Here is a 142557-nt window from a genome sequence, read left to right as displayed (position 1 = left end):
TGTCACACTGCTGATGATCAGTGATGGGTATCTCTGCTGACTGACCCACAGCAGCTTCCCTTTCTCCTTCCTGGGGATGAGTGTCCTATGATGGGAAATCCAGGTCACCTGCCCACTTGGCCCCCGACGCAAACCTGAATGTAAGCGTGTATTCACACACGTAGCCACTCATAAACACCCACACATGCTGTTGGCAGCTGTGACCGCTGGACTCCTGAGAACTTTAGGGCCAATAAACTCGGCCGGAAAAGTTTCAAACCAGTAGGCGTGTCCACCAATCAGTCAACAGACACCGCAGTGATAATATGTTACTGTAACAAAGGGCACACAGGTTCTGACTGGCCCTGCACGTTGGCATAATGACTTAACATTGTTTACGGGATACCGCAGGAACATTTCCAACTGTCTTCAGCCGGAGCGAGAACGATTTATGACAAGCTTATTGACTGTAGGCCTCACAGATGAAATGCCTGTCATATCTGTGTGAGAAAAACAGTGCACTTGGCAATGAAAATGACCAAAGATATGCCAATTATGAAGAGTGCATTTCCCAAAGGCTCCGGTGTCCAAACAAAACTGTTGCCGGTCCAAGTGACTGTTGAGCCAAGAAAAAGAGGAATGAAAATTGAAGAAGGCTTATCTATTGTGTCTTTGACTTTCAAGCTGTGAAATCATCTGGCAGTTAAACAGATTTCTGTTTTTTTAAGGATGAACTCTTTATTGCTTTTGGCTTTTCTTGACAGTTTCACACTTGAAATTCAGGAAGAATTTGGGAGAGACTTGGTGAAATGTAATGAGGGACAAGTCAAACCCAGAGAGAAGCAGTACACATGTACATTCACACAAGCACCATACAAACCAATTTATTATTGCTAACTTGACAACAGAGCCCTGCACTTTTCTGACAAGGTGTCAATAAAAAAAGCTTACAAATTTCACAAAGCTGCTATGTGCTGCACTGCTGTTGTGCTAAATTACATTATGTGTACACTGCTGATATCAAGTTAACACTTGTGTACAAGGTACAAGAAAAAGATAAATACATTTAAAAAAAATGTTTGGTACTGAGTTTTTAAACAGATGTACAGTCACATAAACCTTGTTCTTGGAAAAGATAAATTTTTGACTTACACGGTGTGATGGTGGCAAGGTGGGAACACTGTCGTCTCACAGCTCACAGCAGCTCAAGGTCCCGGTTCGATTCCCACCGTGGGCACTGGTGGCATGTCCTCCCCCATGCCTTCAGTGCCTGCTGCTCAAGGTAAGGGGCCTTTCTGTGTGGAGTTTGCATGTTCTCCCCATGTTCACCTGGCGTTCCTCCATAAAAAAACCCCACTAAAAACATGCAAGAAGATCACCACCTGACCAATGGTGACCGCTGTCGGCTGGCAGCCCAGCACTCCTGGTCCACCGCGGAGGAAGGACTGACCGAGGATGGGTCAAATGCGGAGAAATAATTTCACATAAGCATGGCGTGTGTGCATGTAGTGCATTGCATTGTTGTGTGCGATAATAAAAAGTATGTCTCTCTTTGTCTCTCTTCTTCTAAAAATCTTCATTAGCTATTCATTCTGACATGTGAAGGGTTTTTTTATTATGTTTTTCTGTTATGTGCTCTCCAAATTTATGTGTCTAGTTTGCCCTTTCAATCTCTTTCTAAAGGAGATTAAGCATCGCTCCATATACCTCCTTCACCCAGCGCCACAGCACACGTGGTCCCAGCACAATGAAGATATTGAGTGGAGCGATTGTCCTGCTGCACTCTTGGTACCCATAAATCTCCCCCGTGGATCAGAGAGGAATTCCTTCAGACAGTCTGGACCTCACTCTGTTCTGATCTGATCATGTTGGTCTTAAACGCCGACACACACACATTCTACCAGCACATAAACACTGAAGCCGTTTTACCGCTGACCTCATGATGATGTCTTTGGAAGTTTGAGCCCTAAGAAAAAAGGAAGCTGGAGCAAATGTTGACAATAACTGTGTCAGACAGGACCTGAGCTGAAATAAATCATCTTAAAGGAGATGGTGATGCACACAATGTGTGAAGCTGTCCGGCCTGTTCAAGTGGTCACAGACCTAAATAGAGCCAAGCAGCTCTCAGCTGTGAGTGGAGAAAGTCACAAATCAATCCAAGCTATGTTGTTCAAACAAACCAACGCTGTTTCATCTGTCTTCAAGATACACACTCTTTCAAACACACCAAACACACGCAGCCACACACAACCAAAGTAAATCTGTGCTTTTAGCCGCCTGCCCCCTCTGTGCTTGGCAGCAAAGCCTCAATCACACGATACCAAAATCCCTCACATGCTGCCCCAGCTATATGACATCTACATCTTTTTCACTGAATTCTTTCTTTTGTGCAACTCGAGCTTTGAGAAAAGCCACAATGTCTTTTTTTCCCCATCTTTTTAAGCCACTGACTTTATGAGGAGAGTCATGTGAAAGGGAAGTAAAACAGACCACAAGTTCAAATAAACCAAGCCTGTTTGAAGTCAGAGTGGTTGTATATCACCTATTTCAATGCAAAGTATTTTCTCTGACCACAGTTCATTGACGTGGAAGTGATGTTTCAATCCCAGTGGTGCATTCAAAGGTCCGCGCTCTGTCTTGCCTCAGTTTTGAGGGACGTGTTGTTAAAGTGTTGTTACAAAGTCAGCCAATGAGGTTTGCAGGAATGTGTGTGTGTGTGTGTGTGTGTGTGTGTGTGTGTGTGTGTGTGTGTGTGTGTGTGTGTGTGTGTGTGTGTGGACATGTATCCCACACTAAGGCCTGGTCAAACCAAAAAGTGGCTCAGCAGCGCATCATTGCGTCAAATATTTGGTTCCAGAGGCTTGGTGACATTGTGAATACCAGCAGGGCTAGCTGGCAAACTACTGCAGCTGGTGAGCTAACGGCTAAAATGGCAGCCTGCCCGATGAGCATTAGTCAGGGTAGCTTCCTGAGTTTTTTGCATTTTATCTGCTCTGTGCTGTTCACTCTGGCGTTTTGTTCAACATGCCATTCAAAGATTATTACTGTATCTTTGCTACACAGGCATATGTTTTCCGGGTGTAATGTATATGCTGCTGAGCTGCTGAGTGTTTCACTGGATGAGCACGTACAGTAGACGTCCATATGTGGGTGAGGTGACTGTGATTAGAGGGTGGCCCTGCAGTGCTCCCCTCGGGCCAGTTTACCCTGTTATTTTCCCCTCATCAGCCCGTGGCCTCAATAGGGAGGGTGGGTCCGTGACCTCCCTCCCACGCACAACCACGGGAGAGGGAGGCACCCCCTTCACACAAGCCCTCTTAAGTGTCCTCATTGGAGTCCACAGGCCCCCGGCAGAACTCTACATGTCCCTTAAAGCTTGTTGAAGGCCTCCAGGGTGAGTCCTCCACCCTCTCGTCCTCACTGTGACACGGTCGTGTAGCGTGCTCTCATCACTGTCCTCCATCGGCACTCCTGGAAGTAATCGCAAGTGGTGAACCGGCGACACTGCGGCAGGGTCGAGGCAAACTTTCAAGGCTTTGGACTCACCTCCCTTTAACCACAGCTGATGAATTAAAGAGATAAAGAGGGGCCAAGTGGTGACATAAGTAATAAGTCACAGCTTTCTTTGGCATCCCCTCTTCCTCTTCCTTCCACTTTTTTTTACCCTCTTTTCTGCTATTCCTCTGGCCGTTTATCCCGCTGTCTCTCCCTCCCTGCTTCCCACCACCAGCATTCAAAGACTGTGAAAGGAAGGCACCACCGTAAAACAAACAGCCTAAGGCCTTGTTTAGCCAGGGCGCTCTGTGAAGTCAGGGAACCATCCGATGGAAGAAGGAACCAAAAAAAAAAAACCATAATAAAATTGCGGTACAGATGCACACAGTGGACTCTGCTGTGCTGAAAGTCTGAGGTTTGGGTTCATTAAGCTTTAAAGAGAGTTAAAACAATAGTGGACAGTAGAGGGACTGTGCTCAATGGCAGCACAATGACTGGCAAACAACTCTGCAGTCCCGCTGTCTGCACTTGGCGGTCTGATGCTTCCAGCAGAACAAACGGTTCAGGCTACCAAAGTCTCAGAGTCTTACTGATTTTAAGACAGCTTTCAGACTCTCTCGGTAGGTGGAGACTAGAAACTGTGGATTCAGGACTGGCAGCTCACCAGAATGGCTTCAGACAGAACAAAACAATGCGTGTTGCAGAACTGACAATGCTGATCAGGACATTTCTGCCTGAGCTTTACACAATAATTTAGGATAGAAGATAAACATTAATCCACAGCAGCTGACCATTTGTCAGCGTTCAAGATTTTAAAGTTATATGCCCTATTTATCAGATAGCTTTCATGACAATTAAAGACATCAACCATGAACAAATCTCTCCAGTGTCGAGGACTGATGTCACAATATTTATCACCATGCATGATAAAACATACATTCAAAACGTGCTTATTGAAGCACTGATTCTCTCCATTTAAACATCAGTTGCAAGGTTTCTATTTAGCTCAGAGGGACTGATTCACCCCCTGCAGTCAGAGGGCATTACCATACTAAACGCAGGGGGCTTCATCTTTAGGCATGATAGCATCACCACAGGACATGAAGTGAGGCCCTCTAAAGCTATATAAACACCACAGTTAAAGAATAACTCGCAAATCTGTTTGGTTATTTAAAGATTGATTGTCTGTAATGTGAAAGGGTTCGCTCATGGCCGTGAAACCCACAGTGAATTACCATCAGATTCTGCAGTTTTTGTATTATACTGATTTGTGTCAGTTCACTAACAGCACAGGCAGTGAAGAAACGTTTGAGATGAAGAAAAGAACAGAAAGAAGCAGACACCCTGTCATCATATCGATTTGTCCTGAGTCCATGATGTATGTATGAGGATGCATGAAGAGTTGTGGTGTTTTTCCAGTTCTTAAAATTTAAAAATGCCTTTACGGAAAACATTTTCCCCACTTGTGAAAATGAGTGAGAACCAAGTCAGCTCTTGTCACATCCAGCGTTCATTCAAGCTCACAGCCCACGGTCAGTTCAGACATTCCTGCCACAGTAGTTCCCACACTCCCACCGCTCCACAGAACTGTTAAACATCATAGGAAACACTAAAATACTCTCCAGAAACACCACTCAAAACAATTTCAAAAACACTCCTCCCACTCGGCTGTCTGGGAAAGGCAGCGAGCGAGCTAACGAGGGAAATTAGGATGACATAACACAATTGTTTTGGAAGAATGATATTTTATAGTTTCAAAGAAGGAAGGCGGCATTTCAGCATTTCTGACACATCACGGACTTCTTAACTAGGCCTGTTGTTCACTTTCTCTCTCTCTCTCTCTCTCTCTCTCTCTCTCTCTCTATCACACACACACACACACACACACACACACACACACACACACACACACACACACACACACACACACACACACACACATAGAGCATTCAGACATTCAGACAGCAGGTGCCCATGCGTGCAAAGCGAAAGTAACGATGGATACATGAAAGATGTAACACATTTAGAAGAGGAAAAACAAGGTTTGGCGTCAGTCTTGCCACCCTCACACACAAACCACAGAGCAGGATGGCACGCTGTCTGTCTTCTGACTATGAGAATTGTGGCTGAAAGCTGATACGTGACTAAAGCTGAAACAGCAATCTGGGTCAAACCTCACTTCTTGCTGCTCGTGCCAGACAGTTTCTGCAAGCAAGCTCGAAATACAAGGGGGCTTGAAGCCATTATTAAAGTTATTGTGTGTAGTAATTCCAGCTAAAACTACTCTCAGTTTCACGAGGCAGGTCAGGGTGCTACTACAGTAGCAGCATTGACAGAGACACCAGATCGCTGCTGCCCTCCCTGTCACCTCTTTGCTGATCCGTTAGCTCTGGATGTCTAATGTCACGATGCTGAGGTTTTGGTGCACAGCTTCCCACAGTATGCTTTAGTAACATCCTCCAGACATCAGCGGCTAGCGCAGTTTGTCGGGTTGAGCTGGAGGCATTTCTGGGTGTTTTTAAGGAGGAAACGAGGGGCCTCTTAACATCATAGTCGAGATGATGGGAATCTAAACACACAAAAGAGGTGAAGCGTTACATCACTGCAGAGAGCCAGCAAGAGCACAGACTTCATGCTTTGACGGCATCGAGACCAGTGTTCTGTTTCTTGTTCTCTGCGTGCTGATATTTCATTGTTTCCCCACAGACGAAGGCCCCTGTAATCTCTGACACTTTGACAGAGCATTAATCAAATACAGTTTATTTAAGAATGTAATCCCCATATTTACCAAACCAGAGTGTGAGAGTAGTTTCTCCTGTCATGTTGTACGACTTGTGATTAACGATGACATAAGGCAGAAGACGTGATAGTGAGGAGGCAGCAGCCCCGCACCCGAGGAGACACATGACTTGTTTGTGCAGTGGTTGGTTGACTTATCTTATCGGGAATCACATGCTCTGTTTAGCATCTCCTGCAAGAGAGGCAGACAACAGGTTACAGTAAATTGGAGAACCCGAAATGCCTGTCAGCTCTAGTGGTCTGGGTATCCTATCAAAGTGATTCCCAACTAGAGGTACTTTTACTTAGAGGTACTTCTATACATGAGTTAGTAATAGAAATTTGAAATTAGAAATTTGATTAAAAATACAGATGCACACACTGAGTCAATTCTAACACCTGAACACCATGTTTTGTGATTGAGAGAGTGTGAAAACTAGTTAGTGAGCAAAGAAGTCATCTGAAATCATCTGAAATAATATGTATTATAATACATAACTATATAATTAGTTTTACATAGTTATATTTTTATTTTTATTCCTGTATATATTTTGTTTCTTGTTCAAAATAATTGTGTATATATCCTGTGTTTGCCTGTATGTTTAATTGCTACTGCAACAAAATAATTTCCCAAATTGGGATCAATAAAGAAGCAGTCTAAGTCAGGACCAGCTTCTGTCACTCAAAGTAGCTGCAGCATAAATAACCAACCCAACTAAAGTCTGACAGTTTAACTGCATGGCCAAAATACTGTAACAACATCCACATCATCCTATTGTTAATAGTGTAAATTAACCCCAAGTTTGAAGTCAGTTCAAATGAACACATTTTGAACATGACTGTTAATGAGGGGGTATTTGAGCTCATCTGGGCAGCTGGGGTCGAAAACAAAAAGGTTTTGCACAATTGTCTTAACAGCCTGTTTTTAGTGTAGTGTAGTTTTTTTGTGTATATTTGAGATTCTTGTATATAACCAATAAACCTGCCCATTATCTCATTAATGCACAAAATAAAAAGCCATTTTTAAGCTCATATTTTGGTGGCATACAACTTACATTTGCATACATGTCATGGTATGCATCTCCAAAATAGCAGCTTCTGGGTACTAAAGGGAGCCAATCTTGTTGATCAATACAGTGCTTATGATGTCATCATATCAGAAAATCAGCAAACTGTGTCATTATTGTGGGTTTTTGCATGATAACAGTGGCACATCTGTGGCAGATACGTCATGTACTGATTATGCAGTAACAGGTTCCAGCTAAGTGAGTGACACCACTGTCCTCATGCTCACAGCTCACCACAGGCCTCTGCAGGGTTTGAAAGGCATGGTGTGTGTATCAGTGTGCTTGCATATTTTTAAATAGGAAAAGTAAATGTTCTCATAAAGAGAAAAAGCTAACACACACACACACACACACACACACACACACACACACACACGCACACACACACACACGCACACGCACACGCACACACACACACACACACACACACACACACACTCCTATTAGACTCAAATATCAGAGATGTGAGTGACTGCAGCAGTAAGAAGGTGTGTAGTAAACACATTTCATTCTTAGCCCTCTGACACGTACTTTAACGTTATCTCTTTAGATAATGGGGAAAAAAAGATTTTTTGTCATGAACATGTGTGGTGAGTGATGATTTCTGGCCCAAGCTTGCATGAGCTGTTAATAACCACTGTCAATAAGAGCAGTGATGATGGATCCCTCAGGGCTCAGACTCCAGAGGTGAACAGGGACACGTTTTTAAATTGTCTAGTAAAAGAGCAAAAGAGGAGCAGAGACTGGCAGCGCAACACAAAGGCAGACCTAGTGAAGGTAAACAGATAGTGAAAGACAGAAAAGAGTCTCCATGGTGCTAAAGAGGCTTTTCCACAGACCTGGACCCTTGCCTATCCAAACACCCCCGTCTGTGCCTTCCCCTGACCCCACGACCCTTTCATTAAACCCTAGATGTCACACAAGGCCACAGCTGCATCCCAAATCTGAGGAAAAGAGTGGAGGACTGGCTGAGGAGGGATCTTGTCAGACTGCTGGGAGGATCTTGACGTCCACTTCTAACAGGCGGAGAAATGATTTCGCCTCAGAGTGCAGTTCTCCTCCGTCACCCCATGGCCTTTTTTCTTAGAGGGAGGAGGGGAAAACGAGGGTTGGATCGAGTTCATATCTACAGCTGGGAGGTCAGCTTTCCTCTGGGACAATGTGAGGATATGAGTGTTTGATGACAAGTTGTGATAGGGGACTCGCTGTGTGTATGTGTGTGGCGGAGGGTAATGGGTACAAGGGCAGACGATCGTTTTTTCACTCCCATTTTCTGGAGATTGTTGTCACAGTCCTTCCAGCCTTTCGGTTTCATTCCAGTTGTGAAGGCTGGAGGTCACTTTCTTCTGCTGAAAACAGCTATATCTGCTGATAAGGTGATGCTATGCATGAGGGCATCTATCATCTGGCCACGAGACAGACAAATGCTAATTTCAGCATGCTAACATGCTCAGAATGACAATGTTAACATGCTGATGTTTAACAGGTATCATGTTTACCGTCTTCACTGTCTTAATTTTGTGTCTTAGCATGCTAACATTTGCTAATTAGCGCCACAGTACAGTGCAGAGGATGTCATCAGCTTTGCAGGTATTTGGTTATAAAACAGAATATGAGAGGATCAATTCAAATTTTGACCTGATGATGGCACTAGAAGAAAAGTCAGAGGATCACAAATGTCATTACGATTCTTCCTCTGGGGACTGTGAACGTCATGGCAATCCAGCCAATAGCTGTTGAGATATTTCTCTCTGGACCAGTGGTTGTCGGCCACATTGACCTCAAAGGGGCTGAAACAATGAGCAGCGATAAAAGCAGTAAAGAGCTGAAGGTGAAGGAATAAATGGTTTCCTCTTTTGTTGAGCCCATGTTCTTTGTGCCTCACTGAAAATAATACCCTCTCTGTTTGTGTTTGTGATGACGAGGATCAAACCCTACTGTTCCAAACGTGACTTGTTAGCTAGACTTCACGTGAATGAACAATCAAAGGCAGTTTCCCTGTCATTTGTTGTTTCGACATAAACTGAAACTAAACTGGCACACTGACTGTTTATGAAGTTTTTAAGGACTCTCCTAGCTCCCGGTTGACCTCAGGCCACAGTTTACACTCAGTGGCTATGTGGCTTCCACATGTACACCCAGACTCTATGGATCAAGGAATATCTAGTTCTGTGCGTTGCTGCCACAAGCATGATTTAATCAGACAATCTCTCACACATCTGCAGCAATGGTGGCCAGTTTACGGTATGTACCTGCCCTGTTTCCTGCGCAATCAGAGGAAATGAAGAGGGCTCGTCAGTGGTCGCTGAGGCCATGTGTTTCCTGAACTGCTTTCAATAATGAGCAAACACACATCCTTCTGCGGGCATTTTATCTGCTCCCAGAGCCCACATCAAGGTCTTGGACTGTCTTCCAAACAATGGGCTCAGGAATCTCACTCTCTGCTCTACAAGGAATCAGGCAGTCATTTAGATAGCTGTATCTATCTGTCTAGACACACAAGGCATGTCAGTGGTATCACTTGTTGAAACAATGCAGCGTTAATTGCAATTCGAGTGAGTGTGGGCAAAACAACAAACACTGAGCAGAGACGGGAATTTTAACATTGTTTAAGGGGATTTGGAGGTTTAACTTCTGATTGCTGGTGTTTGCTCTACACTGTGTTTGACATCTGAAAGCAGGGTAAAACAGTTACGTATTCTAATGAAAAGGACATGACGCAGACAGAGAGCGAAACAGAAAGAAACTCACTGTTCTGGCTGCCAGCTTCTGGTGTGAGGGGATTTTTAGGATCAGATGTATCAGCACTAAAATCTAGCAGGTCAAGAGACACCCACGCCATTCCAGCACTTCACAGACAAAGCAAAACTAGTAAATAATGACTTCCTGTGAAAATGCAGTGCAAGAAGTGTTACCACTTCCTTTCATTTTCCTTCTCATCTTTCATCTGTACTTGTAAGAATCCCAGTGGAGGACATTCAAAACCCCTAGCCGAGCAGCATTTTTGGTCATTAGTGGAACTCTTTGGCCAAAGCCAGACAACAGAGAGGTTAAAGGAGGCAGGAGGCGTGGGTGGAGGAGGTTAAAACTGGTCGCTCTGCAAAGAATGGTTATTTTTGAGTTGTGTTGTGCAGGGTGGGTAATTCTAAGGTCCGCCACTTTACTGTCATTTTTCGCAAAGTGAGAACCCTCGAGTGGTTAACCACTCATTACCATCTGCTACTCTTACAACATACCAGTCGATGGAACAGGAAAGAAAACATTTGGCCTTGTTGGCAAAAGTTAAATGTGTAAAATGGGGAACAAAGACAACTTAAAGTAAAGTACGTGGTGGTTGACAGACATGCAAAAGATACTCACAGCATAGCAAACAAGTGTGCACCAGGGTCTTGTGCTGGAATAGACTGGTGCAAACCACAGCAGCTGAGAGGATGCAGCTACAAGAATAACATTTGCGTTAACAAGGAAATTACTTGCACAGCTCACAGTAGCAGCTCCTTAAATGACACGACATGCCTCCACAGTACTTTGCAGCCTATTCTGCATTTAGTTTCATGCCTGCGCAGTAAAACCTTGAAAAGTAAACAATACATTCAGATATCCATTAATCATCCACATGCTTTATATAGTCTTGGAGTACGACTAAATTTCCTACAGAGATGAAACTTGTTGTCCAGATGTGGACAGCTCATCAAAACAGTCCAAAAATGACTGAAAACAGTGAAGTCATGGGAAAAAACAAAAAAAACAAACAAAAAAAGAAAAAAAACAGTCACACCCATCTCAGAGAGGAGCATGGCGAAGGCAGCGATGTTATTAACATGTCTGTTCTTCAGGAGGCAGCCATGCAGGGCCAGGAAAACCTCACACAGAGCCTTAGCACTGGAACTCTCCCACACAATGAAAACAGACATGAAGACTCTCGCTGTGACAGAGAATGTCTTCTACAGGGTTTATGCTTTGCTGGGAAATGAAGACAAAGTTCAGAGAGGGAGATGTCACATAAAAAAAGGTTCAAACACTGTGAACTTCTGGATGTCTTCTAAGTTTATTGAATGCCTGGCTTGAAAGTTTGTTGAAGTTGTGCAATGGATAAAAAAAGTTGATAAATTCTTCATTTTCTGTCATTGCTTACTGTGAGAGTGGTTGGACTACAATGTTATGACCTGGGCCAGTCCTTGGGGGGGGACAGAGGAGAAGAAAGAAAGAACAGAGTGTTGTGTTTGAGATGGATGAAGGCTGGTTTCTGCCTGGAATGACTTGTCAAATGAAAATAACATTACAGATGCAACAAGAAAGTTATTAGTTGCCTAGCTGTTAGCCATGTTAGCTCGTCTTAGCTTCTTTTTTCATAGCCCGTTTGCTCTCGTCTTCTTCTTTTCACTCTGACCTTTTATGTGGTGTATGTCTGCTTAGTTCTCTCTGCTTTTATCTTTATGCACATTTACTGTATGAAAAAAATCATAACATTTGTCAAATCATGACAATCCTCGAAATGCCTGTGGAAATTTGTTATCTTTCATACACATCCAACACATTAAAAAGTCTTGTTTGGGTTATTTTACTACATGTGAAATGTAATACCTTTTTCAGATGCTTTATGAAGATTGAAGTGAAGCAATATCATGGATGGAGTCACTGTTTGGAGACAATTATGAACATGCAGGAAACGGGTTTTCATGGGAAAATCTGAAACATGATGGGCAAGGAGGAAATACATCAAATGGGAGAAATAACAGGAAACTTTGACTGGATAAAGCTGAGTGTTTGGTGACCCCGACACAGTAAGATTCACCAGTCAGGAAAGATATGTATCCTCATGTTCTGGTCTCTCAGCCTGCTGATACGGACTTATCTAACACCAGATCTACAGGAATCCTGAGGGAAAGGTGGCTGTTTCTTACTTTCTCACAGTTCATTGTTCACATGGGTTTGTCTGAGCTGACATTCACAATTGAGTAACAAATAGAGGCAGTAAAAGAAAAATGCGCTGGGTTGAACTTGGTTTCTGGTTCCAGACCTCTGAATCACCACCCACATATCGAAACATATTACCATTGGTAAAAGAGGCAGTGTAGGCTTTTACAAGAATTAAAACAGCCTATATATATATTCCTTTACTCACATTCAACCTTTCAAAACTACCGGTAAACGCAACAGCGTTATCTGGAAACTCATGTTATGCTTCTTCTTTTTTTTCTTGTCCTGTGTGGCTGCAGGCAAAAGGCATTCACACATTTTTGTATGCAAAAGTGAGAACAAAAGTGAGAACACAAGTACAGCCTTAAGTGTGATGTAAACGCATTTTGTGGTGTGCAAAAGCAAACACCTGCTCCACCCAGAAAAACTCTGTCAAGTTGAATTATTATTATTGAGCCAGTGGTCTCTACGGTTTCCAAAAAGCACTTGTAACAGTTCTTTCAAAGAGTATATGCGCTTAACTTTAAAGCTTTGGAGTTAATGCATTAAATAAAGCATTTGCTCTGTACAAATGCATTGCTGTAAATGTTGGCTTAAAAATGTTTTCTTGATCTGTTCAGTCAGACTGACTCATTTGCCCACTTCTGTCTCTGCATGAGTGATTCTGATGACTTGTGTCTTTGTTTGCTCTGTGGTGTCCAGAAAGTAAAAGCATAGTTTCCGTGCTACAAGGATGCTTTAACCTCTTTGAACGACCAGGAGTCCTACATAACAGGAATGACACATGCTAATAGAGATCTGTGGTTAAGGGGAAAGCAGAGCATTGCTATCGTCAGAAGTGTTATGTTGACAGCGTAATGCTGCCAGCCACAGCTGCTGCACAGTGTGGATATTTCAGCCTTTATTGAAATGCTCTCCCTTTTTTACTGGCACAAAGACAAGTTGAAAAGTTGAAAAAACAAATCCTCCTTTTGTTTTCTGTCAGTGGCCTGGTTCACATTGCTCTCAGCCTTTTCATGACACAGGTGTGCCTGCCATTTGACATTTCACTCCAATATTTCTCTCTGTGCTATTGTCTGTGCTCAGTGACACCAGTTTGTGACTCAGTGGCAATTAATGAGTCTGTCTGGGACTCAAAAGCATGAGCATGTGTGTTTGTGGGTGTGGGTGTGTCTCACTTGTAGTGCCAACCAATCATGTCTGATGGTGAACAAATATGTGTCACTATCATAGATGCTGGGAGCACTGTGAGAATCATGCCCTTTTATTTTTTCAGTGCATACAGTCCAAGTTTCTGAGGGACAAGTTGGAGCACACAAGGGTAGACCACCACCTCACAGCATTGATCATGGACTACTACAACAACCAGCTACAGTATGTGAGGATACAGGACGGAGAGTCCGACATGATTATCTGCAGCATGGGGCCCAGCAGGAAATAGTCCTGACTCCCCTCCTCTTCACCCTCTACACTGCAGACTCCATGCATACATCAGCTGACTGCCACTTGCAGTCTCATCACAGATAGGGACAACAGGGAGTACAGAGAGCTGACCCACGCATTTGTGGATTGGAGCCAGCAGAACTACTCTGGGTGTTCACCTAAATAATAACCTGGACTGACAGTACAAATGCACTATATAAGAAAAGCCAGAGCAGACTGTATCTGCGGAGGAGACTGAGGTTTTTTGGAGTGCAGGGGGGCACTCCTGAGGGCCTTTAATGACTCTGTGGTGGCACCAGCCATCTTCCATGGAGTGGTCTGCTGGGGCAGCGGCACTGCTGACAGGAAGAGATGTAACAGACTGGTTAAGAAGGCCAGCGCTGTCCTGGGACGCGCTGGCCTTCTTCCCCTTGACCTGGGGGAGGTGGTGGGAGAAAGACGGATGATGGTAAGTTATCATCCCTGCTGGAGAACATGTCCCACCTCATGCAGGACACTGACAGCACTGGGCAGCTCCTTGCAGCTCTCAGTAGACCATACACACCAAAACTGACTCGTGTTTATACGGAACTGTGTAATATCAGTATTTTCCATGTGAAAAAACATGAACTCACTCACTACCTTGCGCCCGGGGACCAGTTCCTTTCCGTCAGCATTGGTCAGGTGGTGATCTTCTTGCATGTTTTTAGTGGGGGTATATTTATGGAGGATACCCCAGGTGAGCACGGGGAGAACATGCAAACTCCACACAGAAAGGCCCTTTTTTCCTCGAGCAGCAGGCACTGAAGACATGGTGGAGGACATGCCACCAGCAGCCACAGCGGGAATCGAACCGGGACCTTCAAGCTGTGAGGCGACATTGTTTCCACCGTGCCACCATCACACTACCCCCTTTGCTGCTGTAATGCTGCAAAGTTCCCCACTGTGGGATGAATTTAACTATAAAAGAGAAATGAGAAGTTCATTTGTTAACAATTAGTAGTGAAGTGTAAAAGCAGGGAATGAAAGAAAGAATCAGCATATTGAACAACATCTGGCGTGTCTGTGTCTTTTTGCATTTTCACATTGAGCTGAAGTGGATTTAAAATGTGTGAGAGTGATAAAATGTAGTATCACAAGAAGTAGACACTTTTTTCTGAAAACCCTTTGCCAACCCTGTGGTATGTAAGTGTGTTTTTGGTGTTTCCTTCCATTTACAGAAATACACAGAGAGGAGAGGTGCAAAACCACCCTCAGACTCTCTCTGCCACAGAGGAAATACCTACGTCACAACTTGCAAACCTCACAAGACGTTTTGCAGGTCTGAGACCAGAAGGTTCACTGCTTCCTCACAGCATCCCTTGTAGTTTATGGCTTTCTATAGCTGAAAGTTAGTTTTTCTCCTGCCGAGGCATTTAAATGTTCTTACAAATCGCACCATTTCTACATCCACATATTCATGTTTGACCCACAACAGGAAGTCAGAGACGTTAAATTACACTGCAAATCTCAAATTAGACTTTTTTAATTTAAACTGTCTGAAAAAAGAAAAACCAGCAAGTAATGTTGTGAAATGTCATTCACCCACCTCACGCAATCCATAATCACCCAACAAACAAACATGAAGTAGCTGCCTGAAATATAGGCTGAGGATGTACCTCACCAGCACAGTCTCCATCTGGGTTGTTTAGTTTTGTTTTTAATTTGCCAGCAAACATTTAGAATGTAAAAATGTGAGACTGAGAACATATGCAGCATTACAGATTACAGAAAAATTAAGACGCAACAAAATGGGACCGCTAGCAGCATGGCCAGCTTGCCCGAAGCCTGAGAACAGTGTATCAAATTTCATGGCAATCCATTCAATATTTGTTGAGCAATTTCAGCCAAAACCACACGTGTGAAGCTCGTGGTTACACAAAAAAGTCAGGGGATCACCAAAGTCATTAAAATGCATCCTTTGTGGACCATGAATGTCTGTACGAAATTTCATGGCCATCCATTTAATAGTTATTATGTGGTGGACTAACCATTGCTATCCACAGAAATGCCTCCCTGGCATGGGTAAAAATAAGATAAGCGACTGTAAACAATCAGAAGCTAAAAAAAAGACCACACAGTTGCAGAATCATTCATCTTTATCATCTGCATTTGGGAGTTCCTTCACTGGTCTGGTGGCTGTTTAATCTTTGCCTATATCTGAGTGGTTGCCTTCAAACTTTGTCATAGTTCAGCATCACTGACTGATTTTGCACATGGTTAGTTCAGCTTAGCACAAAGACAAGAAACAGGGAAACAGGTAGCTGTACAAAACCAGCAAACTATGGCTTTACAGGAGATTTGTGTGCATGACCAGTCACTTCCTGGACTCTCCTCTGGAGACTGTAGCCTCACTGTGACAAGTAGACTCCACATTTTACATTTTACATCTTGTTTTTTGTAGGTATTACACAAATGAGATAAATGTTAATTCGTGAGTTTCAGACATCCTGGTAGGTAGATTGTGTTACCTTTGGACAGAACCAGGCTAACTGTTTCTCCATCCTCCTCAAACACTCGCCAGTGTTTAAGCTAAACTAATGTAGCCAGCTACATCTTAATATTTATCACAAGAACAACAGCAGTATCGATCTAATCGACTGTCACTCTCAAGTAAGAGCTTGAGAGTGACAGCAAGTAAGCAAGTAAGATCTCAGCTTCTATAGACACACTGAAGACTGACTAGACCTCCACAAAAGAAGCAGTGAAGCTCCTTTAAACCCTCTCTTACCTACAGCATCTTCAGTCACTCACTCACAGCTGATTTATGGATTTAATGACTCCACTGACAAGCCACATTTTACAACATTAATTACCAAGCGGCTCATTTCATCCCACAGACACCAAGTGATGTCACTCGGATATGTGGTCCTAAGAGCATGCAAAGTAAGTGGGTCAAATATTTATAGAGATGCACAGAGAGGAAGAGCTCACTGGAGAACAAAATGTGTGTGTGGTAAACAGTCTTGAGAGAATCGTGACCGATGACCTGCGTACTTCGAAGACACGATTTCATGCCTCGACAGAGTGGGATAGTTTTCTCCTGCAGAAGCTACATGTGGAGTCCAGACACTCTCTGTTGCTGACCAGAATACTTAAATCCTAACAACGCACACATGGCAGCGGGGACTCTGACTGACTAAGCTGGCTGGAGGCAGGATCATCTCATTAAAACCGCTGGTATCCAAACAGAACGAAAACCCAGCTCCGCATCCTTCCCGCTCAGCTCAATCATCTCCCTCATAAGATTTCCAGTAAAACCTTGCATTTAAACAAAACCCTTTCCATCTGATCTGCAAACCTCACTCATCTTGAACACGGCAATGATCTGTTTATAGTGATTAAGGGCAGCATCTGCCTAGAACTGGTGAGAGAATCATGCATAAACATGTGACTCACAGCGAGGACAGTGGGAAAGGGATTGGGAGATAATTGGCTTGAATTGAAACAAGACGAGGACACTGGAGCTGTTTCCAAAGGAGATCAGACTAAAGAACGTGCGATCTCAAAGGCTAATCATGATAATAACAGCAACCATGTGTTCAAATAAATGACCTTTTCCAGCAATGACACAGCTCTCCGTTCACTTGAGACCGCTCATCACAATAAACAGCATAGAGGGATGAGACTGTTCAGAAAGACATAATTTTCCAAGGAATATCAACAAAAAAAGATGTAACACTATATGATTGCTTGGAGCTGTGACTCCTCTCTGTGAAAGTGTCCAGATGAGGCACATTTTGATGAGTTTCGGCTCTCTGGGAACAGAGAGGTGCGGGTGCTTAGCTGCGAGGGCTGTCATGCAAGGCTACGGTTACTCAGCCCCAAGGGTCTGGAAAGGCTGGAAAGAATATACCCCTTGTCTCCTGGTAAGGTTTTACAGTGGAATACCTTGCATACCTTTACAGCCAACGGTAATACAGCCAGTACTCCAGACAGCGGGGTGCTGGGGTCCCCTGATTGCCATGTGCTGGGCCCCATCACTGTTATGCAGCCCAGAGTCGCAGAACATGCAGCAACCAGAGTCCCATGTGTGTTTCATACCTGCTCGAAATGATATATCATCAGAGAGTGAAAGGCCAGCAGTCATGAGAGCCAGCGCGATGACGAGGTGCACTCACAAATCATTCAAAAAGTACATTTGATACCAGAGGGGTTTTCTGTTACAATTAAGAAAGAAGTACTGAAACCACTCTGGGCGACTATTATGTTAAGTTTTAGTCAGTTTATCGGATAAAGGTCTGGTCACGACAGCATTTAAAATGGTGAAATTAGTTAAACACCTCAATTAGTGAATTCACTGTCTGGAGTGAAGTAAATCAAAGTGAATGTTTCGTGTAGAGGTCAGCTTTCTCCTGTGAATATGCAATCTTAAATGCGAGTCCAACATGCACAAAGCTATTGGAGCTTATTAACTGTTGCACCATCCACCTTTATTCCATGTCCTCTTATTGGAGTAGAAAATTGAACTAAACTAACAAAATGAGGAGTTGGCTACCCGACAGTAAGCAAGCTTTTTCTTATTTTATATAGCTAGGGCATTTTATTGTTTTGTTTCATCATTGACTAAATAGTTAAGTATATTTACACAAGGACTGGGATACTTGTTACTTTTCAAACTTACATTTTTACAGATAAAAATATACAGTAAGTTTATAAAATACAAGAGATTGAAGATTAAACCAGTAGTTCTGAACTTTTTTTGGCTTGCGATCCCTTACAGCAAAGCAGTGTCAGGTTGGATCCTCTTGTCTAATATCAGATGTTTATGAGTTGTTTGGAGTTCAACCAAAGAGACATTTCCCCTCCAAACTGCTTACATGGCTTAATGTCAGTGTTTTGGGCCCAATGACATGTATTTAACCAATATTTGAGCTTAAGATAAGAGACAAGTCCAAAAAATTGATTTACATTTGTGTAGCAGAACCAACCATTCGGCCCCCCTGCTTGGTAACCACAGGACTAACATACCTAACTACGTATGAAGTAGTAAAAGCTAGCAGCATTTTGACCAACGACAGCAGTAACATGCTGCGTACACACTAATCCATTAGAAGTAGCACATGTCGCGTATAATAATACATTAGTCACAGGGGGCATTTTACCGCACAGCCACTGCTTTTACTTACGATACTCTGAGTACATTTTGCTGCTAATACTTTTGTAGTTCTACTTAAGAGGGATTTTTTTACATTGTTGTATTGGTACTCTCACTTGAGTATTTCTTCCACCACTGTGTTTCACTTTGTGTCAAATGCACAGTTCACACAGCCTGCATCTGAGTCATACACATACACTGTGAGAGTAAGGGATATATTCTTTTTTGTACAAATTGGTAGGCACTGGCCATGAGATCAGCCGTGTGTGTGTGTGTGTGTGTGTGTGTGTGTGTGTGTGTGTGCGTGTGTGTGTGTGTGTGTGTGTGTGTGTGTGTGTGTGTGTGTGTGTGTGTGTGTGTGCGTAAAGATGTAAGTGTGTGATGATTTAAGTTGGGTGCATATCAGCATTCGGAGTACAGATGTAAACCTTGTGACACATGGTGTGTTCCAGTACGTGTACACAGCATGTTTGATCGTGTGAGCATGCACACTTTATGATTATGTGTGTAAGTGTGAGTGTGCGCCAGACTAGGCTCGTTTTAATAGGTTCCAGAGGTTGGACATGTGTCAGCCAATAAAAACACAAGAGCCTACAAAATGTTGAGCAATTCACTTCCTGTGGCGATGACTTTATCAACGCCACAAGTGCCAAAGACTAATGACCTGTTCTGCTGGTTACGTGCACCAGGTTATTGTATTGAGATAATACTTTCACACGCATTTCGTGCTCCAGCCACGGGAAATGACATAGGAAGACAAGAGTCGGTGCACCAAAACACACAATGCTAAAAACAAGCCCCGATCGAAAACCCTGCAACCAGTGAAAAAGCACAACCCAGTAATTAAAAAAAAAAATCCTGCTTAACTTTTCCTTATTACAGTGATTAGACTGATGAAACACACTTCAGATGCTTCAAAGTGAAGTGCTGAAGCACATAGAGTTTTTAAATCCATCCAAAGTACCTCCCAATGGGCCTGTATTCCCTCGCTTTCTCTTCTTTTTTATGACAGGCACACATGAAACCAGAGAGGGGACTAACAATACTTTTGGTTTCAGTTAAGTACAGGATCAGTGAAACATACCCAGTCTGGCCTCTGTGATGGTCTGGGTGAGCCAAACAGCCTGCTGGTTTCCCCTGCATGGGCCCACACCACACTCACAGAGCATGCTCGTAATGAAGGGTTTCTGCTCTGCTTTTTTTGGAACCACTATGGAACAATGTACAGATTATATTTACTTCACAAAATGTGCCTTTGCTGTAAGCAGAGAGACACGGACGAGGGCAGGAAGTCGGACTTCACGGTGTCTGTATGAACTCATACCAGTACAGTTTTTCACGCTTTTTACACTCCAGAATGTCGTATTGGGAGGTTGTTTTGATGCTCGGCAAGTCAAAAAAACAATTTTCCACATTTGCTTCATTGTGCTGAAGGATTATCATGTCGCAGTAAAGATGTTTATCTGCTTGCACTGTCATTGAATAGATGTGTAAAGAACCTCATAATACTCCCATCACGTATAATGTATAATAACAGTGGCAGATTTACACATCGAAACTCAAAGTAGTAAACAAAGCAAAGAAAAGTATGTTCTTTTCGAGCCAGCAGGCATCAATTTACTCACTGAAATTACAACTGTTGCTGTCAGATTTAATCAACTAGCTAGCTAATTGAGCTAACTTTGGCTCTGGGTGGTTGAAACTTAAGCATGATAAGGATAATGTTCTAAAGTTTTGTCATTCTAACTAAACTGTTTGGCTGCTTACGCACTTGTTCACATTTCTAATCAATAAGGTTTCATTTTTAATGTTGTGAAAGAACAGGGGCGGCACGGTGGAGCAGCAGGTAGTGCGTGTGCCTCACAGCAAGAGGGTCGCCAGTTCGATCCCCAGGTCGGGCAGGGCCTTTCTGTGTGAAGTTTGCATGCTCTTCCCGTGCATGCGTGGGTTCTCTCCGGGTACTCCGGCTTCCTCCCACAGACCAAAAACATGCTCATTAGGTTAATTGGTGACTCTAAAATTGCCCCTAGGTGTGAGTGTGAGCAGGAATGGTTGTCTGTCTTGTGTGTTGCCCTGCGATCGACTGGCGACCGGTGTACCCCGTCTTTCAATGACAGCTGGGATAGGCTCCAGCCCCCCCGCAACCCCAAAAAGGGATAGTCGGGTATGGTCAGTGAATGAATGAATGAAAAGAAAAGCCTTTGAGGATCAGGGCTAACCACCATGTTTGGAAAATTTAGCTATCTCACATATTGTCAGTGAGGGTAGCTGGAGATTAAGCTTTCCCAAAGCTCAAAATGAGCACAGTGGATGCTAACGGATGTTCTAGTGTTGAACAGGACTCTTTTTTAACATAAATATTTTTAATGTAAAGCTTTTTTAACAGAAGATTGACGCACCTGTCATTTCTTTTTGCTAAGCTCCCTGAATTGTCTAGTAACCCTAGACAATTCAGGGAGGGGTTTCAGCGAACAGTCACTTCTTTCTACAGGTTTACTTAATCTTTATAAACAATATCTTTTATGACATTTCCTTGTGCTACAACAGGCTGAATAAGGCAAAATCAGTGTGCAGGCGTTGCAAATATAAAGAGAGTGGCTTTAAGGGGTCACAACCTGACAGACTAAGAGTGTGATTAAGTGTAATCTACCCAATATGGCCGTGCCTTTTCACCTTATCAGCCTTCTTGCAATTCGCTGCATTTTTCATGGAAAAGCCTTCCTGACAGGAAGTCGGCCTCTCGAGTCTGGCCTGTAAAATTTACAACCTTATTTTCATTGGAGGTGAAATGCTTATACAATTGTTTGGTGAATAGAAATGTGTGTGTGGCGATTGGCCAGTGGGAGTTATGCTGAAAGGTACAGCTATTGAACTGAGACAATGGAGTGTTGTGAGAAGGTATTTTTAACCACCTCGCTAAGTACCCTAAAATCACTTTTACCTCATTTGCTATGGCAATGATAGACTCATTTATAATCCCTCTGTCAGGCTGATATTGGTGACGTTTCCTGAATACATATTAGACTGCCTATTGTATTACTAATCTGCCTCTACCTGTTTGCTGCTGCCTTCCTTTATATACAACTATGCAGGCTTCCATTCACTGACTAACACCCCGGTGGAAGTAATTCATTACTTTTTCCATGGAAAAGCAGCACATAAAACCCTGCTGCTGTGGTCTTGGTGTTTTAATGAACAGCACAACTCACTACAGAGAAGACCAGGACATTTTCAGCATGATGAATCACGTTTTTCTTCACTTGTATCATGAGGTACCTGAAACCCAGAGATGACGGTCCAGTCTCAGAGAGGAATGCTGAATTTCCCCAACACAGTCATCGCACAAAAGGATCTGTTTATGACTTTTTCCCCCGTTCTGAATGCCCACGCTCCCTCTGTGTGGAAGTGAACGGAGCTCTTCCGAGAAGCTGACCTCCAACAATGAGTGCTGAGGCTGCTGGCATGTCAGCAATTGAAGAAGTTTGAATAAATCTCACAGAGGCCGGTTACTAATTCTCATGACTCACCCCCACCATGCAGTCCGTCACACATCCCTCCCTGCCCACCCCCACCCTCGTCTCCCCTTTCCCCGATGTGGGAACGCTCCTCTGCTCTTTCTTCCATTCTGCCCTCCAAGATGAACTCATCCCAAACCGCCGCTCTATGAACAAAACAAGCTTTCATGAAAACTGCCCATTCACATCCCACCCCCCGAACAGCTAATGTGGAAAGAAGTACATACATATGGAAGTATGAGTTAGCCTGTCGGTGACCACTGCATGACAGCCAATGAATTGAAAATGACTATCCTATGTGGAGGATATTGTCACTGTGGAAACCTCTCAAATGTCAACCGACCAGAAATAAGGATTGACCGTGATGCCTTTTTCACTTTACCCAGGTTGGTTTTGAAATCGACAGAGAATCATGTCAAGTTAAAACATGAACCTCACCAAAATGTAAAAAAGTTTTTAAGTACTTTTCATTTTAACTTAACTCTCATGGTGAAACCCTGGTAAGAAAGAATGCTTCTTTATCATGGCTGACCTGGTGCCTTCATGGGGTTTATCAGGACAGGGAGAGGGTAAAGGGTGGAAGGTTAAATGTTAAAATGAGGGAATGTGGAGACAGAGAAGAAAACGTCTGAAAAACTGAACCAAACATGAGGTGAAACAAAGCCTCCGTGAAGAAAAGAAAAGAGGACAACAGCTGACATCAGTGACGCACTGAGATCCACAAGATATTTCTTTGAAGTTTGGTTTTCAGTTTATTGATTCAAGGATATGTATTAAATGAATTGTTTGTTTTTTGGGAAATACACTTATTTGCTCTCTGGCAGAGAGTTAGCTGACAAGATCGATACCACCCTTATACTTGTACACCAAACATGAAGCTGCAGCAAGCAGATTAGCTTATTTTAGTTTAGCATAGAAACTGGAAACAGGAAGAAACAGCTAGCCTGACTCTGGTTAAAGGTAAAAAATAAAAAAAAAACATAATGTAACTTGTTACTTAGTGAGTTTTAAAGGTGCTGGTAGGTGGTTTAGTTACTTTTGGACAGAGCCTGGCTAACTGCTTCTCTGTTTCCAGTCTTTGTGCTACCAGCTAAGCTAACTGGCTGCTAGCTAAAGCTTCATATTTAGTGGTCGGATTAAGAGTGGTATCAATCTTCTCATCTAACTCTTGGCATGAAATAAATTTCCAAAAAGATGGAATTATTCCTCAAATGAACAGATATGTGAATGGTATCGACCATGTCATATTTTCCAAATTGTTGAACTAATCCTGAGGGACTTTAAAAAGTCAGCGTAAACAAACCCAATACAAAGACACGTCAACATGTCATGCAAGTGAATGTGACTAAAGCAATTAAGTGAAATTCAAAGAGAAAACCAGTGGCTTTTTGACTAATGAGGTAGAACGCTTGGTGTCAACAATGCTGACTGAATTATCTCCCTTTAATTATAAACACAATGTTGATTCCTCTCTTTGCAGGCCAACAAAACTTGGTGGTCAACCTAAAACATGGCTCTTCAAAACTCGTGGGATTCAGTCTCATTGATGCCATGGCATATTTCCATAAACACAGCTGGAAGTGAGCTGAAACAGTCATGAATATGCAGAAAATAACTAAACAATCATTTATCTACAGTATTGAAACTGCATGGCTGGAGCCCGAGCGCCAACAGAGCAACTTGCCAGCTTGAGAGTGAGAACTGGTGAAAGGTTTATGTAGGAAATGAGGATGTTTGTGTTTGCATATAGACTCCACTGACACTCACATATGCTTGGTCTATGTCTAATCAAAATGATCCTGAATGGCAGCCTCTTCCTGTGTTTATTTGTACCAGAAAATCCCCACTGACTTTAGCCACTTCAACAAAGCCCCCTGACTCCTGCAAGAAATATGTACTTGGGAGAAGATTTTTTCAAAAACAACGTTGTTTATATCAGGGAAATACATCAGTGCATTTTACTGTGCAGAGGCTTTCTATAAAGACTGTCTGGCTTCAAGACAAAATGAAAAACTTCAAGTGTGTTTTCCTTGTAAAAACACAAGGCGTCCACCAAAGCAAAATGCTATTTGAGGGTCAGTCGGGTGAAAGAATTTACACGTTCCACAGAGCCACTACATAAAGCATGCTGTATGTAAATGCCGCTTTTTACAACAGTTGGAGGCCATTTTAAAAAAAAAAAAAAAAGATTTGCATCTGTTTGCATGATACAGAAAACACAATTAAATTAGAGGCAGGAGAAATGGTCGAGCAAGCTGTTGCTTGGGTTTGAGTTGAAGGCTGCAGATGCTATCTGATCTGAATTCGAATGCTTTGACTGTGAGGAATTGAGACCTGTTGGATAAGAAAAGAAGGGACAACAAGCACGCAGACAGAGCCACTGGAGACTGGAGACTATAGAGAGTCAGGTACATTAGCTCGCCTGACAGAAATACACAGCATGGAGGCAATGGAAAAGAAACATATCCAACATTTACATATGCTCTTCCCATTTCCCCTTATTAGGAGCTCAAAGCGAGGTCGCTGCCCAGCACAGCTGCACATGAAACAGTGTGGCAGAGAAGCTGGACTTTGACAAAGGCGGGCTATTTCTAGGATTCCCATAAATCTCTGGCAGCTGCTACATTGCTGGACACTGCAGTTTCCTCTGTCTTTCTCTTTTTTAAAATGGGCTCTGTTGTGGTGTTTTTTCTCGTCTTAGTGTGGATTCTCTCTCTCCCAACGCAAAAACACACAGCAGGCGCAAAACACATCATGACCCCAAGTTAACCTTCACTGTTAAGAAAGACTAACACTTTCCAAATTCAAATGAAAGTGCCCTTCTGTGACTACTCATTTATGTTTAACACCTCATTCTAAATGTTCCCTCTGCAAGACTTTCCTGCTGAAAAAGGGTCTACTCTACCAAGCAGCCAGCATATGAGGCATCTGACTGAGAGCACACCTTGACTCTACACTCCAAAGCCAAAAAACCATTGAAGGAACACCTCTGGAAAACACACTTTCTTGCAGAGAGTTGGATGTGAAGACTCTCACGTCTATGCAGTAAATATACACAGCCACAGCTAACAGCCAGTCATCTTAGCTTAGCACGAATAATGGAAACAACTAGCCCGGCTCTGTCTAAAACTCTAACACCTCTAATAAACACATCATATTTAATTTGTTTAATCTGTGCCAAAATGCAAGTGCAATTCAATATTTTATGGGGGATTACTTGCTGGATTATTTCTTCTCTAAGAGCACTGACTTCCTGGACCAGAACTAGAACTATAGCAGGACATACTGTGAAACAGAGAAAAGCTGTTTTTATACTTCAGTGTTTGCATGGATTCAACAAATGCATAGATATAACGTGGTTATTAGTCAGCATTGGAAGTCAGACCACCTGTTTCTGCTCTTTATGTTAAACTAAGAGCCTCTGGATGCAGCTTCATACTAAATACAACCAGATATAACCAAGAAATAACTCAAAATGTAAAACTATTACTTTAACGCCACAATCTCTAGTTGCTTGTGAAAGAGGAAAGTAGCAAGCAGCCAAGCAGCTGGTAAAGTATGTGCCTCAAAGCACACCTTGACTCAACATTCAGAAGTTCAAAAAAGGATTAACAACTGATTGTTTGAAATACAAAGGTGTGAATAATTTAGATTGTACTTGTGAAATAACATTAAACCAGGGGGCCCAGTGTTTTCTACTGTTAGCGCGAGGTGAGAATCTCATCTGAGGTGTGATTTTGCATCATATGGACCCCCAGTAACACCCCAGAGTGGAGAAATGCAACAGGTTTCTGCAGGTGATGCAGGGCTTTTTTTTTTTTTTTAAAGTGTTTTCATTGTGTGAATTGGACCCAAATGGACTCGAATAAATGCAACTTAAACATGGGCTGACCTGTCAGCCCAGTCTCGTAAAGTAAAAGGCACAGTTGGTCACTTTAGGATTATTTACTCAAACATCTCATTAGTCACTGACAAACAGCAGCCAGACAAGCAGCGAGTAAAGGAGACAACACAAGCAGCAGTAAATCAAAAGCCGACTATCATGACAAAAGCAGGACTGACTGACTGACTTCCTTTCTGCAGGCGCATTAACGTCACAGGAAAAATCACCCAGAGCCAGGAGAACATACTGAATACAGAAAGCCCCCCCACCTCCAGGCGGTGAGACGACTGGGTGGGTCCGGGCCGGTCAGTCTGTTCTAAAGGTTTGCCTGTGGCCTGAGGGATGCAGGGACGGAGCAGATCCCCTCTGTGGGAAGAAAAAAAGACAGAGCAGAGAGTCCCGCTGTCGTGTCTTTGTGTGTTAACTAACCAGAGGCGGCACACTGAGAGCTTGTCACAGTGTCACTGCGGGGGGTTAACTGCCACTTGGCTGACACTTCAACCTGGTTATCACTTGGGTGGGCCTAAGGGAGCAGAGGAAACACAGAACAAGACGAGCCAGGCAGCACCAACAGCAGAAGACACCAACTGGAAATCACTTAAAAGGGACAAAAACCTGATCCTAGACAAGCAGGTGTGCTGAAAGGAGCCGCTGAGGCTAAAATAAGAACAATCCTATTGATGTGGGGAGAAAGAAAATAACTATTTATAGAAAAGTTAAGGCCACCAGGCACGAGCAGTCTCTAATGTCTAAAATGACGTGTGTCTGCTGTAAACACTCTAAAATCTTCCATTAATAATGTCTGGGGAAATGAGTAACTACTTGTTTATGTGCTCTAATTGTTGGTTGCACATCACTCTGTACTCACAGCCCCCCCATACCCGCCGCCCGTGTGTCAGTTCCTACCACTGACTTCATCAGTGTTTTTCTCAAGGATATCCCTCTCCTTTCTAGGCACAATGAGGCAGCTTCCTGTTTAGAGAAGGCCCGTCCAGCCTTCTCTCACCCACCCTCGCCTTACGTAACTTCCTGTCGTTCTGCCCGTGTCCAGCAATGTCGCATCGTTGGATTGACGCAAGGTCGTTCTCAACTGCTTTCATTGTTGTAGTGCCACTGAGCAAATGATATCTAAATAAAACGGAGTAAAAGAGAGATGGTGTCGTTTATCCTTTCAGATATGATGGTGGAAACACAAGAGAGCAACAGTTGTTTTTATTATCAAGTCATGTCAGATTATTTTCTCTTATAGCAACAAACTTCCCTGAGCCCAAGGTGACATCATTTAAAAGTCTTGTTTTGTCCAACTAACAACCCAAAAATATTCAGTTCAGAATTATTTGAAAGTGTGTCTCCATCTCTCTGTTTTTATGGGCATTTTCAGTTTGTATGTGAGTGTGTGTGTGTGTGTGTGTGTGTGTGTGTGTGTGTGTGTGTGTGTGTGTGTGTGTGTGTGTGTGTGTGTGTGTGTGTGTGTGTGTGTATGTGTGTAAATAGATGGATGTAAATTCATTTGCATTTTGCTCATTTTCTGTAAATTCATTTCACATTTCACACCACATTCAGATGAAGACTTGGCTACAGCTCAGCAGCAAGTCCTCTCATCTGAAAGCTCTGAAGCCAGAACATGTTTGGCAGTTTTCCTTCAAAAAATGAATGGAAAAAAAAAAACCTCTCCACTAAATGACTAATCAATTAATCAACAAATCATTTCAAAAAGTGCTTGTGATCTAATTCTGGCCGGTAAAGAAATACTGGATTTGGATCTCTGCAGCTGTGTTTGCTGTTGGGACTGTAATGAGATATAAAAGGTGATTAAACTAATTTAATCCCAACCAGGAAAAGCACAAGCAATCTTAATTTCTTCAGCACTTTCACAGCATGAATACAAAGCAGTTTAGGAGGAAGACAGTCAACAAGTGAAAGTTTCTCTGTGCTCAAATCTCAAACTCAAATCTGGGTTTGAGACGTGAATGTTGGAGCAGTTTGGAAGCAGACTGCGGTTCAGTGTAAAACTTATTTGATGATGTGAAAACGTGAAGCCTCCACATGCTGAGAATGGACAGTGAAGGAGGAGGCGTCTGTGTCCGGCAGTTTTGACATGAAAAACGCTGGCCTGTTCATAGATTCTGGATCTCTCAATGAAAGAGGAGGGGGAGGTCATTTCAAGAATATCCAATGAGGTAATTAAGCTTTTTGTACACAAATGATCATTCAAAGGAGAGTATTTTCCTGTCTTAAAACATGTCTGGTGGGGATCTTAAAGGGGAAAAAAGACCTCCAAATGGCACGCCTGCCAAAACTGTGATTTTTGATGTGTGAGCTCAAAGATAATTACAGATGAAGCTGATCTGAATAAGTTATTTTCTGAAATCTGGGGTTTCTGGACAGCAAAACAGAACCAGCTGCACCAGTCTCACAAATTACTATTTTTCCACTGACAAATTAACTTGTGGTTTTCAGTTCGGAGTTGACTTCTGAGTGTGAGGTTTGTCTTTTATTAACTGTGGGAGAGGGAGAGAGAAGGAGAGATTTCCACATAATCTGACAAACCAGAAGAGCAGCATAGAGCTGTAGTGATCCACAACCATAATTACACTTCAAACGCTTATTGACAGGAGGGAAAATACAAATGGCAACATTTTACAGGAGCTGAGCTGCACCCCAGGGCAAACTGATAAGGTGAAAATCTCACTTTCCTCCTTCTGCTTCTTCTGTTGTAATGACACAAACACAAAATCTGTCATCGAGCTCTGATTCCTCCTGAGGGCAAATCAGAAAAAAAAGAAAGAAAAAAAACTTAAGGGGTCAGAGAACGAAGGAAGAAAATCGCTGAAGGGCAAAAACATTATAGACCAACCCACTGCGTGTTGAGTCCTGCCCTGCTCCATTCCCACATCACACTCACATGTCGCTGTGGAGCCGCTACAGACCGAGTCCGGGTCCTCCTCCGCTGCGTCCGTGGGATCAGCTCTGCTGAAGTTTCTCTGGATATTTACACGATTTTACAGGTGCGTGGAAACGTTTTCTTTTCACCACATCGGTCGGGTAAGATGCTTTAGGAGGCGCGAGATGCGTCAGTGCTGCTCGGTGATGCGTTTATAGTGACTTTAACTCGCAACAGCTGTAAAATGGATAGTTTGGATGTCATAATGTGTATAAACCTAGACGGTTTTTTTTTTACTGTATGTATACTAATTAAAACTGGAAATCTATGTAGAGAAATGATAAATCAATAAGCTCAGTTTAATTGTCTGTGCGAGTTAAATTTGGATGCGTAAATACGCGCGTATTTACGCACAAATGACACATAAGATGCGTGTTAGTTTTTACTTGTTGCCTTCCACTTGTCCCAAATGCGGGTTTAAGTCTTGACTGGCAGGAATACATTAATTCCTTTCCTTTGAAAGGCTTTTTGTCATTTGAATCCCACTGAAGCCCAAACCCTTGTTTGTCCTGGAAGTTATGACTGTGTTCCGTGCTGGAGGCTTCCCCCCTCATGAATCATGTAGATATGATCGCTATTGTGTGTGATCATTGCCGTATATTCTGGATATTGTAGAGACTTTCGAAATTAATTTAACAGCCCATCTCCTGTCATTAATTATGGTGTTTATTTTTCCTCATCAATTCAACTTTCTCTCCCTCTTGTTTTCATGCAGGCTGGCTCTCATTGCCTCCTAGTGCCCGACCCTGGCATTGAAAGAAACAGATTTTTTTGGAGGAAAAATTTTCAAACCACAGGAAATCCTTTCTGATAACATCAAAAGGAGCACTTTTTCCTCCTGTGCACAACAGCGGACTGCTGCCATTTCAACAGCAAAGACAGAAACTGTGTGATACCATCTCTGTGGATCTAATTTGCTCATCAGAAAAAGTGAAGCAAAGAGAAAAAAAAAGCAGAAGCATCTTCCTCTGGAAACATTAAAAATGGCTACCGAGGCTTTCCATGCTGCCCATGCTGCTGTAGCCCCGTCTGCCGTGCCCATGTCCCCCTCCACAGGAAACCTGCTGCGGATGTTTGATGAGTACCAGAGCAATGCAGTCATCATAGAGCACTACAACTTCACAGGCAAGCTGAAGGAGAACAAGTACAAGGAAGGACTCAAACCAGAGGCCATCGCGTTCCTGCTGGTCTGCCTGCTCATAGTGGTAGAAAACGCTGTGGTGCTTCTGGCTATCTGGAAGAACAAGAAGTTCCATCTGCCCATGTACTATTTATTAGGCAACCTGACTCTGTCTGACCTGCTCGCAGGCTTCACCTACATGGTGAACATCATCATGTCTGGTGCCAACACGTTAAACATGACCCCGGTGCTGTGGTTCCTGAGGGAGGGCGGCGTCTTCATCATGCTGGCCGCCTCGGTCATCAGCCTGCTGGCCATCGCCATAGAGCGCCATGTCACCATGGTGAGGATGAAGCCGTACCAGGGGGACAAGCAGGGGCGGATGTTTGCTCTGATTGGAGCGAGCTGGGTGTTGTCTGTGTTGTTGGGCATCTTGCCTGTCCTGGGCTGGAACTGCATGGGGAAGCTGGACCAGTGCTCCACAGTCCTCCCACTCTATGCCAAGAGCTACATCCTCTTCTGCATCACCGTCTTCAGCGCCATCCTCATGTCCATTGTGGTGCTCTATGTTCGCATCTTCCGCATCGTCAAGTCCAACACCCAGCGCCTTGCTTCAGTTCCGCAGCGCAAAGGCCTCTACCGCAAATCCCAGAAGTACATGGCCCTGCTGAAGACCGTCACCATAGTCTTGGGAGTCTTCATCGCGTGTTGGCTGCCCCTCTTCATCCTCCTCCTGCTGGACTTCTGCTGTCCAGCCAAAAGCTGCGAGGTGCTCCTGAAGGCAGACTATTTCCTGGGCATCGCCATGTTCAACTCTCTCCTGAACCCCATCATCTACACCCTGACCAGCAAGGACATGAGGAGGGCCATCCTCAGGCTGCTCTGCCAGCACTGCCTCTTAACAAAAGACGGACAGGTGAAGAAGATTGGGATGCCCTTCCTGGAGTGCAGCACCAGTAAGACTGACGCAGCCTCTCACAGACTGGAAGGACTGGAGACAACAGTATCCTCCGGTAACTTAACACCCTCTACAATCAAAGCCATTTACCCCAGGATGTCTAAAACATGACACGGTGGCTCACTTAACACTGAGAGCAAGCATTCACGTAAGACATGGACAACTAGAGTTATAACCAGGCTGCTTCTCTCTACTCTGAGTTGCGTGTGCACTCTCGTCGAGCGAGCGTGTACGTCAGGAGCTGAAGTTTTGTGTTGCACTCTGCCACACTTCTGGCATTAATCTTCATGGAACAGAATAAGCTTGGTGTACGTGTTAAGTGTCCAAACTGGGAGAGAGACATTGACTTCTTCAACTTCATGTGCATATTTTCTATAACAGGTTAATCATGAAAAACAGGAAATGTCAATGCATTAACACTTGCTGGCAGCTTCTTGTGAAAAGCGCATTACATTTGTCTCTTAGACTCTGAAAACAAGGCCAGTATTTGCCAGATATTCCCTGTGGAAAAAACATGCCGTTTCATGTTTTTTAATCAGCCTTTGCACATAAAATGAAATCAAAGACTGTGTACAAGACATTTCACATAAATGCAATTATGCTGCACATCTGATAGAGCAGGGCCCAAGCAAAAGATTTATCCTTATCTCCTCTCGCTGTGCACCATATAATGATATGTGGTTACAAACACAGAGCATCCACACCCAAACCCTGCTGCCAAACCCATGTAATTTCTGCCATGTGAGTTTTGGTCAGCACTTACGCTGGGTAGAGGTCCCCTTGGCCGAGATCAGAGGCTCAGCGGCCTGGAGACGCACTGAACACGTCATATAGAGGGCTGTGCTGAGCGGTTTGCAGCTTTGGAGGTCCCCTCGACATATGTAGCGACACATGATGAATGACTAAAAGCAATAAAGCTGACAGTGGAGGTTGGTTGACGCCTTCTTGGTTTAACGGACTAGAATATAGCAGCGATATGTTAAAGTTGTGGACAAAGAGTTCAAAGGAGAGACCTTATTGGACCATGAAATGATATGAATCTATTTTTCTTGTGAAATAGTGCAGATATAATCTTGTCCCGCACAGCCCACATAGCAGAGTGTGTGGGCTTCAAAGTGAGGGGGAATTTCACTGTGGTCATAGTGACATAGAAATGAAAATGTTGCCAATGGTAATATTGTACATAAATGTAAAAAAAAAAAAAAATCTATTTACTGATTTTTTTTAGTGTACTTTGTAAATATCTATAACCTTTTCTGAGTTTATCAGAGCTGCATTTTGTATTGTAAAAAAAAAAAAACTCACTTAAGTTATGATGCCAGTTTTATATGTGCACTGAATAAAACATACGTGAATGATGTTTACATTGTTCATTCTTCTCTCCAGAGGATCACCTCATGAAGTTTTCCAACAGTTCATGTCTGAAACTTTCATCTCTGATCCACATCCTTTCCGTTTCTTACTGGACTGCACACATAGCACTCAACATTATCATGGCACACATCAAAGTTATATTTTAGGTAATAATATAATACATCCAACCAAAATCAAAACAATGCTCATTAAATAATTGGTGGCTGACATGAAAAGTTCTACAAATATTGACGCTATGAGCTTTGGGAAATCTATTTTTTTTTTTCTTATATTAAATATGGACTTTTGTTTTCTTTTGGCAAGGAAAAAAGGGGTTTATTAACATGAATGTCGTATGTAAATAAACACTGAGTGACAAGAAAAATAGAAACAGATGTCCCTGCAGTAATGTGTGTCCGGGTGGAGTTCCAAAAGTTCGTTGACCCTGTGCCACAGAGATCTAAACACCACAATAGCTTGTGAGGTTGTAGTGAAGGGTGACGCATTTAATCAAATACAACACCAACACTTACTAGGACCCGTCTTAAGTTACACCAAAACACACCATATCGCAAGTTAGTTGATGTTTCGTATTGAAAGTACATTAGTTGACAGCAAGCTACGCATTAACGGTGAATCTAGTGAAGTGATAGTCGGCTGCTACTTTACAATGTTGAGTACGAACATTTGAGACTTCAGCGAGATAACAAATGAAAAGAAAAATAAAGACAAATAGATGGGGGCTCAGTCTTAACTTACACCACTCTACCTCTATGCTAACCACTTGTTAACCACTTGATATGCGCCTGTGGCTGAAGTATAGCTGAAGTTGCAGAAACAAGCCATTGCTAGCTGTTACTTGCTCTGTTTACCGTAAGGAAACCACATACTGATGCATGGTACTGCCAAGTTATGGTATTTGAGCATCTGCCTCCCCAACAGCCGTATGTCACCCTGCCCACTCTTTAACCACTGGTGTGCTGCAGTGGTACACAAACATGGCATGAAGCCCTTTTCAAACAAGAGGGAAGTTTCAGTTCCCAAGTAGAGCAGATGGGTTAACAATAATACAGCACACACACCCTGCACTACACTGCACTGCACCTAGAAACACAAGGTGAAGCACCATCAATGCAGCCTGGATGCAAGTTTAGATTTCAGCATCTTTTCTATAACCATATTACTTTTCAAAAAATACATCAGTGAGTTTGATGATGCTGTGAAGTAGCGTGGGATCATGTGAAAATCCTGGTATTTACTATGTATTAATACATACTAACTCTTTTTATGGTATACTAAATAATATGGTGTGGTAGTACCTATTGTAGTGCAGCAGTAGTGTTTCCTGTTTCCTCTGAAGTTACAGCAACTAAAGGGGATTTGACGCTGTTGATAGGTGACCAAATGAAAGACGCTGTTATCTTAAATAATATTTGGGATAATGTAAGTACACAACCCAAAGTATATAACATAGAAGTAATCATTTTTAGACATTTTAATGGGGAAATATTACATATTATAGCCTTGAGTAAATTTATAGCCAATAAACTGCACATCAACTTCAGTCAGTTGTCACCACTTGCTGCATCTGACAGTTAGATGAAACTGTAATTTGTACGATAAACTGAAGTTGTCTGAAAGTAACAAATGACTGGAGTATCGCTAAAAGCAAGGATGAACGGTTGAAATTGTTAAAGTAATAATGAGATGAAACCGTTTGCTAACTGTATGGTTGCAGTTGTCGTTGGCTGCTAAAAGTAATGAAAAAGTCTTCATATTTGCAACATGACTGGTCGTGTTGATGAAGGAGCACTTGAGCGCATGTGACAGGACTGTGAGGGTTCTGTCAGATGTGCCCTCACACTTCAATGGTGGGAACCTTTGGCCTAAACTGTGGTAAACTAGTATGACTGATGCACCTACAGGCCTCTGCTGAAGCTTTCAGCGGCATCTTCCTCAGCAGATAGATTCTGCAGTCATCTTGTGACCCAAACACACACAGGAGCTGAATCTCCCTGCACCGTTTCAATCATTCCAAGGGGGCATTTACAAAACATAAGAAAACAATTCTGCAGTGACATCTAGTGGCCAAAACCCCTCTTTGCTTCATCTAACTCTACAAATTGCTCTGATGAATCCACATTGCTGAAATACAGTTAAGAGAATAACTACCAGGTTAAAAGGTGTGACATATTTAATCTTTAAAACAATAGAAATTGTGCATAAAACCAAAGAAAGCAAACTTACAAAACACAAATAATGTACACAACATCTCCGACAACACCAGCACCCTTCAGCTACCATTCGCTGCTGACAAAGTCCCACAGCTGGTCGCTCACGTCGCTCCGAGATCGCAGAGATGTGTCAATGTTGATGGGCGTGGCCAGGTCTGCCCCATAGTGCACTGCGGGAGGAGAAGACCGTGTGAAGCCACATTAACAGACACACGCACACTGACAGGATGCACAAAACACAAGAGAAAACCGTACCTCCTTTTAAGATGCTGGGTTGCGTGTCATATTCCCACTTGATCTTGGTTATCAGATAGTACACCTGAGCCACATATCTGATGACAGAAGATTAAAAGCTAAAATCAGAAAATACATCAAACTACTTACAACTCCCAAATGTAACTGCAGTCACGTGAAAGCAAAGCGTGGAGTCAAACAGAGTAAAGCAAAGTATAGTGGTGTTCGCTGCCTGTTTGTTTTGTCAGTCGACGTCTGTCAGTGGAGGAGCAGAAGTGTTTTAAATCCTCTGCTCAGTGCTGTTTGTAATGTCTGCTTTGTTTGTTCTGTTTCTTTCCCAACGACTCCAAATAAATACATTCACCAGAGGGATAAACCCCTTGACATGAACCACCTCGTTTTCAAGTGGGTCCGTAACAGAAATATACATAAAACACAGCACACGAAGCAAAACAACAGATAGACTCACACATACAGACAAAAGCTCTCCCGGGCCTAACCTCTCTGACACACACAGATTTCCTTAAAGGCGCCAAAGTACATACGTTAAACATGCCCATACAAAGCTGCAGCCATACATTTACATGCACCAACACATTAGAAATACAATAGACAGATAAGCCCTTGGACAAAAGACCCTTTTGTGACATTAACATCTTAGACTCACACTGCTGAAGGGATGACCTCAGTGGTGTCTTCATCCACCTCGTTCTGAAGAGTCTGAAGCTCGTGTTCGCTGTTTCTCAGACGCTCCAGCTCTCCCTGCAGGAACCTGGAGGAGGATTAAGGATGCCAACACAGAAAATGCCACATAAAGCAAGACAGGACTCCTAAATGAAAAGATTCAGACTCTTTTCACAATTTCCACAACAAACACACACACATAAAAGATACTGTAACTCAGAGTCAGTGATCTGGCTCTTGGCCGTGCACTGCCTCAGCTGTTCCTCCAGGCTCTCCAGCTCGTGCTCCCTTTGCTTCTTCTCCTCCTCCATGTCCAGCAGCCTTTGGCTTGCACTCTCCTCAATCTCAGCCACACCTGGGGATGTAGGACGGTGATGGAGAGACGACACAGTAGTCAGAGAGAGAGGGAACATTGAAGATGAAGATTAAAGGGTGTGGATCCAAGTCTAAAACACTGTCATTTGGAAAGTTTAATGCCAGCTGAGAAACAATACATTATCAAATGTCTGATTACTTGCCTTTTAAAATCTGGGTCACAAACTTCTTTGTCTCAACGTGTTGATCAAAAATGGCCAGATTATCACTTTTCACCTCCATCAGTTTCTCAGGTTGGCTGCTGTTGATGTAGGCCACCAACGCCGCCCCCGTCTCCTCCAGATCTTGAAATTTATGACCTTGAACCATTGTGGTGATGCTTGCAACTTGAAAGAGAAAAAAGAGGAGATTCAACTTAAATTTGAGGGTCTGCTTCTCCAGTGGTGGAAGAAATATTCAGATGACTTGGACGCTGTGACAATACCACAGTATGATAGTTCTCCATAACGTTACGGTCCTGTAACTTAAGACTGTTTAACTGCAGCAGAACTCGATCAGTAAATTGTTGTCAATTGTACACAAGTGTATAAAAAGTGCTAATTGTGTCATATTTAAATAATGCTTTGCTAGTTTGAACTGAGACAATGCATAGTATATCTTAGTTAAAGTTATTAAAAAAAAAAGTTATTTCCGTTTGTTTCCGCTGAAACCGAGCATTGGAAAAATCTGAAATACGTAAGGTTACGTTACCACGAAAAAGCACTCGAGAAACTCTTAGCTTACTTCAGTATTTACTTTAGTGTATTAATTATCAATACTGACCCTCCTGCTGAATGTAACAGGCAAAGTAACACCAGACACGTAACTTTAGCCGTAACAAAATGGCTAAAGTGAATAAAACCCTCCCGTGTTTTGTTTACAACGACATCTTTCCAGGACGTGCAGTGTAAACGTTAGTTACGTGGCTAAACTACGATAAATGATTCTCATACACAACACAAATTACAACCCGAACTGTTGGCTCTGTAACTAACAAGTAGGATCAGTGTTTAATCGAAGAAAGAAGCTAATGTTTGGTAAAGTGAAGTAGAAAACATCATACCGTTCAGCTGTTTTCCGGGATTCAAATTCAGACCTGGAGCGCGCCTCTTCTTCCTCTTCTTCTTTGGTCCTTGGCGGATTTCGAGCAGCCTCTTACGTGCATACCGCCACCTACAGTACAGGAGTGAACATACAGCGTGTCCCTGCTCCCTGAAGAGCAAACAGCTTCTTTTCCAACAATCTCCTCTTTCTATTATTTTTCATCTACACTCAAGCTCTCAATTTTGGGGAGGATGAAGGAAAATGGCCCCTTAACAATAATTAAATCTATTTACTGAAAAAAAATTTTTTTTAAAAATTGCAAGGAGTGTGTGCTTGAAGTGGCTGTGGAGGGAGACGGCAGCCAGCGTGCATGAAGATGTGGCTGAAACAAGCATTAAGCATCTTTAAAACTTTACAGAAATTACAAGTCTAAAAATGCACAGGGATCCAGTTTTAACTGCATGTTTATTAAAGGTTTTGTGAAATCTTAACACAATATGAATGTAGGAAGTGAAACAGGTTCAAATCTCTAATTTTATACTCAATTGTAAGTACAAAGTTAAATTAGGAGAGAAAAAAATAGCCATCGTTTAAAAATTTCCTTCAGTTTTTTTAATTAATGAAGAGGTCAACATGAAGCCAGAAAACATTGAAAAAGTTCATTTCCATAATGTATTTTTATTCTTAAAAAAAAATCTCCTATCACTGCTTGTTTTTCTGCTTCTCTTTCTTCTCCCGTGCTTTTCGTTTCTCTCTGCCGAGCTGTCTGAAGAACAGCCTCTTGGGGTTCAGACCATAAGCCTTCAGTCTCTGTCCACTGAACTCCCGGCCACCTATTTTGACCCCAGAGGTTCCTGACGCGAGCCGTCCACCTGAATGCTTGTGCTTCTTCTTGGACCATTGGGGCCTCTCAGTCCTGTTTTTCACCTCGGGCTTATCTTGTGCTTCCTCAGCAGTAACCAGTGTCTGAGGCTCCTCTTCCCGTTTCATCTTTTTCCGGGGTATCAGAATCTCTTCCTCCTCTCCTGCTGCCTCCTCCGCTGCCTCTCTGAGAGCTTGGGCGAGTGTCTCTTCTGCGGAGTCCACAATGAAGGCACCGGGCTCTTCTCTGTCTTCATTCATTGCATTCTTCAGGCGATCTCGTCGCTTCTTCCCCACCTTGGTTTTAGCCTCTTGGCCCTCTTTATCCTCCCTGTAGATTCAGATAAACGTTGTTACACATTGATACAATAACAGTGGATGTATTACCAGACATCCAGCTGATTCACGTGTCATACTCACTCAGAGTACACAGAGCTCAGGATTTCTTTCTTCTTCTTTTCATTCTGGGCCTTGATTTTATAGTTCCTCAAATCACTCATCTCTTCCTTATCAGACCTGAGAGAGCAAAAGAGCAAAGTCATAAATGAGGTGAGACAAGAGCAGATGTGACACTTGACCATGAAGGACAGAGGCAGTACCTGAACATGCAGGTCTTCTTCAGAGAGCACCAATTGTTCAGCTCCTTATCATCAGCTCTTAAAATCTGAGGAAAGAACCAGAAACATCAACAACTCGTGTCTTTATGTAACATCTTTGGTCCATTTTCTTCACACCAGCGCAGACTTTCTAGAGTTTGTCTGCTTTAAATGTCTGATGTTTGCTGCTGCTTGACCAAATCATTGTGTGGTCTGCTCAGAGAGAAGATTAAATTGAGATCATTCCCTGGTCAGAGCTGTCCCCGGAGGAAAAGCAATACCAGATCAGTCACCTCAACACTCATCACTGCAGCATCATTGATAAACATCCCGCCAGCCTGCATTATGTCATTGTCCTCAGTTTGTTTAAACCAGACTATAACTGACCGTTTGCTAAAACCTTTCTCAAACAGAGAGTCTAATCATAGCAGAGCAACCTTAATGAGGCACGGCAGGTGAAGCTTTGGATTTCTCCACATGTTGAAGTGCTGTGTATGAGGCTGCAGTCAGAGAGAGATGTTAGAAACAAAGACTCTGAATGGTGGTTTCTTCTCAGATCAAACAGTGTTTGACTGCCTAGCATAGCTGCAAATGTTAGCTAACTAGCATCACTTTGAAGGCCATGGTCATTTCATACAGCATTATTTTGCAGAGTTACAGATGTTAACAAGCCCTGTTCACAGCATATTTTAAGTTTAGGCTAACATTAGTAGCTCTGTCCTGCTGTTTATTGATTTGGGGGAAAATATACAGTTTTACAACACAAATAAGAATTAGCTAACTAACTATAATGCTATGATTAACTAGCTGTCCACAGCAATACAAGAACACAATGTCTTCATTTCCATGTTTTCTACATGGATCACAAACTGAGACATGCAGCTGTTTGGATGGTCCTTGCATGGTAAACATGGTCTTAGCGAACGGTCAGTTATTTAGAGCTGGTGAAGCTCTGACTGCTCTCACCTCGTCAGCGCTGAGGCCGAAGTCGTTGGCCAGGACCTGCCTGTAGCGGAACCTGCATGGGAGGTCGTCTATGATGTCCTCATAGTCCAGCTTATAGTACTCATCCAAGTACTGCTCAAAGCTTTTCTCCTCTGAAGCGCAAACAACAACCTTCACTTAAACAACGACAACACACATCACCACCTGCTGGAGGAAGTTAGGAGGCTGACTGCCACTTACGAGGATCAAACACAGGTTTGTTTCTGGTGATGGCTTCTGCGAAGTGAGACTTTTTTCTCTTTTTGCCCATCTGTGGCATATCTGCCTTCTGCATCTTCTTCCTCTCCTTTTTCTTCTTCTTCTTTGAGGCAGTCTGCTGGTTGGGGTCGTAGTCTGCATCCATCTATTTTAACAGGTTGACGTTTTGGTGAGCGAGTTTCTCTTTGTGCAGCTGATCTCTGACCAGCGGAGAGGATAAAAGAAAGCTTTCAGTAGAAATCCATCAACTCACAATGAAGCCTTCATCATCACAGTGAACCCCAGCAGCGTCATGCTCCTCTTCACCGTAGTCTTCCTCTTGTTCCTCTCCTGTCCATGTGTCCCAGTTCCAGTGCTCTGTTGCACACACACAAGCCAGAGTTTACGTCTTCAAACTGTTGCCATCTGCAGCACAGCGATGACTGCCACAACAGACTTAAGGTGACTGAATTACTACTACATTTAAATAAAACATAAAAGTTTCAACACTGCTGCATCAGGTAACATGACGAAAACACAAGCTTACCCTCGACTTCACCATCATCACCATCGAACTGAGGCTTCTCCTGCTCTTCTTCTCCGTAATATTCATCGCCAAAGAATTTCTGCAAACAGGAAGAAACAACAAACGTTGCTACCGAGGAGTTTGAATGTGAGTGCATATGAGTGCACTCTTTCTGCAAAGATCAGCTGCAGCGGCTTTATTAACCAACGTGTGTTGACTGGTTTAATTAAAGACCTCTCAATTGGTCGACAGCACACACCTGAAGTCTAATTAGCCACACAGAGTGCACCTGTGTGGGTTTATAGGCGAGAGCAGACCATTGTGTTGAGGCTACGTTTACACGCAGCAGGGTATTTTGGAAAACGGATATTTTAGCCCCTCATTATTTTCAAAAATAACATCGTGCACACAACATCGTTTTCAAAAATGTTGTCGTTTACATGAACCCGGATAAATACGCCGTTGAGCGCCATCATAACTGTGCCAAGCCTGTGGGCGCGAGTGTAAACATAGGTCGCTCACATGACGTTAAATATTTTCAGTCGTATGTTGTGACGTTTTGGAACCTAAAACGCTGTTTAACCCTGTTTACATGCCAACACATAACCGGCATTTTTCAGAAATCTCCACTTCGGCCGGAGTTTTTAAAAATGATCATTTTCCATGAAAAAAACTCTGCGTGTAAACGAGAGGCCATACCGCATGAAAACATATGCGTTTTCCCTAAGTGTAAACGTAGCCAAAGAGAGTGTGTGTGAGTGTGTGTGTGTATACACCCACCTGCATGAGCTGATCGTGTTGCTGTGGATCGAATTCTCCCTCCAGGTCATTCTCATTGAAGGCGAGCTGCTCGTTGCCAGTCAGCTCCCGAAGCCTATTCAGCTTCTCCATGATCTCGCTTCGCTTCAAGTTCTTCAGCTGCTTCAGCTGCTCGCACTTCTGCTCTTTCTCCTGAAACAGTTGATGGGACAGGGAGCGGAGGAAAAGCAGAGGTTTGGTTATATTAGCAAACGAATGAAGGCATATTAGGATTTAACGGCGAGAAGCAGGCAGAGCGTGTCACATCACAGGCACCTTGTCCTTCCGTTCTTTCACTTCCTTCCGTTTGCATTTTCTGCGGTCGTCTTTGGAGCGCACGGACGTGGCGATGTTGCGGGGGTACGTCTTGACCTGATGAGAGTCAGGCTCTTCAAAGCGGAAGTTGTAATGTCTCTCAAAGTTGTCCTGCATCTCCAAGAAAGTCTCCCCTTCCTTTTCAGAGTCCTCCACGTCGTCCTGGACCACCTCCTCGTAGGTTGGGATCCTTAATGCATCAGGAGTGTTTATTGTACATGTTGTACAATTAGGCAGCTTATGAATTCTTTATGAGGAAAATGAAGCTAACGTCCACACAGGAAGCAACATACCGTTCATCATCGTCGTCGTCCTCATCTCGGTAGCCCTTGTTGAGGACATAGTCTCTCAGGAAACGCTCCTTCTCGTCCAACTCTGGGTCATTCCAGTAGTCCCTTAAGTATTTCTGTCTCAACACAGACCACTCTCATTACCAAGCAAGTCAAACTCAAGCCTCTAAAATAATTTTTACGTGACATGCTTTCTCACTCTCTCTCGTGTACATTTCACACTCACCATGTCCTTCACCTCCTCCGGACCATCGAGCTCAGTCTGGCCTTTCAGCCACTCCACATAGTCTGCCTCTTCTTTATCCTACAAACAGATACACACACAGTGTATCCTCATTTGTAATGCTGTCATATGTCTCTTATTTCTATTTGGGAAGTAACTGGTAACAGTTTCTGACCTTCTCTTCCAGCGTTTTGATCCTCCTGGTCAGCAGCCGGGATCCATCTCCCTCACTGCCCTTGTTGCTGTCGTCCTCATCGTCATCGTCGCTGTCCTGGATGAACTTACGGAAGCTGAGGAAAGATTTTGGTTTCCATAAACAATCTGTGAGTTATATTGCCAGACACATACAGACGGTTTGAGTCTTACCTTTCCTTCAGCTCCCTTTGCTCCTGAATGTAGCTAGGAGATGCAGCTCTCTTTGACAAAAACAAAACAAAACAATAATAATGAATAAAACATCTGTCACTATTAAGTATGTCCATTTTCCAAAGGGAACAAATTTTCTGGTAAATCAGTCTACCTCCATTCTCTTGGCAACCTCCTCATCATCACTGTCATCATCATCTTCATATTTGCTGTAAAATAGAAAAAAAAAAAGTCAGAGCCTGCATTCATCAAGAATATCAAAAATACCCAATATCATGGGTAAATAGTGTAGGCGATAAAAATATCTAGGTATGCAAAAGTGAAGAAATAGCTGGTGTCCCATAATGAAATGAACCAAAAAGCCATTTGCAATAGCTTGCAAGTAAAGTGGCGAGACTCTCATGAGTCTTAAACAGTAAATGTACAACACAAAATATCAGGTCACTGTGACACGTTCAAGTCATCCCTGTCCCACCGAATTGTGTTACACTCTTACTGAAGCTGCTTCCACTGCACAACACTGCACAACACTGAACATACTGAACATACTGAACATACTGAACACATCGACTGCAGCTTCAAGGTCCAGTGTGCAGGATTTAGGGCATCTAGTGGTGAGGTTGCAGAGTACAACCAGTTAAATACCCCTCACTTCACCCTTCCTTTCCATGCATTTTGGAGGACTTTTGGTAGCTGCAAAACTTGGAAAAAAAGGTGCTTTCTAGAGCCAGTGTTTGGTTTGTCTCCTCTGGGCTACTGTAGAAACATGGCAGAATCTGTGGAAGAGGACCCACCCCTTCTGTAGATATAAAGAGCTCATTCTAAGATAAAGAACACGCAACGATTCGTGATTTCTGGTGATTATACACCAATGAAAACATATTTATGAATATCATATTCCATTTCTGACAATAGAGCCAGCAAAATCTTACACACTGGTCCTTTAAACGATTGGTCGTGACAGACTCAAACATCAGTTTCAACGCGTCAGGACCCTGTAGCTGTATGGTTGCTGGGGTCTTCTGTTTTAGCTGAGAGAGCATGTGCTTTTTCTTTTGCATCAAGGTCAATCAAAAAAAATTACACTTTCATATATATTTATCGCTTGCCAGAATACTGGTTTTTAATAAGCTCATTATGTCTCTGACTGAATATCCTATACTTGCATTTTCTAACAAGGACAACTCTCCAACATTATCAGCAAAAATATAAGTAAAGTCCTGTTAGGACTCCTGGTAGAACCAAAAATGCATCAATTTGGCTGGTTAGGACACTTGATGAGCCACTGTGATGATAATTGTGGTTCAGACACACAGTGGACAGTAAATGATGGCACAGCAGTGTCTTACTCACCCTTCCCTTTCCAGAATGACTTTACGCTCATAGTCCTTGAGATACATGGGCTTTACTGCTGTCTTTGAGGTTGAAGGCTTCTCATCACTGGTGGATGTGCCTGCACACAACAGATTTCCATCACTTATGTGTAAGAAATGAAGATGTCTTACAGACTGTGAAAGCAGCACAGACGCCTGAACTTTAATCACCTTCTGAGTAGAACTTTGCATCTTTCTGGTAGATCTTTGGGTCTTTCTTCTTCAGCAGTGACAGCGTTCTGTAAAAGTCTCTTTCAACTTGGGGGTCCAATTCCTGAGGGGGTGAGAAAAGCGAGACAACCCATGAAGCACACCGGCACGTTACTGAGCCACTGCTATGTGTTGACAGAGGGACGATGCTAACCGCTTCACTGTCATCAGAGCTGGACTCAGACGAGCTGCTCTCTTCAGCTCGGTCTCCGTATCGGTCCTTCACTGCACAACGACACACAACACACACGTGAATCCCCAAAACAGGTCAACGACGAAGAAAACGACTCGAAGCCAGCACACTCTCCCACGTTGGGTTGTTAGCATGATGGTTTAGCATAGTTAGTTAACAGTGACACACTTACGTCTCTGCAGTTCTTCTTTCTGTCGGTATTTCTCATATTTCTGCGCGAACTCCGAATTAATTTTCAATTCCCATTTGTCTGACATGGTTTAATGAAGCAGATAAAATAGCTTTAAGATGGGATTAAATGTACACGCTCGTTAAAGGAAGTCATTCCAATAGCTACATGCGCACGTGAAAAGCTGAACCACGTGGTTTCCGGTGCACTAGTTTATTACATTTATTGATCGATAGAGGGCGCGCTAACACAAATGTTCACTTATCAAAACGTGATTTTATTTTCACTTTCACTAATGTTTCATTTTCGTTTGGGAGGTATTTTCTACTGAGACAGACAGAAGCAAACCCCAAGAAAAGTCACAAATTTCCCTATTTTACTGGGGAAGTTAGATATTCACAAACATCCCCAAAACTTTTTTTTTGCTGAATTTGACTGAGTGGACCTCACTTCTTAATTCTCTTACTATTAAAAACAGTAAAAAAAAAAAAAAAAAAGCAATAGGTTCGTAAAATATAGAAACACATTTGAAATAAACCCTGAAAACAAATACATTCTCTTCCTCTTTTGTGATTTTTTCAATCTTTTTTATTATCTACAATTGTTTAATTGATTGATTTATTTTTCAAATTGTTTTATTTAGTATCTGTTTGGCATTCATTTCATTTTTTTTATTTCACTTATTGTAATCTATTAAACAGTTACTATTGAAGAAATACCAGTGCTATGGTATTGTATTCATTGTTATAACAGTGATGAAAACACAAACCTACATACACTGACATTCAAAAACATTACATTACAAAAACCCATGAACTGGACATTGTAATTATATCAACTGAGCAATGTTACTTTTCTTTCAATGAGCAGCTGACTACCATACTGTTTGTGCTTGACCTTTCCAGTATACCTGCCGCCAACAGAAGCACTAATTAAGAACTCAATTATAATCTGAGAATTTAAATCAACACAAAAGAGAAAAGGCAAGCTGTTTCACCGTAGACAGAGATTTCCTGTAACTTAAAGCATCTTTTCTAACTTGGCAGTACTTAAAAATTAACACAATAAAATAAAAAAAAAATCAAAAGTCAGTGTTTTATAGAACATTAGCTTTTACAACAACCTCCCCATTTAATTTCAGGCATTTAGTGTATTAAAAAGTTTCACTGTCAGTAAAGGTGTTTGTGACCATCCTGCTATAAACACCAAGTTGTTATGACAGATGAAGTTATTTGTTTCTACTCCATGTAAAAATCAGCAAACATCAGTAGAACATTGACACAGTGACAGTAAGAAAAAAAAATAAAAAAAAGTTTATCAGTCAACCATTTACAGTAAGTGTGTACACAACATATCCCTCATAGGGAAAATCATATTACTGATTGGCAAAGTGAGCCTGAATGTGGAATCACTCATCAGACAGAACGCTTTGCCCTCTCTGGACTACTGGAGAGGATGTTTACTTCATGTGGGAAGAGCTGAGGGGTCGAGGCTGTATGATGGCTGAGACTAAACAGTTCAATGTCATGTCCCATCGGAAAACAGGTTGGGGTGAACATCATGTGTAGGAAGAGCTTCCAGATTAAACCTGACTTGACTGATGTGACGTCAGTATAGGCCACAGGTCTCAAACTCATTCCACAAAGGGCCTAGTGGCTGAAGGTTTTCTTTCCAACCAAGCAGCAGCACACCAGACTTGACTCATTTCATTAGCGGATCTCAGTCTTCAGACAGCTGATTGGTCAGACTGCATACTCTTGATTGGTTGGAGGAAAAACCTGCAGCCACACAGCCCTTTTTGGAATGAGTTTGAGACGCCTGGTATAGGCCAAAGACATCAAGAATGTCCCTCAAGGTTCCTCATGTGCTATTTAGATAGAAATTTGTCATCAAGACAGATGCCAAGATACTTTTATTCTGTAGGCCCTTCAACATTTCAGCTATTGACAGTAGAGATAATGCAGATGCAGATTACAAGTCTATGTTTTCCAATAAATAAATAAAACCATGAATTATCTTTAGTTTTCTTTGTATCAGCTAAACGATAAATTACAGAATGTTGAAGTGCATATAGGGTTGCAACTAACTAATGATCTTTAGATCATTTTCTTGATTAATCAATTAGTTGTTTAGCCTATAAAATGTCTAGAAATGGTGAATAGAAATGTCAATGAGTATTTCCCAAAGCCCAAGATGACATCCTGCAATGTCTTGTTTTGTCCACATCACAAAGATACTCAGTTGACTATCATAGAGGAGTAAAGAAACCAGAACAAACCCACATTTAACAGGCTGGAATTAGAGAATATTTACTTTTAAAAATGCTCTAACTGATAAATCAATTATAAATATAGATGGTGATTAATGTATTAGCTGACATCTAATCCATGAATCGTTGCAGCTCATAATGCATGAAAGGAGAGTTGCAGTTTCTTCAGTGCTAATTGAACAGAATCAGCAGTATAGTACTAAACAGTATTGTTAACATACAGATGAATTTGACAATAATGCAGGGAAGAAGCAATTTCACTGATATAAAAGGTGAACGGGACAGGGCCCAGAACCGGTCCCTGTGGCACACCCATTATAACCAGCAGTTATAGAGTTCAAACTGGGCTGCCCTCATCCTCACACACTGTCACATCAGTAACATAATATGTTTAATTCATATTATATTTCAGAAGTTGCAGATAAAGTCATTGACAACCCATCAGTACTGAGCAAATTATTCCAGCCAACCTTAAGCCTAATAGAGCCAATAAAAACTAGGTTTGATAAAGGAGGAGTACTTGGTGCTGTATTTATTCTCTTTATAATTATCTAATAGGATGCAGTGTTTTTAAGCTAATGCTGCAGTGACATGAATGGATGATATGGGTGACGTGACATGAATGGGTCATGTCAGCCAGCAATCAGTGAGGATTTTTCTGTGTATGAGTGATCTTCAGCAGCAAGAACTGCAAATATATGCTGATGAGACTGTTGTTTACACACATGCAAAAACAGCTGAGCTAATAGCTGTAAAACAAGTGCTGTGCTACTATGTCATGGCTTGATCTATCATGTCTGTGAGTAAACCAAAAAAACATTTTTTTTTTCTTTGTGTAATTATGGATCCAAATCTTCATTTTAAGAAATATGTCCAAAAATGCCAAAACCTTTAAATACAACTTGGCAAATTTTGATTAATTTAGAAACTGTTTTTCTGTGGATGAAGCCAGGATATCTGTGCATGCTATAATCTGCTTTGGTCCTCTCTCACTTGTCTTATTGTCTTGCATTTTAGACTTAAGTCTTTAAACACTAATTATGTGAGTTTTGAGAAATTTTGGATGATGTTCAAATTTGTGTCTTTTGTATTTATTTATCTAATTTTGCTTCACATTATCCACCCCTTCTCTTTTATTTCCCATCAAATAAAGGCCTAAATTGACCCAAACATTAAAAACGGATAAGAGAATATGTTATCCTCAGAATATAAACTATAAAATCGAAAAATGTCTTATCCTCCGTGAATGACTTCGATCAAACTGTCAGTAGTGTGACTGGTCAGGCTGTTTTCTGGTGGGTAGTGTGTGCCTCTCAAATGAGTCGGGTCTCTCTCACAGCCTGAGCAAAGGTCAGTGATGGTCCAGGGACTGTGCATCCAACTGGTCGCCTTGTTTATGGAGGATCACGTGTGCTGTAATGTTGTTTCTTCACACTTTGGGAGATCACATGTCTTAAACACGGGATGATATTTATGGGAACCTGCTCAGAAATTATGTGATTATACTATATGGGATACCCTGTTTGCCATGTTTATACCACACCAAAATTTAAACATGAATTAGCCGTAGCATTGTATAATGTGTATGAATGAACTTGAGTCATACACGTGTGAAAGTAAATAACTTCAGATGTGTTGTGATTAAAATGAACTGTCTTTAGTAATTTGGATGTTTAGGCTTTCTTTCAAACTGACAAACAGGACTCATTCCATTCATCTGTGGACGTAGCCTGTCGTACACGACCTTTACGGTCACATTAATGATTAATGACGGTGAGAGATTCAGATGAAACTACTCTTTGAAAAGCAGATATTTTCCGCAGTCGGTGCAAACAAAAACAAATTGTACCACAGGACTGAGAGTCTCAGTGACAAAGATTCAAGGCTGACTGCTGATGCCATAGATACAGCTGTATTAAAGATCAGAGGGAGATCTGAAAATGGACTGCTTGTTTTCTTATCTGTGTGTTTACCCTCATGTCCATTAAAGTGTTGCTGCATCTTTCCCCTGCCTTTTGCTACCACTTCAACACTTCCGCTTCACCTCAGCCTTGAGCTTTGCACATGGTGCCTGTTGGTGGGTGTGACCACAGATCTGCAGGGTCACAAAGATCTTTGTCTTGCTTCTCTGACAGCTGGTGTTGTGTCTTACTCTTAAAGCTAGCGTGAACCATAGATTTCAGTGACTGAAGAAAAACATTGTTTAATTAAGCTATGGCCACATTGCCAGTGTATCTCCATTTTACCTGACCTTAAAGGATGACAGCTGAAAACTCGTCAAACGTCTCAAAGTGTGTGTCAAAGTTCTAGTTTTCTGTGTAAAGGAAAACATAAATAAACATATTACAAACTGCTCATTGATTTGTTCAACAAACTGTGCGTGGGGTCATGGGAAGCTCTCAGTTCAATATGCCATACTGTTATAAAAAAGCACATCACCTGACAATTTGTGTCCATTAATCCATCAGAACAGTACACTGACATGTGAATGAAAACATAAATATATTTGCATTGCCAAATTATGGGGGATATTTGTTCAGACTTTCCAGCTCTCATGCATGCTTTATTCCATCTTTTATATAGAGAGACTATCACACACACTGACACTGTTACTTTTCCTGTCTGTGAACTCACATTGTTGAAGAATTTCTAAGAAACTCTATGGTTTTGCCTTTCGCTGTGATAGCCTGACATTCTAGGAAAAGGGTCTTGTTTTCCTTAGAAGAGCTACAAAAGCACAGCCAGCCCCCTGAAAAACTGAGAGAAAAAACCCTCACTGCACGTTTTCTGCCATGTCTGCATACCACAGCTGTTGGATGAAAACAGTGGAATAGCCTGCTGTACATTTTTCAAAACCATCCATCTGTCACATACCGTAGCCAGACTTTCAGCCACGCACGATAACAACATGGAGAAGGAAAGCAAGACATGGCTTTGCATGAAAAAAAGGTGCCAATGAGATTTTTGAAATAAAGTGTCCATCTCATGCAGAACTCCCCCTTTACTTACATTCTTACATTTTAGTGCTGAATTAAAATGAATACAAAATTCAAGTTCATGATTCCCAGCCAGGGCGACTTGTACCCCAGAGGCTGCTCTTGCAGTGTAATGTATGTGGAAAGATTGTAGCTCAACAAATAAACTCAATAAAACTCAACCTTCTCAACAAAAATATAGCAACTGAGATTAGATGAAAAGTATAAGTCCATGTATTTGTGTTGAGGAGGAAAATAGATAAATGGGATTACAAACTGGCATTGTTATCTGATTTGCTAGATTAAGAGTTGAAATTGTTAAGTTATATATATATATATATATATAGTGAGCATATTCCACATGAATTGGCAGTCATCTTAGATATTTAACACCTTCCCCCTTTAAATTTGCTCATTATCATATTTTGCTGTCGTACTTCTGTGCATACATTTCTAGTGCGCGTCTTCTTGTCTACCAATCTTTCAGCTGTCACTTGAAAGGAGAAGTGGAGAAAGAGCTCAACAAAAGAACATTTAGTTTCAAACTAAATCAACTCTATCGAGTCTGATATGAATGTGAACAAGTTTCATCAAGATGAGTCTTCAGAAACTGAATGCAGACATCAGTGATTCTATAATAAATAGAAGCATTTATTTATGTACAGCAAATGTTTAAAGTTTACAACAAAGTCTAAAACACTGACATTATTACCAAGAAACAGTCAAGAACAGATATTTACATTTATGAACATTATATGTACAGGCTGAATCTGCACTGTTAGTTGTCAATGTAAATAACTTTATGCACAGCTTCACGTCTTTTCCCTAAAAGCCTCTCAACAATCATGAACCCACATCACACAACATCTTTGTTAGGTGTAACCTCACCTGCATGTAACACTGCCACATCCCTCAAACAATTCACTGTAAACAGGCCGACACAATGAGTTCAATAGCACCAACATGAACATGTGAACAAAATATGTCGTTAAAAAGGCACACATTTGTCAACAATACAAGTAAATGTGCTCAAACAGCCGATAAGAACTGTAGGCAAGTCGATGCGCCAGCCCTAAAGGGAGAATGTATGTAAATATACACGTGTCGTGGTACAGAGCGTTAGACACGGCCCCATTGGTCACACATGTTAGCATCAAAGCTTTTTGGTCTTTCAGGAATGCAGTGGTCCCCCCAAGAGGCGCTTGGGGAAGGAAAATTTAAAGATGGCTCCGCAATGCACAGACAGCCGATCACAAATCAAGAGCTGAAAACCTGTAAGGAGAAGCTCAGTAACAACAGCTGCTGAGGAACGTCGTGTTGTGAACATGTGGCGATACGTGAAATCTGAAGGCTACCACAGAGTGCAGTGTAAATCAAGGCACAGACACAGCGTGCAACGTGTTTTCTTTGAGGTTAACTACAGCAGCGTCTTTAGGTCCCTTTGGATGATATTTCCACATCACTACCGAGGCAATAGCTAGTGTAAAACTCAACATAACACACACACACATGCGCGCGCGCACACACACATCATTATGAGACTTACTGAGGTCACACTGGTTAATCTGGAACATGCAGAATTTTTACTAGTATTACATTCGCCTACTGTATGCTCAACTTTTAAATCTGCTCTAGGTTTTGTCTTGGGATATAAGTCAGGTTCTTGAACAAAGAGAAATAGTTTGCCATTTTGGGAAATGGGCTTGTTTGCCTCCTTGGCTGAGACTTCCATGAGAAGACTAACGTAAGACAATGCTAGCTACCTTTAGGCAGAGCTAGGCTAGCTGGTTTGCCCCGCTTCCAGTCTTTTGGCTAATTGAGCTAACGTGCTGCTGGCTGTAGACTTTTCACCATACAGATATGTTGTATAAGAGTTTGATATGAGATTCAAATTTGATCACATTTTCTGAACAGGAGTAAAATTTAAAGAAATAATAAAAAGTGATATTTACAAAACTCATTTGTCGAGCTCAATTAACTGCTGCTTGAAAAACATTATGATATTACAAAGACTTGATGAGGCTTCACGTGCAACAATGACACAGTTCTCCAGTCATCAGCATCACAGTTAGTATGACAGGAAAAACAACATTAAGGAGTCCATGAGGTGATGATTTGGTCTGTGAGGATATAGTGGTTCAAGCTCGTCTGATACTGGCTTCGACTTTCATATCTTTGTGCTGTGTGAGGTAAAAATACAAAAGGACGTCCAACGTAGCTTATCACCGAGGCTCCTCTTTCCACTCTGCGCAACGTTTCTCAGTTTTCTGTGAAGGCTGGATTGTCTGCCTCTTCATCCAAGCTCACAACTTGTTTCTGATGGGACAGTAAATAAAAAGGATGTCAGAATAAGGTATGCTGCAGCCTGTATCTGCTGATTACAACAGTAAAACTGAAATAGGTCCAGTGACTCCTCTTTGACTCACTTTTGGGTAGGAGTAACCATCAGGGCTGTGGCTCCTCCAAATGTGCACTTGGTCCTCAGTGGTTTTCTGATAGACAGGGTTGTCAAAGTGTATGGTGTTGGTGTTCTTCAGCCTGTAGTTCCGCCATAGCAGCATGCCACCAGCAGCCACCAGACAAACGATCGCTACATGGGGAAGGCACAGTAAGAGAGACGCAGAGAGAGATGAGACATGATGGTCGATGCTGTTATTTCAAATCATTTGGATTTTTGGCGCAGCAGCTGACAAAGCAACTCACCCAGAGGTAACACAATATACAGAGCTATTGGGGTGGGGGAGGTAGTGGTGGGTATAGCTGCAGCAAATCCATGGCGGAAATCTGAAGCAAAGGTGAACACAAGACCAGAAGTTAATGATACATGTAGCTGATCTGTACTATGCCCAGTGTATGTCAGAGCAGACAGCAATGCACTCACATGACTGCACGGCATACCATGCTCACCTTACCAACTTTAGACTGACTATAGATGATAGATCAGACCACTGCAGGGTGATAACACACTTGAGTCTTCAAGAAATGTCTTAAATATTAAGATTACTGTCACAACTGTTTTGCAATTGCTTCTTTACTGGTGCCTTCAAGGTCCTCAACTCAGACGTCTAAGACCAGAGAGTCAGCTGGCCACCAGGAAACTGTTTCTTACAAGAAACTAACAGAGTCACATGATCCTTTTCCCAGGCTTCATGTTTGGTTAATATTTGTCCAACACATGTTGTAAAATGGTACTTCAACTTGCCTGGAGAGGTGACTGTGGAGGTCTGGGCAATTTTAGGCTTGTCCGTCCGGGGTGACTGCTTCCTTGGATCAGGTGTGGTGGTCCTTATAGGAAGCTTGGTGGTGCCTGGCACTGGCTTGGCTGCAGCACTGGTGATTATGATGGGCACTGCGGTGGTGTGGACCTGGGGTTTAGGTGTGGTGTGGACCTGGGGTTTAGGTGTGGTGTGGACTTGGGGTTTAGGTGTGTTGTGATCTGGTACTGGTGGCTGATGAGGTGGGTTAGTGTTAGCTGGAACTTGAGGCTGCACAGGACCTGCAGGTGTTGGCACAGCTGGTGAAGTACAAAAACAGAGGAGGAGTGAAAGTCAGAAATAGGACTGCTTGATCTAATGAAATTTTGAAATCAGTATCATTTTTTTAACACTATTATACTACTTTACATTTGCACGTCGACGGTTTACATACCAGGCACACATGTCCTCATATCCCTGGCGAGCATCATGTTATCTGGACAAACACAGGTATATTTGGGGGGATGTCTGCCCACTTGAGGAGCTGCCAGGCACAAGAATTCACAGCCAGATATCTGGCACCAATCTCTCCCTGCAATGGAAAAGAGGATGAAAGTTTAATTTAGTTTAACTGCTTCACACGAAGTGATACTTTGAAGCATTATCATCATTACCATAGTAAAACAAGAGTTCATTCACTTCTGAGAGTTAAATAAGAAGATTGAAGTCACTTTCATATCAATACGCTAAATGTAAGCTAATAAGCTTAGCTAGTTAGCTGAGGCTGTCACAGAGACTGGAAACTGCTAGCCTGGCTCGGTCTTGTGGTGACACAATCCACCTACCAGCACCTCTGAAGCTCACTAATTAGTGGAAACAGCTGGTTCCAGTCTTTTGGCTAAGCTAAGCTAACCGGCTGCTGGCTCTAGCTAGCTAGCTAGCATTTTTTGCTGAACAACATTGTCCCCCAGCAGCACATGTTCCATGGCCCAGGGGCTGGGAACTCTGGATTAGAGAGGCCAAAATTTGCAATAGTAGGGACATTTCTGATATTGATGTTTTTTTTAGAGTTGAATGAAAAATACCAGTAAAAGAATAGTACCAAAATTTTTTTGGGTGTTATAGATCGTTTTTTTGTAGCTGAAGTCAGGGAGAAATTGGCAGTAAATGACAATGTTTGGCCAATAGTCAGTATTTAATGAAAGTTCTACACTGATCTGATGTAAACCAAAAACCCTGGGTAGTTTGTTTTGATGTGACAATTACATAAATGAATCCAACCTTTACCATTGTTTCAGAACTATTAACAGTATGCGAAAGTGGTGTATCGTACCAGCAGGCTGTTTGAGGTTATGGTAGAGAATAATGTCTTCTGGTGATGACAGGTGCTCCGCCACAGGTGTGATGTCGCCACCAGTCAGCCTGTTTGCACTGAGGATGGCATTGTTGCTGACGTCCGTCCAGAATACTCTTTCCTAGAAGCACAAAAAACAACCAAGCATGAACATTTAAGTGGTTTAGGACAGTTGTAGCAGCAAAGGAGAATACTTCTGTGCACGTGTGTTGGAGTCTTTGGCATGTTGTATTTGACAGACTCTGGGTTTATGTGTAACAGAGTTTATCAGTGGTAAACATCTACCTCAAACACAGTGAGCCCCAGTGGGTGAGCCAGCTTGTGTTCGTCAATGATGAGGGTGCGTCGACCACCACCCTGCACGTCGATACTGGAGAGGGTGTGCAGCTTAGAGTCCACCCAGTAGAGCCGCTGGTTCAACAGGTCTGGGGAGGAAGCAGACAGGAGGGATCAGCAGGTCAGACCAAAGTGACCCCTGGCATTCATATGAAAAAAACAACTTAATACCAGAGAGACGTGAATGCTAGAGTTTACCAAGTGTAATCCCATTAGGCCACACAATGTTGTCAGTGACCAGAGCGTTGCGGTCTCCTCCGTTAAGACCCCCCTTCTCAATCTTAGCAGGATACCCCCAGTCAGTCCAGTAAATGAAGCTGGGAGGGAAAAGATATGTTGTAAATAAATTTTTATTAACTAAAATATTGAAATCAGAAATTCCTTTTGATTGTACACAAAAAAAGAGTCTAGGAAGGATTTATTTTATTATTAGTACTAGTACTTACTTGCTGTGGGGGTCGACCACAATAGCGCGGGGTTTAGATAAGTCTTCGTGGAAAAGAGTTTTGCGGCGGCTTCCATCAGCAGTTACCACGGAGATGGTGCTGCGAATGCTGTCAGTCCAGTACAGGTTACCATGGATCCAGTCAAAAGCGATGCCTTCAGGAGCATCGATGTCGCTACCTATGACTGTGCTGTGATGAGTGGAGTCCTCAGCCGAGTCCATCTCAGCTCTGTATTGAAAGTGAAGAGCTGGCGTCAAGCAGGAGCAAAGGGAACAGAGACGATACGTTCACTCTGATTTCACTCTTGCTCACCTGTAGATCTTCTTTTGGGAGATGTCTGACCAGTACATCTCTTTGGTGGCCATGTTCATGTCGAGAGCCACAACGTTCTTTAGACGGGGGATAACTCTGGTGTACTCACTTTTGTCCAAAGTCATCTTTCTGACTTCATGACGGTTGGTGAAGAAAAGGTAGGCTATTGTACCTACAAAATCGAGTGGACATGTTTTTTTTTTCATTAGTAATTTCAAGGGAAAGTTTGTTTAAGATTGAAAAGATTTTTTATTTTCTAAGAAATCAACAAATATATATGCTTGTGTTTTCATTTTAATCTGGCTCCAACAGCCACACAGGCACCAAACCATCTGGGGGGGGCTGACGTTGTTAGCCACTGTTTTTTTACTGTTAACTGCTCTGGGATCTGAGCACTCTGTCCATTACGCTGTGAGTTCTGTAACCACAGATGGACCCATGAAAGAAACAGCTCTTTTGTTTGATGTGGGAAGAACACAACACTTTGTTTCTGGAAAATGGCTGTGAGTCTTAAGTTGCTGACAGCTGATTGTGAACACTGTAAACATGGATGTGCTCCAGTTACAGTGGAAGGTGACAGCTCATCTTGTAGCAACGCCAGCCTTAAAATGTTAGTCAAGCAGTGCTGTCCCTTATCCAGACTAATCCACACTAGAAGCATAGGCGGGAGCTATATTTATAATCTATAAACTTAACAGGACAAATAACACTTGAGAAGACTATTCCTCATCTTTCAACTACCCTTGCTGTGGCAGTTGGTGTTACATGGTGTTTGGGCATACACCAATCACACATTGCGTGCCCACTGCCCCGCTGTTCTTTTATTGGATTAAAACCCATTATCAGTTATAAAGTGAAAATTGTCTGCTCCACACAGCTTACACTCAATGCTAACAGGGAACCTGATGATGTTGATGATCTGCAATCTGTAAATTTTGTCTGATGGAGGCAGCAGCATCTAGACGTAACACCTCCAATCTACACACGCCTTCAAGGGCACCACAAGAGTCAGGTTGCAAGAATGGGGCCTGCAGTGAAAGCTCGACCGGGAATCAAAGTAAGCACACTTGAGCGTCATCCTGAGTTTATTAACTGGTGAGTTAAAATTTCCTCACCCTGGCAACCCTACATTGAACATCAGGTTACATAATTATGCAAGTGCTGATATTTACCGATGGCCTTGCAGGCTTTGGTCGCCGGGTCGACTTGGTAACCCTCCTCACACTGGCATTTGTAACTGCCTATCTGGTTGACGCAGATCTGGCTGCAGGTGTCTGGGTTGGCACACTCATCGATATCTGACACAAAGAAGAGGAAAAAATAAATAAACGAACTACACACGACATTGTAATGAAACAGGAGGAATGATGAATCATTGTGTCCACGAGAATTACGAGCTCGCTCTTCTTCTGACAGCACAGTCAGTGACATTTGCGAAATTTGAAGTTTGCATCAGAGTAAACAGATTTCTTGGCATCATTTGTTAATCTGACTGAAGTTCACATTCACGTGAACACTGAGAGAGAACATAAAAAAGCACTACATGTGTGGGAGACTGTTACCTTCGCAGCGTTTTTTGTCAACCAGACTATATCCAGCAGGACACAGGCACTCGTAGCCGATCTTCAGGTCATTGCAAATATGAGAGCAGCCGCCGCTGTTGTACAGGCACTCATTGGAGCCTGCAGTGGGAAGAATAATAATAGCGTTCTCAAGCTGCAGACACCCTCATTAAATACAAAGACATAGTAATTAAGCAGACAGTTATGAATGAGAGGCCTCTGTACTCACCACATTCCCTAAGAGGCTCATCTGACCAATCCCTGCAATCACGCTGCTTGTCACACACCTTCTCCATGCTAATACATTCCCCACTGCGGCACTTAAACCTGCTCGGGCCCTCACAGTGGGTTGCTGTGCATGAGACATGAAAATAAATGATTCAGATTTTGCAGTCCATTTGGCTGCTAGCGACCAGGACAGGAAGGGTAGGGGAAGAGATTCATACCATTGACACAGCCAATTTCATCACTCATGTCCCTGCAGTCATACTGGTTGTTGCACTGGCGACTGCCATGGATGCAAGTGCCATCACCGCACTCAAACTCATCAGGACGGCAGGTGAGATGTGCTAGAGGGATGCAACATGCAGATAAATGAAATTGGTTCGAGCGATGTTGGTTTGAAAACAAGAGGAAATTTCTCCATTCACACTTACCACAGTCAGCTTCATCTGATCGATCCAGGCAGTCAGCTCCTCCGTCACACTTCCAGCTGCCGTGGATGCACTCTCCGCTGCCACAGCGAAACTCCAGGGATGAGCACTGATGAGCAAAAGCGGTGGCAGGTCTCTGTGTGCCACAGGTCTGGGGCCATTCATCTGAGCCGTCGGGGCAGTCGGCGTCACCATCGCAGGCCCACAGGCGCGGAACACACACGGTGTTGTTGCACTGGAAGGACGCAGAGGAGCAGGTGATGGGCGGGCACGAGGCCTCGTCACTGCCATCGTCACAGTCTGCCTCGTCGTCACACACGAAGGAGGACGACACGCATTGGCCGTTCGTGCAGCGAAACTCAGTGTTTGTGCACTGCTTTGGCGCTGAGAGACAGGAGACAGCAGGGATCAGAGGAATGAAAGACCAGGAACACTTTGGAGACGAAAGCTGTGGATTCTGAGAGCGATAAAATAAGATAAATCTCAAATCAATGAGGAAAGGTAAGACAGACGCAGCCTGTCCTTACCACAGCTCTCTTCATCAGCTCCATTCTCACAGTCACTTTTTCCATCACAGCGCCAGGTGCTCGGTACACACTGGTGAAGGCGGTCCCTGCAGCTGAACTCTGTCGGTCTACACGTTCTGGCCACTGGAAGTGGAATACACACACAAAAAAAGAGTAGCTGAGTGCACATCATCCTCAGGCTGAGGGATAGGCACATATGGAAAGCAATAACAAGTCCATTCTCAGGCTGAGCACACATGATACTCACTGCAGGTACCAGGAAGTTCATCTGTGCCGTCGCCGCAGTCATCTGTGCCATCACACACCCATCTGACTGTGATGCATTTCCCATTCCCACACTGGAACTGCCTGCTTCCACATGTTGTCAATGCATCTATGACAGACAGATGTAAACACACAGTTCAGCTAAAAGAGCCATTGTTTTAATTATCATCTATCAAGGGCCAATGCAGGAAGACTCCCCATAAACACAGACATGGCTGCAAATGAAAATGAGTGAAGTCACACAGAGCAATCCATCCATCCAACAGTTAAGCTATTTCATTTCAGAGCAGATATAACATTGGTTCATGTCTCAAATCACAGGTGATGTAGAGAAAGTTGGTTTTAGTTCACGTGTTCCTCCCCAGGTGGGTTTCATTACAGTATGAAGGCTATGGCTATGTCCTCAGCGATGCAGAAGATAGTGAGCAACTGATGCTGCCAGAGGAGAAAGGGGCTGTGAGGTCATTACTCACAGTCATAACCCTAACACCATAACCATAACCCTAACAACCCCCGACATGACGCACACATGAACAAACGCACACGTGTACGTTGGTTGTTTAAATAAGGCAGAGGCCACGAGTCAAACAGGGATACTCTACGTTTGTAAGCCACCCTGCATGCTGTGGCCAGGCTTTATCAGGGAGCTGCTGATACGTACATTCAGACCCACGATAGGAACCTCATTTCACAGTGTTTATGATCCCCCGCTGGCAACAGTTCATATGCTGAAGACACAGTCGACCTCCCAACCCCCATCTTTAATGGACCCAATGAAGCCACTGAACCAGAAGCACCAATTAGACTGTACATCAGAGAGGCAGCACTTTATGAAAAGGTACTCGAGGCCATTCCTCCCTCTGGCCCCGGGGGCTCCAAAACCCTGGATGGCCACCTGTTTCTGAAACCGGGGGGGGGGGGCACACACCACCAGTGGCTAGCAGCTAAGCATTTAGCATCTTCACAGCCTGACAGAGTAAATGCAAGATTTACTTTTTTAAGGTCCGGTTAAATATTTATGTGTATGTGGGCTATTCACATTGGTGCTCTATTAAGGCGGACAGGGAAAAGACACAACATAAATTATGTGTGACTAAATTCAAAGCCATGTTGTAAATCATTATAGCTTCTGGTTTAAGTCAAACATCTGGTGCCATTGGTCCTGCTCGATGCTTTTTTGCTTAAACAATGAGAGCTTTGATTTCTTCAAGCTTCTGCAGGTCAGGGAAAGGTTTTTGCCACTTAAGTACTATTTGATGCAACTCCTAATGACCTACAACTTCTGTGTTATGACTGTGAAGTAAGTCTACTACTGACTGTTCGGCTAATCATTTCTTTATGACTCCAAGTGAAAGGTGCATTGTTGCCATTGCCATAAAGATCAGCTTCATGTTGACACAACTGGTCTTATCACAAGGATATCCTTGTGGGTAATGTGAAAGATATTTGGGAGGTGCAGTACAAAGCTCTCCAATAGTTTACGGTAGATTTTAAACTTTGCTTTTCCCTGAATGTGTGAGAGAGAAGGAGGAGAGCAACCTCTGATAACAAAAGGTAGAAGCCTTCATTTGATCTGTTCTCATTCCCTGAAACTCATAACACGTTACCCAAACCAAGTTCATGCTGGCTATGTATTTGCTTAATGGGCTTAAAGTTCAGACCTTGACGGACAAACTGAACAAAATGGCAGCATTATTGACTGAGTGCAAATCATTGCTGGGGAAATAACATATGTGTACATGTTTGTTGCTCAGTCTGTGACGTCTGGTGTGTTTTATTGATTGGCCATGAGGTGAGCAGAAAGACTGCTCCTACTCTTTGAAATATTTGGAATAATGCCTGCAATCAGGTGTTGCTTGCTGGTCAGAAAGTTGAGATTAACACAGCATTAAAAAAAAATAATAATCGTGATCACTTTGAGATCATGAATTTCTCCTCAAGGCGGAATTTCTCCATGTGAACTTGGAGAAGAGGTAACTGTTTCACAACACGGGGGACAGACACATCTCAATACAATGCATCTGTGACTGGTGAGCCAGTTCCAACATGTTTCAGCTCACACCATTTCCCAGAACCAACGGACTGGGAACAGGTCTGACAGTGACTTCTCGTCAGGCTGAGCGTACAACCAAAACTTAAGGAATGCAACACAATGTGTCTGTTTGTATTGGAGGATGAGCTGGAGGGTTTCCATTCATTTCCATAACATAGGGTGTTTCAGGTGAAGGGAGCAGAGAGCCTCCTGCAAACAGGCTAGACATTGCATCATGTAGGAAGAAAACTGTGTGCACTACTGGTGGAGCCCTAATCCATTCAAATGCTCCCCTGACAGATTTTTTTTTACAGTCATTTAAATACAAGTGGCGCCAATTCCCACATTATGAATGAAACAGCTTTAAAATACCGGCTTTTCAGAAACCCCGCTTTCCACCTTTACACACACAGCATTCACACTGCTCAAGCCTGATTGGCTGCTCGACCTTCTGCGAGCTGAGCGCCACTGAATGAGGCGCACAAAACATGCAGCTTCACTCAAAAGACGGCTAGGATAGCAAAGATTAAATGCACAAGTGAAAGCTGCAACCATTAAAAAAAACATGCATGATAACTACTAGATAGTGGATTTGAGCTGTGAAATGATGCAAAGATATGAGGAGGAGTCGACGTGAAATATTCACAGCGAAAAAGATGGGAGAGATTTGACCTACATTCTGTGAATAATTGCGCCCTCCCCCCATCACCTTGCATCCGGTGCTGTCAGAGGAGTGGGCAATTTAAACCCACACGGACCGAATACTCTTCCAGAGTGATATTTATAGCCCTGTATTATTAATATGTATATGTATTTCTAGCACACTACATCAAACTGAAGCACAGCACCGATGGCACGTTAAAAACAGAGATCATTTCATTTTGAATTGAATTCAATGAAAGTAAACTTACTTGTCTGAACAAGGCAGCAGATGAGAAGCAACAATAACGCGTGAGGCGGCCGTCCCATGTTTGTGAGCCACGCTGGAAGACGCATCAACCCTGCGGCGCGTTAAGGTCTCTGATGGGACTGTTGAGGACACTGTCAGTGATGTGACTGCTGACTGACTCTGCACCGACTTCAGCAAAGGCTCTGTGCAGTGATGGGTCTGCTGGAGGGTCTGATGAGGGATGCTCTGCACACTGTAATGTTTGACAACAACATCAGACCCATTTCAATGTGGTCCAGGGGTGGGTGGGACCCAGAGGGGCCCTGGAGGGGGGAAGGCGGGATCTGGAGTGGTGTGATTTCTGAGGCAAACGGCCTCAACAATTGGAGGCGGAGCTCCGTGGAGATGGATTTTACTATGAGTTTAACCCTTTCAGAGAGATGCTAGAGATGGTATTTGGATGCATTTGTCAAGTTTCATGTTCTGGGGGTAAAGTAATCCTGAGACAATACATGGTCAACAGGGACCGAGGCAGGAATCTGAAAGAGCCAAGGCAGTATTAGTGGCCAAGGTTAAGGGGGAAAACAATCTGACGTTTTGAGAATAAAGTTTAAAATATATGGGAAAAAAAGTCCAAAAATTTCACAGGTCATTTGTCACTGTACTATATCCTGCATGGAAGAACATATTTAATCTGTTTAATTTAATATTTAATCTACCCAATCCCGTCAAAATACACAGTACAGCACTGGTTTTTGATGTATCCTCGTTCTCCCTTTTATTCTAGAAACCATATGATTTTTTTCCTAGAAATTGTTTGGCTTTTCTCCCCCCAAAATTCCAACAAGGTTTAGGAGTGTGTTAATGGGAATTTTTGACCATTCTTCAAGAAGCGTATTTGTGAGGTCACACCCTGATGTTGGATGAGAAAGCCTGACTCTCAGCTGTAATTCATCCCAAAGGTGTTCTATCAGGTTGAGGTGAGGCCAGTCAAGTTCATCCACACCAAACTCTCTCATCCATGTCTTTATGGACCTTGCTTTGTGCACTGGTGCACAGTCATGTTGGAACAGGAAGGGGCCATCCCCAAACTGTTCCCACAAAGTTGGGAGCATGGAATTGTCCAAAATCTCTTGGTATCCTGAAGCATTCAGAGTTCCTTTCACTGGAACCAAGGGGCCAAGCCCAGCTCCTGAAAAACAACCCCACACCATAATCCCCCCTCCACCAAACTTTACACTTGGCACAATGCAGTCAGACAAGTATCGTTCTAGTGGCAACTGCTAAACCCAGACTCATCCGTCAGATTGCCAGATGGTGAGGCATGATTCGTCACTCCAGAGAATGCGTCTCCACTGCTCGAGAACCCAGTGGTGACGTGCTTTACACCACTGCATCAGACGCTTTGCATTGCCCTTGGTGATGTATGGCTTGGATGCATCTGCCCGGCCATGGAAACCCATTCCATGAAGCTCTCTACGCACTGTTCTTGAGCTAATCTGAAGGCTACATGAAGTTTGGAGGTCTGTAGCAACCGATCGCAGAAAGTTGGCAACCTCTGTGCACTATGCACCCGCTGACCCTGCTCTGTCATTTTACATGGCCTACCACTTTGTGGCTGAGTTGCTGTTGTTCCCAATCACGTCCACTTTGTTATAATACTACTGACAGTTGACTGTGGAATATTTAGGAGCGAGGAAATTTCACGACTGGACTTGTTGCACGGGCGGCTATCACAGTACCACACTGGAATTCACTGAGCTCCTGAGAGTGACCCATTCTTTCACAAATGTTTGTAGAAACAGTCTGCATGCCTTGGTGCTTGATTTTATACACCTGTGGCCATGGAGGTGATTGGAACACCGGATTTCAATTATTTGGATGGGTATGTGAATACTTTTGGCAGTATAGTGTACATGCAATTTAATTAATGTCATTTCTTTAATCAAGTAAAACACAAAAGATATATGAAGTACAAAGTTAACTGACCAAAATACAACAGATACAACAGACTCACTGACCAGCAAGTACAACTTCCTGATACAATCTTAAAAATAGTCCATAAAGCCATCAGCATAGCTTTCATCTTCATATCTCTACTTCCTGAACTGAGGTAGGTCACCACTCGTAAATAACGAGCGGCACGTTATTTCGGGTTCAAAGTCTCAAATGTTGCTGGGCCCATAAGACAGTTTACAATGGGATTTACATCAGAAGAGGTGCAGAGATAAAGCACATCTAAAGATAAAACTTGAAAATACAACCTTGAACCGAGCAGAGAGAGCGCCATATATTTCAGGAATATACATAGTTCAATTATCCAGATGTTTCCTTTGAATGCACATGGAAGGGGCACTGGAACACTGACAGTGGTTTAAAGAACAAGAAGCTAAAGCACGTGGAGCTGGCCACAATACTCTGACCCTGTTATTATCAACCCCCTGATTGAGTCCATTTTATCATGTGTGACCTTCAGCGTAATTCCACTGATAAACATAAAAACAAGTGAAACTTCAAAGACACATAAGAAACAGGCTCAGTCATAGCTGAAGTGAGCACATGAGGAAACCATCACAGTGAAAACAAAACGTCACCCACGCAGTTAAGTACAGAGTCTGGTTAGCTGTGTCTTCACCTCAGGGCTGAAGATCTGCCTCACAGCAGCAAATGGAATTCAAGGATCAATGCCAAGGCTGTCACACTGCTGCCAGCGATACAATATGCGTGTGGTGTCCACTTTAAGAGAGAGCAGCGCGATGGAAGTGTATGTGATACAGATACAGTGACACGGATCCTTTAGTCAAGTAAAAGCACCAAAGTACTGCATACATGTGAATGTGTCAGCAGTACTGTCAGGGGTAGGAAGCATTCTGCATGATGACTACTTTTACTTTGATACTTTAAGTACATTTTATTGGCAAAACTTCTAGTTACTTAAGTAAAGATTCAGATTTGACTGGTAAAGGAGCATCTCTATAATGTGGGATTGCTACTTTTACTTAAGTAAATGATATGAATAATCCTTCTGAAATGTGGTAAAGTTTAAAGAATCATAAAATAGAAATAATCAAATAAAGTAGAGGTACATTAGTATTGCACTTTAATACAGTATTTGTGCAAATGTACTTTGCAGCAGCTACTTTAGGAACTCTACAGATCCAGTGCCACGTACTGTACAAGACACTGTTTCCGTCCCATGTTGGCCTTTTCCAGAGAGTGAGCCCACCCACTTCTCACCCCCACTCTACTGCACATCGGGGTCCATTTAATAAGAAGTGACATGGAATTTTCAGGCCTCTGCTAAAACTGGGTCCTTTGGGTGACCGACTATGAAACATGGACCGTTTTCTAAACAGTGCTGGGGTTGACCTCTAACTTCCCAAAGAGAAGTCAGCTGAATGCTGTGAGCCCCTATCCCAAAACATGCACACACACATCCCCCATCCTCCTCTGTTTCACCCCTTTCTAATTGAAACAATAGGTGGGGAGGCAGAAAATCCTGCGTGCCCTGACAGAGAAAGCATGAATAGAAACAAGAGTGAAGGTGAGGTTCACAACTGATGGCCTCTCATTAAGCACAATCTCAACTTTCTCACCTCAGCCATTGGCAACACTTTCTGGTACTTCCAGTATTACCCCAGCCCCCCCCCCCCCCCAATAAAACAAACAGTGTGTTGGCTGTAACGGATTTTCTGTCTCTGCCCTCCCTTGCAGTTCATATCAGGTTCTTCCAGATGTAGTTAATCACGTTTCTGGCTTCTGCTCCAGAAGAGCAGGCAGGGTGAGAGTGGGAGAGCTTTGTTTCTACAGTCCAATCAGAGGCAAAGAAAGCTCTCTGGCTTAACGTGTACATTAAATATTCCAGACTTCATGCATGTGCTCGGCTATCCATCATCCCCTGAAAATGTCCCCTGCCAGCCCAAGGATACATTTGTGGATCGCCCTGCTGTCATTGTGGCTCGTGGGTAGGGAGCGGCTGCACGGATAGGGAGTGCTGCTCACTAAATGACCTGTTTCTCGCACAAAGTTGCATTTGACCCTGAAAAAGAAGATAAGGCTGACGCTGTGTTGAAAGAGGACGGGACAATAAAAGGGTGCGGGGGAAGCTGTTGAGAGGTCTCCTGTCCTGCTTAGTTTCAGTCATTTTGACAAAGACAAGTCAGACCTCTGTCACTGAAGGCTCTGATTTAATCCATTAGGTGATCTAGAGAATATTTATAAAGGAAACAGCAAATGACTCCTGAAATAAGGACAGATACAACTGTACAAACACATTCACAAAGGAAAATGAGTCCACTGGGAGAATCGTGCTGAGGTGTCTCAGCCAAGGCATGAGAAATCACCCACACAGCAGATTCACGGAGATATAACCCCTCATGTTTGTTCAGGTGTTGGAGCATGTGCCCCTATAGGTACTAGCAAATCACGTGCGGGAAAGGAGGATGTGTATGTGTGTCAGGGGAGTAACCGCAGAGGAGTGAGGACGGTGTTGGAAAACTGAGATCAGATGATCAAGGAGGAACCCGCGGGCTGCTCCTACAGTTGCCACGGTGCACATGGAAAAAATTTAGATTAGCTCGACTCATTTGGAAAAAAGAATGTATTTGATAATCCACATATTGAAACAGTTGCATCTGAAAACTACACAGTATGTTGTGACTGAGAAATCAGAGCTATCTGAGCATGTAGCCATTGAAATAGTTAAACTGGTTAAATAAGCAAAAGTCATGGACAAACATCTGAAAAATTGGGCTTAAAGTATACGTTAAACTGTGAAATAGCGTGATAGATTAATGGTTGAGAAGTCTGGCTTCAGTGACAAGCAGCAAAACATTTACAGTTCAATTGCATGATTTAACACACAATATCCACTTTTACACAGATAATAGTATAGAATTAAAGAACACACAGTTTAAAATAACATGACTGGTGGCTTTGATGAAGGGATACTGTTCATCTGACAGACACCGGGAATAAAAGTGATACATGGCTGTGAATTCCCTGAAAACTGTGTTCATGAAACGTCGCAATGACGGTGAGAAAATGATGGTAGAGAGTGTAAACAAGCCCCTTTTGCGCTGCTACCTTTTCTCAGAAGGCCACCTAGTGGACAGATGCAGTTACTAAACTTGTCTCCATGTGTTCTGGACAAAAAAAATTGAAGCCTACAGATTAATCATGAGATGCCTTTATTGTACTTTTTGGAATCCAGTGACACCGACACGAGAAAATGGTCCTATCCCTCCCTCCCCCATTACATACACAACCTGAGAGGGAGGGGCTGCAGGGTGGGATGTACCGTGCTCCCGCTTGTAGTCTTAAATTAAACACAGAGATAATAGTGAAGACACATCCAGGTGCATTTCCACAGACACGCACGACATGCATTCAAAAGGGGACTTCAGGGAACAGTGACTCCTGGTTCACGTGTTGACGCTTTGTCTCGAAGTAAAAGACGACAAAATTCATACCACTTAAAAAAACAGCTGTCTTTATGGCCCACGATCAGTCGATAAGTCAGACTCTCCATTTTCCATTTACAGGAGAAAACAAAAAAGGCAAAGAGACACACTACTATTCATACTGGGGAAAATGGTTTAAATATGGAAGTGGATGGTTCATATCTTTCATATTTTAGTTTTTTCATTGGTTTTTAATTAATGGTATACTTTAATGAGAATACAATTGTCTCACTAAAAATCAGCTCGTCTAGGTAAAACTAGTCCTTTCCCCACTGTCTCCCTGCTGTATCTAAGTAAAATATATAAAGTCCAGTCGAGGGGCTCAGTGGGCCGTTGGTCCAATCACAAGTGGTTCACTTCAGTCCTCCTCACTGCCACTGGCCGAACGCTCCTGAAACAAACAAACAAACCATTTTGTCAATAAATGGCACAAAACATTAAAAAATTCCTGTTACTAAGAGTCCAAACCAAAGAGAGAGAGAGAGTTTACTATCGCACAAAAGAATAAAAGCATGAAAAGAAATGCAGACAATCCTCACATATCAAGATACTGATTCATTTCCTGTCGACTGACTGTTTTATTAACTGATTTATTGCTTCAACTGTATGTTACAAATATTAGCAAGAAGTTTAGTTTGGACCTGAAAATGCATTTGCTGCATATGGATGTGAGCTCTGGAGAAATATTAAAGATTTGCCACATCAGATGTGACAGGCAGATATGTATGTAAAGCCCCTTTCACACACACGCAGTGTATCCCTGAAACGTTCAGGAACCTACAGGGATCGATATAACGGGGAAATCTGTACCGTCAATTTCCTGCCTCAAGACCTGGTAATATTTGAGGAAAATGGCTGCGCCGCTGTGCAACTTTTTCCAAGAATCAGCTTGAAACAGCTACGTCAAAACACTTTCACGTGGAACCAATCACAAGGCTCCACTGATGACGCATTTAAATCCACATCTTGTTTGCAGTTAGATCATGAAAAAACACAACTCTCGCAAACTTTTTGAATATTAAATACATTATAAAAACAGTTCCTCGCCATGTTCTTAAAAATAATAACGGATGTCTTCTGCCACGCTCACATATAACTGGCTTTGCCCCTTCTTCTTCTTCTTCCTGTTCTTTTGCTGAGTTTTACAGCAGTTGCTTTACTGCCATCTGCTGGACTGTCTGTTGTTTTATCATTGCCACAGCATGTGCACAGAGGCGCATAATGGTAATATTCCTGAATGTGTGACTGAATTTGGTTCAATCCAGTCTCCAATAAGTCCAACAGCGAGGACACATGAAGAATGTTTTAAAGACTGGCTTTAAGCCTCTCAGTGGGATGTTGCTCGTCTCACCTCTTCCTGTTCCTCCTCACTGTCATCGTCGCTCACCACAGGTTTAGCCCGGGCACCGCGGCCCCTCCGCCGTTGTCCTTTTCCTCCTCGCTCCCCCTTTTCCTTCCGGCTCAGCTTTATCTTCACCTTCACTGAACGAGCTGACAAAAAGCAAAAGACACAAGTTAAAACTGCCTCCTTCATCTGATCATGTCAAAGCTTTCGTGTAAAGCGTTTCTGATACTCACATTCAGACTCTGAGCCTTCGTCTGGCTCCTCTTCCTCCTCCTCACTGTCCTCTCCTTCGCTCTCGTCCTCCTTCTCAATCTTCTGTCTCACACTGGTGAAGACAGACTGCAGCACGATGGAGTCCTCATAGATCTGAACGGTTCACAGGCAGAGAGCACGTTAACAGCTCTCCTGAGCTTCCACCTTTTCCTTATTTTGACTAAGAGCATGTTTGCTTGTGGCTTAACTCACCAGAGACCCCTCCAGGTTGAATGTCTGGGCGTTTTGACACAGCAGCATCACATCCTTCTCCAGGTCGTTCAGGCTGCGGTACTTATGGCTCCGGATCCTCTCCTGATGGAAAGAGGGCCCAAAGGAAGGCAGCAGTCAATAAATGATCAGATGAAAAAGGACTACAGAACTTTTTTTTAGCAGCTAGGCGTCCTCACCTTGATCTTTCTGAAGTCCACTGGTTTGCGGATGAGCTCATAGTATTCGGGCAGCTCCTTGCGAGATGGCAGCTGGATGAAGACTTCACTCAGCTGTCGGCCATTACTGTTGAGACAAGGAGGCTGTGATCTTAGTATGCGTCACTGTGAGTCAATGAGGAAGCTACCACTTGCTACTAATGATAATAATCGCTGTCAGAGATATGATCCAGTTCGTCAGGAAGCCAAGTTCCTCTGTCAGCGTGGTCAAAGCTAGAGTGTTAGACTCAGTAATGTTCTCACCCATCCTTGTATTTGATGACAGCATCAACGATCTTCTTCATCTTCTTCGTGAGGGAAAGTGGGTTGGGTGAGAGCTTCTCAGCCGGCGGGCGGCCGCGTTTCTTCGCCTTCTTCACCTCCTCGTCCTTCTCCCGCCCTCGCCCACTGCTGGAGCTTGGCGTGGCCGGGCCGCCGTCATGGTCACGGTCTCTCTTGCGCTTTCTGGTCGTCTTCTTGTGACGCACTTCCTCTTCGATGTCCTCCAGGTTTCCCTCTTCTATGGCCTGCAGCGAGGAGAAATGATCATTGAGCTGAATCGGATCAAAACTCATTTCAGATTGATTAATTTCTGCCTCCTAAGATGCAAAGTTACAAACTAAACATGACAACAACCCACCTTCAGCCACTGTTTCTCAGTGAGCGAGTCACTGTAGTCCACCTCCTTACGTTGGCGGGATCCTCTGCCAAACATCTTCTCCTCCTCCTCTTCACAAGTTAGCCTCTCAACCTCAGCGTCGTCTTTCAAAATCCAGCTGGGCATATCGTCCTCCTCCATCAGACGAGGTTTCCTCTTCGGGTTGCGGGCCTCCTCGCGGCGCCGGTCTAGATCCATGCGCTGGAGTAAAAAAAGGAATGCAGCATGGGGCTTAGTGGAGTCAAGTTGTGAAATTACAAAGCAGCTAATAACAGATTTAGAAGTGGAACTAACCATGAACTGTTCAAACTCCTCTTCACTCCTGGCAATCATCTGATTGACTGTCTCATCATCGGGAACTTCGTCTTCCTCCTGCAGACAAACGAGACACAGTTAGTGACAAGAGACTAAGGACAGATTCATGTGGCACCTCAGAGCCAAGTCTCTGAACTGACTCACTTACATGAAAAGGAAAAAAAACAATGCAATGTATATTACCATTTACCTTATGCTGACATTGCAAATATACGCATTATGTCTGTAATACATGACTGAAGCTTAGCATATTCATCTGCTTGAGCTATCTCTGGAACTGCATTTGAATGTTAAAAAGCAAAGGAGAAAGATATTTGCAAGAACAGCAGAAAGAGGGAAAAAAGGACTAAAAAAGGAAAAGCATTCACATTAAGCATGAAAGATAAAGTATCATATTAACCATCAAAGGTATGTGTAGAAGCAGAAATACATAAGAGGGAGAAAAGGAGAGTCTGGATTGATGAAAGCTCACAAATCCTGAGAAAAGAGGGAATAAGGAAGAGACAGAAGAGAAAAAAAAAAAAGGGAGAGAATGAAGAGGTGGAGCAGCGCACAGGCGGATGTGGGTGGGTGGGCGATGTGGTTACAGGTTCAGATCACACCCACCCACGCCCCCCTAGTGCGGCAGCCTCCTCGAGCCCCGACCTCGTCCTGTTCCTCGTGTTCCAGAATGGCCTGTAAGAAGGCCCGGCGCTCATAGCCTGAAGACTTCTGGTCGAACATGCCGGCCTGGATGACCTTCTGGTCCACGTTCAGTTTGTACTTGGCCGCCGCCAGGATCTTTTCCTCCACGCTGTTGACGGTGCAGAGGCGGAGCACGCGCACCTCGTTCTGCTGACCAATGCGATGGGCTCTGTCCTGGGCCTGCAAGTCCTGTAGGAGTACACACATGCATATGATTAGTTCAAGTGCAGTGACTGTGTGTGGTTTATAGTTATTAATTACTACCATATTCACTGCCATGACTGAGACCTGTGTTAATGCCAAAATATATTTGCATTTGAGTACCTGATGTGGGTTCCAGTCACTGTCAAAGATGATGACTGTGTCAGCAGACTGCAGGTTGAGGCCCAGACCTCCAGCCCTGGTGCTGAGCAGGAACACAAAGTACTCAGACGCTGGGTCATTGAAAGTCTTCAGCAGCATGCCGCGGTCCTCTGCCTTGGTCGTTCCTGTGGGACGGGGAAAGATTGTTCCATATGATGAGGTGACAGAACAAGAACCCTAAAAATACTGAAGATATTTAAAAGAAAGGCCATTGGGCATAGATTTACAAGCAGAGTGTGAGCACATGTTCATAAGAGGCTGGGTTGGTGGCAAATGCCTAATGTTTGCCTTGCTCAGAGGTGTCTCACCATCCAGACGCAGGTACTTGAAGTTACGGTAGGCAAAGTAGTCCTCCATGATGGTCATGAGTGAGGTCATTTGACAGAAGAGCAGCACTTTGTGGTTGGTGGCCCTCAGCTTGGGCAGGATACGATCCAGCAGCTCAAACTTTCCAGAGGAGCGGTACAGGTCAGGGCTGGACAGGCAAGACGGAGGAATATGAGGAAGAATGAGTCAGTATGCACCTCATATCCACATCCTCCCAGAACACACATCTACTACAAACACACACAACTTCAACCTTTACGTACCCGCTCACGATTCCACCAGAATAACCAAGATGCTCAGAGAAAGACTCCTGGAAAACAAAAACAAAAGAGGGTCACATTCGCTTCTATCTGCGTTCTTCATCAGGTGCTCCTCTTCTGGTGCACTTGGATGAAAGATATTTAGTTTGTTTAAGGCGGAGCTTCTGTTTGTTACCTCGATGTGCTGGAACATGTAGGGGTGGTTACAGATCTTTCTCAGTTGCATGATAGTGTTCATCAGGGTCTTCGTGCCACCTTTACCCTTGAAAGTTATAGAATAGAAAAAAAACACTTTTACTTTCCAATTATCTTTGAGCTTTGAAATAACAAATTGTCCCATACTTTATGTCAACAAAATTTAAAAAGACATTATTTTCATGGCCTTACCTTCTTGTCTTTTTCGGACCCATCTGTGAGCAAGACTCCCTTGGCCTGCATGTGTCTGTACAAAACCCTCTGTAGGGCTGACATGTCGCACTTGATCACATACTCCACCTAAAAAGCAACAATAAGGGGAAAACTTAAGAAAGCCACCAATTTCTAGCAATTATTTGATTTAAATAAACATCCACATATTTGTGTTAACGAGAAATATTGCAGGAATGAAATCAAAGGAGGATATGTGGTCTCAGTGAAAGCCAGTTATGTTTATTTGAAAGAAAGCTGACCTTCTCAGGCAGCTGGGCCTCGACTTCTTTCTTGAGTCGGCGCAGCAAGAAGGGCCTGAGCACCTTGTGTAAACGTCGAATGATCAGGATGGTCTCCTCTTCGTTCAGGTCAACCTTGAAGAAAAGAAGAGAAGTGGGGTTGAGAGGGGTACATCCATTCATTAAAAAACATTTTTTGTGCAACTCATGCATGTGGGCTGCTTGTAAATACTGGTATGTGAGAGTATTTCTAATTTTCATGACCTCACCTCCCCAAACACGTACAATAACCCCAACCAGACCAACCCACCTTCTCTCCAGTCATGGCAAAGGGGGCGTTGAACCACTGCTCGAATGTACTGCAGCTCTTGAAAATGGTGGGCAGGAGGAAGTTAAGCAGAGCCCAGAGCTCAGGCAGCTTGTTCTGCAGCGGGGTGCCTGTGAGCAGCAGACGCCGCGGGGCCAAGTAGTGCGTGTTCAAGACCTGGGTCAGCTTACAGTGGTGGTTCTTCATACGATGGCCTTCATCCACAATCATGTACTTCCAGCGAAGCTTTGGGAGGAAATATATAAGTTATAAAGAGGAACAAAAGACTTAGGGACGGATACATGATCGAATTCATCTCGTATGCAACCTGAAACTTAAGCCGAGGACGCTTCTTTACCTTTGCCAGCACTTGCTTATCTTTAATAATGTACTCGTATGTGGTGAGCAGCACGTTAAACTTTCCACTGCGCAAGATGGGAACGAATGCGCGACGAGCAGCTGGAGAACCCTGAAAAGTTCAACAATGCATGCAAAAAAATCAGCCAAATCCCTGAATGCATGGTTGACTTTGGGTTTTAAACACTTTCCATGATGACAAAAAGTGGCTGAATATCAAAGTAGGAGCCACTGACCTTGTAGGAGACTTTCACAACAGATGGCGCCCACTTATCAAACTCATACACCCAGTTTGATAGAGTTCTGGTAACATAAGACACAACAGAAATGTTTCTACTCGGCTCAACACAGAAACATAAAAACACAACTCATGCAGCTTTATGTTAAAGGACTCTGTCACAGATAAACCCTCAAGGAGCCGAGGAAGGTGCTTACGAGAGAGGTACGATGATGAGGAAGGGCCCGTTGAGGCGCTTGTACTCCATGAGGTAAGTGATGAGGGCGATGGTCTGGATTGTTTTTCCTAGACCCATCTCATCAGCCAGGATGCCGTTCAAGTTGTTGTTGTAAAGCGACACCAGCCACTCCAAACCTTTGATCTGAGCAGAAACGGGTCAAAGTTAGCATCGCTGCACTCATTAAACCACATACTCATAAAACCTCTCAAGGAACGGATTCCCTCATAAACAAAGTCTTTACAGCATGTGCTGCTTATATACCTGGTATTGCTTGAGCTGCCCGTTGACCAGCAGTGAGGACTGTTTATCCACTTTCTCAGTGACAGCATGAGCCACAGCATAGTACGACTGCAGGCCTCGGTTGAAACTCGCGTTGCCGTACTCATCATCTACATCCTGCTTGGCGTGTCTGGTGGAAGGTGGAGGGGTGGAGTGAGGATGAAAGAGTACAGAATACAGTGAGACATTTTTGGGCAAGTGAAATGCAGCAAATGAAAACAACTATGATACAAAAAGAAAACACAAGGCAACGCTGCGATGCCTTTCAAATATCTCTGTGTAACTTCATCACGACCTGTCAGTTTTAGAGTTATCATAAACTCATTTATTGCAAAGAAAGATGGCCAAAATCTTACTCAATGATGTGCCGGACATCCACCTCAGATACGTCTTCACTGTCAGGGTCAGGGATCTTCTTCTTCTCCTCTGATTGAGCTGAAGAATGCTGAGGCTGCTCATCGTCTTCATCCTGACAAAGAGAAACAGAGAGGTCAGAAAACTGTTCACGTTTACCATGCGACCACTTTGCTTTGATGAAGAGATGACTGTGTTCTATACCTCCTCCTCCTCCTCCTCGTCTTCTGAACCACTGTCTTCACTGTCTGAACGCGGTGCTACTTCATATCTGCAAAGGAACAAAATGTTTTGGACAAGGTTAAACACATGAAAATGCAGTCTACGCGCTGTAACTTTTACCCTTTATTCCAGAAGATCTGCACAAATTCAACAATGTGAAAGTTAGCGTTTGGCAGACATGACACTGACCCTGGGTTCATTTCAAGCCAGGCCTCCAGCTGACCAGCCTTAGGAGCCTCAACCCCAGTCAGGATCTTTCCACTGTCCACGTGAATGACCTTCACGGGAAGGTCACTCATTTGACTGGTCTCATCTAAAGGCTGGGAGAAGAGGGGAAAGGAGGAAAACGTTAATACTGTCAAGAAGATGTTTGGTATATGAATAAACTGCACATTAAGATGAATAATGGCGTCCTATTCAAACAGACGTGATCCTCTTTTAAACTCACCTCTCCATCAGGTCCCAGACCAGCAGCACCACCATCCACAGGCTCTGGCTTCTGAAAAGGTTAAAAAAAACAAACAAATTAAAAGCACATGTAAAAATGCAATTTAGTACCAAAGAAATACCTAACAAACGCCCGTTACAAACATTTACCTTCTTTTTCTTCTTCTTTTTCTTCTCTTTGAGAGCTTGTACGGCTTTGTGGGCGCGCACCAGCTCGGTGAGGTTGGCCACGTACTCGTCCGTCTGCTGCAGCAGGTAGGCCAGACGCTTGTCTTTCTTTTGGTCGATGAGTTTACGATAGCCTTCTTCATCTTCAGCCTGGGACCAGATTCACAGAGACGTTACATGCTTGTGTTGGACTAACAGACAACATGTCTTTCTGAAACTGTCCACATAATAGCAAATACAGACGTAATTTTCATTTAAGTGTCTCCTCAATAGATCTGAGTCTCACCATCAGCCTCCGCATTCTCTCCTTTTCAATGCGCTCATTCTCTTTCTTCTGCTCGCGCTCAGTGTTGGCATGATAAGTGGCGACAGCTTTGGTGGCCTTCTGGATCTTGGCTGTGATGGAGCGGTGGTACTCCTTAAAGTCCTTGGCGTGCTGCAGGATGCTGTTGAGGTATTCCTATTGACAGGACACACAAGGCCACCACTGTTATTACATTCTGGAAACAAGGTGAATAGAAATGAAGCTCTTTTTATATTTTCTTTTCTTTAACCCTCTGGTTGCTGTGTTAAACAACGTTCCTGCTTATTTCTGCTGTCTTGAGCAGGTCTGTAGTGTTTCTGGGACTAACCAATGTATGCTCAACTGCTAAATGAATCCCTTTACCCTAAACCACGCTGCTTTGCTCCCACGTGCACAAGTTTTTTCAGTACCTGGTGTTTCTGCCGACGTTTGCGCTCCTGTTCAATCTTCTGCTGTTTTTCAAGCTTCTCAGTGATGCGGGCCTCGCGCAGAGACTGACGCTTGCTGCGCTTGTAGGCCTTAGCGTTGAGGGCAGTTTCCAAAGCTGTGTCACGGCGCATGCAAACCACCACCTCCTGACGCAGCTGTGGGTACAAGAAACACGATGAATTAAAAAACATATCTATTCAACAGTGACAGAGCAGTAACTCTGGAGAGTGATTAAATAAGCAGAAGGTAAATACATGCCACAGCTGTCTACTCTTTGAACTGAAGGTAACATCATGGTTACCTGTCTCTGGAAGTTAAGCAGCCTCAGGGCCTTGAGCTCGATGGTGGCCTTGGTGCGCAGGTCACCGGCTAGAGAGCCAGGCAGGTTCTCCAGCTCCTGGATACGATGAGCAATACGAGCCTGTAGCCTGAAGAATACATATTTAAACAAATATATTAGTGATGACCACTATTTTTCTCCCCTTCAGGCTGACCATCCACAATTTAAAATACTCAGATTGCTAAATCATGGCAGTCTCATCTTTGTAACCAAATGAAGCTCATGCAGAAAAATGAGATTTCTCTTCAAGAGTAAAACGGGAACTCTGCCAGGCTCTGTCTTTGGTCAATTTCTCTTCAGCTTATATACTGTGTGTGCCTGCATTTATCTAGTAGAAGTACTTTCTTAGTTTCCATCCATTTGTTACAATAATTATAGTACTGAATGATTATGAAGGATCATGGTGCCATTAACTAACTTTGAACTGTTTTATTGTTTGTGTTTATTGTTGTTTGGTACAACACTGATCCCCTGTGTGTTTCCATATTATTCCCTGCCCCGTCTCACCTGTACTCTCTCTCCTGGAGGATCTCCACTGGGTCCAGCCCACGAGGTTTTTGGATGGGGGTTATGCGATTCTGCTTCTGGTGAAGCATCATGGGAGGGGGCTGGGCCGGATGTCCTGGGGACTGCGTCTGAGGGGGCATTACTGGGGAGGCAGCGGGGGGCACAGAGGGAGGAGCTGGAGAGGGTCTACCAGTGGGTTGTGGTGGAATCAGCTTCTGAGGAGGGTTGGATGGCGCAGCTGCATTCACCATTGGTCCTAGAAGAGAGGAATCAAGTCAGTGTTGCTGCGTGTGCACATACAGCATTCACAGTGCTGACTGAGGTGAGCCTCAAGACTAAATTTACCTTCAGGCCATGATTTAGGGGGTCCATTGGTAGGTTGTCCTTGCATACCTGGAGGAACTCCTGCAGGCCCAGGAGGTGCCATATTTGGACCTACCATGCCTGAAACAAGGAGAATGGTAAGATTTTTCTGGTAATTAGAAAATAAAGGGACAGCTCAAAATAAATAAACAAAATAAATTTAGCCACAAGGTGTCTCTGTTGAGCTATCAAATATGTCTTTGTTTTGACCTTAGCTTATAAATGTGGGTACAATTTTCTTAAGACGCACAAACTACACCCACCGTGTGGTCTGTTGTAGTTGGCCTGAGCTGGTCCCGGACCAGCCCCAGGCCCAGCTCCAGGTCCTGTAGTTGGTGGCATGTTGGGCATTGGCTGTTGCTGCATCCCTGGCATGGGCCTCTTCCCTTGCACTGCCATCTGCAGGTGTTCTGGTAAGGGCTGACTGCGTGCCAGCATCTTGTAGGCCATAATCTGAGCCCTGAGTTGGTGCAACTGGTTCTGGTTGAAAGGAGTGGGTCCACCTGCACCAACTGGTCCACCTCCTGCACCACCGGGTCCGCCTGGACCCTGGGGACCCCCACGGTTAGGCTGACCCATTCCCTGGTTTGGGTCCCCACTGCCCTCCATAGGCCCAGCCCCAGGGCCAGAGGGACCTCCAGGCATCATAGGGCCAGAGGGAGGCCCGTTGGCTGGGACAGGGCTAGGTGCGTGCTCCGAGCCTCCTAATGGAGATGGGTAACCTGGGGCACACAGAACAGATGAGTGATGGGAATGCCAAAAAATAAATAAATTCAAGCATTGTGCTTAAAAAGTAATGTTTTCTAACAACTAATCTGTATTTGACCATAATGACAGTTAAAATACTGACTACAAGCTAAGTAACATGCAGACTATAAGTCCAAATACTGACCAGAAGAAGACTGAACAAAACACTCTTCACTTCAACACACAACCACCTCAAGATCACAGACACTGCCATCATGTCATTGCACTGCTCCTATGTCTGTCTGTCTCTTCCTATCCACGTTTGCTTACTGACTGTGGTTTTGTAGATGCAGCTGCCTTTGTTGCTGTCTGAAAGGGGAAGCCCCTCAACCCCGCCCCTATCGCTGTCCTGCCTACTGTTGTCTACTCATGCTGCCAAACCAGCAGCAACACAAGAAGAGAAACCGGCTGGATGGGTTCACACACACACACACACACACACACACACACACACACACACACACACACACACACACACACACACACACACACACACACACACACACACACACACACACACACACACACACACACACACACAGGCAGCACAGTATATCTGTGTGATTCAGTTATCTGTTCTTCCATTGTGGAGTTTTTTCAGGGACAAACAAAACAAAGAAAAATTCATTTTAATCTGTTTTCACCCACTGTGTGTTGACTAAGTATACAACTCAAGTTATCTGAGGATTCACGCTGACAACCTTCAGGCTGCACAATGATATTAACATGAGAATGTATTTACTCAATGTTTCACCTCTCTAGAACTTCCAGCAGAGGCGACATAAAACATAATGCTGTGTGGTGCGTTACCTTGGGAATGTTGGTCCATTGGGCTTGGAGGGGGTCCCATCCCACTGTGTCCCCCTGGTCTCATACCCATGCCCTTCATCTGGCTATAGCGGGGGTCATCGGGCATTCCCTTCTCATGCATGGCTTCCATGGGCTGATTAAAAAACAATACATACATAAGTCAAATACTGATGTGAGGTTGGAACTTCTATTTTACAACTGCTCCAAAGCTACATATTTAGTAATAGTATAATCTTAGTTTGTTAGCTCTTCTGCTAAAAGGTGTCAACGCTAAAAGGTAATATTTAGATTAAGACTGTCAATAACAGTTAACCATCTCAAGAGCAGAGACAGGCACCACTGTGATCGCAAAATGTTAGCTCAAAAGATGAAGCCATGAACTCAAATTTCAACCTAAGAGGAAAATATGTTAATGAAAGCAGGCTAAACACAGGAATTAAAAAAAAATAGGTATAGTACTTTATGCATCTGGTGCATGTTGTCCTGGGGATATCCTGAGGGTCCCTGTGGAGGGTGGGGGTGTCCTGATCCAGGAGGTCCTGGGCTGGGCCCCATCATGCTGTGGGCTGAGCCTGGAGAGGGGCCTGGGCTGGGCCCCATCATACCTCCTGGAGATGGCCCTGGGCCCGGGGAGGGTCCAGGCCGAGGTGTCCCTCCCATTGGGGGGTCCGGGGTGGACATCTCTCAGGGGAAACGTGGGGGAATGTGTGGAAGCAGCAAGTACCCCTGTGAAGAGAGATGACATTAAGGCAATGATCAGAAACCATCTGTTACAGATGAACATACATATTTGTATGGGACCATTTCTGCCCCCTTTGAACTGCACGGGACCAAACAGTGCAGCCCCCTCTCTTCTCTGATATTTGCCCTGGCTGTAGAACCTCTTGCATAAGCCATTAGGGGCCACAACAACATTAAAAGCACAGCTTCAGGGCAAAAAAAACACAACTTACTGCTATATGCAGATGATACTTTACTGTTGTCAAGCGTCTCAGAAACTTCAGTGCCACAGATTTGCAGACAAAGAGACTGGCACCACTATTTCTTCTCACTCACTCAGTTGTCTAAATCATATCTATCAGAGGTCTGTGCTCCCACAATTAGGGATGTACTTTTTCCCACTTGCCTAATAAAACCATGACAGTTCTAACAATGACTCTGAAAACAAATTTTATTTTCACACATTCCTCATTTTTTGACAAACAAATTAAATATCCAGCACATGGACAGGACTACAAAATCCTGTACAACTGACAACGGCTGATCATCAAAGCAGTGCATTGGGTAAGAGGATCTGTTATTTTTACTGCCTGTGGGTTGTCTCAGGACATTTTCTCTCGCTTCTCCAGCATTTGCTACAACGTTCACTCTTGCCGTTTCCCACTGCGAGTATTCGCAAACTCTTTGAACTCTGATTATTGATTGATTGATCCATGTTCTCTGTGTATCATATAATCATGTATGCTCAGTTTGACAAACATGAGGTGTAAAACTGTGATATGACAGTCTGTGTTACGAACCATCAAGAGGAATGTACATGTTTCTAATGCATTAGTATTCACCCCCAGAGTCAATACTTTGTAGAACCACTTTTTGCTGCAAATACAGTGGCTAGTCTTGTGGGGTATGTTTCTACCAGCTTTCCATATCTAGAGACTGCAATTTGCGTCCATTCTTCTTGACAAACTGGCTCTAACTCAAGCTCAGTAAGACTGGATGGATACCATCTTTGAACAGCAATTTTCAAGTCTTGAAACAGATTCTCAATCAACTTGAGGTCCTGGTTTTGACTGGGCCAGTCTGACATTATTTGCCTTCAACCATTCCAGTGTAGCTCTGGCTGTAAGGTGAACTTCCATCCCATCTTTAGGCCTCTTGCAGACTGAAACAGGTGTTCTTCAAGAATTGCCCTGTATTTGGCTCCATCCATCTTGCCCTCAGTGTTGGCCACTTTCCCAGTACCTGCAGATGAAAAGCACCCCTACAGCACAATGCTGCCACTACTGAGATTCACTGAGGGGATGATGCGCTCAGAGTGAGGTGATGTATTGGGTTTGGCTTCCACCATGCACAGCATTTTGCACCAGATCCAAAAAGTAAAATTTTGGTATCATCTGATACCTTCTTGCAGGATTTTTTAAATAATGTAACTCTGCTTTGTACTGCTCCACAACCTTATTCCTAAGCTGTTTGATGACCTCCTTGGTCTTCATGGTGCCATTTGTTTGAAAATGTTTTTTTTCCCCCAGCAAACTCTGAGGCCTTCGCGTAACAGAGGCATTTACACTGAGATTAAATTGCATCCAGGTGGACTCTAGCTCTATGACTTCTGAACGCAAGGGGTTGTGCTTGATCTTAGGGGCTTCACAGCAATGAGGTGAATACATATGCACTCAACTCTTCAGATTTTGTTTGGAAAAAATTTTGAAACAATACTTCAGAAAACAATGTAATACACCTGATGAATACTTTTGCAAGCCACCGCATATTCACAAAGCGACAGGTCATCCTTTTTCATCTTCCCAGAAGCACAAATTCACAAGACAATGATCGATGAGATCTGATGAGGCATGGAGATATCAGCCCGAGCTAACCACAAATTAACAAGCTCAATGCGCCGTATTATAACAGATGAAAACTGTTGTCTGCTTCAACCCACATTTAGAGCATTAATCAAATTTCTCCCACAAAGCGTGCATCCGACAGTTAAAACAGCGGGCATTTAGAAAGCAGCTCTCAATAACTTCTGTGGATCGCTGCACATGTTGAGTGATTATTTTTGCAATGTGATGCTGCTGTTATGTTTTTCAAAAGTATTGTTTGGTGCTTTTGCAAAGTGCAAACCACACACAAAATAATCTCTGCTTGTTGGGTGACCTCGACCCAAAACCTCCAAACCACAACTGATCACAAAAAAATGAAAGTTTTCTCACTGCTGTGGGGTGAAATGTCCTCTCACATATGTCCAATCCTGAACACTTGTTGGTTCAAAATGTGACAGATGGTCAGCTGCTAAACGGAACAATATAATTCACAACACTCACATCCACCTCTGATTTGTAAGCAATAAGTGAGGCATATAACTATCTGCAATATGTGAGCTTCGTTCACACAGAGGAGGTCATTTAAACTGTCGCTTCATGAGTCAAAACGATTAAAAAAAACATATAGACGAGGCTCCATACAAAACATACAATAGGTGCTGATACAGACGCATCTCTTAAAAGTGAGAGAGATTCGCAGTTCAAAGTAAAAACTTTTTGCCACTCCAGTTGTTATAATGCTTACTTATAGTTAGTTAACCAGTTAGGTTAACTATTATTAGCATTGGTAGCTTAGCTAGCATTAGCCAGGCCTACCCGGATTTAATAGTTAACGTCACATTAACGCTACGTCCGTTAGCCGCCTGTAAACCCGTCGTTTTAATAGCTTGTTTTGCATAATGAAACACGACTTTACTCGTATTCACTGGACCCAGCTAAACCGACGGCAAAGCTAAAAAGAAAAAGGCCGACTCAGACTAGCCTGCTAGGTAAAAGCCAAACACAAAAACACAAGCTGGTTGCTGACGGTACCTAGCATGCTAGCGAGCTAGTTGTGTTAGCCTAGCCGGCCACGCTCTCCCAGGCCAATTAGGCACAAAAAATGTGTTGTTTTTCCGAGGAATTTGTCCAGATGCGGTGTCCTGTGGAAGGTTAGAGCATCCCTCATCGCCGGAGCTGATTGATCCAACGCGCCTCCCGTACCCTTGGCTGGGTGCTCCGCTCTAAGTACATTTCCAAAAACAATTTTCATTCATTGCACACTGTCGCGCCACAGCAGCGCTACTGTAATGTCGGTCTCGTCTTTTTGCTCAACGAAAAAGACCATATAAAAGCACACGGAGACGCTCACAGCAGCGGAAAACACAGACAAAACTCCCTCGATGGAACAACAAAATTACAGTTAACTTACACAAGTGGTGAAAGGTGATGTTTGGATCCTCACCGGTGGCAGCGTCTCTTGGTTTTCCTCCTAGCCAGAAACAAAGACCGACCTACCCAGTTGGTTTTTTTCCTTCACCCCCCTCTCTCGGCAGATTGTATCGCAGGGACCGGCCTGTGCGGCTCTGCAGCGCCCCCCTCCGCCGCCTCACTCAGCCCGCATGCCCAGTGAAGGCTGCGTTACAGTGGGGGATGAAAGAGCGAGAAGCCGGCGTGGGGGAGGGGAGAGCGAGTTATTGTGGAACAGACAGCGAGAAAGAGCACTAAACTGCGCCTTTATTTCTGTGTGAAAATACTCAAACACTCTCCCACGTGCAGAGAATCAAACTTAACCAGGCCGAGCGCTGGGCCTGTTCGTGGAGAGACACAGACGCACGGTACCAGACAGTTTTCCGCGTGTCGTTATGGCCAGCCTGTGTGCTCAAACGCACAAATTATTCAATACTACAATAATACAACTAATACATATTTTAAGTATTTATTAATACGATAAACACCTCGGGATTTCAACTTCTTCAAAACGCTTGTTTAGTCCAGACAGCAGGTCTATACCCGGTTATATCACTTTTCATGTCCTTTAAATATGACTTGAATAAATAAGAAGTGTTACTGATTAATTTTCTGTCAATTAAACAAATAATAAACTAATTACTTAAGCCCAATTCAATTCTTTAGAGCAGTGCTTTGTATTATCTACAACAGAGGCCACCAGTATGTTGCTTTTGATGGACTTGAAAGTGGGTCACTCACTGTCATATTAATTACATTTACCCACAAAAAAAAAATAAGATCACACTAATTATTCACCATAATGGTAGTGTTTGAACTATTACGGAGCCCATTTTTAAATCTCTGTATTCAAACGTCCAGGTTAAGTCTGTCAATGCGACTGTGCTTTGGTGCGCACATTGTGAACCTCAATGACGGTTCTGCTCTTCATTATCTTGGTGTGACTGTGATCATCAAAGTGTATCAGATGTGTGTCTTTTCTCTTATCACATTTCCACTTTTCCTGCTTTCACCTTAACCAAAAAGACAGTAAACACAGCATTGTCTGTTTTCCTGGAGTTACCAGAGTCATTCTGGGACCCCAAAGAGCCTCGTAATGGCCTTGGAAAACACTCCATGAGCTTTGATTTAGGTCTCAGCAGCCTGCAGTGGAGCTCTCTCTGGCCGGCTGACCTGGCTCTGCTGGAGGAGACCTTCCAGCTGGTTGCGATCACAGAGCATTTTACTGAGTCCCTGGTGCTCCTGCTGAACCTGGAGCTTGAGGAATTTGCCTACTTGGCCTCAACACCTGCTCCTCTCAGGATGTTACTCTGCTTGACGACGTAACCGAAGCCAGGATTCGGACCTGGAGCTGGACCTTGCTCAGATGCCTTAGGAGCAGGCAGAGCTGTATGGGCTGGAGAGGCTGGACAGAGAGGTGGTCCTACTGAGGGCCTCCACAGACAGAAATTTGTGGGCAGAAAGGGGGACAGGTGGACTGGTAACATGCATGCTACTTAGTACAAAACAACGTATAGTTGAGGCGAATGGGAATGTCATTGTAAGTATTTGGTCATAAGCCAAAGTACTGCATAAACTGAAATTTAGACCAGATACTGGCACAAGATGAAAAGTCAGACAGTCACTACAGTGATAATAATTCATCCTGAGGCGGTTATGAACTTCACTGCATTAAATGTCTTTTCACGACTGTGTACAGAATTAACAGTGAGTTACTGTGTTGTTCATCAACTGTTTTTAATGAGATAAGAGACAGCAAAAACAATCCAGCTCATAACAATATCTTCAGTATATTTTGTCCTGCTCCCACAGCGTTTGACTTATCCTCCAGCAAAACTGTTTCCTCTGTGTTTCTCATGTGTGAGTCACATGTTTACAAGAATGTAATTCACTAATCCAGTCAAAGGCAGCACATCCTGTCACATGACATGAAACAGTGATAGACTGTGTATCCCACAGTAACACTCAAATTAAATTCAAAACTTATTATCTCATTATTATTCTATTTTTATTCTATTGAACAGATTAAGGAAACAGAGCACGACCGTGTGGATTTCATGGATAAAACCGGCTGAGATGGCAAAAATGGAAAACATCCTTCAATTGAATGACACTACTTTAAATGCTCTCGTTTAAAAACAATAAATAAAAATACAAATGACAACTTAACAGCAATAAAAATATTGTAGTGTTGTTAATGATACCTGGCTACTTCATTCTACACAACCTTTACGGAGTCCCTTCAGGTTAGTGCAGACATTGTTCTTACGCTCAGTAGTTGCCACACAGTGTAACAGTCACATTTATGTGTGATCACTGATCACCGCACGCCCCTCAGGGCAGATTTCATCTACTGTTCATAACAGAACAAACTCGTCCATGCTGTTGCTCGTGTCAACTCTCCTCAGTTCACTCTTCCTCTGGATATAGGTGATATTGCTTGTGGGTGTGTTGCTGCCCTGCTCTTCCTCCTGACTTTTTCCCTCTGCAAATATAAACATGGGGTACGTCTCTGCAGATGTGGAGAGAGCCTATGGGAGAAAGAGACAGAAAAAAAGCTCTAAACGTTACGGCATTTTGTTCAATGACATCAGCTTCTTGCCACTTTTCTGCATGCCAGACAAATTCACAGCAGGTAGGACACAAATCTTATCATACTATCCAAAAGCTACACAGCACACTGACAAACCAGCTGAGACTCAAATAACCCAGACACATACCTCATGAACAACTGTGTACAGTGATTCAAAGTCCTTTTGGCCTTTAGCATAGAATCCTATGGTGCAGCTGGGGTCCATGCGGGAGATAGCCAATTTCCTTGGATATTTACAGTGAAACGACTGCCAGCAGTGGGGAGAGGAGGCAAATGAAGGGAACAATTAATAAAGAAAAAGGTGCATTAGATTTAAAGAAAATACTTAAATGAGTTCTGATGTGGATGTTATCAATTCAACATTTGTACTCTAGTCAGTTTATGGCAGTGAAAGTAATGGATAAATGGTTGAACTAGTCAGCAAAGAAAGCGGATAAAATGGTCAAACTAGCTGAAAATAATGGATAGATAACAGAAATGCAGGTGAAGCAGATTAATGATTGAAATGGCAAAAAAAAAAATTAAAAAAAAGCTCATCCTAATATCCACTTTCCTATAGTTAATAGTCTTAAATGACATCCAGTTTAAAGCCAGTTCAAATGAACACATGTGGGACATGGCTGGAGGTGTTGACGGGGTACATGAGTTCATCTGACGGGGCTGTGAGGGTCCATCTGAAAAAAGGCTGGGAATCTCTGCTTTACATGAGAGAGCACAGCTGTCACAGGAGGAAACAAAACAGAGTGAAAACAATAAGAGAAAGGCTGCTTCCTCATACCTCCAAGGGAAAGTTCTCCTTTGCTGTATCCACTGTGGGCTGACAGTAGTGAGGGTCCAAGTACAGCAGATGGTCATCTGTTGCACAGCAGGGCCAGAGGAAAAAAAAATAAGTGAACAGACTGACATCAAACAGCGGAGCACTATAATTATGATGTACGCTGCACTGCACGTACCCTGGAAGCCGATGAAGAACAAAGAGTGCTTTGGTTTGCCTCCAATGATTCCGATGCAGCACTGTAATGTCAAGAGTTTCTGTGGAGAGGAATGATGAATGAGTTGATCTTTGTAACTACAAGCCTTATTTTCGCTTTGCTTCAGAGCAGGCATTTCTCTGTTTTCACGCTATAGAGAAACTCATAGAGGGCAAAGCCACCTTTGAGAGTGCTGTTTTATGCAGCTGCTTTTATTTCTGCGCGAATTTCTGAGTAAACACATGAAATATTGTTACTTTGACACAAGTGATGTAGGAGGGATTGAGTTCTTGTCCTCCAAGTCGCACAGGAACCAGGATGATGACAGACCTCCAGGACTGAGGGGGAGGCCGCTCACACAACCCCTTCACGTCCTCTAAGTAGACTGAACACACAGAGAGAGCGAGCATGTCCACAGAGTTCAATAAGTCCTCTGACGTTCATTTCTTTTTCTCTGAAATACTTTGCGTTTCCTCACATTAAGCTATGTGTTACCTCGCAATGCTTTCTGTGTATGTTTTGTACTCCCTCTGATCGAGAGACATAGATTGTATTATGATATAGCATCACGTAACTGTAACACAGCAGAAGGAAAAAAGAAATAAATTCTCACAGGTGATTTAAATGGTCCGCTCTCATCAATAACACAGAGGAATGTCTAAAGAAGTCCTGCTCCATTTCTCTGTTTGTACAGCTGTGGGAAAACAGCTGCATTTGCTTTTTTCCTTCAAAGGAGCAAGCAAACACACTGATGAAAGAAATCACTCACTGGTGCAATCTTGTGCAACATACACGACTAGATTGGGAAGGTCCGCCGATGCAGCCACAGCTTTCCTGAAACAAAACGAAATTCACTGCAGGATGTTACGGCTTGATAAAAGCTGGTCAGGATAACTGGACTTTCAGGTCTCACCGGAGGATATGTGCTGCAATGGACGGTCCATACCAATCGCCGGCCTTCTTCCCAGAGCTTTTGCCCAGCTCCACCAGCTTGTGTATCCCAAAAGGAGCCGTAGGATGGTCCGCAAACCATGATACCACCCGTCTGTGAGACGCCTCCATGGGTCTGTGCAGGCGGGAATCCAGGCTCAGTTTTCTTCCCCTCACGCTGGGCCCTGCCTTTAAATTCAGCCCACACTCTGCACTGTCTGTGGCACTGATCACTGGCAGGTCCATGTCATCTCTGACCGCATGGTGGTTCACAGACCAAGTCCAACCTCAAAATGACGTAAAGATAAAGTAGTATTATGCAATGGAACTAATATAAGACACAAGATACTTAAAATTAACTCTCTGCTGACTTGAAATTTAACACAACTAAATAAATATAAAAATAAAATATAAAAGTGTTACTGATATTTATACATTACAAGTATTTTGAAACCTACTTGTATTCGTGTACCAGATTTGGTCACTCCTGTGAGATCGGACTGTTTCTGTGAAAGTATTTTATTGATGTGTCTACTGACTGATCCAGTGGCAGTGTGCCTGTGTGTGTTGTCACCTGGAGGCATCATGTGCAGGAGCAGGCCTTGTGCCAGCAGCATCTGGCCCGTGCGTAGAATACAACCCCAGCCACTGTCGGTGGTCAAGGAGCTGCCCGGCAGCAGAGGGAAACCCCGTCTGTATGTCAACCACAGGAGAGACGCGAAGGCACAACGGAAACGCTCTCTCTCCCCTGAAACAGTTACAGAGCCTCACTTAAAACGCACAATGGTCACATGAAAGAGATCATTTCAAGAGGTCTGAGGACCAAGACCAAGACCACACCTTGATCCTTGAGATCGTAGGATTGTCCCATCATGATCACCGGAGAGTTCTTGCTGAATTTGGATTTCTGCTTCATGGAAAAGCCTGCAACATCGAGGCGAAAAGAGAGTCTTACATCACAAAACAAAAGAGAAGAATCACATTTGCTCTTATCACAGAGTAACAAATGCAAAACAGACCGTATTTGACGCTGTTCCATGCTGAGACCAACTTGGATTTGAGTCTGCCTCTGTCCTCTGGCTCCTGGTCTTCTCTGCTCATGTCCACGTGCTGAGGTCCAGCAGATTCAGAGGAGAGGAACAGCCAGTCATCCATTAGGCCACCTGCAGGGGACTGGCCCTCAGAGCATGTCGGGGAGGTGCTGCGATTCATACCTGGAGATGACCAAGACTGAGTGCAAAGAATTTCTCCATATCTCCATAGCAGCCTGCAAAGACATAGAGATATAACACAACATCATACACACCACGCAAGAGCCCCATGTACAGTAAATCATAGCACGATATAATGAAACAAACAGGTTCTGAGCCTGGAGCTGATGAGTTAATGTTAGCTAGAGCAAAGTGAATGATTCTCCGTGACAGTAAGTAAAGAGGGAAACCATGTGACTGCACCCTGTGACTCAAGGAATTTCAGATATGTCAGTTTGCAGCAGGAGAGGTGCTGCTAGTCTGTACTCCCCCACATTCAGCCTGCTCCATCTACCACGATACACTGGTAGATACAAGATGAGCGAAACAAGCAGCAGTCAGCAAGAAAAATCTGAAGGGTTACGAGAAGATTAAGTTCATCTACAAAAATCTCTCTTTTTTTTTTAGTGACATATTGGATCATTTTACCTCTTTGGCCTCAAATAGTAATTTGAATGGATGATCCAACAGGTTTAAAGTAGAGATCTCTGCTGACAATTCAAAGGCATGTAAACAAACTCCATAACACTTTTTTTTAAGTCACAATCCAAAAAGGTTGTGAACCACTGGTATAATCTTTAACAATGCATTGAGTTTTGTGAGCTTATCGTGTGCTTTTTATATAAACTCTTAATCTGAAGAGTCACTTTTGGCTGTAGCTGTCGAACAGATGTAGTGGAATACAAAGTACACATTTTAGAAATGTAGTGGAGTACAAGCATAAACTAGCATAAAATGGAAATACTCAGGTTATGTACAAGCACCTCAAAACTCTACTGGAGTACAGTGCTTGATTAAATGAATTTAGTTACCTTCCACTGCTGAGTGTAACACATTCAAAAGATTTAGTAAATGAAGAAAATAAAACTTCTTTGGTCTTCATTCCTTTTCCATGTCAAAATGAACCCAGAACTCAAAAACCTACACGAGGAATAATATGAGAAAATCCATAACAATCATGTATGTGATCACTTATTGAACTTATGTCGCTCTTTTGTAACTTCACAGACTCCTACATTTATCTCACATAATAAAATCCTCGTTCATGTTATGTTCATACAGTTTACTACACTGTGTATACACATACATACAATCCTGATTCCAAAAAAGTTGGGATGCTGTGAGAATGGTACAAAGACAATATAATTAATGTCTGACGTCCGCAACTTCATTGATTGATTTATTCTGAATTTGATGCAGCAACACGTTTCAAACAAGTTGGAACAGGAGCAACTAAAGACTGGGAAAGATGTGGAACGCTCCAAAAACACCTGTTTGGATCATTTCACAGGTAAACAGGTTGATTGGTAACAGGTGACAGCATCATGATTGGGTCTGAAAGGGGCATCCTGGAAAGGCTCAGTCATTCACAAGTGAGGATGGAGAGAGGTTCACCACTTTGTGAACACATGATTGGCTAAAGGATATTACTACATGTGTTCAGGAACACTTCCTAAAACTGTTTGTTTGCAGTGACTGCATTGGTATAATTTACATTTTACAGTGTCCTAACTTTACAGTGACAACTGTTCAATAATCATTTTCAGTTACTTATCAAGTAACAATGATGCAACATAACTTTCTAAGATGTTAGCCAACATAGGCACCTTGTCAACAGGCACGGCAGGCGACTGCTTGGGGCCTCAGGCTGTTCAGAAGCCCCTGAGGCCTGACAAACTTTGCTCTATAGCAATTGCAGCCGCAGTGAAGGCAACATTAAGTTATTTATTTACATTTTTGTTCTTTTTTCTCTATCTATCTATCTATCTATCTATCTATCTATCTATCTATCTATCTATCTATCTAGACATATATTTTAAAAATAATAGTAATAATAAAAAGATTTTGAACATTTGCATCGGTGTCATGATCATTTAGAATAGAGTTGAATGGTGGTTGGAGGGATCCCTGGGAGTTTCTGCCTCGTGCCCCAACAGCCACTAGCATCGCGACTGAACATCAGACAAAATGGTGGCCATTTGTCCCTTTGGAAGTCTAAAAGACTAATTAACTGATTAATAACTAACATGCCGGCCTGTACATTATTTTAAAAATACATAACACATTTAGACTATCTATATGCTATGTAATGTACATCACAAGCAATGGCTAACTTACTAATACAAAAACGTATACATTACTATTCGACGCAAGTACGCGAAGAGTGACGTCGTACGGGGATATAAATTTGTGCATTTTACGATTGCAAATATGGGAAACTGCGACTTAAATATAATTCAAGCTAACCCTGTAAATATTTTGAGCAAATGCTCTATTTCTCATGTTCAGTCACTAACTTCTGGGCATCCAACTTCAGAGCCCGACCACTCGCAGCCAAACTCGGAGGGTTACTGAAATTATCAATGCATGACATTCATTTTCTACCTTCATTCAGGAATCGTCATTGTGTCTCCTTTAATGAGAGCACGTCATTGAATGAATTTCACTGAAGGGGCCCTTCTGTTTCGGTTCGTTGGTACCGAGGACCCGACGCACGAAAAGGGCAGAAATATATTTGCACTCACTTCCTGTTTACACTGGTTACGTTTGGCCACTGCTGTGATTGGTCAACTGAGAACCAATGAGAGCGAGCCCCCGAATGGCCTGGACGGCAGTGTTACACCCGTGATGTTTATATCAAGAAAGTCAGACAGAACGAGGGTTTCTCTGCATTTTATTACATTTCTGCACTATAGGCTTTTTTGCATTGGTTTTTCACAACGGTGGCTAATAGATACGTAGCAATGTAATGGACAACAGCAGTCGAGATTGTTGTAAAAAAGTCAAACACTTGGATGGGCAGGACAGCAATATTACAACTTCAGATTTATGGACTGACAGCATCAAAACTGCACACAATGGGGTAGCCACACAGATTTGGTAGATTTTCAGTCTAAATGTGAAAATTTAGAAACAACTAATTCCAGTACTAAAGCTGAAATTCACTAACTGATGACACATAAAAACGTTGAATAAATTAAAAAAAAGTTTAATAAATAAGACAAATGGAAAAATAATAAAATAAATACATAAGACAAGTAAATAAAAAAATATTTGACACAAAATAAAGTGCACTTTTCTCACATCATGCACAAAAACACAACTGTTTCATGTCCGAACATTGGGTAAATGTCAGATGACCACTACATCCTAATGGATAAAATAAAGACTTTGTGAGCTCAGACTGCAAAACTTATCTGAACTTGATCTGACAAAAGAATGATGCATCAGAGTGATAATGTATGAAATGAAAAGATCCCCTGGAAAAATGTACACCTTCCTGTTTTCGTACGGTAGGACCTTTGGTGCCATGTGATGTTGTCCACAAGGTGGCAGTCTGAAACAGGTCTGAGCCTGGTGTCCCAAAACTATCAAGATCATTTTTATGGAATACAAGACCTCACACGAAGATGCTCTCAACATATCTACTCCTGGCTTTGTGTATAGTCTACTACTGTGTCACTGACAAGGGTGCTCAGTTTTATGGAACTGGGCACTGTTGGATTGCATATCATTATATATTTAAGTGTAAACAAAAGAAAATCACATTATCACTAAATAAAAAGACTGGCACTTTCCTTCACACGTAAAATTACACAATACCATACATCTGCATAAATAGAAAAGAATGAGTGAAAGAGCATTCCTAAGCTACTCTCCTCTAAGTCTTACTTTCATTATGGTTCTTTACGCACTTTGTTCTTCACCACACTTTGAGCACACTAGTATATTTACTCAATAGCCTAAAATATATCATTGCACATTTCACTACGATCAATGGAGATGACGTTGAAAACAAAATGTGTTTGCTCGGCTTATTGCAACGCTTTCCTCTGTCTTCTCTTCTTGTCTGGTGCACAATGTAAACTTTGTAACTGGGGACACCAAAAAGGTGGCATAATTAGCACATTGCATAGTGTCCCTGTGCAAGTTCATCTGATCTACCTCTTTCAATTCCACTGAAATTCAGCCCTTAAACAGCTCTGAGGCAAACCCAGTAATTCACTGTCTATGGCCATTGCCAGCATTTTGGTATCTTGGTCCAATTTCCAGGATGACTGTTATGTTCATCACTACATGATATAAGCCGGAACTCTTTAGCAACTTTAAGGAGATGCAGTTTGTGTGATATTTTATATTTCAACAGAATTAAAAGATGGCACTGGAGCTGATCTGAGTAATGCCCACTTATAACAGAATCCTGCTTGTTTCAGTTTACCTGTTGAAGTCAGTTGAAAAGTTGTTCACAGTGTTCACCGCTTTAAGGTCTGCTTTATATTTTTCATCTTCTTTTTAAATATTATCTCATTTGCCATGTACAATGTCAGACATGCATTAAGACAGATGCAATTTGTTTCCTATATACAACACGTTGTGATGTCCACACAGCACATAGACAGGCTTACATTATGATACCATGAGCACACATTTTCCAACATGGCTGATGCATCTTTGTTCACATCTTATGTGTCTACATGTCACATGTCATCTATTTGGTGTTATGTCTTCAGGCATTCGTGTCTCCCCTCCATTCAAAGTCATGTTAATTCATGATATGTCAGTGTGATGCTACAGAAAAAGGCATTACATGGGAGAAGTCTGACTCTTTCTCAAGCCCTCTTATCACGAATGGTGCTTGGAGCGACTGTTTCCTTTATCAGACTGGACGGTGCTGGGGCTTGCTGAGGTCGCTGTCTGCGCCCCCCGACGGCCGCCCCCAGATGAAGCCTCTGGTTTTCCTGCTGCATTTCCTCGCTTCTCCTCATTTGACTTGGAGGTGTCTTTTGCCTTGGCCCCCTCTTGCAATCCCCCTTTCATAGGCCCGAGCACTGTTTTGGCCACACTTGTGAGCTGGGTGACAAAGCTGGCTTTGTCCCCTGGAGACATAGGACGAGACTTGCTCGAGCAGGGTGAAGCTGCATTGGAGGAGGGTGACATTGGATTCTCTTCCAGGACCTCCAGGTGGGCCCTCTCCTCTTTGGCCCCACGGTAACTGTTTGATATCTTCTCCAGTTTGGATCTGGCGGCAGCTGGCGCATGAGCTGCAGCGTGGCTTTGAACCTGGGTGGGGACTGGGGGTGCAGGTCCTTTGACTTTGGTCGTCTCAGTTCCTTTAACACTGCCACTGATGCTTCCTTTCTCTCCCGTCTCTGTGCCTTTCCGTGGCTTTGACTGCTCTGCAGATGATACTTTCTGCATGTTAGATTTGTCTGTACCCGCAGTGCTTTTCATCTTCTCCTCAGTCTTCTCCTGAGCTTTAGTTGCAGGTCCGCTGTCTGTCTGTGCACTCTGCTGCTTGCTGTCTTGCTGTTGGAGGCCCTTTGATGTGCAGGGTGTTGAGATTTTCTCACTGACTTGACTCTTGGAGACTGTTGCCTCAGAACTTGAGCTGCTTACATTTTGAGGTTTGTACCCTGGTACAGGACTGGACTCTGTAATGGATGAAGCCAGTGCTGGACTTGCCTTGGTCTCCACTGCAGCTACGCTTATGCTTTTCTTTAGGACCTCAGCACTGGATAAGGTTTTACTTGCATCAACAACATTGGTCTTGGACTCAGCTTTACTAGTTATGCTCTCAGTTTGCGACCCGGGGAGCTCAGACGTTGTGGTTTGGGTATCTTTCTCTCTTGCTGTGACCAGTGTGTCCCGACTGAGAGGTGACTCCTGCCTTCCCATTCTCCTAACAGGCTTCAGGCCTCCAATCTCTCCTCCCATTGGAGGAGAGGGGGATGAAGAGGATGAAGGAGATGGGGGAGCAGGTCCATTCTCTCCTTCCATCTCGAGCAGACTTTGTAGGCTGTGCTCACAATGGAAGGACTCTCTCCTGTAGTCCCCATGTGCCACTTCCAGGCTATGCTTGCGTAATGACACCCCACCTGTCAGAGGAGATGGCGACGAAGATGATGATGAAGACGAAGGCAGCATTGGCGCCCCTAGCTTTTCTGCTGATTGCACCCGCTGCAACAGGGGGGACCTGGGTGGCTCTGCACTTTTGGGACGGGGGCGGGCAACAGGCGGCGAGGAATGCAGCTTGGCAGGAAACATCTGAGTGGTGTTGGAGCTCCCTACTGTGTGACCAGAGAGAGGTGGAGGAGAGGAGGTGGTTGGGGAGGGGGTGTGAGCCAGGGGGGACAAAGGGATGTTGCCGGCAGATTTGCAGCGCGCAGAGCGGTACTGGCGGTGAAGTTTGGGAGACAGGCCATGTAGGGAGCTAGGCCTCATGTGATGAGAGGCTGCTGGGGAGTTGGGGGTACTGGATGCTGGAGAGCTGCTCTGGGAGGAGGTGCCTGAGGAGTGGAGAAGAAAAAACTTTAAACAGACAGAAGAGAAAAAATGGGATTATGTGAGATAAAGGACATTGTTTTTTCTCCATTGGGTTAAATTCTCAACTTGTGTTGATGTAGCAGAGTACTCCTGGGTGTGTCAGTACACTGTGTTTTTGATTTATTCATTTAATACAATAAATCTGTATATTATTCTTATTAAGTGATTGTTGTCGAGCCTTGCAGAAAATCAGACCAGGTAAAAGAACAGACACACATGTTCCCAGCCTTCCATACTAACCCAGGTAAGGGGATTCAAGAGTGGAGCGGTAGCTCTGAGTGGGCGAGCGGGCAGAGAGGCTGTGAGTGGGGGAGCCTGGGAGACTGTCTCCAGATGAAAGAGAGCGATTTAAAGAGGAGAGGCTCCGGCTGGTGTGGAGCAGGTTGGACTGCTTGGTGATTTTCCTGAACAGGGAGCTGCGCTTCTTACTGAAAAGATAAAATATAATAATATTATATGACAAGGAGAATAAAAGTATGTAAATCATTAAAGATTATGTTTTCTTGTAATGAAATATGTCTATTTTGTAGTAACGCACTCTTGGCCCTCCTTGGCTCCTGTCCTCTTGCTGCGCCGTGCCATCTTGGATTTATAGCTGGACTTGCGGGCAGGACCCACTTTTATAGAGGTGTTCTCAAACGGAGTAGTTGTAACTGTCACCTTATGTCCACTCTGTATATTACACACACATATACACATATATTTTTATGAATCACAGGATTGTTGAGGCAAATTTGAACTGAACCATCTTATAAGAACCTTAAAATGTCTATATAAGTTGCAGGTGGGTCAGTAGTCCTCACCTTCAGGATGAGCTCCACCACCTCTGTATGGACCAGACCATGGACTGACTCCCCGTTTACATGAGTGATAAGGTCACCGGCACTAAGTCCGGCCTCCTGGGCGGGACCTCCATCCTCCACATGCTGTGATTAGAACAAAGGACTTTATGAAACTAAATGTAGCCATTTAAGCAAAAAGGTTTAGCAGCTTAAACATCTGAGTGCTGCACATGACACCATAGATCACACTGTGCTGAAGTTTGGTGAGCATGATTCAAATACCCAGTATATTTCACATGGTGTTCCACAGGGTTTCATACTTGGTCCACTCATTTTGTCTTTATGACAGTGCGGTGTAATATTCATAGTTATACAGATGACACACAGCTGTAGATATCCTTTGCACCTGATGACCCCATTAATTTAAATTACTTAATGGACAAAGACAAAAATGAATCGGAGGCCATCTCAGGTATCATCAGACTATGATTTAAAATGTAGTACGTGTGATAACTATGTCCATAAGATTGCATTTTTCCACCCAAGAGATATTGCAAATATTAGACTACATCTTGCTGTGTTCAATGCAAAGAAATGTATTATTGTTATTATTGTTATTAGTGGTAGTAGTTGTAGTTGTAGTAAACATTTTTCCTTTATTGTCTTGACTTGCTAATTAGAACCATCAAGAACTCTGTTTACTGTTTGCTCTGCTCACTCACCCAGACCATGTGATGTACGCTGTAGACATCACTGTCCCCCATGTAGACTCTAATGGCTCGGAGAGTGAAGCCATACTTCTTCCCAGAGCGATGGATGGTGATTGGAGAATGAGGGATGTTGACCATGGGAGAGTAGTCCCTGCTGGGAGAAGAGTCTCGGGAGGAGGGGTTGGAGGAGAGGGAGCGAGGAGACATGGGGCTCGCCAGAGGGGAGGCACCATGTTGCTCCACTGAGGAGAGAGGAATGGATGCTCACATTATAGGATTTATTTCAAAATACGTGTGTGCAGCTAATTTGCTGATGACATTGATGATGCAGCATGTTTACCTGCAGGAATGATAACAGACAAGGCAGTAGCAGAAGCAGACTTGATAACTTTGGTTCCTGGTCGTGAGTTACGTTTCTCTCCTTCAGCTGAGAGCTGCTGGTGGCGAACCCTCCTTAGCACAAGGTCAGTAGTGGCCCCACGGGGCCCCTGTGGGTCTGGAAGGCCCAGGACAGTAGCACTGCCTGGTAGAGGCAACGATGTATCAGCTGGTCTCAAATGTTTGTCTGTGACATGGTGGTAACACAAAATCCAACAATAAATAAATTCTCTTGTTATTACTTGTGATCATATACAGGTTTAGGGTCACAAGTGATGTCGTGGTGCCATATCCTTTCTTACCTCCAGTTGTGAGTCCATTGCTGTCTTTAAGGAATGGTCTCAGATCACCTTGAGAGGTGACGGCACCCATGGCTCCTTCCAGGGAAGTTCCCCTGGCTTTCACTGGAGGCTGTCTGGTAGGGACAGGCAGCTCAGAGTCGACCTCCAGAGGGGAGGCCAGGCGATGTGTATCCATGAGGGCGGAGAAACGTCTTCGGGCCCCAGACGGTGGGCTGGAGTCGCTCTCCATAAAGGAGGACTCAGAGCAGGACAGGCGCTTCCTGTAAAAACAAGGCAGTCGCTGATGTTATCTAGACAGGCACTTCTTTGGACATGAAACATCTAAGAGCTGCTTCCGCACTATTATGTGTGGACTGCACTCACATCTCGGGCGATCCAGTCCTCCAGCTCTTGTCCCTGAGGGTGAGGCTACCAAGGCTTTCTCTCTTGGCCACTCGATCCTCCCTGGGGACCTTGTGCTCCCGTAGAGTCACGCCAGGGGGTTTATGCTCCAGCTGGGACAGATGCTCCATACTGCTGTACACCTACAGGTCCACACAACGAAACAGTCAACATATTTTGAGCAATGACTGCTATGTGGACTGATGACCAATGCTTCAAACATGATCTATGGGGATAAAGGAGAAGTAGGAGGCAAGTTTTAATGTGACCTTGCTGAAGCGAGGGGAGCAGGATGAGAAGCGGTGTATCTCCACAGGCTCATCATCATTGGTATCGTCCTCATCGTATGCCTGCACATGATGGTAGCGCTCAGATCGAGCTGATGAGGAAAGGTAACCAGACATTGTGGCTTTACGTGGGTTACAGTTTACCTTTCGCATACAGCATTACTTTTCTCTCTGTGCTCCTTCCTACTGATCTCACTTATCACACTAACACGCATTATTAGCTGCCAACATTGTCCCATATGAGGCAAAACTGTGTACTTAGAGGTTAATCTTCACAAAAACCTGCAAACTTAAATAAACACATTACAGCCTAAAATGCATTTACAGTATTTATCATGGTAACATGGGAGACTCAATGAGGGTGTTGTGGCAAAGATGGTAATGGTTCAGATGACCCTGAGCTGTTTTGATGAATCAGATTCTCCTAAGCTCAAAGGGATCTGTGGTCCATGCCTGGAACCCCCAGCAGCAGACTTACTGTCAAAATAACTGGTGTCCTCCTCAGACTCCAGGTGAGGAATGAACTCTGCCTTCTGTCTCAGCAGGCTGTTCCAGTTCACCTCAGTGAAGAATGAGTGCTGCTTCACTTCGAAAGCACCACCTAGAGGGCAAAAGGGGGGGCGGGGGATTGTAAAAGGGGTAGACAAAGGCAGACAGGTAATAACTGCAGCCCTAAAGCAGGCTGAGGCACTTTGAGCCACACAGAAGATGACTTATTTGGGTAAACTGAACCTGTGAGCCCACAAGCAGGATGAGCAGTTATTGTTCAAGGTCAATGATTCCCAACTTGGGGTGAATGCACCCCAGGGCGCACTTCTGCAGTTGCTGGGGTGTACATAAAGTAGCTCAGCTAATCTAAAAATCAGAACTTAATAGTTATCTGAACAGCTAGCTTTGAGTGAAGAATAAATGGTTGAAATAGTTGAGAAAATGATCGATAAGTAGCTGAAATAGGTCAAAGTAACAGATAAATCATTCACATACATAAAAGTAATGGATAAATGGTTGAAACAATTTGATAAATTGACCCAGTTAGTCAATGGATAAAGGTTGAATAGCTAAGAGCAATGGATAAATGGTTGACCTAGCCAAAAGAAATAAAGAGTCTGAGCCAAAAGAAATAAAACAAGGACCAAAAATAAAAGCAAAGAGTGATTGTGACCAGCCACAGCTGGAGGTTACTGACCTGTGCCCAGTCTAACCAGTGGATTTGTCTGCAGAAGGGAGGAGATTAGGTGCTGGGCATCAATAGGGAGAGCCTCATCCCCTTCTGGCCACACAATGTCATCTGCCAGGTAGAGCAGAGAGAGACAGAGAGGGACGAGGACATGAGGAAACATATGGTTGTAGAGGAGACGAGGAAGACAAACACCAAAAACATGAGCATGCCCCTAATAATTTGATGTATACAGTTTATAATGCATCATCTAAAAACACTCATCCAAGTCAGACCTTTGATCCCTCACCTGTAATGACCTGTCCAAACAGCTCCTCAGGAGTGTCTCCAAAGAAAGGCACACAGCCCACGAGGAACTCATACAGGATGATGCCCATAGCCCACCAGTCCACCGGCTTGCCATAACCTTGACGAAGAATAACCTCCGGTGCAATATACTCTGGAGTTCCACACACCTAAAGGAAAAAACAGCAACATTTCTTCAGTGGTTTGTTAGATGGTATCATTCCAATAACCGCTTTTATTTCAGTTTGCATAATTTTTATTTAATGGTTGTTGCTTCTGAAATAAGACCCTATAGAGTTTTTCTAAACCAGCCAGTCATATGGGTTTATTTCCTACATTTTTTAAAACTATATGCAAAGTATATCATTGCCAGGTGGGAGACAGTTGACCCTGAGTGGGAGGCACATGTGTATGGAGCATGCCTGTTTCTGCCTAGCTAAGTAGATCACTTCAGAGATGCCAAGACAAGATGAAAGCCCTGTTGAGGGTTTTCATGTGCACATGGGCATGCACTGAATGCTAACAGATTTCTGGCTGCCAGAATGCATACACAAGAAATAATGAGGCTTAGATTCAAAGCACGAGTACTGCATGAAAGGCTTGAGAAAAATAAACCTTACCTAAAAGAGAAATGATTGTAATAACGGACGAAATACTGGCCTATTGTTGTGCCAACTGTTATGGGTCTCATGTTCTCATGCTTCAGATAAGCCTGGCGCACAATGACAAGGAATATCTTTGCATAGAAATGAGGACATCAAAGAACGTTTCATATTCAAACTTTACTTGGATCATGGTGTAGTTGAGCAGTCTGCACTGCAGTACAGCCAAAAAGACATGATTTAAGGTTACGTTTCATCCATGATTATTTTAATAATTTGAAAGTGCAGGTAAATTGAAATGACTTCATTAAATTATCTGTATAAAATTTGGCTTAGACTCTTTGTAGGAGTTACTTCAAATGGATCTGCTCCCATTTTTTGTCTTTGTCATACCTGTTTATCCAAGAACTCCCGGGTGTCCTTCTCTATGTGTCCTTCATACAAGTTGGTGGTCAGACTCATCAGACCCATCTTAGAGAGGCCAAAGTCTGTGAGCTTGATGTGGCCCATTGAGGTAATCAACAGGCTGAGAGTAGAAACAAAGCAAAGTTCAGTTTATGCTATGTAAGCTTTATATTCTTCAAACAGAAGTGTGATAGCAATGAAACAACAAGGGTCTAGCAATATACTGGCACAATTTGGATCATCTCTTTGCAACAGTTTGATGAAAACTAACTCCGTCTTACTTGTCAGGCTTGAGGTCACGGTGCACAATGCCATAGTTGTGTAAGTACTCCAGGGCTAGAACGGTCTCTGCGAAGTACATGCGTGCCATTTCCACCGGCAGAGCCCCGATGTTCTTCAGCAGAGTGGCACAGTCTCCACCTGATAGCAGAATTCATTATTTGATTAGTCCTGCTGCTGACATCAGCAATTACCATGAATGTCTGCTGGTACCCCTTGTCCCAGACCATTTTAGTTTCCACTTAGGCTGATGACTAACATGCACAACAGAATGCAATTGTGCAATCAAAAAGACTATGATGAATGTGCTTTGAGTCATTCTGCATAATGTAATTAAGGATATTCACTTTCACTGTGTATCCAGTGAAGTTTATTCCTGTATCTGACCAACTACACTGCAAATATAAAACAAATGAACAGCCTTCATGTTCCCCTCGGGATAAACTGTAATAACTTAATAACTTTCCATCTAGTGCCATCATCAGCGGGTCAAAATGTCCATTTGTTCTGTTGGTTTATGACTAAAAACCTGCAAAACTTATGACATTTCATCAGCCTCAGCTGATCTTTGCGTTTAGTGCTAATTAGCACATGTTTGCATGCTAACACACTAAATGAAGATGATGAAAATTGTAAACACCATACCTGTTTAACGTCAGCATGTCAGCGCTGTCATTATGAACACATTAGCTTGCTGACATTAGCATTTAGCTCCAATCACCTCTGTGCCTAACTATAGCTTCACAGAGGGGCGAGCATTGCTGGAGACTGGAAAGCTGCATTCTATATACTAACCGTATTAGCATACTGCTGCAGCAGTTAGTGTACAAAAAAATCAACAGGTTTAGATTTTATACGAACACAATACATGCAAAATAAGAGGTGAATCAAATTGTGACTTTGGGATGCCAGCACCAACATGTCTGTCTTAAAATCAATCCTTATTTTATGTTATCCAAGATATTTCTGGAGCTGTTTCACCACCACCACCCACAAATTATTCGATTTTTTTTTCAGCTGTGAGCAGCTCCTACATTTCCTTTGTTTGCAGTGTTGAAGGATATTGTCCATCGACAGCACACTTACAAAACGAGGTTAGTACTCATACCGTCATTTTTCCAGTGAGAACACTCTACATACTCAAACCTGCTTAGAGTTAGTATGTAGAGTGGATTTGAGACTCACCAATAGTCTTGTTTACTTATATTAACTCAAAATCAAAGCTAAATGCACAAAAGTTGAAAAGCTACTATCGTGACAAAAAATAGAACTTTACAAAGAATAACTGGAGGTGTAGACATGGCAGTATCTACCCAACAAACATATATTTTCCCATCAGTCAGCACACCTCCCCTAGTGCAACCTGCATGCACCCACACAGACACATATTCTTACCTTCTACATACTCCATGACCATGCAGAGGTGTCGACGGGTTTCAAAAGAACAGAACATGGAGACGACAAAGGGATTCTCTGCGAAGGTGAGGATGTCTCTTTCCACAAAGGCCTGCTGGATCTGGTTCCTCAGGATCAGGTTTTGCTTATTGATCTTCTTCATGGCAAATCGCTGGCGTGTCTCCAGATGACGCACCAGGTACACAGCGCTGGTGCAAATACAGACACACACATACAGAATGCCCACATTATTTTTTACTTCATGGCCTCTGTGTGGCTTGTAAAAAAAACATATGAGCCCACGTCCGATTTACAGAGGCAAAAATGAATCACTTCCGTGTCGACACATCCTCATCAGTAGAGTAAACAGGAAGTCCTAATGCTCTACTCACCCGTACGCTCCATTGCTGATCAGCTTGATGGTCTGGAAGTCTGCTTCTCCTGGTGGCTTCATTGCTCTGATCTTACCCTGTGGATCAAAGATCACCAAAGTGAGGAATCACCAAACCACCACGGCTGCTTAAAACAGCTGGGTCTACATTAACAAATCCTAATATTGTCTCATGACAAGTGTCAACAAAATCCCTTTTTTTGCCACCGTAACTTTGATGATGCACACTGAAATCATCTGTTCAGATATCTGCATGGCTTCTTCAGTTCTGGACTGTACCCTTCTCCCTCTCACCTAATTTATTTTATTTTTTTGTCTACGTTGCTTAATTTTGGCAGTTGGAGGCGTGCCGAACGCTAGAGGCATGGCCCTAAGATACAAGGAGGGGGGTATCCTGTTTTTTTTTTTTTTTTTGTAGTTCAGCATAAATTAGCTAAATTAGATAGATTAAAGCATGTGTGCCAAGTCATTAGCAGATGAAGCAGACATTTTCTGCGAGAGCAACAAGGACCTTCGTGGCCTTAAAAGTAAGTAAAAGTAAGAAAAGGTTGGATGAATGTAGGGATGGACTGAGCAGGAGAGGAGTGGACACACTGACGATGATCTCTGATCTCACCTCAGTCGAGTCATCTGTTTCAGGTGTAAGCGGCCCCTCGCTGTCGTAACTGTCGAGGTTTACCATCTCTGATGACAAAAATATGTCAGTTTAAATCAGCTGTCAGTTCATTTATTGTGTGTATTGAACAAAGCGTCCGTCTCTCTCCCTCACCTTCAATAGGGTCTCTGGTCAGTCCCAGCTGGCTGATGATGTAACGAGGAATGTCCGTCTTCATCAAGTGACCCTCCTTGGCGTGGTCCTCTGCTGCCTCCAGCAGATGGTAGAACTCCTCGGGATTAAACTCCTGGAAAGCAGAGCATTGAGACTTGAACACGGTGTCGTCAGGTGGAAAGATCTGGATTTGGTCCATGAACATGGAATGACATGAAATCAGACTCTGTGGAATGATCGAAGCTTTGTTTGACAAATTGATTCCAGATAAGTTGATCTGAATGTGAATCAGAAAAAGTTTCCATATCCAAGTAAAGTCACGGTGGCTGCTTTTAGCAGTCGTATCATGATTCACTGCCCCTGGAGCAGCTCCAGGATTTGTTTCTGGAAGACACCATCACCGCAGTCTGTGCTGTCCAGCCTGAGGAGAGACTTGGGCACATTCTGAATACTATTTAAGGACTAATGTCCCATTTAAGATATCCTTTACAAGGTTAATGTTGTGTTTAACCAGACCAGCAGCAAATGGTATAAAAGCAGCAGCTTCCTCAGGACAGCTCGAGCAGAGCACCTACCTGCCTGAAGGTATGAGGGTATATTTGTGCCTCAGTTCTGAACATGTGACATGTTAAGCATAGAAAATGATTTCTTGCACATGCATAAGTTTTGTGTTGTAGAGAAATTAACACAAAGAATAAGACAACAGTAACACAATAACACAAAGAATAATTGAACTCCAGCAAAAAAAGGAAAAATAATAATGTGCTCCAACTTCTTTTGTGTGCTGGCTTTCACACACAGAGAAATAAAAGAATGTGTGTCCCTGAGCTATCTGTTCGCATAAATGTTTCAAATAAATCATTTTTCAGAGCAAAATCTCTTCTTTTGTCCTCCTCTAAAACGTGTCATTCATTCAGATTGTAGGTTGTAGTCGTGGCGGACTGCAGGGCAGTGTCAAAGGAGGAGGTGTGTGTTTGGATTTGTTGCTAAAATTGCAGGTGAACGGTCCTCTACAGCTATAACACTGTATTCACTAAGTCTATTAAACCTGAAGGATTTGATTCAAATCTGATTTTAACTAGACCACGCTCACACGTTCCTTTTCGCTTAAAAATATGTCACAGTGCGGAAAATAAAGGCGCTCCACCTCCCACTTCACGGGGACCTTCAGTTTGCTTACATGTGAGTGCTACATTGTGCCACAGTTTCAGCCAGCTGAAGAGTTGGAGTAGAAAATATTTGATTGTTCTTGTTGTTTTGTTCATCTTGCTGTTTTGTCTCCATTCTGCTGACTAGTAAAACAATAAGTATTTCTGTGTGCTAATCACTTCTCTATGAAATATAATTCATGTGCTTGCAAAAATTCTGTCTGTGCTCAAAAAGTCCCATCGTTTGCTCAGAAACGAGGCACAAATTCAACGCAACAGTGCCCAAGCCCACGTCCTCCACCAAAAAATTGCACTTGTGATGCCAAGGAGGGTTTCATCCATTGCACTGCTACTGCACCTCCTGGCTGCTGATGCTGCTAATGATGCCAAAAAGGTGTAATGGATCACACACACTCTAATCCAAATGCAGCGATATGCAGAAAACAGGGGTGGAATTGCATCGGTGAATCAATTCTCCACGTCACTGTTTCAGCCGTGGCTCAGAATCAAAAAACCAACGTCAGTGTGGTATGAGTCATCGAGAGGGACACAAGACTGTTATGACACATATACCTCAAAAAACAACCAGCTAGACGACACACGCGCAAACACACACGCAGGCATCCTCCAACTTCAAATGACACCATGGTCACGGTCTGTCTGAGTCAGACTGGAAGGCGGCCCAGCAGCGGGGGGCCACTGCCTGGTATTAGTCGTACTGTGGCAGGGCAAATTTTAATCTAAATGCAAATGTCTTTGCCATCCAGACTGGACCTTTACTTCAGTGCCTGCGTGTTTTGATTTTCTGCCCCTGCTGTGTAATACATCAAAGTGCTTAAATGCTTATAATGGACTAACAAATGAGTGTCTGTGCTCATGTTTATTTAAAGAACGTCTATTTGTCTTAAGTCACGAGAGGGACACGAGCTGTGAAGAGGAAGAGGAAGGCAAACATTGCAGTAAGATTTTGATAATGACTGAAAAGAGTGTGTTTTATCTTACCAGACACTCCAGAAGCCTGGCAGGTCGGGAGATGATGATGAGAAGCTTCTTAGCCAACTCTGTGACGAAGGCTACTTCAGAGCTCTCTGAACGCTCAAAGGCCTGACACAGACAGACATGCAGACAGACACGGAGGTAGAAAGAGAGAAGATTAACATGTGAACATTTCTAAAAGCCATCTGACACTGAAATTCCTAATACAACACTAAAATAGAGACGCAGCACAGCAGGCAGTGAAAAGAGAGACAGAGCAGTGACAAAGGCAGAAGAAGTGTTCAAAAAGCTGTGAGATATGACAATATCTGATCACGAAAAACACAGCAGATACAATCAAACCAAAGCCAGAGTAATCACAGATCTAATCAAGACGCCAAAATGGGATTGGTGATGGAGCTCTCGATACCTGTTATCTGCTCTGGCAAGTCTCACGCACAATTAGCCTCCATTTACCGCAGCCATTTCAATCGTGTCTCTCACCGAAGGCATCCAGAGTTTGAATGAAATTAGACTTGAGTTGAATCTATCCATCAAAAGCCATCCCAATCATTACGAGGATGGATGTCATTTGTTTCTGCATCTGTTTTGGTTGCCTTGCGAACACTCTTCAGCTAAATTCTAACCAAAGTAGCTCGCAAACAGTTGTCTATTCACACATCTGGCAGACACAGAGACACATGAGAATTCATTTGGAATTGCTCACCTGACGAATTTAAGTGCAATATTTAGTCTACTTTTTGGCTCTGTTTATGGTCTCCACCAACTCCTGAGGGAAATCCGTGGCTCTTTAGCTGCTACATGCGATGCTATGTTCCCTTGCTAGTTGCTAATTGTGTTTGTCTGCTGTTTGATGCTCTGCAGGTAGCATACAGTTGGTTTTTAGGGTGTAGGTTTTAAACCAAATATAATGAATTAAGAGATGCTAGAGAGGAAGTGCTGAGTTGCAGAGACTTTCTGTGGGTTCAATATAAGCAACCAGTTTTAAATTAGCAATAGTTATTTTTTCCATTGTTAATATAAAAATATTAATTAGTGCAGCTTTAAGGAAAGGTTTGAAGCTTTATTTTTTTAATTTTTTTTATATCTTACTCTGAGAAATATAGATATATATATATGTAAATACATTTTAGTCAGTAACAAAAAGGTAGTGAGGTTCAATACCCAGTTATTAGTGCTTGCTAGAGGCAGTCAGAGGCCTTCATTGCTCTTGCCTGAGTTTTGTTTGTATCATATCTTTTCTAACTCACATCTTGAAGAAGCTTCTCCAGGTTCTCCTGCAGCTCAAAGAAGTAGACAGAAGTGATGAGGCCCTCGCGGGCTTTGGCCAGGCAGTCTCTGGACAGCTCAGCTATCTGGTGGTGAATGAAGCTGAGGACTCCATCGGCCAGCGGAAGAACATTTTCAGGAGAGAAAGCCTGGATGAACTCGGCCAGCCTCCCCTCCATCTGCGCCGTGGCCTGGAGGAGACCAAAAGGTGGGGAGCGTGAGAGAGCAGGAGCGACAAATGTGTGAGAATGGAGAGCGGAAGAGGAAGCGACAGAGATTAAGTTGAGAAAAAGACTGAATTTCTTTAGAAGACCCAGAGGTGTGTGACAGAAAATTCACAAAGCCATTTCATTTGTGGGCTCCGACAGTGTGGCTCTGCTGCTGCACTGACTTCAATACAATGTAGTTTTTTCCATTTGACTCGTATGAGAACAAGCCCAAAGAGCTTTACCTTGGATGAACTCCAAACTATAATGCCCAATTTCCTAAGGCTCGATTTTTATCACCATGGAAGCTTTCAGCCCATTTCCTTTTGATACCGACCCGCCAAGAGAGTGAAAAGGAGAAAAAAAAGGCAATTGTTTTTTATTTAACTGTTCATAGCTGTGGCAGTATTTATAAGTGCAGCAAATAAACTTAATATTCTCTCTGACAGGGCGAACTTATCACGACTTGGCAGTGTCACATAATCTTGTTTGCTATGGTTAAGCAGCCCCCGTGGCTCTGCTTTTTTACTGTGTTTATATGTGCGATATCAAGCATTCATTTATAAATCTCTGAACAAGTTCAATCATAAATTATATCCCTTTTTATTTCTCAGATGTTTGAGTTCTGACTTGATAGGATTAAATAGTTATTGTAGCTTGAACGATTGGTTTAATGCTCTGCAGGCTTAAGGATTTTCTCACTGTTGTATTTTCATGGAATATTATCTTTATCGTGAAGCAGCTTTGTATGTGTGCGTCTCACCTTTGGAAAGCGCTCTCTGTACACATGGTTCATCATGACTATCTCATTATCGTAGCAGGAGGAGGAACGTCCTGGGCTGCAGCGAAAAACATGGAATACAGTCAAAAAGATTTTGGTTCCCCACCCAAGTCAGTTATATACAATGTTCAGTCTAATGAAGAGATAAAGCAGTTAAAATGATCCAATAAGCAGATAAAGATAGTTCTTTCTGTATATCACCATTAAAGTCAGACTATGTAAGTAAAAATAACAAATTCTTCCTCATTAAAACTGACACTTAAAGTCATTAGAGGTGAAACACACTCTCGCTCAGTTCAGTACACTCAGAGTTTTTCTGCTACAGCCCTCGAGCTTATAGTGGCGAACATCAGCCAACATAAGAAACAATAAGATGACAAATTGAGCTTTTTAGTTGTTTGGATATATGTAGGAATTTAAATGGGGATTTATATATTGTTTATACAGCACTAACTTTCTGTATTTATTGGTTCATTTTAGTTCTAGATGCAAAAACTTGGCTTTGAAAAACAAGAAAAAAGAGCAATAAACTGGAGAAAATATGACTTAAAATAAGCAAAATTATCTGCCAACCGAAAAGAAAGACTTCACTTACTTTCACTTAAAATATCTAGTCGAAAAGAACCCACACTTATCTGAAAATCAGTGCAGCCACACTAAAAACATGCACATTTGTCAATAGATGCAAAGAAATTCTGACTTCTACAAACAGCTTTATAATTCTAATTAATCAATGAAAAAAAAATCTTGAAACAAGTGAATTGCTCTCCCATACAAACTGCCTGGTAAGAATCTCGTCAGACACGAAACAGGCTTGATTTAAGATATTTCATCTTACTCAGATTTCACTTTTTGCAGTGTACTTCAGACACATTAGCTTTAAAACAGAAAAAATCAAGAGGTTATATAAAAGCAATAATGAGATCAACCAGGGGTAACCCTTGTAAATCTGCTTTGAAAGCGTCCTTTTAAAAAGAGGATAGTGCTCTTGGGCAGCTGAAGCTGCTCTTTAATCTCATGGGTGCTGCTGCTGCTGACCTGAGACTGCGGGAGCGTGGGCGCATGTGGGGAGAGCAGCGGCCCCCGTCATCATCTGTGATGCTCTCGGTGCTGCCAAAGTGCTTGGATAAGAAGTGGAGCTCATCCATGGTGGGCTGGAAGGGCAGCTGGTGCAGTCGCTCTTGAGAGGAGCTGGAGGACTGGAGGAAGAGGAACAGGAGGGGAAACAAGTGCAAAGGGTGGAGGAGGAAGAGGAAGGAGACGGGGGAGGGGGGAGGATTGGGAGGATGGGGGAGAGGAGGGGAGGCAAAGAGAGCAGTTGGCAGATAAGGAAGGATCAAAGATCAAATATTAAAAAGTGGCAAAAGATTCAAGCATGTGATGTCCAGCAACTGCCACCTTTATTTATCTGACTAACCGTGGGATAACTGATAGATTCATTATTACATTATTTGCAGGCGAGCTGTCATTCCTCTGGACACCTCTAATGACAAACTGAGAACTGAAATGTTAATGAAGTTGTCCAGTAAGCCTCGGGCCTGACCCATGAATCTGTCTCACAGACTAACCTCACTTTACCTCTTCTTTTGCCCTCATCAAAGCAATGAGGCTCCTCCACTTGCTTTGCTCACCCAAAGATCGATCACTGATCAATCACTGGTGACAGACTAATTGAAAACGGTCAGGGTGGATGGAAGAAGCTTTGTCTGACTCTTGTAAGTTAAAGTTATCCAACTGGTTTTGTATCCATTTCTCTAACCATCATCATTTTTTGTGTACAGTGTTTTAGATGATCCCTTTACATGGAGCAGGGGGCTGAGCAGCAGACTGGTCAGAGGGGGGAGCTGAAGGAAGCCTGCGCACCACAGCTCAGTCTTATTCATTAAAGTCAGAGAATTGATTTCAATGAAATATCTTTGTGTTTCTAATGATAGCGCATGGCTAAATTTAGCCTAAGATAAAATTACTGTGGAACAGAATGTGCTTCATCTCATGCCAGCTTCTCCTCTCTGCACCACATTTCTCATGGCCCTCTCGTCCCACTGGCATGGCTCTCATTACTTTGCCCTTCTGTTCTCCTCTCCATCCATCTAACCCTCCATCTATAGCCAGATGGAGAGCAGGAACCAGGTCTCTGACGTTGCTGTTACGCAACAAGACACACACCAAAACACACGAGGTGAGGAAAGAGAAGGGCCAACATGCTGGAGCTGGATAAAGTTTAAATCTAGTGTGTGATTTGAAGATAGATAATGAGGCACGCTCGTGTGAAATGTTGGCATGGTGTGAATCTGTCAAAGGATGCAGGCTCCAGAGATTAAATATGTGCCAATTACAGGTAATTGCTCCAAACCTGAGGTCCTTCCACAGTCAGGTGAGTTGAAGTGTTCACCAACACCACCCGTCACGTTCCAAACATGTTCTCATCAATGAGTTATAAACTGGATGTTATTTAACATTACTGGATACTGTTATAATACCTTTCTCATAGTTCCAACATCCATGTGGTAGCTCCAGCATGTGGCCTATTCTGTGACTAGATAACTTGTGTCTTGTTATAAGAGCAGATCAGCTGCAAAGATGAGCACAACATGTGGCACATGCACTTATCTTACTGTTTCTCATTAATTTCCACCTGTAAAGCTTTCGTTCTCATCAGTAATTAGCAGACTGTCTCTTTCAGCCTTCTGCCTGCTTGCTGTCTAATTCTGAACAAAAAACATTATTTTATATGAATAAAAAATAAACTAATTGGTTAATGATAAAACAAATATCTGTATTAATGTTATGTTGTGTACAGATACCAGAACGTTGTATGGATGTGTTTGTGTTTGCACTTTCCTGAGATCTGAACACAGTGGGAGACAGGCTACCTCCAAATCAGGTCAGGCAAATCCAATCACGTTATGATCATGATGCATTTACTCCTTGCATTGAGATGCAATTTTCCTTATCTAATAACATGTTCACATACAGATTGCATTTTAATACCAGGTGTGAATGGGGTCATGGAGAGGAAGAAGCTTACAATTTCAACTGTTTATTTCTTTTGGCTAACTAGTTCAGCTGTTGAGCATAGTTGTTGGTTGAGCTATCTATCCCCTTGGTTGGGAATCACTGATTTATGAGATTGGATGGGAGTGAAGTTATTTACCGTTGAGCTGGGAGTATTGGTGCCATATCCAGAAGAGGGCAAAGATGCTAAAGACCATCGCCGTCCGTCCGCTCTGCAGATAAACAAATGTCACTGAGAAGTCCATTTTGTCATAAAATCCAGATCATATTAACTTAGCTGTGTGTCATATTCCAGAGCCTTAAGAAAAATAGCTGAAGTGAAAAACCTGGCTATTTTTGCTACCTGTGAAATAACAAATTTGACTATAAAACAAACCCCTGACAAGCTATTTTCACATACTGTGTGGACATATCTCAATTTCAGCTGCACTAAAAAAATGTCATTCAGCAGACCAATGACTTATTACACATGTAGTCTGTCCCAGAGGCCTTCTTCAGAGAGGACTCATTCATTGTGCTTCTGTATGCCTCGATCGCACAGTGACAGGCAGGCAGATGGATTTGATAAATGAGGACAGAGGATTTGCAGGAGCACCAGGCTCCCAGAGCCTCCACTCCCCCCAATGAGGAGAGACGGAGGTAAATCAGTCTAACTGGCCTTTTTCATGCACTTTTCTGCAGCAGAATGCCTGACAGCGAAGTCTCGCCTTTGTTACTGCATCCATACTACAGCCGGACCATGACTTTAGACCCGCACACTGCTGCAGTCACTTTAGCCTCCTTGAATACGGTATAAGGAGTTCAGAGAAGCCACAGCAATCCTCTTCTTTTAGGGACCTGGCTTTGTGCACAAAGGCACTGTCATGTCATGTCATGAAATATCACTGCCTGCTGTAAGATTTTGCTTAACTGGAAGTAAGGGGGTTCAGTTTAGACCACTAAAAACAGCCCCAGACCACAAGGTTAAAAGCATATTTGTAATATATCAAGCAACCAAGAAACCTGCTACAATAAGCTCGGATGTAAAAGCACATTCATATGAACAGATGCACGCATTCATGTCCACCCGTCCACACACATAGTGTCATTAGAGTAGCGTGAATAAACACAGAGGCGCTGTGAATGTAATGGCTTGGCCCTGTCATACATGAGTCAGCCTGTTACACTGCGAGAACCTGCGAGTGCAGCGGGAGGCTCCCTGCTGCCCAGGCTGCACGAGACCTCGCAGACCGACCGACCGACCGACCGACCGACCGACCGACCGACCGACCGACCGACCGACCGACCCACGCCTCGCTGTTCTCTGATGCTCGTTTGCTCTCCTGTCTTTGTCTCTGTCTCACGCTGGCTTGGCTTCTGTCTGATGTCTGTCTGTCTCCCCTCTCACTTTCTGTGCCTCTCAACAAGTGAGAACAAACATGCGTAATCACACTAAGCACACGTAGTGACATAAAGCAATGACCTTCTGGAGGAGGCAAACGAGAAGTGCGCCGGGTTGCTGGGAGAGAAGTTTCGAGGGCTGTCCAGAGGGCTGCTTCCTGCTGGGACAACAAGACATGCACGGAGGATGAGACACGGGAGAGGGAGACACAAAGGGGGAGAAAGAACAATCAGGTCCTTTTATCCTGTGACCAAACGACCGCAGGAAAACAAAGCACACTTTAAACCTTCTTACGGTACTAAAGCGACTCAAGCTTGTCTGATTATTGGTTCAACACAACAATGTGACTATTTTTTATCATTGTGAAGGGTGTGGGGGGATAAAATGGTTTGAAATTGATTCAGATTTGTTCCAAATCATAAAGGCCCATCATTGATTTTTAGACTGATGAATGCTTTGTAGCCTAAGCTTTTTATTTATCTGGCCTTGTTCTGTGGACAGTAAATGTGGGTGTTTGGATTAATGGCCTGAAAAGTTTGATTGGGGGCTTTTTCACAGATGAATGAATCAAGCCATTTAAGGGAGCAAGAGAAGAAAAGACCATGTACAATCTACACAACCCCTTCGTCTGTGAGACTTCACAGGTTTGGGGGGTCAGAGAAGAATATGTGGCATCAGGTCAACACATTTGTCACATTGAGCGCGCTGAACGCTTTAGATCAACACACTAAAGAAAGAAGTAAATCTATCTACATGTTTTATATTCAACAGTATTCAGTTAACTGCTGAGGGAACAGTCTGACATTTTGGGAAATGTGCTTATTTACTCTGTTGCTGAAAGTTTAACGAGAAGATTGACACCACACTCATGTCCGTGAGCTAAAAATGATGCTATGGCGAGAAGCCGGTTGCCTTAGCTTACCATAAAGACCGTGCAAAATGACAATTTGGCATTTCAAGGGGAGTTATGTCCTGGTCTATTTCTTCACCAGACAGAGGAAGTGCTAACTTTGTAGTGCAGACTTTGTTCCCATTGGGCAGAGGCAGCTGTTCCCCATGTTTCCAGTCTTTGTGCTAAGCTAAGCTAAGCTAAGCTAAGCTAAGATAAGATAAGATAAGCTAAGCATGAGAGTGGTCTCATCTAACTCTCAGCAAAACAGGTGAATGAGATCATTTCTCAAAATGTCAACCCCTTTGGATTATGATTATTTTGTCAATTCCAGTTAAAAGATGCTGATAAACACGTGATATCCTTCAACTGGTTGTGATTCTGGGGGGAAATATGTCTTTCTTTGATAAATGTTTTGAAAGTGCTTCATAAAGTAAGCCTCTCTGCCATCAACAAATGAACCAGACTAGGTCAGAGCTGAGGTGTGATGTGTTACTATACGCACCAAGGTGTCCAGGGAGGGGGAGAGGGGAGTGTGGACGAGGCAGCGTGGGAGACGTGGTGGTCAGGATGAGACTTTTCCTGTTGCTTGTACGACAACTAGAAAGAAAGAGAGTTACATGTAGACATTAGTCAGTGCAGCAGTGCTTGTGTACTGCGCTTGTTGCTGCGCAGGAACATGTGCATGCTGTGGCTGCATGTACAGGTGCAGAAGAAGCAGACGAGCAAATGCATGGATCACTGCAGGAGCACAACAGCGATAAGGAGAATCCAATTTCCTCAGTCATCCATCCCTGTCTGCCTCCTCTCAACCGAGATAAGAAATGAGGGGAGAGAGGAGACGAGAGAGGTGCAAAGTTAGAGAGAATGGAGCAATGAGAAAGGGAGAAAAGGGAAAATGGATGTAAAAATGGACGGTGTACCCAGGGAAAAAAAAAAGGCAGAAACATCCACTTTTCATCTTTTAACCTCAGTTTCATTATGTTTTGGGTGCTGAATAGCAGCCATTACCACACTGAGTCACCTCAAATCTGCCTGTGGACTTCACACACATAATACTATTGTGTCTAACTCACACACCATTAGGCAGCAAACTGAGCAAGCGTTTTGTATTCAAGCCCCCTTTGTTTTGTTTGAATACTCACACTGGAATTCAATTCAGAGGCTTTTTGAAACACGTGTGACGCAATGTGCTTTGGTTCCCAAGGCAGCGAGGGGCATAAATAAATGCAAATAAAGACAACTGCAAACAAAGAGGAGAGGCCACACAAAACGCAAACAGCATCTCATCTTCACTGTCAGATGAAGCGAGCGGTTGGCTTCCCCTCTCTCCACTTTCAGTCCCAGTCACATGGGTTCACATGTGAGCAGGACACACACACACACACACACACACACACACACACACACACACACACACACACACACACACACACACACATTCACTGACACTTGCAATGTAGAGAGACTAACCCTGCAGTGTGTTCTACTGCACATCTGGATGTGAATCATATATTGTCAGCATTTTACTGACTGTTATTACACAATAAAAAGTCAAGGTCAAGTCAGTTAGGAGGATTTCAACTCAATAGAGCAGTCTGCAGTTTCACTTGTGCAGATCACCCCACGCGCTCCCCATGGATGTAGGTGGATTTGCACTGTTTGTGGCAAAGTGTTAACACCTGCCATTATTTCTTGCTGGACGGCACTGGGCCAGTTTGACAAGCTATCAACCAGGGGATCTAAGAAATCATACATTTTCATACCTGCATTGTAGGAGAATAGCACAAAGGGAATATCTACATCTGTTTATGTCACAAAAGTGTGACCTTCTGGTGGCCAACACTTAATTTTCTGTGTTAAATTGTTTTGTAATGGCTTTTATATTCCTCATTTGTATAGAACAATATATACATACACATACAAAATGGATAACTGCTGACGAAGTCGAAATGATACATTTGAAAAAAATATCATAGCTAGTTACAAAAACACAAGGCATAACATAAAAATAAAAAAGCTACTGACAAAAATCTAAAAAGCACTCGTGTGTGTGCACTTTAAAGACGGTCCCTAACTTCAGTTTATCAGCTCCCCTCTGCTGTCAAGTGGTGCGAGGTGCCAGACCATGATCTAAAATCAGATCATGACTAGCTCCAGAAAAATAACATCAGTCGAGCTTCATCCTGCACTGAGCTGACAAATCTGGGAAAAGCTGATAAAAAGTTGTTGAGGATGAACCTTGCTGAATGTCCAAATAGTGAATGTGATAGCATCTGCTGCACGTTGCCTTTTTGGCTTTAGCCTATTCGTTTCCATTCTGCTTCATGAAAAGTCACGCTGCTTTGGCTTGTAGCACTTCCTGTTCACACTGTACTGACATCATCACCAGGATTACTGTTTATCCTGACAAAGCCTTTTTCATCTTCTTTTTTTTTTGATCCCTCCATCACTGTAAAGGGTGAGTTAGCAGCGTGTGTGTGTGTGTGTGTGTGTGTGTGTGTGTGTGTGTGTGTGTGTGTGTGTGTGTGTGTGTTGTATCTGTTCATTTGCAAATAATGTATATATAACAGTCCTACTGCTTTGTCTGTTCGCTGACCACAGAAAATAAAACCAAGAGACCTGACAGTTGATTGGCTGTAGGAATGATACCAACAGCCAATCACGCCAGCCTTTTTCAGCCGCCCTCCTGCCCATCTGCTAACACCACTGATGGAGCTTGTGACTATAAAGGAAATTCATTCCATCCATCCATCCATCCATCCATTTTCTATGCTGCTTATCCCTTTCGGGGTCGCAGGGGGGCCGGAGCCTATCTCGGCTGTCAACGGGTGAGAGGCGGGGTACACCCTGGACCGGTCGCCAGCCGATCGCAGGGCATATACACACATCATTCACACCTAGGGGCAATTTAGAATCACCAGTCAGCCTAATGAGCATGTTTTTGGTCTGTGGGAGGAAGCCGGAGTGCCCGGAGAGAACCCACGCATGCACGGGAAGAACGTGCAAACTTCACACAGAAAGGCCCGACCCGGGAATCGAACCTGCGACCTTCTTGCTGTGAGGCAGCCGAAATTCATTCCTCCACCTAAAACATTACAATAAGGTCACAAAAGCGTCTTTCATTATTTCAGCTGCACACAGGATGTCCTGATCGATCTGATCTATAACTAACCTTATGGGTATTGATCACATGCCAATAGGCTGGATTTAATGTACAGATCTGAAAACTGCTATTGTGCCATTTCATGCTCTCTCAGCTGGATCAATTATATCCTGACACTGTTCTATCACTGCAAACCTTTTTCTCTGATGCTGCAATAACTGTAGCACAGATGCTGCCTTACAGCTGATTCCAGAACAGCCATCATCTGAGTGAGTACATACGTGTGTTATATATGGGTCAACATACCTTCACTGGCTTTCATTACAAAAGGAATTGCATCTTCAGAGTAAAGAGAAAGATGGAGAGGGACTAAAATAAAGTCAAACTGAGCAGCAGGACTCTTCTTGGTTAATGGATTGTCGGTGCTGCAGGAAATCAATTGAGGCTGGCTGTAAACACACCAAAAAACACAGCACTTGGCCTTGGCGTTCCCCTGCAGAGCTTGTGAATAAAATGCCATCAGTATTCGGTGTTATGCGTAAAACATGCAGGCGTTAACTGCCGTGCATTTACTTTACACACGCAGCAAGCAAACAGCTGCTGATGGAAAGGTCCAAATTTCAGATTGATGCCTGGGGCCCGTTTCTGGCTTGATGGTCATTCAAGATCAAGAGAGGGGTGGGGGTGGAGGGAGAGACGCACTCCACTGCACTGAGTAAATCTGGATTCTACTGGCTGCTGCTGAGGGCTGGAGAGAGGGCTCGAGGTGTGGAGGATGAGGAAGGAGATGTGCAGAGAGATAAGGGTGTTCACTGGTACAGTCATGATATGAAAGCAAATGTTTCGGGGCGACTGCAAATTCATTGGAATGAAATTTGAGAAGAACAGTAATTAGAGATGCAGGTTGAAAGCGCTCACAGCAGCGCTCATCACCCACAGAGGCCCAAGGTAAACATGACCCAGTTTTTTTCACCATTGCACACACACGCGTAAGTATATTCATGCTGCACAAACACGACAGAATGAACAGAGCACGTGGGGGAATATTGTTCGCTGTAAGCTTGAGCAGATGACACAGAGGGGAAAAGCACGGTGCTAACAAAGCCAGACAAACAGGAGCCTTCATCCTCTGCATGTTCATACTCCTCCCTTTACTCAACAGCAGGGGGACCATTAATATTGATCAAACCAAACGCCCCATTCATATGAAACCACACAAATGTATGTGATACACAGTCACACTGGAGCAGATCTGAGGAGCAAAGACAGAGACAGATAAGAAAGCAAAAGTAAGACTAGAAGCAAGCGCACTTCAAAGAGAAGCAAGAGCGAGGCGGAGGCAGCGAGGGAGGAAAGAAGTGCTGATGAGGAGTGGGGAAGACTGGTGGGTTCAGCTCCACAACAGGAGGAGGGCAGTGAATGAATGAGAAATAGCACAGAAGATAGAAATAATAGCGGATGAATAAATTACTGATGTGAAAGAGGAGAAAGGGAGGCAAAAACAAAGAAAATCAAATATTCAGCCATTTAAATTCCATTGTGAAAATCTACCCTTGAACAGTACATCAGTCCCCTTTTCCTTTACTATAAAACAGTAAAGTTTTATAACAGCATGAAAAGACTGGACCACTTTACAAACCAGAGGAAATTTAGTTGGAGTCTACAACCCTGGAGGGAATGGGAGAGGAGGGAGCCATGGTCACATGACGGCTTGTTGCTATGCAGCGTGCAGCAAGGAGGCTTCTGATAAGGCCGACCGGGGACCACAGTGAAGGAGAAATACTGCTCAATATAGATGTCACTCAGGTTCAGTGTTCGGGGTGGAGGGGGAGAGAGGGAGGGGAACTGTTTTTGTAATGGTGACACGGTGGGAAATGTCAAACAGGTCACCTGCCATCAGGTAAAGGACACTAGTGGCAGAGTGAAAGAATTCATTAGACCGCTGGCAGAGTAACCTGCAATCATGAAAATGTCACAGGTTTCATCCCCGCAACAACAATCAGTAGAATCCTTCCCTAAAATGACAAATACAATAACTCTGCAAAAAATAAGAAAAGACGCCCCAAACAAAAACAAAACAGCTGCATAGGAAAATAGATCATGAAAATTAGAAATTGTGTTTGCAGACTGTACATAACAGTCTGCAAACACAATTTCTAATTTAGAGACACTTATTTCTATCACACTTCTTTTGTCTATACTTGTATATACTTACTGATTGTCTACCTCGTCTATTTTTTTACTGATGCTGCTGTAATTTGGAATTTCCCCTTGTGGGACTAATAAAGGTATATTGAATTGAATTGAATTGAATTGAATTGAATTGAATTGAATTGAATTGAATTGAATTGAATTGAATTGAATTGAATTGAATTGGCAGGTGTTTTTTAAGAATGGGAGCAGCAGCAGGAGAGGGGGAGAATCGTGAAGGATGTGAACCATGCACTGAAAACAAAAACAATCAGCGTCAAGTAAAAGGAAGGAAAAGCAACACAGCATACAAGCAAACAACTGAATCAAATGACAGCTCCTGACAAAAGAACACGCTGGAGGTAAAAGAGCGCCGAGAAGGAAATGTGCTGGCAGTTGTGCTGGAGGTAAAATGTGCATTGTACACACATACAGAGAAAATAATGTACGTGCAGACATTACAACATCTAGGAGACGTTCTCGTGCCATATTTGTTGTATATGTGTTCTCATGTTATATATGTACAGTGTACATGTCATGATGCAGTTTACAATGATAACAGTGACAAATGTACCTTATGAGCTAAGTAGCTAATTAAGCTAATGTTTGCTCTATGAGTTGGTTAAAAACAAAGACTCCACTGGCTCCAGGGTCTTAAATATGCAGTTTATGACAGCCTGCATGATATCACGCTAAGAGACTGAGATCAAAGCAACATGTCCAGGGCAAAACAACAGCATCCTCACCAGGTGATGATCCATGCAGGCCACATGGAAACAGCATTGCTCTTGTATTGTAGTGTAGATCAAGTTATTCCTATTATAAGTATGATAAGGAAAAATGTGAGATCCAACTTTTAATTTAACTCTGACACAAACCTGACAGACTGCTTAGCCTACATACTTGTTCATATTTACATAAAGAAATATATTTCCGCGTTTAAAAGTACAGTAGGAAAGGCTTTTAGGACAACAACTAACTGATGTGCTTGGCTAACGTGACTGTCTGAGCTATGGCTCAGCATGCTGACATGTAAACTTCCCCAAATCCAACAAAGAGCAGGACAGAGCTGCTAACGTAAAGCTAACTTTTAAACCAGCTTTGTGGTGGGGAAATACTACACAGTGGATGCAGTGGATGTATCCCGTGACTCCACAAAATAATGTACATATAGGTCATGATGGGCTTCTTGGCTTTGGAAATGATGCTTATAGCATGTAAACACATGGTTCAGTCCATCCCATGTTTTTTTTTTTTTTAAAAAGCTACCACTCTCCAAACTCTAATCCAAAATCTGAAAGGCCTGTCATGCCTAGTTACAGCTATTTAGACAATCACTGTTCAGGACAGGGGGTTAAGCAAACAGTCTATTTACAATTATAGAATTGATTAATCGATGAATGAAGTAATCCTACTGGGCTATCCAAGTCTCTTTAAGCAAATAAAACTTAAAATATTGTCCAGTGGACCACAAGAGCAGCAATAAAAGGCAAGAGCAGAAGCTACTAAAATGGTCCTGTTGATGGCCTGAGGCGCTACACTGTCCTCACTCAGCTCCATCAGATCTGCACCGAACATTGTGTTGAAAGTCAGAATCACCGCCTGGCCTAATGCACAATGGCTGGGAGAAAAATCAAACAGACAACAATAACCCTTTCTTTCACCTCCCTCCTCTCCAGGTTGCTCAGCTCTTTGGGGTCCTGAACATCCCTGACAGCACTTCAAAGCCACTCAGCTGGGATCAAACACACACATCTTCTTTTTTTTTGTTTTGTTTTTTCTGTAATAGGCTCAAATCTGTCTCAGTCAGGGCAGCTACACAGCAGCTGACAGTAGCAATATCTATCAAGCAGGGGTAAATTTAGTGCCGTTGAGAAGCCTGTGTCCTCAAAAGTGCTTTCCTGTAAGAGAAGCCCTGAGAGGGAGACAGCGGAGGAGAAGGAGGATCAAACAGAAGAGTTCCATTACTCTAAGAGGAGAGATGAGAGACGGGGCCCTTTACTGAAATCCAGAGCTAATGGGAGATGTAGCACCTACTGTGTGTATCGAGCCCTGCACACCTCTTGGGGAAAGCTGCAGCACTTAGAAGGAGAGCCTCACCAGTCTGACTCAGGTGTCCTGGCCTCCCATTGACCTCCTTTGGTTTGCACATAATTGGCTAAGTGAAGTGTAATACGTAATTTAGTTATGGAGAAGGAGTGTTTACGAGCAGAGGACGTGGATACAGCTGTGTGTGTGTTCATGTGTTGTGTGTGTGTGTGAGACAAAGCTGGATGTGGTTATGTCTGTGTGTGAGCTGTCTGCCCTAAAGCACTGCCCACCTGTGCTGAAGAACCTGATGGAAACACACACAATATTTCTTCTCCCAAATTATTGCATCCACAGTATATTCAAGTCACTCCCCACTTCCTTTAGCATCCAAACAACTGGTTCACAAACCGCTGCTCCCGTCGAGCTTTCCGTTCTTGCAGGGCACATAAGGCACTTTTCAATGATAATGGCCTTAGTAATCTTTTAGACAATGGGCCTGAGATTCCAGACAGAGGCACATAAAATCAGCTTTTCTCTTCTAGGTTGCACTGTCACCGCAGATTGTTTCAGCTGTAGGTTGCCAGGTATTAGCTCGCCGAGCTGACTGAAAATGCTGTCTCTGGCTGTATTTTAATACATAAGTCCTCTTAAAAGGGTCTTACAATAAATATGCACTTGGCTCAGGCAAAAGGACAGGGGCTAAAGCAAGTCCAAGGCAAAGAGTCAGTATTTTACCAGTTAATGACCCATGTGAGGACATGTAACGCTAAAGAAACAGCGCTGCGCTTATATCGCAGTGGCGATATGAGTATGAGAAGGAGAAATATGAGACCAAACTGTTATTTCATTCTAATAAGTCTGTTTGGCTGCTTAGCTCACGTGCTAAAAATTCAAGCAGACTTTTTAAGATTCTGAGGATGAGGGCTTATGAACTCAACCTCAAGATTAAATGCATGAACACGGCCAGGTCTTTCCATACTTGACATGCAGGACAGTACAGAAAGAATGAATGAAAGAAAGGAGGAGGAAAAAACCAAAAGAAAGTGGATGAGAGAGGCCAATGAAAGAAAAACAGAAAGAAAGAAGGAGAAGTAGGCAGCCAAAGCGAGTATGTGTGTCTTGCATGCTCACGTAACCTTAGTGAGCTGGTCCCTAATGGAAGAGCAGACACAGATATCACCCCAGGGCCCTGCACTCCATCTCAGTCTCTGCTCCTTTCACCTCTTGCACAACCTTCCTTTTTTATTTCCATCTCCTTCGCTTTCATTATCTTAATCACTCATCTTCTTGTTCTTCTATCTTTCCTAGATCTGACTTTGGCTGTTAACAAGAGGCACAACTAGAACTTGACACACACACACATACACACACACACACACACACACACACACACACACACACACACACACACACACACACACACACACACACACACACACACACACACACACACACACACACACACACACGCACGCACACACTCTCTCCCTGCACTGAACCCATCCTATATTTGAGGCTCATCGCAGGATTTGCAGGATCCTCTTGGGTTTGAGCACTACTACAGGAGTGAAGCAGAGACTTCTGCATTATTTCCATCTGTCTGCCTGTGTGTCTGGGCTCAGGTGTGCCATAGCGAGTGTCTCTGCTGTAATAGAAGCCGGTTTAATCCCCGATCAGCAGGGGAGAATGAAGTCACTCTGAGAGACTCAGCATGACATCCACTACTGCTGCCACCAGAGAGGAAACCCCCGGTGCTCGAATGTCAGCTCAAATTTTCAGACCGTTGACATCAGAGTGATTAAAAGCACCGGAAAGTATTGCTAATATTATTTATTTAAGAAATGTGATAATGTCTTATTTTATTCATCCCTGCAGGGAAATTCTCTGTTTGCTTGGAATAGTTGCTATAGTTGCAACTGCAACTAGGCAGCCTTGCACAGGAAAAACATCAACCAAACCCTGACATCCAACGTCAGAAGAAATCTCTCACCATCAGTGAATCAGACGGCAGAAAAATCCACCTTAAACTTGTGGCTCTTTCTGACTCACGTTGGGCTCACGTAACCATCGATTGATCTCTTCAGACGGTGAATCAGTCTACCTGCAGGTCTGCTGGAAATGTCACTGTGATGAATCACCGACTTTCAGTAACTTCTAAATTCACATCAGAGTCAACTACATCACAAGCAGGGCCAAAGATATGGTGGCTTATTGCTGGATAAATCTTAGTCCCTTCATTTTCAAACATCTTTACGCTGCTCAGTGTATTTTCTGGACTTATTTACAGCTCATTTTTACCATCCTGGTGATGAAATGACAGATATACCACAGTATGTGACATGAAAGTGCAATCTTTCACAAATTCCCATAATTGAACTGTCATATAACAAGACTGCTAATATTTATCAGTTATAATGTTTACTGTGTTCACCACGCTGGTTTAGCATGGCAGCAGGTTAACATTTGCCAAGTAGCACAAAATTGTGACTGAGGCTGATGGGAATGTCATTATCTGTGCAGGCATTGGACACATTTTGACATGATGATGGTGCTCGATTAAAAGTCAGAGAGCCACCAAAGTGATTTGAATTCATCATGAGAGCAACATGAATATCTGAAATAAACTTCAAAACCACAAATGTCAGCTTCATAGTGTCACAACAGGAAAAGTCTGGGGATCTGGTATTGCCGTCCATAGAGCCATTAAAGGTGAGGGTATAATTGTCTCTATGACTTTTAAGGACTTCTCTATCACTTAAATTATGAATACATATCATACAACATAAAAAAATGTTGCATCCTTTTCTGGGGCTTCATAAAGCTTTTTAAACCTGCATACATGCTGTAAAATATTCAGTATTCTAGAAATCACTACGACTTTCAGCACGCCCGGTCGAACAGAGCAGACATCTAAAACCGAGTTAGACACAGAGGCACACGCAGGGACCTTACACGCTCGTCACACTGTGGATACGAGCCTCTTTGTAATGTATACTGCAGACACTGTAGACTCAAACAGAGAAAGGACTGAGCATCAGAAAGACGAAACCAAGGGAAAGAACTAGAAGCAGAGAGAGAGAGAGAAAGTCAGTGCTACCACACCTCACAGCAAAGAAAACACATCATCACCGCTCCGTCTGCGTCCCTTGTTGTACCTTTTAGTTCGTCGGAACATGTTGCTGGTTGGGGATCTAGGCGTAGCCCGGGGCAACCGGAGCAGCAGCAGGAACAGCTGAGCGGCGAGGAAGAGCAGTCAGAAAGCAGCGGGTCTCTGAGAAAATGTCATCGCAACGCGACGCATACTGTAGCTCCCACAACCTTTAGATGAGCGCCGGTGTCTGTGTGTCTGGGCAAGTGTGGCCAAGACCCAAAAGAGTGAGAGAGAGAGGGAGAGAGAGGGAGGGAGGGAAGGAGATAGGGTGGGTCTATCTTTTAGAGTGGAACAACTAAAGGCAGCAGAGGATTGTGGGTCATTTCTCAAGGCTAAGGTGCCCTGGTACAGGGTGTAGTGTCACTGTGTGCACTGAAAGAACCTGATGGGGAGTTAAAAGCTTTCACTGCAGGCTACGGACACCATGAATGAAGGGAGGCTCGTTTATCTCAGCGGAGAGCGGAGAAACAAGTGAGGGACGAGGTCATGTGGACTGTTGCATAACTGAGAAACAGATGTTGAATGGACGCAAAGATTAAAAAAAAGCATAAGTGATGATGATGATGTATGCCACACACACAAACACACGCACACATGCTGTGTTTACCCATGAATGGATGCAGGAGGCAGATTGAATGTGAAGCTAACTCCACCAAGCTCATCTATAATGGATGGTGGGGCTGATAGCGTCTTGCAGAGGGAGATGGGACGTGATGAGAAGGAGACAGACTGAATCCAAATGGAAGCTGTCTCAAGAGAGACGGGAATGACGGTAGAAATGGGAAGTATTTGGAGGAAAGTGAAAGACAACAGTGAGATGGATAGGAGAACACGGCCAGTACACAAACAGAGCTGGTCTTCATTTCATGTTTGATTACCCGTGATGACTCGGGACGAGGGGGCAGCGTAGAGAAGATGGATAGGGCTGGGAAATGGGAATGGGGACAAGAGAAGAGAGTGGACACAGAGGTAGTGGGCTGTGGCCACACATACAAATATAAACCCACACACACACACAGATTTACTTTTATTCAGGGGAGCAAAGGGATCACAATGAAGCGCCTTAAGAGCCTAATTAATATGCTATTGGTCTTACTGAATAGACTCTTCATAATAATCTATACAGCCTGCAGTGATGGAAAAAGTATTCATATGTTTCATTTAATGGCTCCACATGTGTTACAGGCTTGGATTGCTTCTGGCCCATGTGACTAATGCTTTCCAGTGTTTTACATGTGTGTAAAGAACTTCGTGTTGTCCTCTGAGATTGGTCCTGATGTTGAGACACCGCCCATCTCACATCCTGGCTGCTTAGAGCCAGGAGAGGCATGCCGTTACCAAATCCAGTCGGTCTGTATTAGATGAGTGTTAAGCTACCATGAATTAGACTGTGCCAGGTTTAAGTCCAGTTAAAGTACAGAAACACACACTCAGACCTTCTATGTTTAGAGGGAGCAGGTGCAGGGGTGCTGCTTCCAGCGTGTTTTTGGTTTGGACAGGTAAGCTTATCAAAGCTGTTAGCAAACAGTTGCCTATTTACACATCCAGCAGACACAGAGCAACATTAGCACTTTTGTGATTTGGAGTCCTGTTCATGGCCACCTGATGAATTTAAGGCCAGTATTCACTCCACCTTTTAGCTCTGTTTTTGATCTCCACCAAGCCACGAGGGAAATATCTGTCTCTTTAGCCACTAAATGCTCCACTGTCTTCACCAGCTAGCCGCTAACTGTCTCTCTGTTGATTGGTGTAGAGCAGGTCATGTACAGTGGGTTTTTGGAGATTTCCCTGAAAGCAGTGGTGACTGGAAACCACTATGATGAGAGCTGTGAGACTAAACAATAACCTTGGCACTAGAAAAGCAAAACAATGAGCTGAAAGACACTAAAATCAGAGTAATTCTCTATGGGTCACTATGAGCAAAACTTCACATAGTCATTTCATGTATTGCTAATTTAAAATGTGCTTGACGTATCAAACGTAAATGTACTCATTATGCAGTAGAATAACTCCGTCTTTATACTGGATTATTATTACTGATGTATTACCGTATAAGCAGAGTTTTACAATGAAAAGGATGGAAGTAAATCTATACATATTGATATATATCTATCTATAAAAATGGATTATATTCTATTAATTATGAATGTCTTAATCTTTTCATTTAAAATTTAAAACTCAATTTGCTAATAACATGAGACTGCAGCCGAAGAGTAAAATAAAAAGGAAAAAAGGACAATATTTCATTTGATACAATATTTCAATGGTTTGAACGCTGTGTCCTTATTTTGTTTTGCTGTAGATGATTCAAATATACTGTATGTGTTACTGTGTGTGTGTGTGTGTGTGTGTGTGTGTGTGTGTGTGTGTGTGTGTGTGTGTGTGTGTGTGTGTGTGTGTGTGTGTGTGTTTAACTGTATTTCAGTCACTGTGTGTCTGGTTTTGTAGTTTATTTTCTATACTTCAGCTTCCTGTGTGCTGGCTAAAGGTGATAGCTAGCATACTGATAAACTAACAAGCAGAAAAACTCAAAGTGTGTAAGAGGGAGATAGACAGAAGAGCAAGGAAGGGATTTAGAAAAGAAGTATAGGTAGAGAGGAGCTGAAACGCTGAAGGTGGAAATGAGAGTGGAATAGAAACAGATTAATAACTAAGCAATAGGAAGGGAAGAGGAGAGATAAAGAGTCTGTAACTGAGCGACTGGAAAAGGCAGAATGGCTTTCAGCACCATGGACAGCATCCAGAGCTCCCGGCTGGCCTTAATCAGGCTCAGACACACTCCCAGCATCCCTCAAGCCGACCTCCTCCTCGCTCACCCAAAGACTACACAATCCACACCGCAAGCACCACTCAAGCATCCTCAGAGCGTTCAGAACAAAACGTGCAAATCACGCACTGCAGCTCCTCTCGGAGTGATTGTTTTTCTTCATGGAGCGACCCGGCCTCTCCCCAGAGAGCAGGGGAAAAACAGAGGGAGGGAGGGATGAACGAAGATAACACTCACCTGCTGTTCTTGCGAGGCAGTGGTAAATCCTTCTGAAAGAAAGACAAAAAGGAAAGAAAAAAAGAGAGATCAGGAACAGAAAGGTACGGTCTTTGAAACAAGATGAACCAGACAAAGAAGGAAAGGAAGCCCTGAATGCTCGATCAGGAAGAGGGGCAAAAGTTTACTTAATGGAGAGATATTGTTAAAAAAAATGTTTTTAAAGACCCCCTTCAATAAAAGCCAAGTGTTTAACCTTTTTAACATGTCCATGTGGTGTGTTTTCATATGCTACAAGACACTTCATGAGTGAAGAAAGCAGTCAGTTTGAGCATATCCACCATGCAACTGCAGGTGGAAGTCTCCAAACACAGATTCAGACAGCCAGCGTTTCACATGCAACACACATAAGGAATCCATCCTGTGAACCGGCAGATTGGTCCTACAGTGAAACGAGGGGTATCAGAGGAGAAGCCAGGCTTACAAGCCAAGCTATTCGCCATTTTCAAAACGTGTGCTCTTTTATTGGTTGCAAACTTGCAAAAGGGGAAATGGTGAGCTGTCATGTGTTACCAAAGGATTTGAAAGTATAAGAGAGTCAAACTGTAGCCTGCAGTCGCCTTCTTCTAGAGCACTCTTTACCACAAAATGTATATTGAACCCTGACATTGTTCCATTATCCTGAGTATGAGCCAATACGTTGAAAAACTGTGTGCTTGATGAGCAGAGTTGAAGGTGAGTAGGTACGCTGCAGCTGCAGGCAGGAGCGGAGAGGTGGGTGGACACAGAGGTGGGGATTATTTGCATATTCATAGATCCACAGTTACTAAATAAACGCAAAGGCCTAGAGTTACCCCTAAACCATTTTAAGGCACGAAGCAGGTTTTTTTTTTTTTCATGGAAAACAGATGTGAGTTTTTAGGGGCTTAATCAACGCCAGGAGAGGACCTTTAATGGATGGTAGGTTTATTTCTGACCACTGTTGAATTATGTAACTGTTAAAATGATCATATGGCCTGATATGAGATGTATTATGCTGGGCCCAGATGAATCCAGCTCTGTGTGGAGTGTGTATTCCTATGCTAAAATATTACATGCCCCAGGTTTGCTGCATGCTAATTTGATTAAACACAAATTCATTTAAGAGATTCACCTTAAGGGCCTCGTCATTTCAGTTGTGCTTGCATAGAGCATGTTTTCACACTCTCATGTTGTAATTTAGATACCGAACAGGGACGGTCCAAGCAATAGTTTAAAAGCCACAGCCAAAATCAAGGGTCCATGGCTAGAAATGAGACGCCTCAGTTTGCCTACTGCCTGAAATCAAAAAACCATTGTTTTCAAAGCGTACTAAGAATTTTGGGTGGCCTGCGTGTGAGAACAGAAAGCTTGACAGGTGTAGCAACAGTCACAAAGCGGGGGTGGCGGGGGGGCTCAGTGATCGATTAATCAGTGAACCTGGGGCTTTTGTTGGCCCCTGTGGACTTGAACTTATCCTGGTTAACGCTGTATTATAACAAATTATTTTAACTATGTATGAGCATCTATGTTTGTTTTCAAACCAGTCAGTCTGTTAATTTCTGCCACTGCTTTGAGCCAAGACCCCTCCTCCTCTCTCTCCGTCTCTCTCCCTTCTTCTATCCTCCCATCTCCCGAGTCCAGATGGACAGAGAACATTGGGCTGAAGCTGCAGCAGACACTCACACACCAAATGAAAACAGTGCGAGTGGAGCCAGATCTCATGCCAGCACAGCCTGGCTCTTTACAAAACCCTCCACGCTGAGAGATCGAGAGAGAGAGGGAAGGGGCAGAGGGTGTAAACAAGGGTGAGGCGGGGCGGGGGAGATCACGCTTTCATGCCCCACAGACTTACCCTTGAGCCTGAGTATTCTGGCCTTCAGCTTCACGTGGGTGTGCGTGTAAATGAGCATCTCTGATGTGAGCCATTATAGTGTATAGCAGCAGGTGCAATTAATGCATTAGCCGCTTCACACCTTCTCGTGTCACACGCAGGGTAATGCTGTTAAGGTGCTGTTAGCATCGCATCGACCGCCTTCTAACCACGGTCAATGCAATTATTAAGTTCAGATAAAGATTGTGTGTGTGTGTGTGTGTGTGTTTGTGGGTTGTCGTGTATTGCTTATATTGTGGGGACATAAATCTATTTACACAGTCTCATTGTGTGTGTGTGTGTGTGTGTGTGTGTGTGTGTGTGTGTGTGTGTGTGTGTGTGTGTGTGTGTGTGTGTGCGTGCGTGTGTGTGGACCTGCTGCTACTGATCTCCTGTGAAGCACAAAATATATATTAGCCTGAAAGCTCTTGCATTACAAGGACAAACCTCCAACAAAGCAGAGTGCTTTTATTTTGTCAGTCACCATAAGGCTTCGACTAAGTCACGGATAGCAATCACCTTCAGAGGAGGAAGTGGAGTGGAGAGACACTAAGGTCGACCAAACAGAATGGAAAACACTCAGCCGGTAAGAGGAGGAGGAGAAAATAATAATCTCGCCTTTTCCTCATCTCAGGATCATAAGCCAATCACAGACTACACGGCCATTCGACTGCGTGTCCCGAGGGTTTATGTGTTAACAGAGACAAATCCCTCCTTACAAGGACAACTGAATATTCAACCCATTGATCCCTCGCCACTTTGTCCTTCATTGATCAGTCTAATTGACCCTGAGCCCTCAGAGCTGAGGAGACGATGGCTTACAAGAGGCATCAAGAAAGGCTTCTCAGTGATGAGGAGGGTTAACTGGGCGAATGAGCCCTGACTAGACCTGACAGTCAGTGCTATTACAGAGCAGCTGTACAATCCAGTGTAAACACAACCACATAAAACCTCGTCATGTCACATGAAATCAAAACTGCGTCTGTTTTCATGTGTATGTTTCATACTGAATCCTTTTTATTTATCTTCTCTCGTGAATATCTCAGGAACGCCTTGAGGGATTTTCGAGAATTCATATGCTAATTCTGACAAAAGTTCACACAAATGTCTCATAGGGTAAAGTGATGAAGTGGTGACATTTTATATCCAAAAGGTCAAAGGTCAGCCTCACTGTGACATAATATTCTGCAAAAACACTTTTTGTATTATCACTTATTCAATACCGTAACTCAGGAACAGAGGGCAGATTGTGACCATATTTCACATTCGGTCAGGTACTGAATTGGTGACACTAATCTTGGGCGTCCACCTTCAAACTGTGCTGATTGTATTGTTGCTCCATGTGATGAAGCTCTCTATCAGTCCTCTGTGCTCCTCTGGAGAAGCAGTCTCTAAATGAAGACAGCATGTTTCTCACTGAAATTATACATGATGCAAGTACTGCAATTAGATACAGAACAGGACCGTTTTGCATAATTAGCCCATTTGGAGCTAAATATAAAAAGAAACTCTAAATGCACTTGAGTTTAGAGCAACAGATTAGACTTCTATACCTCTTTCATATCTCAATCCAGACCTGAGAACATCTGTCCACTGTCTGTGTGATGTCCCTCTGAGGGGCTCTCTAATGTGAAGGCATGTCGAGACAATAAAAAGAACCAGTTGACACATTAAAACAAAGTGCAGCCACCTACTGCTGCCTGAAATAATAAATAGGCGCCATGAATATGATGCATCCATCTTGCCTTCCTCACATGACGTCGCTAGTAGCTGCAAATGCAGAAATCTAACGAGCCTGAACTGTGCAGTGAATCTACAGGACTGTAGATTATATCCCTGAGCTGTGGTGACTCAATTATTAAATCCTCTAGTGACATGGCCTTTATTAACCCTGTAAAAATTCCATTAAAGCAGTCCTCTGTCACCCTCGCTTACATATTAGCATTCTTAGAAATCAGTCACATAGTCACACAGTATCTGCCTGAATTTCCCCTTATAATCCTCAATTCCACTTTAATTTGTAAAAAAGACAGAAAGAGACAACTCATTTCCCAATTCCAGTCTAGACTTTGTCAGTGGTCACTGTGCCAGGAAACTAGTTCACCAGTCCACTTCTGCATTTGAGTCTTTATGACTCACCCTTTAAGCATTTCAAAATAAGGAATAAGCAGACAATATATCATTAAGCAAATGTTGTCCTCGCTCTGTATCCAGCTCCAGACACAGTCTAAAGCCTGAACTCTCTGCGATTCAATGCTCCTGTGGTGTAATCATCGTGTCAGAACGCCACATTTAACACTGCATAGCTGCATCTGCCACGTCACAGCATGTAAAAAGATTGTTTGAAGAAACATCACGTGAGGCCGATGTGTCGCTGGGTTCGGAGCTAAACGCTCTCTGAGTCCAGCTAATGAAGTCTGGCGCGGGGAAAGGGCGACTGACAACAGATGGGAGGCTCTGTCACAAACATGACATGCCCACCGATCACAGATTAGAAAGCAGTACAATTCCTCACTATATTTGCTCCCTTCCCTGACAGGAAGCGGCTGCTCTCTTTATCCAGGTTTAGCTTTGTCCTCTGGGGGAGCGAGCTGAGGTTTCAGCTTATAAACAATCGGCTGATCCCCTTTAGTTCACGCCATCACACTGACAGGAGTGTGCAGGAGGGTGATTGTGCCACTGTCATATAATGTTGATGGTTTACATAGGAGAGTTTCGACTTGAGATCACTTCAAGTGCTTACAGATGCACATTAATGTTGATCTTTGCAGTATCTAACCTGCAGGAGGCCTATTTCTGTCAAAGCATGTTCACTTTGGTAACAAATGACCTTGTTTATGGTTCAACTCATACAAAGTCCTGTGTATGTATGTATGTGTGTGTGTGTGTGTGTGTGTGTATATATATATATATATATATATATATACACACGGACGTAATTTTAGGGGGGACGCAGGGGACATGTCTTTTCTTTTTCAAAAAAAAGTGCAGTTTTTACCGTCCAAACCTATGTTATCTTGTTTATTTAGTTGAGTTTAGTTTGATTTAGACTGTCTCTTTTGTTGACTGAATTAATTTGAGGGGTCTTTTCTTTTGTATTGTTCTAATTTAAAGACTTGTTTGAGCTTCTGACTTAGTTTGAACTTTAGTTTGAGTTTGAATGACTCTGTTCCTTCCTTTTTTTTGGTTGCTGCACCCTCATATATATATATATATATATATATATATATATATGTGTGTGTGTGTGTGTGTGTGTGTGTGTGTGTGTGTGTGTGTGTGTGTGTGTGTGTCACTATTATGGCTATTATGGTGGATTAGGTCAAATTTATTAGGCTTCTCCTGGCATTTTGTATTCCAGGGGCCTGTTTTTATGGCCGCCTCATGTTTTGAGTCACTGTCACTCTCGATGAATCATTTTCAAAGTGACTCAACCTTAGGCAGGAATATCCTGAGATGAAAAGGATGGTGCAATTTAAGTCCTTTTCCTAAACCTCATTTACACAATTCAAATGCAAAACTGACTCTTTTGTTTGCTTGAACCTGTGGACAGTTTAAGCATCATAAATGATGATTTCTGATTTCCCTGGTTATTGCTAGTTTGATGCCCGGTGAGTCACTCCACCCTCCCTCCCTCCACCTATCCACCCATTCAGTGAGCTTTTCAAACAGCCAGGGGGTGAACATTTTGAGGCTGGCAGTAAACTATAACTGAGACTTCAAAGTGAATTCTGTCTCCAGGTACACACAGACCTAGAAAAGGTCCTTTGCTTTTGTGTCCTCTAAGTCATCTTGTCTGCACTGATGAAATAAAATAAAAAACCTGTCATAATGAAATGGCATTAGCTGGCATTAGCTGCATGCCTATAAAGCATATCGCTGCTCTGTCAGGGTGAATGTGAAAAGAGAGACAGGGGGTCATTTTGTGGACACGCTGCAAAAGAAAAATGGTGGGGAGCAGGCCCAGAGACGGACAACAGGGATCAATCAAGGAGTGTCCTGCTGCCAAGAGACAGTCATCATCCACAGCAGGGACTGACTAACTGATCTGGGTTTGACAGATGGAAAAGGCAGAGGGGCTGAGGGGTGGGGGTGTCGCGCTTACTAGATGGTCTGATGCTCTTTATTGTTGCGCAGCCATTAATTTTATTTGTAATATGTGAGCCTGTCATAATAATGACTGATGAAAAAAACGTATGAATGCTAAAGTTTACGTCAAACTGACAATAAAATGCATTTCAGTGCACTTACAAAAAGAAGAAATGTAACTTTTATTTATTCTTCGGTAACAATAGCACCAGCATTAGTGTTCTCCATGGGGTGTGGACATTTGACAACGTCTGCTTTGATTGGTCTAATATCTGTGCCAGCAGGCGCTTATGTTATTCTGTGGTTTGAAACGAATCATGGAGTAACATTTGTAGTGTTAAGGTTTCTGAGCATTTCTGGTCATTTGCCGTCACCACAACTGGCTCCATGACACGTACAAGCAAACGAAAAGCAGCGTCTTGTGAGAATCAGCGCTAATGCTGCAATGCTAGGCTAAGTTAGCTAGTTAGTCTAGCTTGCAGACCTCTACTGTCCAGGTGGCAGCGTTGGGAAAGTTCACTTTCTACATGAACTAGTTCAAAGTTCAGTTCACAAATTTTAAAATGTTCGGTTCATAGTTCATAATTCAAAATTTTCAACTAAGTTCACTGTTCCAAAAATGAACTATTTCATAGTTCTTTCTTTCCATATGTTGCTGCGAGCTATTATTTTTCAAAATCATTGCCACAGCCCATTTAAACTCGTTTACATGATCATACGACGCCTCCTTGCTGCTTTGTCGCCTCCCTGCCGGTTTTTGTTTGGATGACGCATGCGGCGGTACGACACTGGTGGCTGGTGTTGCCAGGTTGGGTGTTTTTTCCGCTACATATTAAGGCCTGTTTACAGTGTGTTTTAGCTGGGTTTTTGCCCGGAAGGCTCTATAGAAATCTGGCACCCGATTGAACAAAGTTAAACTGAGAGAGCGTGCCGTCCACAGACACCAGAATGAACGAGTTCACAGTAACGCTCATCAGGCAGTAATACAGTACGTTCAGTTCACGTTCCCCCAAAATATGAACGAGTTCATGAACTATCGTTCAATGAACGCGTTCAGGCACAACACTGCCAGGTGGAATATAAACTTCAAAATATGATGGGTCCTAACAGCTTAAATTGCATACAGTTGATGGCTAACAGTGTGTGGGCTGGCTGTGAAGGCCATAACTATATCAACATTGAGGTTTACAGTGCTTAGACACAGTTTCCACAAACATGTCCAGTATCTCTTTTAATGGGCCCTGTTTAAAAAAATGCACAATAGCTACAATATAGTAGTTTATATTGTCTCACATAAAAATTAAAATTTCAGTTGATGACAGTTGTGACACTACGGATAATTTATATAGGCGATAGTAAAATAAATAATTGCTTTGTATGGAATGCATAACAGCACATATATGTGTGCCAGGGAGCCAAATGCAGTGTCACAGGGGCACAGAGATGTTTGTCTCATGTTAGTCATGTTGAAGCAATGCATCATGGGTGTGACCCCTGACCCCGACTGCAGGGGAGTTGGGTGTGTCACCATATGGTGCTGAGAGAATGATTGTGTGTGTGTGTGTGTGTGTGTGTGTGTGTGTGTGTGTGTGTGTGTGTGTGTGTGTGTGTGTGTGTGTGTGTGTGTGTGTGTGTGTGTGTATGCATAGGTGTGTGTGGGTGTTAGAGAGAGAGGGAGAGAGTGACGGTTGGGATGATGAGACCCAGGGGACTGACAAGGGAGTTGAATAGGGAACGCAGAGCCAATCGCATGTCAACACACTATTTTATAGACACACATGCATGTGAGCGCGCGCGCGCGCACACACACACACACACACACAGAGGCATAGATACACGCACACACAGTCACACATATAATGAAAACACATGGGCATTAAACTCCATGCAGGTAAGATAAATGCACCTTAACCACACGCACACACACACACACACACACACACACACACACACACACACACACACACCAAATCATTCAGCTGGCCTGCCTATATCTATAAAATGCCAGTGACTTTGTGAGTCTGACTCTATGATGATTAATTCCCTTGCAGCTCCTGTCATACATCACAGCAGCAGAACGGTGAGCTGAGCGGTGGGGATGATGAGACATGAAACCATCAGCACACCTCACTAATCCTCCCGTGATTCCTTTATGCCCTCTTCCCGCTCCCTCTCTATCTTTTCACGGTAATAGGGGTCAATTTGCAGCTCAGAGGTGCAATTCGTAGGGCTCGCTGACAAATCTTTTTTTTTTTTAGCAATATAACCACCATATTAAACACAAACTGAATCAAAATAAATGCACACACACACACACACACACTTGAATGCACACATGCCCCCAGGAGGCTGCTCTCCGCCCGTCCTGCAGGCTGCTCATCTCTGCTCAGTTCACTTGACTGAATCACACAAAGATGGAGGGGGGTGTATGACCCGTGGTTAAGCAGGCTGCTTCATAATGGATGAACACAGTCATTTGAACACATCATATCAGTATGCATGAGTGACAATTCATTACCAATATTTTGTCAAAGAGAGTGCGTAGCCTACATGAGATATGGGAGATAAAAATTATGAAAATGACAGCTACAAGTCGAAATATCATTTGTAACATGTTTTCATAAAAGATATGGAGTCACTTTGCTGCAATACACTGACCACCTGAGACACACTGTGCGACCCCATTAGCAAACACACAGTGAGAATACCTTTTTGTTTCTTGATTAAACGAAAGGCTGTTTCATTCCCTTACAGTAATACTGCAATCAGAGCTGAAACAACTCTCTTTATTTATCTATTACTCAATGGAAGAAAATTTAGGGCCAATTATTTTAATATCAATTAACTACTAAGTACATTTTCCAGCAATTAATTAATGTTAATGGTACCAGTCTCTCCATTGTGAGGATTTGCCATATTCACCAGTTTGACATTCTGAATGTTTATGGATTTGGTCAAATAAATGAAAGCTATTTCATGACAACACCTTGTTCATTTTTCACTATTGTCTGATTTTTCGACCAAATAATCAGCAGAAGTGATCATGAAAATAACTGTATTTTATGGAAATATTGCTGTAATGTACACTGAAGCCTGTATGTACATCGGTAGGTTGCAGCTGGTTCAATAAGGAATCCTACTGCAATGTTGAAGCCACCCGATTTAAACTGAAAATGACAGAAACTTGTCATTGGGAACGCTTAAATCAGCCCTGGTGTAGTGAGATGATGTCTCACTGTGTGGCCTAAAGCTGCTAACAATGGGACAGATTTTTCCGTAAAGGAAGAGACACAGGGATCACAGGACGATGGTGTCCAGCCTGCTGCGCGGCCGAACCAGCTCACCTGCAGCCTCCGGCGCCGTATTATCCCCGAGTCATCCATGGCGTAATGACGAGCGGTGGGGCTCCAGCGGGGATTTCCTCTCACTTAAACAATCTCAAACCCCCTCACTTGGCTGCGTCTCGACCCGGCAGGGCTGCAGCATCCACCGGCGCTCCAGCTCACACCCGAACCGCACAGCAGCAGCACTCGGAGCCAAAGAGGCGCGCACACACTAACGCATACAAAGGGCGTCCGGTGTCACGTAGAAGAAGCCCAGCAAAATCCAAAAATGTCAAACAGTCCCATTCTGACTGGTTTAAAACGTTAAAGAAGAAGCGAGCAGCAGCACTCTGACCTGTGCCCTGTCGTCTCAGTGCCAGTCATGCTGCGGTCCGCGCTCCTTCCCTCGGAGCATCCTTGACATTCTGCCAGAGGTTTGTGCGCTTTGATGCCGTCCAGCCGAGCGACCGGAGGCCTGTCCGATCCCCGCAAACACAACGTCCATGCAGGATCAGAACACAAGTTCTCCTGTTGTTCCCCAACAATCTCCCGAAGAAACGTGAGCTTCACGTTTGCTTACAAAAGGACAACGTGTTCAGAGCTCAGCGCTGGCAGGCGAAAACAAGCAGGCGATCACCTCTTCCACACTACTGCACCGTGGTTGAGCGGCGCAGCTCTGAGACGCGCTTCATCCTTGAGCTCCTCGGCCGGGCTGACACTGGCGCTGCTTGGCCGCGGAGGAGCCTGTCTGGTCCCGTAGACATCACCGCGAGCGAGGAGAGCGCGTCCGTGCCCCCCGTCCCACTGCAAAAACACACAGAGTTCAAACTCTTCTCGGTTTCATTCATCCAGTCGTTGCTCCTCAACCTTCACTTCCTATAAGACTGGTGACTGGACGGGGCGATAGCAGCAACGCGATATTTGCAGCCCCTTCCTGGGATTCCCTCTCGCCCCTCCTCCTACGCGCACAGGAGTGTCCCCTCAGATGAATGGAGGAGCGGCCAAGCCGGGTTCAGGAGGTGCAGCACGCACCACACGGGCTGCTGTGGGATGTTTTTGACGCATCTGGGCTGTCTGGAGGCTGGATGGTGGAGGCCGGTTGGAGCCTCATTCAGAACCACAGACAGCGGCACAGGACGGGCAGTAAACCACGTGGAGGAAGATGCAGTACAGTACAGGAAAATGCGATTATTTGTGCGCATTTAGTCGCCTCTCAGTAAAAAGAATCGGGTCTTGTCTAAACCGTTCTTACACTTTCTGCTTTGTTGAAAATGCAGCAGCATAAGGAAACATGATGGATGTGAATGGCAAATAGAGTTTATTGTAGTTTGTTTCAAGGCTTTATTCTAGAAACATCTCCTGAAAGTGAATCGAACACATTAGAATTAAAACTTCTGCTTCATCCAACGGGAGCATTTACACTTGGATGATTTGATTTAGTCCAGATTAACCTGAATAATGAGTAAAACAACAGTCTACAATAGCTGCACAACACGCTCATGCTACAGCCAGCAGGTGTTAGCTTAGCTTAGCATAAAGACTGGAAACAAATTGGACTGGCTTGCCCTGCAAGGTGTCAAAATTCACCTACCAGCACTTCTGAAGCTCACTTCTAAACACATGATATTATTGTTTAATATGTGCAAAAATCAAAGTGTAAAACTGGCCCAGTTCAGTCACTTCCTGGGCCATGTCTTTTTTCATTTCCAGCTCCAATAGTGTTTCCTTCCTGTTTGAGTTATGGAGCGCACCCCTCTTGGATGGGCTGGGTTAGCTTTGGGTATGTTATGGTCAGGCACAGCAGAAATAAGTGGTTAGGGTCAGGTTAAGGTAAGGAGAAACAGAATTCAATAACCAGCCAAGAAATGTTCAGGCACATAACCTGCTGTAAAACCCCAAGCTGGCGTTTCTGTATCAATCAAACAAACAAACAGGATAAAGAAAGTTAATCAGGGAGCTTTAGAAGTGCTAGGACATGGATTTTGTTACTTCTGGACAGAGCCAGGGCAACTGTTTCCCCCTGCTTCCAGTCTTTATGCTAAGCTCTGATAAGCTCGGGCTTTACTTGTTTATTTATCAATCACTCCTCTCATCTAACTCATGGCAAGAATAAGTGTATTTGCTTTAAGGTCCTGTCTTGCCTTTTGTTGAATGCTGCATATTCCTAATACAATTTAGCTAAATTATATAAACAAACTGCCAAATGTTTCCTTGGGAACCCCTTGGCAGGTTAATCCATCCACCATTAGCCTTTATGTGTGCTAACACTGTGTTTCATTCTTTCCTTCGTTCTTTCGTTCACTGTATTTTGACTCAGCTCAGGTGATAAAAGCAGACCCAGGTAACAGAGCAGGCCTCCACACTGTTAATACAAAACCATTCCAGTCATATTAATCTCTCATCCACATGACATTTGTGACCCTGAAAATGGGATTATTGAGTGTGGAGCATTAATGTATCTCCGTGTGTCACTATAATCTAATCTATATCCAGATATACAGAATGCATATCAGTGTAGATAGATAGATAGATAGATAGATAGATAGATAGATAGATAGATAGATAGATAGATAGATAGATAGATAGATAGATAGATAGATAGATAGATAGATAGAATAAAAAGCAATCAAACAAAGCAGCTTGCGCCTTTGCTGGGGCACACTGGGCAACACGATGTTTCCACCCATGACTTTACTGCCATGACTGACAGGCGGGTGGCCTTTTGGCAAAGTCATTGCATAATGCTTTGCTGGGGATTAGGGCTTTCACACAGTTTTTATGTAACATATGGTCCGAGCTGCCCACACAGCCACGACCTCATCAGTGCCAGACGCAGTGAGAGATCTGCAGCAGAGCGTCCAAACTCGGCCCACGCTGACCCATCCGAAAGGAAATGGGCATGCAGCAGTGCTGCAGGGACGCTGCTGGTCTGTGTTCAAATGACTGACTGACATGTTTTTTTTCTTTCCTGTAGAGAAAATGCTGTCTGCAAATAATTTATGGCTTCACTGATAGGCAGAGTGGCCTTTTGACTTCAATTTCATCTAACCTTCACCTCAAAATGTAATGTCTTTTTAGCCATGCTAGCAGCATGACTATGGATGTCTGTCAGTCCATCACTTTGGTCCAGACTTGAATAACTTGAACAACAATGATTGAATGGATTGCCATGATAATATGAGACATTCATGGACGCCAGAGGATGAAGCCTACTGAGTTTGGTGATCCTGACTTTCAAAGGTCCAAGGTTTCACTTGTCCTGTATATTATCTAAAATTTGGCAAAAACATTCATTCTCAGGATGAAGTGTAATAAGTTTGGATCCCCTCACTCTTCCTTCTAATGCCATCATCAGGTCAAAGCCTTACTTACTCACATGCTTGGGTTTATGACTAAATACCTGTAAAACTAATCACATTTCCATCACCCTGAGCTGTCCTATCAGTTTAGAGCTATTTATCAAAACTCAGACGGCGAACATTACACCTGCTAAGTACGAGTATGTTAGCGTTGTCATTGTGAGTATCCTAGTATTAATATTAACTGAAAGGCAATGCATGACTATGCCCAGATGTGTTTGAACAGATATAGATAGATAGATAGATAGATAGATAGATAGATAGATAGATAGATAGATAGATAGATAGATAGATAGATAGATAGATAGATAGATAGATAGATAGATAGATAGATAGATAGATAGATAGATAGATAGAATTTATATTTCAGGCTAACAGAACAAAGACTAGATATCACAAATCAGAAAACCTTTCCCCTGCTGTGACAGAATGTGTTCAGAGACACACAAATCTCGTCAGAAAAAAGCCTCAGTAAGCAGGCTGTTATTTGTTAGATTAAATGGAGCTGTCAGGGCCGTCTGGCTGGCAGTCAGAGAGCCAGATCGTCTGAGTGCAGATGGATTTGCTTTGTTCTGGGGTCTGTACGCTGTTTAAACCCTGACAAACAGACACAACTCTTGCAGCACTGTCATCTCTCTTTCATGCACACAAAACCTTGTTGCCTTTCTGCTCCTCTCAGCTCTGTGGAAGTCATGCTTGTGCCGCAGTGGACACACAGCAGGCAAAGGGTTCTATTGATTTCTGCTCAGGCACCGTCTTAACTGAGCTTCCTGTAAAAAGCCAAGTGCAGGTGGAAGTCCAGGCCGGAGAGACTCACTTCCCTGAGTTTCATAATGTCGTCATTGTGGCCGTCGCAGAATGAACTGCTGGTGCTCAGTAGCTACTGAACACAAGACGTGATGCTGCTTTCATATCCTCTTACGTAATGATTTTTTTAATCCCTTTGAGTTGAAGACTAACAGCTGCTCAGTTTTGTTTGGTGGTGATGTTCGTCTGTTCATCGCTGCAAATCTCAAGGCAAACCCACCCTAATTACCTCAGTAGTTAAATTAAAAAGAAATGGGTCACATCTATCTGTAAAGTGGCTTTAATCAATATTTCGACAAAGGATCAGATGGCTACTTGTGTGTGGAAGGGTTCTCATGTGACCAACCTACAGAGACTCTGCAGAGAGCTCTGCAGGCCCTTATAGCATCTTTTAACTTAATGCTTTGATTTTACAGCCTGTAAGTTTACAGTTTGGTTCAGTGTCACCACTCTCACCAACATTTACAGAGCAGACAGACACAGCCGGAAACTGGCTGGCTAGTTGTTCCAACTTTAAAGCCTTTAAGCACTATGAAGTGATGTGTGCTAGATGTCCACTATTCTTCTAAAGTATCACACTTTCTCCTGCTCAACTTCAACAGCAACATGATTCCTAAATGTGAGGATTAGTGCTCAGACACACATTAACATCCATTTCCCATTCATGCCCTGTTACACAACTGAAACACCCACACACACACTCACATCACTATCCCACTCATCTAGAGACAGAAGATTGGACAGAAGTCTCAGTCACCCCTGCTGTCATCTGAAAATCTCAACTGTCTCAGTGTCATTTGAGGGATTATATTTGAGGGATGATTAAACCCTTTTAAAATCCACCAGATGAACAAAAGGTCGTCGTCGCCGGGCTGAAAACAAGCGTCCTTGATTCTGACACAGCGGAGATACAAGGTTTCACTCAGGAACAAATTTCAGTTTTGACTTCTGGATTTTATTTAATGATGTTGGTATGCGTTCCCTCACACACACAGAATGGGAGCAGATGGAGCAGTGATGCTTTCCGGGTCACGGACTCCTCTCACATCAAGCCGCAGCATCAACTGTAAGAACACAACTGTACAGCTGCTCAGCATGCACGGAGCATCAGCACACAGCAGGAAAATAAATGCAATATTTTATGTGTTATGAATACATACAGTATTATTATGGAAAAGAAAATGCATAAACATGCTAATTTATGCACTGGGTGACATCATTTCTGGAACAGTATAAATATGTATAGAAAAAAATGAGGATTTCATTTTCTATAATCGTGTTGATTTTGAGGCCATAATTTGCTGTGTTGTAATAAACAATGACAGTTACTGCTGGTCAAGATGTACTGGTTTCTTTTGGATTATTATTGTTGTTCGCATCATTATCTTCATGATACTCTTCCTCCATCAAATCATTTGGAAGACTTGAGATTGGTCTCTTTATACTCTATAAGTTGCCTCATGTTGCCCTGAAGGGGCACCCCACCAAATCCACACATGAAAATTAAAAAAAAATAACACGCTGAAATAACTTCAGGCGTCAAATTTCAAATTCATAACAGAAAGCCTGTGTTACAAACTCGACTTTGGAAGATATGTTGGTTAAACTCGCAGGGGCTACTGGGTTGCATATTGTATGTATGTACTAAGTATGTATGTATTAACAGCGGACAACCAGTGGCATGTCCAGGGGGGTGGCCTCCGGTGGCAATGGCCACCGCTGAAATCTGATTGGCCAATACAAGTGCCACCCAACTTACCCCTAAGTATGATTGGCTATCTGCACATTGAGAAGTCCTTACTTAGGCCCTTAGTTTGAGCCAAGTGTCCAGTGTTTTTGAATGTGTACTGTTTTCCTTTGTGTGTATCAAACTTTTGGAGGTACAATTTCTTTATGCGGGCTTGAAGAATAAAGTATGAAAGCATTATATTAAATCTGTATGGTGCCACTCTCACTGTTTATCTTTTTAAAAAAAAAATCTTAAACAAAGGAATGTATGAAACTGTAAGATACTGAAACATTAGTAATACAAGTAGATATGAGATATAATAATAACAATTATGATAATCATAACAATGTTAATAAACTTTATTTGTACAGCACGTTTCATACAAGAAATGCAGCTCTAAGTGCTTTACAACATAGAAATCACATGCACCAAGTGCTTCATACGAAAAAAATTAAACATAAGGATAGAAAATGTATGGAAAATGCGATGGATTAAACATATCAGGATGGGATCTTTAAACTTTTTTAAACATGTTTTTGCCATCCCTAAACATGATCTTATCTCCAAGTCCAATGCCACTGACATAGCAATGAAAAGCACCATTACCAGTAAAGATGTCTAACACAGACTCTGAACAGCAACACCATGTCAGGGTTGATGTGTGATGTCAAAGCCAGCCATGATCCTCAGATGCTTTGAGTCATGGAGAAAGTTCAGCAACAGTTGATTTGTCTTTTCAAGCGTCTGTCAGTTCATTCGGGCTCTGTGGTCACAGACAGTCTGTACAGGAGAGTGTGAACGAGAAAATATCCAAAGGCTCATTAAAGCTTCTGATTCTATTATTTCACAGCATCAACAGCAGCTGAGTGATCGGATCCACACCAAACACACAGCATGAACAAATGCACATGCATGTGTAAACTAAGTGCACATGTTAGTGCACACACACACACACACACACACACACACACACACACACACACACACACACACACACACAGACATTGCCTGTGTTGGGAAACAATTGTAGATCATCACCATTACCAGGAAAACACTGCAGGAACAAACGGGGGGCCTAATATTTTGCAAGGAAATGTGAGTGTTATCACTGAAAACGTGTGTGTGTGTGTGTGTGTGTGTGTGTGTGTGTGTGTGTGTGTGTGTGTGTGTGTGTGTGTGTGTGTGTGTGTGTGTCACTATTATGGCTATTATGGTGGATTAGGTCAAATTTATTAGGCTTCTCCTGGCATTTTGTATCACTCTCATAGTCTGTATTTGGCTGCTGTTGCCTATTGTTTAGTTTCCAGTTGTCTTACAACATTAATACACATTAATGTGAAGCTCAGTGGTTTCCTGAAGGTAACGTCTCCTTTCACTTCCAATAAATCACTACTATGACTCCTTGTGGTGGGAGATGGCAGTGCAACAGAGACACTGAACTGAACGGTGTGGTGTGCCTGCAAAGTAAAGATGAATGAAAATATGTTATAATAATGATTTGTTTTACGCTGAGGTATGACAACCAATCACCCACCGAAGCCCTATCTTTTCTGTTGAATTGCACAAAGCATTTATGTAGTTGCAAATTTATTTTGTGCTTGATATAATTTATGCTTTCTTGATTCCTTGGGAAAAGATCCTCATCTAAGTTGTGATACTAAGAGCCAACCTTTTGGTCTGTTTTCATGCTCATTCAAAAGTACATGTCACTCCCTGCATCAGATAAACTAGAGTGATCACTGGAAGCACCACAGGATAACGATAAGACCAGAATTAAACACACACGCACACACTCACAGAGACACTGCTAGTACCTAATTAAAGTCAAGGTGTCAGATGTTGTGGCAAATAGTCTTAAGTCAGGGGTGCTTAGTGTTTGTCTTGTTATTCCTGTCTGGACAAGAGAAGAGAAGAAAAGGTGGATTTTCATTGCTCTTGTCTGTTTGCTTTTGTTTCTCTTATACAATTCATAGGTGGAACAGAAGTGAATGAAAATGTTCCTGTTGCATTCTTTATTCCCACTGTATCACTCTTTCCACCCCTTGTTGCTGTCTTTGTGCCCCAATCTTTAATTACACACCTCCACAGACTGACATCACCAATTAGAAGGCCAGACAGCGGCAGCAGGCATTGTGGGTAATCCT

At 43.2% G+C, this 142557-nt stretch overlaps 7 protein-coding genes and 1 non-coding gene across 15 annotated transcripts; 1 reads left to right on the top strand and 7 right to left on the bottom strand.

The window, feature by feature from the left end:
• Nucleotides 1–29093: 29093 nt before the first annotated feature.
• Nucleotides 29094–32578, top strand: s1pr5a (sphingosine-1-phosphate receptor 5a). The gene is made up of 2 exons (XM_070982149.1): nt 29094–29204; nt 29856–32578. The coding sequence occupies exon 2, from the start codon at nt 30124–30126 to the stop codon at nt 31327–31329; it is 1206 nt and encodes a 401-aa protein (XP_070838250.1). The 5' UTR covers nt 29094–29204; nt 29856–30123; the 3' UTR covers nt 31330–32578.
• Nucleotides 32579–34804: 2226 nt separating this feature from the next.
• Nucleotides 34805–37171, bottom strand: spc24 (SPC24 component of NDC80 kinetochore complex). Its single transcript, XM_070981814.1, has 6 exons — nt 37141–37171; nt 36242–36424; nt 35934–36078; nt 35707–35811; nt 35061–35137; nt 34805–34975 (listed from the first exon to the last, which is right to left on the bottom strand). Exons 2-6 carry the CDS (start codon nt 36405–36407, stop codon nt 34869–34871), a joined length of 600 nt encoding a protein of 199 aa, XP_070837915.1. The 5' UTR covers nt 36408–36424; nt 37141–37171; the 3' UTR covers nt 34805–34868.
• Nucleotides 37172–37568: 397 nt separating this feature from the next.
• Nucleotides 37569–44416, bottom strand: kri1 (KRI1 homolog). Its single transcript, XM_070981983.1, has 18 exons — nt 44227–44416; nt 44016–44086; nt 43823–43925; nt 43632–43731; nt 42433–42487; nt 42279–42328; nt 42088–42202; nt 41916–41993; nt 41693–41805; nt 41361–41589; nt 41067–41237; nt 40308–40386; nt 40035–40138; nt 39764–39926; nt 39545–39675; nt 38582–38646; nt 38403–38498; nt 37569–38313 (listed from the first exon to the last, which is right to left on the bottom strand). The coding sequence occupies exons 1-18, from the start codon at nt 44309–44311 to the stop codon at nt 37824–37826; spliced, it is 2298 nt and encodes a 765-aa protein (XP_070838084.1). The 5' UTR covers nt 44312–44416; the 3' UTR covers nt 37569–37823.
• LOC139344195 (Z30 small nucleolar RNA) lies at nt 38792–38891 on the bottom strand. The gene has a single exon (XR_011603139.1). It is a non-coding gene; the product is annotated as a Z30 small nucleolar RNA (small nucleolar RNA).
• Nucleotides 44417–50099: 5683 nt separating the features above from the next.
• On the bottom strand, nt 50100–61293 carry ldlra (low density lipoprotein receptor a). The gene is made up of 18 exons (XM_070981678.1): nt 61059–61293; nt 58099–58224; nt 57852–57974; nt 57328–57708; nt 57118–57240; nt 56901–57023; nt 56672–56791; nt 56282–56407; nt 55110–55281; nt 54798–55025; nt 54550–54668; nt 54301–54440; nt 53995–54136; nt 53116–53253; nt 52670–52981; nt 52171–52251; nt 51894–52057; nt 50100–51783 (listed from the first exon to the last, which is right to left on the bottom strand). Exons 1-18 carry the CDS (start codon nt 61141–61143, stop codon nt 51727–51729), a joined length of 2760 nt encoding a protein of 919 aa, XP_070837779.1. The 5' UTR covers nt 61144–61293; the 3' UTR covers nt 50100–51726.
• Nucleotides 61294–66208: 4915 nt separating this feature from the next.
• smarca4a (SWI/SNF related BAF chromatin remodeling complex subunit ATPase 4a) lies at nt 66209–81964 on the bottom strand. 3 transcript variants are annotated; one of them, XM_070982109.1, is made up of 34 exons: nt 81824–81964; nt 78329–78595; nt 77870–78002; nt 76576–77034; nt 76295–76393; nt 75950–76205; nt 75404–75530; nt 75084–75257; nt 74656–74829; nt 74352–74519; nt 74203–74253; nt 73944–74074; nt 73737–73803; nt 73535–73647; nt 73161–73308; nt 72877–73040; nt 72678–72744; nt 72443–72553; nt 72088–72330; nt 71799–71912; nt 71518–71625; nt 71306–71392; nt 71134–71180; nt 70852–71018; nt 70505–70668; nt 70103–70369; nt 69476–69553; nt 69164–69382; nt 68788–69050; nt 68506–68611; nt 68309–68410; nt 68077–68209; nt 67850–67989; nt 66209–66889 (listed from the first exon to the last, which is right to left on the bottom strand). In XM_070982109.1, exons 2-34 carry the CDS (start codon nt 78548–78550, stop codon nt 66857–66859), a joined length of 4935 nt encoding a protein of 1644 aa, XP_070838210.1. In that variant the 5' UTR covers nt 78551–78595; nt 81824–81964; the 3' UTR covers nt 66209–66856. The 3 variants fall into 3 exon arrangements, with proteins under 3 accessions (XP_070838210.1, XP_070838211.1, XP_070838212.1); XM_070982110.1 differs by having other exon boundaries at nt 70142–70369; XM_070982111.1 differs by lacking the exons at nt 70103–70369; nt 70505–70668; nt 70852–71018; ... (21 more) ...; nt 78329–78595; nt 81824–81964 and adding an exon at nt 69897–69985.
• Nucleotides 81965–83586: 1622 nt separating this feature from the next.
• Nucleotides 83587–90144, bottom strand: LOC139343371 (cysteine protease atg4da-like). The gene is made up of 11 exons (XM_070981001.1): nt 89991–90144; nt 87375–87622; nt 87196–87279; nt 86930–87103; nt 86339–86642; nt 86195–86259; nt 85683–85810; nt 85408–85486; nt 85233–85309; nt 84582–84701; nt 83587–84392 (listed from the first exon to the last, which is right to left on the bottom strand). Exons 2-11 carry the CDS (start codon nt 87565–87567, stop codon nt 84219–84221), a joined length of 1398 nt encoding a protein of 465 aa, XP_070837102.1. The 5' UTR covers nt 87568–87622; nt 89991–90144; the 3' UTR covers nt 83587–84218.
• A 118-nt stretch (nt 90145–90262) lies between these two features.
• On the bottom strand, nt 90263–135497 carry mast1b (microtubule associated serine/threonine kinase 1b). Of its 6 annotated transcripts, none has more exons than XM_070980182.1 (27): nt 134540–135497; nt 125240–125268; nt 112263–112357; nt 110950–111025; nt 109627–109699; nt 107511–107671; nt 106455–106530; nt 105467–105676; nt 104223–104324; nt 102073–102205; nt 101920–101987; nt 101305–101381; nt 100913–101121; nt 99520–99658; nt 99227–99359; nt 98236–98401; nt 97956–98057; nt 97248–97370; nt 96752–96861; nt 96465–96625; nt 96102–96361; nt 95762–95986; nt 95434–95663; nt 94733–94855; nt 94468–94601; nt 94170–94357; nt 90263–93892 (listed from the first exon to the last, which is right to left on the bottom strand). In XM_070980182.1, the coding sequence occupies exons 1-27, from the start codon at nt 134576–134578 to the stop codon at nt 92229–92231; spliced, it is 5106 nt and encodes a 1701-aa protein (XP_070836283.1). In that variant the 5' UTR covers nt 134579–135497; the 3' UTR covers nt 90263–92228. The 6 variants fall into 6 exon arrangements, with proteins under 6 accessions (XP_070836283.1, XP_070836281.1, XP_070836280.1 ...); XM_070980180.1 differs by having other exon boundaries at nt 125240–125271; nt 134540–135441; XM_070980179.1 differs by having other exon boundaries at nt 110950–111028; nt 125240–125271; nt 134540–134723.
• Between the last annotated feature and the right edge of the window lie 7060 nt (nt 135498–142557).

The sequence above is a fragment of the Chaetodon trifascialis genome, chromosome 15 (genome assembly GCF_039877785.1).
Source record: "Chaetodon trifascialis isolate fChaTrf1 chromosome 15, fChaTrf1.hap1, whole genome shotgun sequence".
NCBI lineage: Eukaryota > Metazoa > Chordata > Actinopteri > Chaetodontiformes > Chaetodontidae > Chaetodon > Chaetodon trifascialis.
This window is presented reverse-complemented; position numbering and strand designations above follow the sequence as displayed.

What these genes read in the sequence shown, in the direction of transcription:
- s1pr5a (XM_070982149.1), top strand. Translation starts at nt 30,124, where the DNA reads ATGGCTACCGAGGCTTTCCATGCTGCCCATGCTGCTGTAGCCCCGTCT.
- spc24 (XM_070981814.1), bottom strand. Translation starts at nt 36,407, where the DNA reads ATGGTTCAAGGTCATAAATTTCAAGATCTGGAGGAGACGGGGGCGGCG. An exon ending in TGTGACCCAGATTTTAAAAG is followed by an intron (nt 36,079 to 36,241) that starts GCAAGTAATCAG and finishes CTACATCCCCAG; the next exon opens with GTGTGGCTGAGATTGAGGAG. An exon ending in ATCACTGACTCTGAGTTACA is followed by an intron (nt 35,812 to 35,933) that starts GTATCTTTTATG and finishes ATCCTCCTCCAG; the next exon opens with GTTCCTGCAGGGAGAGCTGG.
- kri1 (XM_070981983.1), bottom strand. Translation starts at nt 44,311, where the DNA reads ATGTCAGACAAATGGGAATTGAAAATTAATTCGGAGTTCGCGCAGAAA. An exon ending in TGCAAAGTTCTACTCAGAAG is followed by an intron (nt 43,732 to 43,822) that starts GTGATTAAAGTT and finishes TGTTGTGTGCAG; the next exon opens with GCACATCCACCAGTGATGAG. An exon ending in TGATGATGGTGAAGTCGAGG is followed by an intron (nt 40,139 to 40,307) that starts GTAAGCTTGTGT and finishes TGTGTGCAACAG; the next exon opens with AGCACTGGAACTGGGACACA.
- ldlra (XM_070981678.1), bottom strand. Translation starts at nt 61,143, where the DNA reads ATGCGTCTTCCAGCGTGGCTCACAAACATGGGACGGCCGCCTCACGCG. An exon ending in TGACAAAAAACGCTGCGAAG is followed by an intron (nt 56,408 to 56,671) that starts GTAACAGTCTCC and finishes TCTTTGTGTCAG; the next exon opens with ATATCGATGAGTGTGCCAAC. An exon ending in CTCCACAGTCACCTCTCCAG is followed by an intron (nt 52,252 to 52,669) that starts GCAAGTTGAAGT and finishes CCTTTGCTTCAG; the next exon opens with ATTTCCGCCATGGATTTGCT.
- smarca4a (XM_070982109.1), bottom strand. Translation starts at nt 78,550, where the DNA reads ATGTCCACCCCGGACCCCCCAATGGGAGGGACACCTCGGCCTGGACCC. An exon ending in GATGTCCGGCACATCATTGA is followed by an intron (nt 73,309 to 73,534) that starts GTAAGATTTTGG and finishes ACCTTCCACCAG; the next exon opens with ACACGCCAAGCAGGATGTAG. An exon ending in TCTGGTGGAATCGTGAGCGG is followed by an intron (nt 71,019 to 71,133) that starts GTACGTAAAGGT and finishes TTGCCTGTCCAG; the next exon opens with CCCTGACCTGTACCGCTCCT.
- LOC139343371 (XM_070981001.1), bottom strand. Translation starts at nt 87,567, where the DNA reads ATGAATCGCAGCACCTCCCCGACATGCTCTGAGGGCCAGTCCCCTGCA. An exon ending in TGTTGCACAAGATTGCACCA is followed by an intron (nt 85,811 to 86,194) that starts GTGAGTGATTTC and finishes CTGTGTGTTCAG; the next exon opens with TCTACTTAGAGGACGTGAAG. An exon ending in AGGAGAACTTTCCCTTGGAG is followed by an intron (nt 84,702 to 85,232) that starts GTATGAGGAAGC and finishes CACTGCTGGCAG; the next exon opens with TCGTTTCACTGTAAATATCC.
- mast1b (XM_070980179.1), bottom strand. Translation starts at nt 134,578, where the DNA reads ATGGATGACTCGGGGATAATACGGCGCCGGAGGCTGCAG. An exon ending in GGGAGTTCTTGGATAAACAG is followed by an intron (nt 98,402 to 99,226) that starts GTATGACAAAGA and finishes TTTTTCCTTTAG; the next exon opens with GTGTGTGGAACTCCAGAGTA. An exon ending in ACTGGTTAGACTGGGCACAG is followed by an intron (nt 97,371 to 97,955) that starts GTCAGTAACCTC and finishes TTTGCCCTCTAG; the next exon opens with GTGGTGCTTTCGAAGTGAAG.